Source organism: Bos mutus, chromosome 22 (assembly GCF_027580195.1).
Source record: "Bos mutus isolate GX-2022 chromosome 22, NWIPB_WYAK_1.1, whole genome shotgun sequence".
NCBI lineage: Eukaryota > Metazoa > Chordata > Mammalia > Artiodactyla > Bovidae > Bos > Bos mutus.
Window position 1 is genome coordinate 735,006 of NC_091638.1, and position 121,896 is coordinate 856,901.

Sequence of the window (121,896 nt, forward strand, 5' to 3'; positions counted from 1 at the left end):
TGATGCTTTCTAAGGCCCACTTGACTCTGCATTCCAGGATGTCTGGCTCTAGGTCAGTGATCACACCATCGTGATGATCTTGGTCATGAAGATCATTGCACAATTCTTCTGTGTATTCTTGCCACGTCTTCTTAATATCTTCTGCTTCTGTTAAGTCCATACCATTTCTGTCCTTTATCGAGCCCATCTTTGCATGAAATGTTCCCTTGGTATCTCTAATTTTCTTGAAGAGATCTCTAGTCTTTCCCAATGTGTTGTTTTCCTCTATTTCTTTGCATTGATCGCTGAGGAAGGCTTTCTTATCTCTCCTTGCTATTCTTTGGAACTCTGCATTCAGATGCTTATATCTTTCCTTTTCTCCTTTGCTTTTCACTTCTCTTCTTTTCACAGCTATTTGCAATGCCTCCCCAGACAGCCATTTTGCTTTTTTGCATTACTTTGCCATGGGGCTGGTCTTGATCCCTGTTTCCTGTACAATGTCATGAACCTCAGTTCATAGTTCATCGGGCACTCTATCAGATCTAGTCCCTTAAATCTATTTCTCACTTCCACTGTATAATCATAAGGGATTTGATTTAGGTCAGACCAGAATAGTTTAGTGGTTTTCCCTACTTTCTTCAATTTAAGTCTGAATTTGGCAATAAGGAGTTCATGATCTGAGCCACAGTCAGCTCCTGGTCTTGTTTTTGCTGCCTGATAGAGTTTCTTCATCTTTGGCTGCAAAGAATATAATCAGTCTGATTTTGGTGTTGACCATCTGGTGATGTCCATGTGTAGAGACTTCTCTTGTGTTGTTGGAAGAGGGTGTTTGCTATGACCAGTGCATTCTCTTGGCAAAACTCTATTAGCCTTTGCCCTGCTTCATTCAGTATTCCAAGGACAAATTTGCCTGTTACCCCAGGTGTTTCTTGACTTCCTACTTTTGCATTCCAGTCCCCTATAATGAAAAGGACATCTTTTGGGGATGTTAGTTCTAAAAGGTCTTGTAGGTCTTCATAGAACCGTTCAACTTAAGCTTCTTCAGCGTTACTGGTTGGGGCATAGACTTGGATTACTGTGATATTGAATGGTTTGCCTTAGAAATGAACAGAGATCATTCTGTTGTTTTTGAGATTGCATCCAAGTACTGCATTTCAGACTCTTGTTGACCATGATGGCTACTCCATTTCTTCTGAGGGATTCCTGCCCACAGTAGTAGATATAATGGTCATCTGAGTTAAATTCACCCATTCCAGTCCACTTTAGTTTGCTGATTCCTAGAATGTCGACGTTCACTCTTGCCATCTCCTGTTTGACCACTTCCAATTTGCCCTGATTCATGGACATAACATTCCAGGTTCCTATGCAATATCACTCTTTACAGCATTGGACCTTGCTTCTATCACCAGTCACATCCACAGCTGGGTATTGTTTTTGCTTTGGCTCCATCCCTTCATTCTTTCTGGAGTTATTTCTCCACTGATCTCCAGTAGCATATTGGGCACCTATTCACCTGGGGAGTTCCTCTTTCAGTATCCTATCATTTTGCCCTTTCATAGTGTTCATGGGGTTCTCAAGGCAAGCATACTGAAGTGGTTTGCCATTCCCTTCTCCAGTGGACCACATTCTGTCAGACTTCTCCACCATGCCCGCCCATCTTGGGTGGCCCCATGGGCATGGCTTAGTTTCACTGACTTAGACAAGGCTGTGGTCCATGTGATCAGATTGACTAGTTTTCTGTGATTATGGTTTCAGTATGTCTGCCTTCTGATGCCCTCTCACAACTACTAAGAATGCTTAAAAATACAAATGTCTAATAAAATTGTGTGTAAATGGTCTGGGAAAATGAAGTGTGGATAATTATTCCTTATGAGACAGGGAGGTTTTAAATTTACTTTCTGAAGTCAGAGCCCTAAAGGGTCACCATTGCCATTTAGTGAGTAAGCAGTTTTAGCACTTTCATTTGTCCACCAGTTCATTCCATGTTCACCATTTCATTTCACCAGTTCAGTTCAGTTCAGTCACTCAGTAGTGTCCAACTCTTTGTGACCCCATGGACTGCAGCACACCATGCCTCCCTGTCCATCACCAACTCCCAGAGTTTACTCAAACTCATGTCCATTGAGTCAGTGATTCCATCCAACCATCTCATCCTCTGTTGTCCCCTTCTCCTCCTGCCTTCAATCTTTCCCAGCCTCAGGGTCTTTTTAAATGAGTCAGCTCTTCGCATCAGGTGGTCAAAGTATTGGAGTTTCAGTTTCAACATCAGTGTTTCCAAAGAACACTCAGGACTGATCTCCTTTAGGATGGACTTGTTGGATCTCCTTGCAGTCCAAGGTACTCTCAAGAATCTTTTCCAACACTACAGTCAAAAGCATCAATTCTTCTGTGATCAGCTTTCTTTATAGTCCAACTCTCACATCCATAATGACTAGTGGAAAAACCATAGCTTTGACTAGATGGACCTTTGCTGGCCAAGTAACATCTCTGCTTTTTAATATGCTGTCTAGGTTGGTCATAACTTTTCTCCCAAGGAGCAAGTGTCTTTTAATTTCATGGCAGCAGTCACCATCTGCAGTGATTTTGGAGCCCCAAAATATAAAGTCAGCCACTGTTTCCAATGTTTCTCCATCTATTTGTTATGAAGTGATGGGGCCGTATGCTATGATCTTAGTTTTCTCAATGTTGAGCTTTAAGCCAACTTTTTCACTCTCCACTTTCACTTTCATCAAGAGACTCATTAGTTCCTCTTCACTTTCTGCCATCAGGGTGGTGTCGTCTGCATATCTGAGGTTATTGATATTTCTCCCAGCAATCTTGATTCCAGCTTATGCTTCACCCAGTGCAGCATTTCTCATGATGCTTATAAGTTAAATAAGCACGGTGACAATATACAGCCTTGACATACTCCTTTTCCTGTTTGGAACCAGTCTGTTGTTCCATGTTCAGTTGTAACTGTTGTTTCCTGACCTGCAATACAGATTTCTCAAGAGGCAGATCAGGCAGTCTGGTATTCCCATCTCTTTCAGAATTTTTCATAGTTTATTTTGATCACAGAATCAAAGGCTTTGGCATGGTCAATAAAGCAGAAATAGATGTTTTTCTGGAACTCCTTTGCTTTTTCTATGATCCAACAGATGTTGGCAATTTGATCTCTTATTTATCTGCTTTTTCTAAATCCAGCTTGAACATCTGGAAGTTCACAGTTCATGTATTGTTGAAGCCTGGCTTGGAGAATTTTGAACATTACTTTACTAGCGTGTGAGATGAGTGCAATTGTGCAGTAGTTTGAGCATTCTTTGGCATTGCCTTTCTTTGGGATCAGAAAGACCCTGATGCAGGGAAAGATTGAAGGTAAAAGGAAAAGATGGCAGAGAATGAGGTGGTTAGATAACATAATCAACTCAATGGACATGAACTTGAGCAAACTCTTGGGGATAGTGGAGGAGAGGGAAGCCAGGTGTGCTGCAGTCCATGGGGTTGCAAAGAGATGGACATGACTTAGCACTGGACAACAACACCCAAGGCTAGCTAATGTTTCAATGTGATCCCTATCAAAATATCAATGGCAGTTTTCATAAAACTAGAATAAATCATTCTAAAAAATTGTCTGGAACCACAAAAGACCCTGAATAACCAAAACAACCCTGAGAAAAAGAAGAGAGCTGAAGGAATCACACTCCCTGGTTTTGATTATACTATTAATACAAACTAATCAAAACAGTATGGTACTGGCATAAAAACAGAGACATGAATCCATGAAACAGAACAGGGAGCCCAGAAATAAGCTCACACACGTCTAGTCAGTTAATCCATGACAGAGGAAACAAGAACATACAAGGGGCAAAGGGCACTCTCTTCAAGTAAGAGTGCTGGCAAAACTGAACAGCTACAATTAAAAAAATGAAATTAGAACCTTCTCTCACACCATAAACAAAAATAATCTCAAAATGGATTAAAGACCTACATGTAAGATCTGAAACCATAAAACACCTAGAAGAGAACAGATGTGGAATACTCTTTGAAACAAATCATAGTAATATTTTTCACATTCCTATCCTAAAGTAAAAGAAATAAAAGCAAAAATAAATAAATGGGATCTGCTGCTGCTGCTGCTAAGTTGCTTCAGTCATGTCTGACTCTGTGTGACCCCATAGACGGCAGCCCACCAGGGTCCCCCATCCCTGGGATTCTCCAGGCAAGAACACTGGAGTGGGTTGCCATTTCCTTTTCCAATGCATGAAAGTGAAAAGTGAAAGTGAAATCGCTCAGTTGTGTCTGACTCTCAGCGACCCGATGGTCGCTGTTTCCAGTTTTTTTTTTTTTTTCACCATCAATATATTTATTAAAACCAAAGCAGAGGGAACAGAGCTATTAGGAAGGCAAATCAAAGTGCAGATTGGAGGGTGGGGCAGAGCAAGAAGTGGGGTGGAGGGGGCACTTCAAATGCCACAACAACATCCTACCAGGCTCCTCCATCCATGAGAGTTTCCAGGCAAGAGTACTGGAGTGGGTTCCCATGGCCTTCTCCAGAATGGGATCTAATTAAACATTAAAGCTCTTACAGAGCAAAGGAAACTATAACAAATAAAAAGCAACCTACAGAATGAGAGAAAATGTTTGCAAATGATATGACCAACAAGGAGTTAATATCCAACATTTAAACAGCTCATACAACTCAGTATCAATTAAAAAAAAAATTAAAAGATGAGCAGAAGACCTAAACAGAAATTTTTCCAAAGAAGGTATACAGATGGCTAACAGGCACATGAAAATTGCACAACACCCTAATTATTAAAGAAATGCAAATCAAAATCGCTATGATATATCACCTCACCCATGTCAAGTGTGGCCATCATCAAAAGGAACACAACTAGCAAATATTGCCAAGGATGTGGAGAAAATGGATCTGGTAAACTCAGCTGCGGCTACAGGACTGGAAAAGGTCAGTTTTCAATCCAATCCCAAAGAAGCGAAATCCCAAAGAATGTTCAAACTACCACACAATTCCACTCATCTCACACACTAGCAAAGTAATGCTCAAAATTCTCCAAGCCAGGCTTCAACAGCACATGAACTGTGAACTTCCAGATGTTCAAGCTGGACTTAGAAAAGGCAGAAGAACCAGAGATCAAATTGCCAACATCTGCTGGATCATGGAAAAAGCAGGAGTTCCAAAAAAACAAAAAAAAATCTACTTCTGTTTTATTGACTATGCCAAAGCCTTTGACTGTGTGAATCACAACAAACTGTGGAAAATTTTTCAAGAGATGGGAATACCAGACCAGACCAGCTTACCTGCCTCCTGAGATATCTGTATGCAGATCAAGGAGCAACAGCTAGAACTGGACATGGAACAACAGACTGGTTCTAAATAGGAAAAGGAGTAGTCAAGGCTGTATATTGTCACCCTGCTGTTTTAACTTATATGTGTATATGCGCGACTTAGTTTCTCTGCTGTGCTCCTGAAACTATCACATTGTTAATCAGCTGTATGGGCTCCCCAGGTGGCTCAATTGTAAAGAATCCTCCTGCCAACGTGGGAGAGTACGGTTTGATCCCTAGGTCATGGAGATTGCCTGGAACAGGAAAGAGCAACCCACTCCAGTATTCTTGCCTGGGAAATCCCATGGACAGAAGAGTCTGGAGGACTACAGTGCATGGGGTCACAAAAGAGTCAGATATGTCTTGCGACTAAAACAACAGCAACATCATTCCAAAGTAAAATAAAAAGTTAAAAAATATCATCTACAACAGAAATCATTTTTAGATTTCTCAGTTGTCTCCAAAATATCATTTAAAGTCCCCCACAGCTCCACCACAGTCCCTGTTCCAATTAGCTTCACACACTGAGTGTTAAATGTTCATTTCTTTTAGTCTAAAACCTACCCCTTGCCTTTTCTTCCTTTTCAGGATGATTGTTTTTTAAGAATGTGGGCCAGATGCCTAATAAATTAATAAATTCTGCATTTGTCTGATGATTTCTTTGTGATAAGATTCAAGACAAATACTTTTGGTAAGAGTACTAAATAGAAGACATTGAATATTCCAATATTTTGAATATTTCATATTGTATCACATCAGGAATTCTGAAATGCCAATTTTTTCCACTGTTGGTGCTATTAAATTAGATCACTTGGATAAGGAAATCACATCTTCCCTGATCTAATTAGTAGGGAACCTATGTAATTTGTTAGTAATCTGTGGGATGAGGGTTTTTGTGTATAACATCCTGTTCCTACAATATCTTATCTCATGGTTTTATCATCTAATGATCATTGATCAATCAACATCAGTGATCACTTAGGGTGCTCTTTAAAATGCTACCATTCTTTCTAAATTTACTTGCCGATATTTGTAAATAAGAGTTTGCTTTCTTCTCCCTTTTCTTTCTTTCTGCTTTTGAATTTTATACAGACTTGTGCAGTTTTATACAGTTATGATTTATTATGGTCATTATTCTTTTTGACAAATAGATCTATTTTGAGGCAATGGGAATCTCTTCCAGATGGAGTGTTGTTATTTGTGTGTGTGTGTGTGCTTGAGGTACACAGTAAAGAGATAAAAGCAAATCCTGTATCCTTTGACCCAATTTAGCCATCTTTGAATACTTCCTTGATTTCTGGTAAAACAAGATGATATCCCAGGTTCCCTTCAGACTCCCCAAGTCTGAGGCCTGTCTTCAGACATATGTTCAAGGCGTGCTGAGGACAGATGAAAAAACAATGCAGACTCAGTATTTATGTCTCCTTTTTAGCACACCAAGAAGAGCAATGAGCAGCAGCAGGGGCAGGGAGGCTCTTGGGTTACAGAATCATGGCCGTTTTTTAAATCACTTAATTTTTTAATGGGATATCATTGGTTTACAATGTTGTGTTAGTTTCTGCTGTACAGCAAAGTGAGTCAATTATACATTTATCCACTCTCTTTTAATTCTGTTTCCTTGTAATCCATTACAGAGTATAGCAGAGTTCCCTGTGCTATGCACTAGGCTCTTATTAGCTGTCTATTTTATATTTAGTAGTGTGTATGTGTCAGTTTCAATCTCCCAGTTTATCCCTCCCCCATTACCTCCTGGAAGCTGAAAATTGGTTTTATACATCTGTAACACTATTCCTGATTTGTAGATAAGTTCATTTGTCCCCTTTTTTATATTCCACATATAAATGATATCACATGATCGTTGTCTTTCTCTGTCGGATTTACTTCATTTAGTAGGATGATGATCTCTTAGTCAATCCATGTTGCTTCAAATGACACCATTCCATTCTCTTTTATGACTGAGTAATATTCTGTTATATCTATGTACCTCATCTTCTTTATCCATTTCTCCAACAGACATTGGGTTTTCTTCCATGTCCTGGCTGTTGCAAATAGTGCTGCAGTGAACACTGGGGTGCATGTATACTTTCAAATTTTGGTTTTCTCTGGATGTATACCTTAGGAGTGGGATTACTGGATCATGTGTTAGCTATATCATTAGTTTTTTCAGGAACCTCTGTACTGTTCTCCATAGTGACCGTACAAATTTACATTCCCACTGATGGTATAGAAGGGGTCCCTTTTCTCCACATCCTCTCCAGCATTTACTATTTGTAGATTTTTTTAATTGTGGCCATTCTAACCAATGTGAGGTGATGCTTCATTGAAGTTTTGATTTGCATTTCCCTAATAATTAGTGATGTTGATCATCTTTTCATATTTCTCTTGGTCATCTATATGTTTTTTTGGAGAAATATCTGTTTAGGTCTTCCCCTCATTTTTTGACTGGATTTTTTTTATATTGAGCTGTATAAGCTGTTTGTATATTTTGGAGATTAATTCCTTTTCATTTTCATCTTTTTAAAATTCATTTTAATTGAAGGATAATTGCTTTACAATGTTGTGTTGGTTTCTGCCATACATCAACATGAATCAGTTGATGTTTGGCAGAAACCAACACAATATTGTAAAGCAATTACCCTTCAATTAAACTGAATTGGTATACATATACCATACACATATTCATAGGTATACATATGTTCCCTCCCTCTTGAAACTCCCTCCCACCTCTCAGCCCATCCCACCCCTCCAGATTGTCACAGAGCATTGGTTTGAGCACCCTGAGTCATACAGCAAATTTCCACTGGCTATCTATTTTACATATGGTAATATAAATGTTTCCATGCTACTCTTTTCATTCGTCCCACCCTTTCCTTCCCACTCTGTGTCCACAAGTCTGTTCTCTATGACTACATCTCCACTGCTGCCATGCAAATAATCAGTACCATCTTTCTAGATTCCATATATATGCATTAATATATGATATTTGCTCTTCTCTTTCTGACTTCACTTGTATAATAGGCTCTAGGTTTGTCCATCTCATTAGAATGGCCTCAAATGCATTCCTTTTTATAGCTGAGTGATACTCCATTGTGTAAATGTACCACAACTTCTTTATCCATTTATCTGTTGATGGACATCTACATTTCATCCATGTCCTAGCTATTTTAAAAAGTGCTGCAATGAATATTGGGGTACCTGTGTCTTTTTCAGTTCTGATTTCTTCATGGTATATGCCTAACAGTGGGATTGCTGGGTCATATGGTAGTTTTATTTCTAGTTTATTAAAGAATCTCCATACTGTTCTCCATTATGGCTGTATCAATTTATATTACCACCAACAGTGCAAGAGGGTTTCCTTTTCTCCACACCCTCTCCAGCATTCATTGTTTATAGACTTTTTGATGATGGCCATTCTGATTGGTGTGAGATGATACTGCATTGTATTTTTGATTTTCATTTCTCTAATAATGCATCTTTGAGCATCTTTTCATGTATTTGTTACCTATCTATGGGCTTCCCAGGTGGTACTAGCGGTACAGAACCCATGAGCCAATGCAGGAGACATAAGAGACACAGGTTCAGCCCCTGGGTCGGGAAGATTCCCTGGAGGATGGCGTGGCAATCCAGTCCAGTATTCTTGCCTGGAGAATTCTATGAACAGTGGAGCCTGGTGGGCTACAGTTCATAGGATTGTAAATAGCTGGACACAACTGAAGTGACTTAGCACGCATGCATACCATCTATGTCTTCTATGTCAGTTCACTTTGTGGTCACTTTACACTGAATGGAAATTAGAAGTTCAGCTTTGTAGGAAAGAACTTGACACCTGGTCAGGCCCTGGGCTCCTCTTTCTCTGTCTTTGCCACCACATGACTGTGGTTGTTTGGTGTGTGGCTCTGCCCATGTCCCTTTCACAGTGATGGCAGAGGCCCTCGCCTGTAGACTGCATGCAGTGCTGCTTGCTCTTCAGCTCTGTCTGCATACAAAACTGGCCTGAGAACACCTAACTGTCCTGTAATCTCAAAGAAGCTTCTAAGGCCTGTAGACACAAGTTTATACAGGAGTTTTAGTTGCTTTCAAGCAAATGAGTAAGTGTGGGCATCAAGTTTGTTTTTATTGAAGGTACACATGCTAGAGGCTGTGTTTTGCATGGTGGCCTTAGAACTTCTCAGTTACAGGTAAGTTAACAAAAAAGTCACGACCTGCTGGAGACTTCACCTGGAGACAGGGAAGAACAGAGCTTAGAAAAGGGTTTAAAGGAGAAGAGGGACTCGAAACTAAAAAGCCATTTAATGAGAATTATGCTGTTGGATGTAATGTTTGCACTGACTTTTATTTTTATCATTAAGTGAGCATTTTCTTATATCAACTTTAAACATTTTCCAGGGTAAAAATAACATAATAATGATACCAACCAGGATTCTTGGCCTTCTCCAATCAGTAAAAATTGACTAGAGGTCAGACAAAAGAAATTCAGGTGAGGCTTTACTGGGGTTCCTGTGCTGGCTGTGGTTCCCTTGCTCACTGACTGAGGAAGAGGATGGGGAGTGAGGGGGTTGGGGGGACGGTAGAGACCTTTCTCCTTATATGGGGTGAGGGTAGGGCTGTGTCCAGGGATCGGGCTGGAGGGGTGGCTTCGGTGGTTTGTCCACCTCTTTGTGCTGTCCCGTGCAGGGGGCCATGTGCAATACCTTGCCTTTGCTCCCTACTCCAGTTTTTTTGCTCCTGACTCTTCAGAAATAGCAGTTGGGTGCATTTTGTCTTTATATCTTTTGGTTCAGAATTTGTCCCAACTGCACATGCACATAGCTATTATTCAGTTCAGTTCAGTTCAGGCACTCAGTCGTGTCCAACTCTTTGCGACCCCATGAATTGCAGCACGCCAGGCCTCCCTGTCCATTACCAACTCCCGGAGTTCACTCAGACTCATGTCCCGTACAATTTCTTTGTATTTTGTTGTTTAAGGAGAGGTGTTCCCACGTGCAAGCTTTGCACCAGGGCAACAAAGGATCGCAGGTCCCAGCCCGGCCTGTCTCAATACACTCTATGATGCAGAACACTGCATGTTTTTCTCCCCTTTTCACTGTGTTTGAGCAGAACCAAAATCATTTCTCAAAAGAAAATATTTTAGAAAAATGATTCAAGATGTCTTTAAAATTTTGTATCATTTGATTATACTTCTAGGAACAGTTATAGTGTAATAATTAGATGTACAGGGTTACAAATAAGATTTTCCAAGAGTTATTAATAGCATAGAGAAATTATATACAACTCAGAGTCCAAACATAGGGGACTCCTAAGAAGTTAGGCTGTTTCCATTAAGTGGGATATTACACAGCCACTAAGATCACACTTTGGCAGACTATAGCATAGCCTGAAGAAATGCTCATGATAAAATGTTTATTGATAAAAGTCAGGGCCTCTATCTACCTACTTACACATAAATGGATAATTAGATCATTGCCAGAAAAGGGAATATGAGAATAGGCAGAAACTGAGCTTCCCTGGTGGTCCAGTGCTTAGGAATACTCCTGCCAATGCAGGGGATACAGGTTCAATCCCTCTCAAGGAAATCCCACATGCCCCAAGACAACTAAGTCTGTGCACGACAGCTACCTAAGCCCTCACACTAAGAGCCCACGTTCTGCAACAAGAGAAGTCACCACAATGAGAAAGAAGCCTGCACACAGCGATGAAGACTAGCCCCTGCTCACCGTGACTAAGAAAGCTGGCCCGCAGCAACGAATATCCAACGCAGCCAAAAATAAACAAACAATCTTCTAAAGAAAAGAATAAGCAGAAACTGAATTAGTAAAATGTTAGACAAATAATCAGGAAAAGTGTAGCCCTGAAATTCCTGGACAAAACTGTACATACGTCCTCAGAGTTTATTAACAAAATAAATGCAAAGTATCACTCTTTCATCCAAATCATAATATCAGCAGCAGAAACAACCAGCACAGTTCTTGAGACACTAACCTGCTGTGTTTTCCCATCAGTAAGGACTTGGCAAACTTTCCTAAGAGCTGTTCTCGCCACAGGTTCCTGTCTTCAATGGAGAAAAACACTTACACTGTTTTTCAAGATGTGGGTCTCCTTTCTTCACTTCCTGTCTCCAAGAGGCGTCTTAATGTAGGAGGTATGAGAATTTGTTCTGACCTTTCAAACCTCAGGACCACCCTCATTTGCTGGACACTCTTTAGTAGTACAAAGACATGGCCACTGCTTTGAAATTACAATGTTTAATTATTTTCAGTTCAGTTCAGTTCAGTGGCTCAGTCATGTCCAGCTCTTTGTGACCCCATGGACTGCAGCACTCCAGGCCTCTCTGTCCATCACCAACTCCCAGAGATTGCTCAAACTCATATCCATTGAGTCAGTGATGCCATCCAACCATCTCATCTTCTGCTGTCCCCTTCTCCTCCCCCTTCAATTTTTCCCAGCATCAGGGTCTTTTCAAATGAGTCAGCTCTTCGCATCAGGTGGCCAAAGTATTAGAGTTTCAGCTTCGGCATCAATCCTTCCAATGAATATTCGGGACTGATTTCCTTTAGGATGGACTGATTGGATCTCCTTGCAGTCCAAGGGACTCTCAAGAGTCTTCTCCAACACCACAGTTCAAAAGCATCAATTCTTTGGCACTCAGCTTTCTCTAGAGTCCAACTCTCACATCCATACATGACTACTGGAAAAACTGCGACTTTGACTAGATGAACTTTGTAGGCAAAATAATGTCTCTGCTCTTTAATGTGCTGTCTAGGTTGGTCATAACTTTTCTTCCAAAGAGCAAGAGTCTTTTATTCATGGCAGCAGTCACCATCTGCTGTGATTTTGGAGCTCAAGAAAATAAAGCTTTTCATTGTTTCCACTGTTTCCCCAGCTATTTGCCACGAAGTGAGGGGACCAGATGCCATGATCTTCGTTGTTTGAATGTTGAGTTTTAAGCCAGTTTTTCATTTTCCCCTTTCACCTTCATCAGGAGACTCTTTTGTTCCTCTTTGCTTTCTGCCATAAGGGTGGTGTCATCTGCGTATCTGAGGTTATTGATATTTCTCCCGGCAATTCTGATTCCAACTTGTGCTTCTTCCATCCTGCATTTCTCATGATTGTACTCTGCATATAAGTTAAATAAGCACGGTGACAATATACAGCCTTGACCTACTCTGCGGGGAGCCGGTGAGGCATTCCACTCGTGACAAAGGTCATGAGGAAGGAGGCTCGGCATACGCAAAGGCGGGATCAAGTCTCAGGAGTCCCCCCGGATATTCTCGAGCATTTTCCCCCCCAAAAAAACCAGAGTCTGCCTACTTTATTGCTTTGTGCTCTCACCTCTGACTTTACTGGGGGCTGTCCCCTACCACCATCTCTCTCTCTCTCTGTCAAAGAGTTAACTTACAGCTCCAATTAATAAAGTTCCTGGGCAATTAGGAGTGTTTAAATCCAAACCCCTCAGATGGCTCTCTAACTCGCCTGACAAGTTTACCCGGACTCCTGCAGCTATGCATACGATTGTTTACAGTCTCCCAGCCTCGAGAGGCATGGGAAGCTTAAGATATTCAAATAGCTTAGAGCCTCTCAGAGAGTTAAAAACTGTCAGAATAAACTAGTAAAGGATTTCATTGATGAGTCAATGCTTGTTGCCAAGTTTTCACATCCCTGAATTGTATCCTTGAATATGTATCAATTAATAGTGGGTATGTAGAAAAAATAAGTAGTGGCCTTGGTGTTAGTAACTTTAGACCCTTAAGGTAATAAATTCTTTCTTTGTTGTAAACCCATTACACATCCGCCCTATAGGAATGCAATTTTATCTTTGGAAGATGGTGCCAAACCTTGAAATAATTACTCTTAGAGAAAATAAGTCTTTGTTGATAAGTCCTTGTCAAGAGTCATAAAATGTTAGTAGGCCTTCTGGCCAGAAGATGATGTAAATCACCTAAACCATTTGTATACGATACATTTGCAGGAAAGAAACCTTGGTTTTTGATAAGAATCAAAGACTGCTGACTTTGCATCCCCTATTATCCTCTATGTGTAACTTAGGGTATAAAAGCCCCTGTTGAAAATAAAGCTATGGGCCTTGTTCACCAGCGCTTGGTCTCCCCATGTCATTCTTTCTTTAAACTTCCAGCTGAGTCTCCATCTGGAGCGCGGAACCCACCACGCTTACTAATCATGCCTGGGCTTCTAAGACCCACTCGAGAAGGAGTCTAGGGTGAGACACCTTCCGCTATTCGAGAGGCGCCTGCGCCTGCCCGTAAGTGGTGCAAACTTCTTGTCTTGAAGTTTTATTGGTCTCCCGCGTAAACCAAGCTACTCAGCTTCTTTTCTCCACTGAATTTTCCTACTGAGCTATCCTCATTCTATTGTTCTCTATATCTCTAATTAGCATATAAATAGTCGCCTAGGCCGTCTCTCCTTCGAATACCCTGGATCAGCTGGGGCTGGTCCCCAGCACTACTCCTTTCCCAATTTGGAACCAGTCTGTTTTTTCATGTCTGGTTCTGTCACTTCTTGATCTGCATACAGATTTCTCAGGAAGCAGGTCAGGTGGTCTGGTATTCCCGTCTCTTGAAGAATTTTCCACAGTTTGTTGTGATCCACACAGTCAAAGGCTTTGGCGTAGTCAATAAAGCAGAAGTAGATGTTTTTCTGAAACTGTCTTGTTTTTGTATGATCCAATGGATGTTGGCAATTTGATCTCTGGTTCCTCTGCCTTTTCTAAATCCAGCTTGAACATCTGGCAGTTCATAGTTCACATACTGTTGAAACCTGGCTTGGAGAATTTTGAGCATGACTTTGCTAGTGTGTCAGATGAGTGTGATTGTGTGGTAGTTCGAACATTCTTTGGTACTGCCTTTTTTTTGGTATTGGAATGAAAACTGACCTTTTCCAGTCCTGTGGTCACTGTGAGTTTTCCAAATTTGCTAGCATATTGAGTGCAGCATTTTAACTGCATCATCTTTTAGGATTTCAAATAGCTCAACTGGAATTCCATCACCTCTACTAGCTTTGTTCGTAGTGATGCTTCCTATGGCCAACCTGACTTAGGACTCCAGGATGTCTGGCTCTAGGTGAGTGATCACACCATCATGGCTATCTGGGTCATGGAGATCTTTTTATATAGTTCTTCTGTATATTCTTGCACCCTCTTCATAATATCTTCTGCTTCTGTTAGGTCCATACCGTTTCTGTCCTTTATTGTACCCATCTTTGCATGAAATGTTCCCTTGGTATCTCTAATTTTCTTGAAGAGATCTCTAGTCTTGCCCATTCTACTGTTTTCCTCTATTTCTTTGTACTGATCACTGAGGAAGGCTTTCTTATCTCTCCTTGCTATTCTTTGGAACTCTGCAGTCAGATGGGTATATCTTTTCTTTTCTCTTTTGCCTTCCACTTCTTTTCTCAGCTATTTGTAAGGCCTCCTCAGATAACCATTTTGCCTTTTTGCATTTCTTCTTCTTGAGTATGTTTTTGATCACTGCCTCCTGTAGGCTGTCACAAACCTCCATGCATAGTTCTTCAGGGTCTCTCTCTATCAGATCTAATCCCTTGAATCTATTTGTTATTTCCACTGTATAACCATAAGGGATTTGATTTAGGTCATATTGAGAGGGTAGCAGGCAGGAAGGCCAGGGGTCTCCAAATGGAGAAAATAGGCTGCAAGTGTCAGACTTTTTATCTCTCTCTTAAGCAGCAGGAGGAAACAAACTAGTGTTATTTTTTCCCCCTTTCTATACAAATATAAAAAGAGGTTTCTCTTAAAATTTTGTGTTGCCATAATTACACCTGGATCCACCTGATCTTAACTTTTCTCCTATCCACTCCTATCTCCTATCTCCTGGATCCACCTGTCCACTTAACCTTTCTCAAACCTTGAGCTAACCAATGTGTTTTTCTTATGGAAATGTTTGTATTAAGCTATGTTCATGAACTGTGTATTTACCATAAACTCTGTCTTCAAGTTGGTTCTGTCTTCAAGTTGGTTCTGCTCCGAACCACCTTGAGAAACCAGTATGTTATACTCATATGTTGTTCTCCTAATGTTAATGAAACTATATATTTGTATGGAAATCTGCCTTTCTTCAGGATTCATGCCACTTGTTTTATGGCTTGGAATGACTCACCTCGTGCCATTCTCTGAGTTTTGAGACATTTCCTTTCTTAAATTAGCAGACTGCTAGTAGCTATATAACATCTGGCTAAAGACTAGGAGGGGGCAGTCTTTCTGCTCCCCCTCTTCTGATGTCTATGTCAGAAGCTTTGTCTATCTCTTTTATACTTTAATAAAACTTTATTACAGAAAACTCTGAGCAATCAAGCCTCATCTCTGGCCCTGGATTGAATTATTCTCCAGAAGCCAAGAATCCCAGCACCTTTCATGGTTCTAAACAACCTTTCAATATCTAAGTGGTCTAGTGGTTTTCCCTACTTTCTTCAATTTAAGTCTGAATTTGGCAATAAGGAGTTCATTATCTGAGCCACAGTCAGCTCCTGGTTAATTATTTTAGGCCAAACTAAATTCTTAGGGAGGGCATCCTTCCCAACCCTTCTATGTAAGTGAGATCATCAGTACAAGGATTAACTAATGCCCATCCAAAAGAAATCCAAAGAGTGGTAAGGGCAAGTGATGTCTCCTTTCTTTCAAAGGAATCTAACTTGAAGAGGGGCAGCTCTGTTTTCACCTGACTGAATCCTAGGGCACTACTCAAGGTTGAAAAGGCTGTATTTTCCCTTTCAGATCTTGAGACAGTAGCCTGCTGTCTTTCTCCCTTTTCCAGGCAAAGAGTAAACCATTTTTCTCATTCCTCCAAAACTCTGTCTCTGTATTTCTTTTTTTTTTAAAAATATAAATCTATTTATTTTAATTGGAGGTTAATTACTTTACAATATTGTATTGGTTTTGCTATATATCAACATGAATCCGCCACAGGTATACACGTGTTCCCCATCCCGAACCCCCTTCCTCCTCCCTCCCTGTACCATCCCTCTGGGTCGTCCCAGTGCACCAGCCACAAGCAACCAGTATTTCTTTTCAACGTTTTTCAAAGTATTTCTTTTAAGACTTTTTGATATCAACATGTACTCTTAAAAATGGTTGAAGTAGTAAATTTTGTTACATATACTTCACAGTCATAAAGAAAATTGGTGGGGGGGGTAGAAAAAGGAAATAGATAACTGCCAATTCACTTACTGCCTTTTGTCTTCTTGAAAGCTGGGGGAAGGACACAGGGATGAGGTGGCCCAAAAGCCTGACATTTCCAATCTTGCTTGATAGCAGCAATGGCCAAGACCTGAAGAAATGGTGGCCTCCACCTAAATTCTCTCTATCCAGACCTCATGCTGCTGTATCACAGTGTCAGAACCCAGTACTTACCCAGCAAGAGTCTGAAAAAATGTAATTTTAGCTTTCCAACTATTTCCTACACATGGAGAATGCAACAGAAGTTGAGAGAATTAATCCAAGTATCTTCTGCAATGGTTTTCTGTATTTTAGTCCAAATCGTTATAAACAGTGTGTTGAGCCAAGTGATTCCTTCTAGTAAACCATGGAACTGGTGGATGTGATAGGGCTTCACCCGCTTGATTTGAGAAAGAGAGTAGTCTTGGCATGAAAGAAGAACTGCGCGTGACAAAAAAACCAAGTTTTACCTGCCTAGCGTAACAACATGGAGGAAGACTGGTAGAATGAGTGTTTATTATTCTCAGTTATAAATAAACTTCCACGGATCAAGGAATATGAAGATAATTTGTTCCTCCAGTTACAATTATAGTTCGGGTCCAACCAGACAAAAATATACAAGCTTACGAAAATACAGAAGTTACCAAGGATTGGACCCCATCTTTTTGATATCCTTAGATGTTCCAGGGGAAGAAATATTGTGTGCATACTTTACCTGGACCCATTTTTTATATCTGCACATGTTGGAACAGTGGTCCTTAAGGTAAGAAATTAAGTGGGATTTTTCCAGTTGTCCCAGAATTAGTGACTAAAGTCCAACGCCACACAGAAAGATGCTAAATACACCCACTACAGTTAGGGTCAGACATAGTCTCCCACCCCCAGAACTAAAAAGGAGACTGGCTCTAAACTGTAGCTTCCATCTGCCTCACCAGAGGAGGGGTGGAAGTGGACAGGTCCCTGAGTTCTCTTGTCATCTTGCCCATCATTCAGAGTGAGAGGCTTCTCTCTTCTCCTTCTACACAGAAGAGGGAAGTGTTTCTCCCCTACCTGTCCCCATTCAGAGCCTAGAGAGGAAGGAGGTGCTAGAAGAATCATTTATGGGAATTAGAAGTGCCTGAAAAAAGACTAGCCTCTCCCTTCCCCCACTGATGTCCCTCATGCCAGCAAGATGAGAGGGATCCACTGGGTGTGCCAGAGAACCAAGAGGAATTACTCCCCCATCCAGTCCAGACATCTGAAGCTCTCGGGGACATGAAGGGAGATAAGGCATTCCAGTATGGAGCATAGAGGCTGCAGGAGGCAGGAGCCCTTGGGTCTAGTACAGGAACAGAGCGGGCAAGCCCCACCCTGAACAGATACTGTAGACTGGACTGTTGGTATGACTAACGGGACACACAGAGACCCCCGCCTTGAGGGAGTACTCTGTGGCAAAGGGTAGGTCAGGGTGAAGCTCAACTCTGCCCCCTCCCAAATCAAACACACATACCATCTACATAGAGAACAGCATAGCAGAGAAGCCACCAGCATCAGACTGTAACCATTTAAACCACGGTGGGTCCAAAAAGGGCAGGTGATTAAAGAGCAGGCCCAGCCCTTGAGCCATTGTCTCTGTAGAGATGATGATAGGGAAGACTCCCATCAGATGCAGCTAGACCAGATTTCATTTAGTTTTTTTTTTTCTAAATAAAACTTTAAGTAAAACACACACACACACATATATAATGCGTAAATTATCAGATTACAGCTCAATGAACAAAGTTGAACACAACCCTAAATGTAAAGACTTGAACATCACCAAAGCCACAGTCACCCCTCTTGACCCTCTGTCACTATTCACGCCACAAAGTAACCACTGTCCTGACTTCTAATAATAGGGATGAGTTCTGACTATTTTTAAACTTTACATAAAGCTCAACATTCAGAAAACTAAGATCATGGTATGCGGTCCCATCACTTCATGGCAAATAGATGGGGAAACAGCGGAAACAGTGGCTGACTTTATTTTTGGGGCTCCAAAATCACTGCAGATGGTGACTGCAGCCATGAAATTAAAAGATGCTTACTCCTTGGAAGGAAAGTTATGACCAACCTAGACAGCATATTAAAAAGCAGAGATATTACTTTGTCAACAAAGATCTGTCTAGTCAAGACTATGGTTTTTCCAGTAGTCGTGTGTGGATGTGAGAGTTGGAGTATAAAGAAAGCTGAATGCCGAAAACTGATGCTTTTGAACTGTGGTGTTGGAAAAGACTCTTGAGAGTCTCTTGGACTGCAAGGAGATCCAACCAGTCCATCCTAAAGGAGATCAGTCCTGGGTGTTCTTTGGAAGGACTGATGTTGAAGCTGAGAATCCAATAGTTTGGCCACCTGATACGAAGAGTTGACTCGTTGGAAAGGACCCTGATGCTGGGAAAGATTGAGGGCAGGAGGAGAAGGGGACGACAGAAGATGAGATGGTTGGATAGCATCACCAACTCAATGGGCATGGGTTTGGGTGGACTCAGGGAGTTGGTGATGGACAGGGAGGCCTGGTGTGCTGCGGTTCATGGGGTTGCAAAGAGTCGGACACGACTGAGCAACTGAACTGAACTGAAATGAAATGAAACTACATAATGTATTGTCTTTTGACTCTGGCTCATTTTGTTCAGGGTTGTTTTTGAGATCCATCCAAGTTGCATGTGGAGCAGTTCATTTATTTTATTGCTATATAGCAGTCCATTATATGGTACATTCTTTCCTGTGCTGCAGTAACAAATTACCACAAACACTGCTGCTGCTGCTGCTAAGTTGCTTCAGTTGTGTCCAATTCTGTGCAACCCCATAGACAGCAGCCCACCAGGCTCTGCAGTCCCTGGGATTCTCCAGGCAAGAACACTGGAGTGGGTTGCCATTTCCTTCTCCATTGCATAAAAGTGAAAAGTGAAAGTGAAGTCGCTCAGTCACGACCGACTCTTAGTGACCCCATGGACTGTAGCCCACCAGGCTCCTCCATCCATGGGATTTTCTAGGCAAGGGCTTGCAATAACAGAAATGAATTCTCTCATGTTTCTGGAGCCAGAAGTCCAAAGATAGTATCTGAGCCTTAGCCAAAGGGTCAGCAGAGCTGTGCTTTTTCTGGAGGCTATAAGGCGATCCATCCTTTGCCCCTCCCAGCTTCTGGTGTCCACCAGCATTCCTGGACACATCACCCAATCTCTGCTTCCTGGATCACACTACCTTTTCTTTGTGTGTGAAATCTCCTTCTGTTTCCCTCTTATAAGGATACATCTGATTGTGTTGGTGGTGGTATCAATAAACTTTACATTATAAGATTCATGATTACAAAACCAAACTGTAGCTTTTCTTTCGCAGCTTACCTTTTTAACCTGAGTGGGTTCTATTGGGCTTTCTCACTATTTTTGCTAACCTGATGCTAGGAGGAAGGGGAATGTCATTATTCAATAGGCCCAAGTCCAGATGGAATGAATCTTAGTTAAGCTTCAGTTCTTTTTAAGAACAGAAGCCCCCACTAGTGATATGAATTCTGGGTAATATAATTTACTAAAAATAATAATCAAAGAACATAGAGAGGCTTTCTGCCCAAGCAGATAGAATCCCATGATATTCATATTGCCAGGGAAATAACACAGGACTAGAAATTACCAGGATGAGTCACCCCTACCCTTGCCAGTTCTTTCCCTGACAGATGGAGAGGAAACAAAATCTAAAACTGTGTGTATAATAAGGATTAACAGACTGAAAAGAGTTAAAAAGACAACAGTGTGTATGTTCTAGAGCACGACGGAAAGCAGGCAGAAATGGGAGTGAAGTCAGGCCTTGAAAGTCAAGGAGCCTACTGCGTGAAATTTGTTATTTTGCAGCTTTTGGCCTGAAGCAACCTGGAGAACTCCCCAGGCCACAGACTGCTCAGGGCAGCTTGAAGCGTCAGATGACAACATGTGGGGCTGGCAGAGCAGGTGGAAAGTTAGGGGTGAAATTCTGGAAAGGAGGGAGATTTAGAGTGGATAAACCCCAAAATCTGACTGTAAACTTGGCCCAGGTTCTTGACTGATCCCTTAAACTACACACGCATGGAGATGTTACTGAACCAAACACGTGTCTGTTCACCCTTGCAGTGAAGCCAGTCTACCGACACTGGATTCGGTGAAGAAAAGTGCAGCCTTTACTGTAAGGTGCCATACACGTGATAGTCCAGGACAACTAGTGTTCAAAACCCCCAAGCTCCCCAGTGGGTTTCAGCAAAGCATTTTTTTAAATTTTATTTTATTATTTAACTTTACAATATTGTATTGGTTTTGCCATATATCAACATGAATCCGCCACAGGTATACACGTGTTTCCCATCCTGAACCCTCCTCCCTCCTACCTCCCCGTACCGTCCCTCTAGGTCGTCCCAGTGCACCAGCCCCAAGCATCCAGTATCGTGCATCGAACCTGGACTGGCGACTCGTTTCATAAAGCATTTTTAAAGGCTAGGTGAGGGAGTGGGTGGTGGGGTGCATGATAGCTGTGCACAATTCTCTGATTGGTTGTTGGTGTGGTAACAGGGCAGTGTCACAGGGTGTCACATTATCAGTCCTCAGACTTCAGGAGACCTGGGGTTGTGTGCTCCTGGTCATGTAGTAGTTAACCTCTTCTATTTAGTGGGGGGTTTTCACATCTGTAAAACAATTCAGGAATATGCATCAGATGTTATCAAGGTACTTCAGGGCCTCCTGGGTGGTGCTACTCATAAAGAAAACTCCTGCCAATGCAGGAGACAAGATACACGGGTTTCATCCCTGGGTCGGGAAGATCCCCTGGAAGAGGGCATGGCAACCCATCCTGGTATGCTTGCCTGGAGAATCCCATGGAAAGATGAGCCTCGTGGGCTACAGTCTGTGGGGTCGCCAAGAGTCAGACATGACTGAAGTGCCTTAGCACACACACATGCAAATACTTCAGAGAGCAGCTAAAGCAGAGGATATGAGGAAGGGGTCTGTCTCAGGAAGCCTCCATAGGATCCTGTCTCTTGACAAGGAGACTTTAATGGGCCCAAAGTAACAGCTGAAAACTAAAGGAACAGATAGATAATTCACTGCTGTCCACCGTGAGGGAGGAAAAGTTTGAAGTTCCTTTTTTGTTCTATTAATTTCTTTAAAAGAAAGATTAACACTGTGTTTGGATGTTTATGATATATGTAGATGATACAGATTTACAATAACACAAATCAAAGGACATGTAACTAAACTATCTTTTGTTTGTTTGCTGTTGTTTTTATTTTAGTGTGAAAAAACACTTAACTTGACATCTACCTTCTTAACAAATTTTAAAGTGCACAGTGTATTACTGTTTAGTATCCTATATGTGGCACAGCAGACCTTGAGAGCTTATTCCTCTTCGGTCACTAACACTATATGCCTATTTCCCTCCACCCTCCTCCCCCTCTTCTGCCCTGCCACAGCCCCATCTCTGTCAGCCACTATTCCATTTTTCAGTTCTATGTATTTGGCCTTTTTTATTCAAGTCATTAACCCATTTTTAAATTGGTTTTTGATTGTTTGCTTGTTTATTTTACCATTGTGCTGTAGTCGTTCCCTGTACATTTTTCAAATTAACTCCTTATCAGAAATATGGCATATTGAGTGCAGCACTTTAAATGCATCAACTTTTAGGATTTCAAATAGCTCAACTGGAATTCCATCACCTCTACTAGCTTTGTTCGTAGTGATGCTTACTAAGGCCCCCTTGACTTTGAATTCCAGGATGTTTGGCTCTAGGTGAGTGATCACACCATCATGGTTATCTGGGTCATGGAGATCTTTTTTCTATAGTTCTTCTGTGTATTCTTGCACCCTCTTCCTAATATCTTCTTCTTCTGTTAGGTCCATACCATTTCTCTCCTTTATTGTGCCCATCTTTGCATGAAATATTCCCTTGGTATCTCTAATTTTCTTGAAGAGATCTCTAGTCTTTCCCATTCTACTGTTTTCCTCTATTTCTTTGCACTGATCACTGAGGAAGGCTTTCTTATCTCACCTTGCTATTCTTTGGAACTCTGCATTCAGATGGGTATAACTTTCCTTTTCTCCTTTGCCTTCCACTTCTTTTCTCAGCTATTTGTAAGGCCTCTTCAGACAACCATTTTTGCCTTTTTACATTTCTTTTTCTTAGGGATAGTCTTGATCACTGCCCCTGTAGGCTGTCATGAACCTCCATCCATAGTTCTTCAGGCTCTCTCTCTATCAGATCTAATCCCTTGAATAGATTTGTCACTTCCACTGTATAATCGTAAGGGATTTGATTTAGCTCATACCTGAATGGTCTAGTGGTTTTCCCTACTTTCTTCAATTTAAGCCTGAATTTGGCAATAAGGTGTTCATGATCTTAGCCACAGTCAGCTCCTGGTCTTGTTTTTGCTGACTATATAGAGCTTCTCCATCTTTCACTGCAAAGAATATAATCAATCTGATTTCGGTATTGACCATCTGCTGATGTCCATGTATAGAGTCTTCTCTTGTATTGTTGGAAGAGGGTGTTTGCTATGACCAGTGCGGTCTCTTGGCAAAACTCTGTTAGCCTTTGGCTGCTTCATTTAGTACTCCAAGGCCAAATGTGCCTGTTACTCCAGATATCTCTTGACTTTCTATTTTGGCATTCCAGTCCCCTATAATGGAAAGGACATCTTTTTGGGGTGTTAGTTCTAGAAGGTCTTGTAGGTCTTCATAGAACTGTTCAACTTTGGCTTCTTCAGTGTTACTGGTTAAAGCATAGACTTGCATTACTGTGATATTGAATGGTTTGCCTTGGAAACAGAGATCATTCTGTTGTTTTTGAGATTGCATCCAAGTACTGCATTTCAGACTCTCTTGTTGACTATGATGGCTACTCCATTTCTTCTAAGGAATTCTGGCCCACAGTAGTAGTTAGAATGATCCTCTAATTTAAATGGTCCTCTGAGCAAATTTGGAAAACTCAGCAGTGGTCACAGGACTGGAAAAGGTCTGTTTTTGTTTCAACCCCAAAGAAAGGCAATGCCAAAGAATGTCACACTCATCTCACACACTAGTAAAGTAATGTTCAAAATTCTCCAAGCCAGGCTTCAACAATACATGAACTGTGAACTTCCAGATGTTCAAGCTGGATTTAGAAAAGGCAGAGGAACCAGAGATCAAATTGCCAACATCCATTGGGTCATCAAAAAAGCAAAAGAGTTCAAGAAAAAACATCTACTTCTGCTTTATTGACTATGCTAGAGCCTTTGACTGTGTGGATCTCAACAAACTGTGGAAAATTCTTAAACAAATAGGAATACCAGACCACCTTACCTGTCTCCTGAGAAATCTGTATGCAGTTAGAACCAGACATGGAACAATAGACAGAACCAGACATGGAACAATAGACTAGTTCCAAATTGGGAAAGGAGTAGGTCAAGGCTGCATATTGTCACCCTGCTTATTTAACTTATATGCAGAGTACATCATGCGAAATGCCATGCTGGATGTTCCTTCTTCTCTACTAACATTATTTCTGAAGTTTGGGAACATGATGAAATAAAATTTACATTTTAAAGTTAGACAAAATTTAAACATAAGATTCTGTTTGGGCCTCCTTTCTACTCTAGCCCACCAAGTTCCTCTGTCCATGGGCATTCTCCAGGCAAGAATATTGGACTGGGTTGCCATGCCCACCTCCAGGGGATGTTCCCAACCCAGAGACTGAACCCAGGTCTCTGGCATTGCAGTCAGATTCTTTACTGTCTGAGCCACCAGGAAAGCCCATACATTAAGCAGGCCTCCTCAAAGGTGGGAGCACCTGCTTGACTATACAGATGAACCTTCCTTTCTTCTGACGCCAGCAATGGAACGTCTGAAAAGGTTAGTACTCTTTCCAGGTCTGTAGGGTGGTCATGGTGACTTGCTGTTTATTTTGAACATGATTACCTGGCAAGAATACACAGAAGAACTGTACAAAAAAGATCTTCACAACCCAGTTAATCACAATGGTGTGATCACTCACCTAGAGCCAGACATCCTGGAATGTGAAGTCAAGTGAGCATTAGGAAGCATCACTACAAACAAAGCTACTTGAGGTGATGGAATTCCAGTTGAGCTATTTCAAATCCTAAAAGATGATGCTGTGAAAGTGCTGCACTCAATATGCCAGAAAATTAGGAAAATTCAGCAGTGGCCACAGGACTGGAAAAGCTCAGTTTTCATTCCAATCCCAAAGAAAAGCAATGCCAAAGAATGCTCAAACTACCACACAATTGCACTCATCTCACACGCTACTAAAGTGATGCTTAAAATTCTCCAAGCCAGGCTTCCGCAATACATGAACTGTGAACTTCCAGATGTTCAAGCTGGTTTTAGAAAAGGCAGAGGAACCAGAGATCAATTTGCCAACATCCACTGGATCATCGAAAAAGCAAGAGAGTTCCAGAAAAACATTTATTTCTGCTTTATTGACTATGTCAAAGCCTTTGACTGTGTGGATCACAGTAAACTGTGGAAAATTCTTAAAGAGATGGGGATACCAGACCACGTGACCTGCCTCTTGAAAAACCTGTATGTAGGTCAGGAAGCAACAGTTAGAACTGGACATGGAACAACAAACTGGTTCCAAATAGGAAAAGGAGTACATCAAGGCTGTATACTGTCACCCTGCTTATTTAACTTATATGCAGAGTACATCATGAGAAACGCTGGACTGGAAGAAACACAAGCTAGAATCAAGATTGCCGGGAGAAATATCAATAGCCTCAGATATGCAGATGACACCACTCTTATGACAGAAAGTGAAGAGGAACTAAAAAGCCTCTTGATGAAAGAGGAGAGTGAAAAAGTTGGCTTAAAACTCAACATTCAGAAAACTAAGATCATGGCATCTGGTCCCATCACTTCATGGCAAATAGATGGGGAAACAGTGAGAGACTTTATTTTTCTGGGCTCCAAAATCACTGCAGATGGTGATTGCAGGCATGATATTAAAAGACGCTTACTCCTTGGAAGGAAAGTTATGACCAACCTAGACAGCATAAAAGAGCAGAGACATTACTTTGTCTACAAAGGTCCATCTAGTCAAGGCTATGGTTTTTCCAGTAGTCATGTATGGATGTGAGAGTTGGGCTATAAAGAAAGCTGAGCGCTGAAGTTCTGATGCTTTTAAACTGTGGTGTTTGAGAAGACTGTTGAGAGTCCCTTGGACTGCAAGGAGATCCAACCAGTCCATCCTGGGTGTTCATTGGAAGGTCTGATGTTGAAGCTGAAACTCCACTACTTTGGCCACCTGATGCAAAGTGCTGACTCATTTGAAAAGACCCTGATGCTGGGAAGGCAAGAGGAGAAGTGGATGACAGAGGATGAGACGGTTAGATGGCATCACCGACTCAATGGACATGAGTTTGGGTGGGCTCCAGGAGTTGGTGTTGGACAGGGAGGCCTGGCGTGCTGCAGCTCATGGGTCGCAGAGTCAGGCACGACTGAGCAACTGAACTGAACTGAACTGAACCTGGACTGTGTATCTCTGGTGAACTTTATGTAAAATATCAGTCTGTCATTTTTATGTATGACTCTTTGTCTTGAAAGTGTATTTGACTGTGTCTTTCACTTCTAACAGGTGGAACAGTTTTCAGAGGTTTCTGAGAATCTGCTTCCCAGGTTATAGTCCTCAATTTCAAAATTCTCAATTTTTCCTTCTTAGCTTGATTGTTAATTGAATTTTCATCAACAGATACATACAATAGAGTATATAAGGCCCAAGGCAAATAATGTTTTGCAGGGCTATTATTTACATGAACTGTTTGAATCAGCCCCATACTAAGACCTAATCATTCTCCAGACCACTCTTCTAGAGCCTAGGTCCAGCCAGGTGAACTTAGGGAATCTCCAGAGGCACAAGTCCCAGGGCTCCTGGGGCAACTGGTTTGTACCCTGCAGGGTGCTTTGAAGGAAAGAAATGGAACAGAACCTCATGTGTCCTGCCAGGACCTGGAGCATGCCACCCAGAAGGCACAGCCAGTCTTCTAGAATCCTAGGCATAGGAGAGGAACTTGGAAAATCCCAAGGAATGTATTATGGGTGTATTATGCCATCTCTGTCTTCTTTTCCTTTATCCTCTTTCATCCTTTGGTCACTGGACTAAATCTCACAGGGATCATAACAGAACACATTTGACTGATGCCATGTAATGTCACCCTCAAAGCCTTTTTTGCCAACAGTCAGTAATAAATCTGTCCCAGCATACAGCCCAGCAGTCTTGAGTTTTTCCACCTCACATAGAGCAGGTTAGCATAACCCTGTCACCCACCTGTGTTGTTGGAGAGCTGGATCATGGCACTTTGTTGCCTAGGTATTGGCTATCAGTTTCTCAACTGTTTTTTTTTTTAATGTAACAGCTTTATTGATATATATTCATACAGCATACAATTCACTCATTTAAAGTGTATACTTCAATAGTTTTTGCTCAATTGTGTCTGACTCTTTGAGATCCTATGGACTCCAGCCTGCCAGGCTCCTTTGTCCATAAAATTCTCCAGGCAAGAATACTGGAGTGAGTTGCCATTTCCTTCTCCAGGGGATCTTCCTGACCCAGGGATTGAACCTAGGTCTCCTGCATTGCAGGCAGATTCTTTACTGTCTGAGCCACCAGGGAAGCCCTTAGTATATCACAGAGTTGTGCAATTATTATCACAATCAACTTAGAACATTTTCATCACCAAAATAAACTCTGTGTCAGATGTAAAGAACAGACTTTTGGACTCTGTGGGAGAAGGCGAGGGTGGGATGATTTGAGAGAATAGCAATGAAACATGTATATTACCATATGTGAAATAGATCGCCAGTCCAGGTTCGATGCATGAGGCAGGGTGCTCAGGGCTGGTGCACTGGGATGACCCTGAGGGATGGGATGGGGAGGGAAGTGGGAGGGGGTTCAGGATAGGGGAAAACATGTACACCCATGGCTGAGTCATGTTAGTGTATGGGAAAAACCACTACAATATTGTAAAGTAATTAGCCTCCAATTCAAATAAATAAATAAATAAATAAATAAATAAACAACTCTGTGTCTCCTAATCATCACTTCCTAATCCCTCTCCCCTTAGACCTCTCCGCTGTTCTGTTTTCTGTTTTTATAGATTAGCCTGTTCTGGACAGTTTATATAGTGCAGGGTGCCATGCCACCTCTGCCACCCTCACAGGCTGTGCCCAGTCTGCAGGAAGGAGCGGGCAATGCACGGTTACCCATGAAGCCCCGTCTTTCTTCACCATGATGACATTCTCTTTCCTGAGGACCCATCTGAGTTGAGCTGGGGACGAGCCCCTGCCCCCATTGCTCTCAGAATTCCCCCACATTACATTGTTCTCAGAATCCTACCACATCTGCAAGTGAGGCTTTGTTCCTGGGCCCAGTGGTTGCATGTGGCCCTCAGAGAGTAAAGGAAGACACACTCCTTGCAAGTAGACTACACTGGGGCTGCCTTCATGTCCCCAGACCTCAGAGATAGCTGAACCCCACAGGGATCTCCTGTCTGAGTTAAACTTTCTCATATTTTGGAGCTCTCCAGATGAGCTAGTGCTGAGAGTCTGCTGCCACTTCATCGATGTCTCCTGCTCTTTCTTAGCTTTCCCTGTGATCTAACCAACTGCTGGGTTCATCTTTGCCTTCTTATCTATCTGTTAGTCTAGAACAACCTAAATCATCCCATTGATTTCTGCCGAGATCTAGAAATAAACTTAGATATTTTGGATACTCATGATAGATTTTGATCCAATGTAGAAAGAGAGTTATGAAACTGCCCATTTTGACTCAAAGACTTTCAGGGATCACCATGCTCTCACCTGGTGACAGCCACTGAAGGGTCCCTTTAGGACTCCTATGAGAGTGGTGGTCCTGTCCTCAGCACTCAGAGACTCTGTCATAGAGGACTGCTGCTGAGAGCTGCCACAGGGACAGGAGCCCCCCAGTCCACCACCACTTATTTCTGCAAAGAACCCAAAACCCAAATCTAAATTGTTTCTGGTTTTTACAACTATCACGTAAACATTAACATTCAGCTTAAATTTTAAAATTTGGCACAAGCTTTAAATCTACTGATTCATCTATGATCACACACACACAATTTGGGTCAGGATCTCCTAACTCTCCTTTTTCATATTTGAATTGACACCTAGCCTTTCTTTGATCATCATTTTCCAATTATAAATTGAATTCCAGAAAGCAAGAAATTATACAAATAACATCAAAATACACTAGGAAAAAAAAAAAAGACTATGGGTAAAGAATCTGCCTGCAATGCGGGAGACCTGGGTTTGACTCTTGGGTTGGGAAGATTCTCCTGGAGAAGGGAAAGAAAGGCTACCCCCACCAGTATTCTGGCCTGGAGAATTCCATGGACTATTCAGTTCCTGCAACTTTGACCTTCACTTTCACAGGAAATAGCAAACACCAGCAGTGACAGTCGGAGAAGGCAACGGCACCCGACTCTAGTACTCTTGCCTGGAAAATCCCATGGACGGAGGAGCCTGGTGGGCTGCAGCCCATGGGGTCGCTAAGAGTCGGGCACGACTGAGCAACTTTACTTTCACTTCTCACTTTCATGCATTGGAGAAGGAAATGGCAACCCACTCCAGTGTTCTTGCCTAGAGAATCCCACGGATGGGGGAGCCTGGTAGGCGGCCGTCTATGGGTCGCACAGAGTCCGACACGACTGAAGTGACTTAGCAGCAGCAGCAGCAGCAGCGAGGGTGGAGTTCTTTGCGGTGCTCATATACACATTGTGTCTCTTTGAGTGCTCTAAGTCCCTGAAGCCTAGGCTTGTAGCAACAGGTTGCTGAAGGCAACAGTTTTCCAATGTTAGGTCTCAGAATTCCTTTACACCCTTAATTTGTCAATTTGTCAATTATAATTAACAATTTGTTATCAGTTCAGTTCTGTCGCTCAGTCTTGTCCGACTCTTTGCGACCCCATGAACCACAGCATGCCAGGCCCCCCTGTCCATCACCAGTTCCTGGAGTTCACCCAAACCATGTCCATTGTGTTGGCGATGCCATCCAACCATCTCATCCTCTGTCGTCCCCTTCTCCTCCTGCCCTCAATCTTTCCCAGCATCAGGGTCTTTTCAAATGAGTCAGCTCTTCGCATCAGGTAGCCAAAGTATTGGAGTTTCAGCTTCAAAATCAGTCCTACCAATGAACACCCAGGACTGATCTTTAGGATGGACTTGCAGTCCAAGGGACTCTCAAGAGTCTTCTCCAACACCACAGTTCAAAAGCATCAATTCTTCGGTCCTCAACTTTCTTTATAGTCCAACTCTCACATATTATGTTAATGTATTTATCAACATATTAACATAAATTATATGCTAAACTTTAACATAAACAACATATTTTTATGAAAGATAACTATTTTCAAAACCAAAATAATATGCATGAGAAAAGGGGTATTGTTTAATTTTTTTGCAAATCTGTATACCTGACTGCTTCTCTATTTAACCTGCTGTGACATTGTATATAATGTTGCTTCCGTACAGTACCAAAGAGAGAGAGCAGTGTGCGGATACTTCTCTCACACCTGTCTCCAATGGTCTGCACAGGCTCACTAGTGCTCAGTGTCCTGTGCATATGTACGCAGAATATGACTACCAGAACACCCATTACCACTGCTGCTGGGACAGCTGCAATTGGTTATCTAGCTTACAAAAGATTTTGTGTTAAAGATCATTGCAGCATATCTACGGAAACCTTTCATAACCAGAAAAACAACTCCAGTGTGTACTGCCGTTGATGGAGGTCCAAAAAGTTTACATTATGTAATGGATTTCACACAAAACACAACAAAAATGAGGCAGGCTGGGACCTGGGACCTTTTGCTACAGGGCCTGCACCTGGACACTCCTCTCCTCCAGCAATGGAATACAAAGCAACTACAAGGGACTAAAACGAATTATGTGCATGTGCAGTTTGGGCAAATTATGGACAAAAGATACAAAAAGACCAAAAAATCCAACTGCCTCTTCTGAAGAGTCTAGAGCAAAAACAGTATATTGTGCGTGGCCCCTGTATACAATGTCACCAGAGGAGTGGACAAAACACCTAAGCCCTCCCTCTAGCCCAACCCCTGACACATCCCTACTCTCACCCCATATTAAGGAACCAACTCACTCCCACCCCCTCAGCAAGCAAGCAAGGGAACCTGTTACTTATTCTCATTCCCTTTTCCCAGCAGCAGGGGCCCCACACTCACCTGAATTTCTTGACTGGCCTCTGGTCAATTTCTATTGATCTGGGAAGGCCAAGAACCCTGGTCTGTATCAAAAAAACTAGAAACAATGTGAAATCTCTGATCACTAAAAAATAAGATATCTAAATGGACAATTTTGATGCTGCAAATCCATTTGTCATGATGTTACTTAACTGTTTAATTAGAATGACTACCCCTTCTGTCTAACGCACTTCCCTGGGTTTTAGACGTGCAAAACTGCATAGCAACGTCATTTACCTTACTTGTTGAACCATCTTGGTGAACATTCTTTCAAATTAAAAAAAAAAGGAAAACAGAGAAACCCACCTCATGGCCTGTGGGTTATTCTGGTCTTGGAAGGATTTCTTTCTTTACAGTTAAAACAATGACATTAAGATATGAAAGTGAAAGTGTCAGTAGCTCAGTCATGTCCCACTCTTTGCGACCCCATGGACTGTAGCCTATCAGGCTCTAGTTTACATTAAAGTTAATATATTGAATTATCCTTAAAATTAAAAAAAACAAAAGCTAGTTTTGGCCTCACACCCCCCCTAACGGGTCTGTTCACACTATGAGAACTGCTGGCTTAAGGAATCAAATTTGTCTTAAATCAGGGTTGTATAGCATACATAGGGCTTGTGTATGGCTTGCAGCTGCAAGGAACCATCTCATGTATCAAAAGAGACAGGAGGTAAAGCAAACCCCTTCCCTATACCCTTGAGCAAGCTTCTTTCTTCCCCCAGCTAACAACTTGGGACAGGATGGATGGACAAAGCGTAAGGAAACCTCAGAGGAGATTGCAGTGTAAGACAAAGGGCGTTCGCTGGTCTGCCTTGTGGGACTTCCTCTTGTACCACCTAAAGGAAAGGCCTTTTAATGGAAGCCTGGGCAGCTCTGGCAAGCATAAATGGGACCAGAGGACTCACCGGTGGCTGGGGAAGGTGTGCAAGCCCTGTCAGATGACAAACATGTGAATAATAAATATAACAAAAAGAGAAATAATAAATCAAAAGCAAAGCCCAGGCCTTCACGTGTCCTCAACAGATGTTCTTTCACCTGACCACTGCCAACATGCATGCCATCTGGAGGTTTCTCAGCCATGCATCCCTACTCACCCCTTCAGGAAAACCTGATCCTACAGGAGGAAGTCTCACTCCCTGGACCCTTTCAGGGTTTCCAACCTTAAGTGGTACCCTAGTTTTCAGTCAGGTGAACACAGAGATGCCCCTCTCCCAGTTAGATTCCTTTGAAAGAAAGGAAACATCACTTGCCAACTGCCCTTACCACTCCTGGGATTTGTTTTCGATGGGTATTTAGTTAATCCTTGTACTGAGCATCTCAATTACATAGAAGGGTTGGGAAGGATGCCCTCCCTAAGAATTTGGTTTGGCCTAAAATAATTAAAACGTCTGTAATTTCCAGGCACTGGCCAAGTCCTTGTACTACTAAAGAGTGTCCAGCAGAGGAGGGTGGTCCTGAGGTTTGAAAGGTCAGAACAGATCCCCATGTCTCCTGCATTAAGAAGCCTCTTGAAGACGGGAGGTGAACAAAGGAGACTGTCATTTCTTGAAAAACAGTGTAAATGAAATCTCCACTGAAGACAGGAACCTGCAGGTCGGACAGCGTTTAGGAAAATTTGCCAAGCCCTTACATTAGGTTTAGAGTTTTGGTCTTCAAAAATATTGGTTGTCTTTAGGACAAGTTTGTGTACCTGCCAGTAGTTATCCACGGTTATCACCAAGATTTCAAGGAGAAGGAGAAAAGCTATATTTACCTCACACCAGGTTGTGAACAAAATGTCGCCTTGCCATTGCAGCAAACAAGGGATCATCCACTGTGGTCGCCCCCAGTGGTGCACCCTGAGGGGATTCATGATGAAGGAAAAAACGGTATTGAAACCCCAGATAGGTAAGATGCAGATCAGAGAAATAATGTCAATGAGCCTGGACTCTTGCATCTTAGAAGGGCACTGCTGCTGCTGCTGCGTCGCCTCAGTCATGTCCGACTCTGTGCGACCCCATAGACGGCAGCCCAACAGGCTCCCCCGTTCCTGGGATTCTCCAGGCAAGAACACTGGAGTGGGCTGCACTAAAATCATTAATTTGTGAAGTCAGGAGTTTTTGTGTGTGTGTGATTAGCAGTAACTTCTTGATATTCAACTACCGGTTTTTTTTTTTTTTTTTTTTCCAGCAAACTCCTATGTATCCTGGCTCCTCCTTTTCCTCTTTGGAACAGTTCCTCAGAACTATCTGAGAGGCTGCCATCACAGGCTATAGTCCTCAGTATGACCATGGAATAAAATGTAATTCTCAACCCTTAGACTGTGCACTGTTTTTTTTTCAGTCAACAAGGGGTAGAGACAGGTCAAAGGTCACTAGGCCAAACACACCAAAGCCAGCAGTCTATGTTTCTGCTGCACATACCTATGGTGTCAGGGTCTAAATAACTCAGGCTTTGGGAAACATCTGCTGTGGGTTATTTTGCCTAGTAAGGAAATGGCAACCCACTCCAGTATTCTTGCCTGGAGAATCCCATGGACAGAGGAGCTTGGTGGGCTACAGTCCACAGGGTCACAAAGAGTCCGACATAACTGAGTGACTTCACTTTCTTTCACTTTCAACATTCTATTGTTGGAGAAGGCAATGGCACCCCACTCCAGTACTCTTGCCTGGAAAATCCCGTGCACAGAGGAGCCCATGGGACTGGGCTGCAGTCCATGGGGTCGCTAAGAGTCAGACATGACTGAACGACTTCACTTTCACTTTTCACTTTCATGCATTGGAGAAGGAAATGGCAACCCACTCCAGTGTTCTTGCCTGGAGAATCCCAGGGATGGGGGAGCCTGGTGGGCTGCCGTCTATGGGGTCGCACAGAGTTGGACACGACTGAAGCGACTTAGCAGCAGCAGCAGCAGCAAAGTCCATGAAGTGGGAGAGGGATGGCTCCTAAGACAGATGAGTCTCAGCAGTTAGGGGACTGAATTTCCTATATGGTAAAGGTAACATGAGTTTAAGCAAGCTCTGGGAGATGGTAAAGGACAGGGAAGCCTGGCGTGCTGCAGTCCACAGGGTCTCAACAGTCAAACACGGCTGAGTGACTGAACAACAAAAAGGTATCACAATTCAGGAGTGGTTAGAAAATGTCCTCATTGAGGGTGAGAGAAAGATGGACACTGGGATAAAGAAATGAAGCAGGAAAGTGGAGTGGCCCTTCAAGGCATCCCGTTATATCAGTTCTGTTTCCTTGAACACTAAGGATATATGTTTATGCTGAGTAACACCTTTACAGTGATTTTCTCCTACACTGGAGTTTTCCATGGTCATCCTACAGATAGAGGCTATTTAACATGTTAATTGTAGTATAGTTCAGAGGAGACACCTGGACAGGCAGGAGTGGGAAGCCAGGCTACAGAGGCAGAATAGAGCCTTTATTGTGGTAGATATTGCTTTCCTCTATCATGTCATTTTTGATGTATTAATGTATACCTTTTTTAGTTCCAGAAGAGTATTCATATTATGCTAAACTACGCTTACTTTTCTAACTTGGAATCTTCAGGGCAGAAACTATCTTTGTCATCACCTAGTACCATTTGGCATTCAATCATGTTTAAATGGAAACAAAAATTAAAAAACGTAATAATGGAAAAATATATTTTGGCAAAACGAATACAATTATGTAAAGTTTAAAAATAAAATAAAATTTAAAAAAAAAAAAAATAAAAAAACTCAATGCACGATACTGGATGCTTGGGGCTAGTGCACTGGGACGACCCAGAGGGATGGTATGGGGAGGGAGGAGGAGGAGGGTTCAGGATGGGGAGCACATGTATACCTGTGATGGATTCATTTTGATATTTGGCAAAACTAATATAATTATGTAAAGTTTAAAAACAAAATAAAATTTAAAAAAAAAAAAAAAAAAAAAAAACTCTGATTCTTGCAAAGTAAAAAAAAAAAAAAAAAAAAATATATTTCCCTTGAGGAGAAATCATGTCATCTATAACATCTATTTAGCTTCAAATAATTAAAGAAACAAGAAGAAGAAAAAAAGAGAACCAGTAAAGACTGTTAACTATGTTGTGATCATACAACCGCAGATTTACTTGCTCGTGTCCTTTATAACATACGTTATGTTCCTGGGCAATTTAACTATTACTGAAGGAACTTTGGGGTCAATGAAATATTTAGATGATTAAGTATGCTTTCACATTACCTGCTGTTACCTAAGATACTCGTTTATTCAAAACAAAGGGGCTAACCTAAAAGAAGGAAAAAAAAAAAAAAAAAAAGGCGTTGGCTCCTCCTCCAGACCCCCCCCAACGGCGGGATGACAGGGAGGGACCGCGCCCTCCCCGGAGACGCTGTCCTCGCGGCGCCGCCGGCCGGCTGGAGCCTCCTCCTCGGAGGGGACCCCGTGCCGCGGAGCCTTGGTGACTGCAAGGCGCCGCAGCCTTCCCGGGGGCCCATCCCCAGACAGGTCGGGGCGGGACCGGGCGCCAGCCACAGCCACGTGTACGCGCGACGCGGCGCATCCGCCGCTTTCCTAGGGATTACCGCCGCCCGCCGTGGCCGGGCCGAGCGCCTCTGAGGAGGCTTGTCCCAGCTCGCTCGCCGTACCGCGCGGCCCCGCGGAGGGCAGGGCGCGCGGCCGACATGGGCGAGACCATGTCCCGGAGGCTCAAGTTGCAGCTGGGCGGGGACGCAGATATGGAAGATCGGGCGTTCCCCAACCCTTTCCCGGACTACGAGGCCGCCGCCGAAAGGCAGGCCGAAGAACCGCCATGTTCTCGCACGCCCCTCTCCCCCGAGGAGCTCGGCCTCCCTTTCCACAGCGACGGGAAGGTAAGTCGGCGATAGGCTGCTAAACCCGGGAAACACCAGGCCCGGAGGGGAAGGGCAGGGGCGCCAGCGATGGTAGAGTCCAACTGCCGCCCCCTCGTTGGGCCGACGTCACCCGCCGGCGCCGGGCGGACGTCACGCTCCCGCGTCGCCTGGGTCACGGCCTGACCCGGGGGACGCCGAGGGTGTGAGAGGCTTGGCCTAAGAGGGCTGGGCAGGGGGCCGCGCTGCGGTCCTGCCTGGGCGGCATAGCCCTGCCTGGGCGGCGTGGCCCTGGAAGGCTGTGAACCTCTGTGCTATTAATCTCTTTCCTCGTGGTCGGCGCCTCCTGGCTCCTCCTGCCAGTCCGCTAAAAAAATAGTCACAACCTAAAAGGAGTGTTTTATTTGATGGGAATGTTTAGGACTTCAAGCCAGGGAGACAGCGTGTCATGTAGCCCTGAGAAACTGCCGGAGAAGGCCGGAGAGGAGTTAGGATATATTTAAGTTTGTAACAAGGCCCCAGGCAGTTTGCACATCAAAGTTTATTGTTAATTAAAGAAAATAAATAATCTCAAGTTAAGGAATTTACTGTGAATGGGAAGATGCAGGAGTGTGGGGTTTTTGAAGTCATTCCTGTCCTGTGCATCTCAGCTATCTGAGGCCAACATCCTGGTTTTTTTGATGTCTCACATGCCTCCGAGCCCCTCAGCACTGAGGCTGAGGGTCGGTGAGTGGTGGCATCTGCTGAATTGCAGGCACTGTTTTCTGTTTTGGGAGCCCTCATTCACATTTGGAAGCCCCAAAACGCTGATGGCTGGACTTGCGTGTTTACTGTTGTGGGAGGAAATGTTTCACAGTCCCTCTCCACGGTTGGAAATTCAGCCATATGTGAGAGACTTTTCATGAGTTTTTTTTTTTTTGTCCCGCCACTCTGGAAGGATGTCTGAGATCAGACGAAAGTTCTTGTTGATATGTCGCTCCAGGTGTTAACTTCTGGATTAGGCCCGTTGATAGATAATAGAAGATTCACTGGATCCTCTACCTTTTAACCTGTTAGGATTCGGGAGATGTTTCCCCTGTTGCATCTTCCCATACCTAGAATACACTGTTATTGAAGGCAATCAGATCTCTATTTTTTTGATCAGTTGCTTTAAGTCACTGTTAGATTTGTTGGAGGCCTGGCTACACGTCTAAGAGAGGGCAATCTTATAAAATAGACATAAGCAATTTGGCTAGTACCCTTGACACAGTCAGTGTAGCAGAGGGACAAAAGCATAAACAATTTAGAAACAACAAATTAAAACAGTTATTAGTTTAATGAGTTGTAATCCAGTTGCAATAACCATTAAAGTCCATAGAAGATCCAGCTGGAGAAGCCAGATCTTGGCAGGATCAGGCAGAGAGAAAAAGATAAATGTTTTATCTTTTTTACAAAGGCATACTTTATCAACCTGTTGTAGGACACAGCATAAGAGAAAAAGAACTACTGGAAAACAGATTCAAGTTAGTATGTTTTCTAAAGTCAAAGATGTAAATCATAATTCATTAGTTCATTTAGTTTCATGTAGTTGATTCCTATTGATCTGCATGAAGTAATCAGGTTTTCCATTAGTTTGTAATTTGTTACCCAGTTTAGTGGCAGATGGTGACTGCAGCCATGAAATTAAAAGATGCTTACTCCTTGGAATAAAAGTTATGACCAACCTAGATAGCATATTCAAAAGCAGAGACGTTACTTTGCCAACAAAGGTCCATCAAGGCTACGGTTTTTCCAGCGGTCATGTACGGATGTGAGAGTTGGACTGTGAAGAAAGCTGAGCGCCCAAGAATTGATGCTTTTGAACTGTGGTGTTGGAGAAGACTCTTGAGAGTCCCTTGGACTGCAAGGAGATCCAACCAGTCCATCCTAAAGGAGATCAGTCCTGGGTGTTCGTTGGAAGGACTGATGCTGAAGCTGAAACTCCAGTACTTCGGCCACTCATGCGAAGAGTTGACTCATTGGAAAAGACCCTGATGCTGGGAGGGATTTGGGGCAGGAGGAGAAGGGGATGACAGAGGATGAGATGGCTGGATGGCATCACCGACTCGATGGACATGAGTTTGAGTAGACTCCGGGAGTTGGTGATGAACAGCGAGGCCTGGTGTGCTGCAGTCCATGGGGTCACAAAGAGTTGGACACTACTGAGTGACTGAACTGAACTGAACTTAGTGGTATTAAGGCTATCAGAAACACATTTGTTAATTTGTTTCAAAGTTCTTTTTATGAGTTTTCTTGAAAATCTTCATTTTGTAAAATCAGTATAAAATTATGATAGTCTCTGAAGGACAAAACTTAAAATAGCATAGTTAAAGATTTGAGTACAGTGTAATTAGGAAATTTGGATATTTTAGTATAACAACTAGAATTATGACTGGTAGCATTATATCAGGACATATCAGATGTTAAGGATTTCATATAAATTTTAGAATATCTGTATTAATGATATTTATCCATACATTATAACCTAAAGTTCACCTTCAGTCATTTGACAATGCTTTTGAATTAACAATGCCAAATAAACTTAATTTAACATTTGTCTCTGAGATGTTTTGGAGGTGTTTCTTCAAAGCATCTATCTCTGAGTCAGCTGGAAGCTAAAACAGCTTAGTTAGATTTTGATATTTGGAAATTTTGTTAGAAATATCAAAAATGTTTTAAAACATAGTATCATAGGTCACTGAAAGAATACTTATTCAACCAAAGTCATAAAACAATTAAAGGAAAACAAAGAGATCACTTAAGGTTGCAGATCACACAATTTATTATTAAAAAGTAGCACTTCTCCCAGAAATCAAATTCCACTCCTGTACTAGCTTACTTAACAAAATCCATTTAGTCAACTTTAATCTAAATTTAGATAATCTTGAATATGGATAAAACTTTGTCTGTTTTCTTTACAAAATCTCTCAGCACTTTCTGTATTCAGCCTGTCTTCTCATTTTCCATCCAAATAAAATCAACTGGCTCATACTTTGTTTTTCCTCATTAAAATGTAATTTCATTTTTCATATCTTTCTGAAAACATACATTCCATTTCTTACTGTATACTGAAAGTTACTGTATCATTTCTCATAGCTTTTTAATTCCATGTTTAAATTAGGATCCTCAACTCTTAAAACCTTAATTTTAGTAAAGCTAAGAAGTAAGCAGTTATGAACTGTCTTACATTGGCATTCTGTAGATTGGTGTATAAACACCAGTGATAGTTTCTAAAAACATTTGTTTTCTTATAGAGAACATCTCAGGTGATACCAAACATTTTCATTAATATTCCCGAATACTTTGTTTTTCTACTTAGTAATTGATGTCTTAGTATCTTTTAGCTATTTAATAAATTTTCATCACATCAGTTAGCATAACTCCAGAATTTTTAAGTTATCAAATATCTGGAAAGATCATTTTAAGTAGTCACTTCTAAAAGATAAGAGTTTTAACTCTAAAGCTCTTATTTACATTCACTTTTAAGTTTCATTATATCAAGTTATTTTCTTGCAAGAGATCTAGTAAGGTCTTATTTATTAAACCTAGGTAAAATAATCTTAACAGCATGTCTTATTTTAGTTAGATTAACAAACTTAAACCTTAATATCAGGCATCAATTTAATATTGACTATTTCTCAGTTCATGTGAACCTGAAAGTCATCATGGCCAGTTTCTTTAAAAGTAAGAGCTTTTTATGAAGATTAAATAGAGCTCTTTTTAAATCAAATTCTAATAATACTTTTTTAGAAGTGGAGATATTTCATATGTATAATGTGGACACAGATATAAACAGGCAAACTCGAGATCTTGTTGCAGGAATGCTGCTCCAAAGTGGGCTCTTGTCTAACACTCGAAAATACCTGAGGAGACACATTTGCTGACAAAGCAAGAGATTTACTGGGAAGGGGCACCTGGGCGGAGAGCAGTAGGGTAGGGGGAACCCAGGAGAACTGCTCTGCCACTCGGCTTGGAAGTCTCTGGTTTTATGTTGATGGGATTAGTTTCCAGGTTGCTCAGCCAAGATGGATGCCAGAGAGGAGGATTCTAGGAGGTCGTCTGACACGTGGTGTCTCTTTTTGACCTTTCCCAGACTCTTTGGGTTGGTGGTGGCTTATTAGTTCCATGTTCCTTACCAGGACCTCGTGTCTAAAACAACTCATGCAAATGGTTACTAGGGTGCCTGGCCAGGGTGGGCGGTTTCATTCAGTGTGCTTCCCCTAACAGTCTCAGGGCTTCATTTAAAAGCTTAACTAAGAATCAGGTATTACCATATAAAGTTACTAGTTTACAAACAGTTGGAATACATTAAAGTTGCTTGCTGAGTTAATTAAGGCTTACTATCTGTAAGTTTTGGCTGAGGAAACAATCCAGCAGTTTGGATTTAAAACTGCCACATTTTTTCCCTTGGTTTCAGATCTTGCCAGTGGCCTGAGCTAATTCAGGTCTTTATGGCCTACATTTACATTTCTGTTTTTTCAGACATTTGTGAAACAAAAACAGTTGCTTAGTTTCCCAACTTTAGAATTTAATTTATTATGCTTTCAAAGGTTTGTATAAGGCATTTAGCAAAGACCTTTCTGAGTTTATAAATTAAACAAAAATAAAACCACTATATTTATTTTCATTAGCCCTTGCACGTTAGTCCCCAGTTTTACTAATTTTGTATGGCTCAGATAACTGTTGCAGGGAGGAAGCCAATTCTGACTCCATGTTGGAACTGTTCCTTTGAATTGGTTTTCATTGCTTTAATCATACTTAATAGCTTGCCTCAGAGGACATTCCCCCTCTGCTTGACTATAAACTAAATGCTTTTGTTCAGCTCATAGAGAAATAATCCATCCCTGCCTGCCTCAGTTCAGTTCAGTCGCTCTATCGTGTCCAACTCTTTGTGACCCCGTGAATCGCAGCATGCCAGGCCTCCCTGTCCATCATGAACTCCCGGAGTTCACTCAGACTCATGTCCATCGAGTCAGTGATGCCATCCAGCCATCTCATCCTCTGTCGTCCTCTTCTCCTCCTGCCCCAATCCCTCCCAGCATCAGAGTCTTTTCCAATGAGTTAACTCTTCGCATGAGGTGGCCAAAGTACTGGAGTTTCAGCTTCAGCATCATTCCCTCCAAAGAAATCCCAGGGCTGATCTCCTTCAGAATGGACTGGTTGGATCTCCTTGCAGTCCAAGGGACTCTCAAGAGTCTTCTCCAACAACACAGTTCAAAAGCATCAATTCTTCAGCGCTCAGCTTTCTTCACAGTCCAACTCTCACATCCATACATGACCACAGGAAAAACCGTAGCCTTGACTAGACGGACCTTTGTTGGCAAAGTCATGTCTCTGCTTTTGAATATGCTTTACTTCATGGCAAATAGAGGGGAAAAAGTGGAAGCAGTACAGATTTTATTTTCTTGGGCTCCAAAGTCACTGCAGATGGTGACTGCAGGCATAAAATTAAAAGGTGCTTGCTCCTTGGAAGAAAAGCTATGACAAACCTAGACGGCATATTAAAAAGCAGAGATATCAATTTGCTGACAAAGGTCTGTATAGTCAAAGCTATGGTTTTTCCATCATGTATGGATGTGAGAGTTGGACCATAAAGAAGGCTGAGTGCAGAAGGACTGATAGTTTCAAACTGTGGTCCTGGAGAAGACTTTTGAGAGTCCCTTGGACTGCAAGGAGATTAAACCAGTCAATCCTAAAGGAAATCAACCCTGAATGTTCATTGGAAGGACTGATGCTGAAGCTGAAGCTCCAGTACTTTGGCCACATGATACAAAGAACTGACTCCTCAGAAAAGACCCTGATGCTGGGAAAGATTGAAGGCAGAAGAGAAGGAGATGGTCAGATAGCATCATCAACTCAGTGGACATGAATGTGAGCAAACTCTGGGAGATAGTGAAGGACAGTGGAGCCCGATGTGCTTTATGTAGTCCACGGGGCTGCAAAGAGTCGGACATGACTTAGTGACTGAACAACAGTGATAAATTTTTTTTTCTGCAATCAGCATCATTTCTATTTAAGATAATCGTAGTAAGGCTAATTTGTTCGCAAAATAAGTCATCTCATTAAACTTGGTCTGTCTTAGTGAGAGGACCTCCTGGGGGTTGTCAAGGATCTCCTTCTGACAGTGGAACTGTTAAAAGATAAACTGAGGCATATTGCAAATGCTGAGAGTTAAGGGAGCACAAATTGATTTGGATCAGGAAACGCCAAAGTGAAAGTGGTTAGGAGCACTTTTCTGACAGGAGCCAGGGGAACAGTGTGGGATTAGGGGCACTGACCCTATGAACAGTTGAATGTCCCCGTAACTTAATTCCAAATAGGTGGTTCCTCTGTATCGAAATTCTTCCCTATCAATGGTTCCTTATCTGTGGCTTTAGCCAACCAGCAATTGTGTGGTACTGTAGTATTTACTGTTGAAAAAATGTGCAGGTGGACCTGAGCAGTTCAAACCTGTCTAGTTTAAGGGTCAACTGTATAGAAAAGTGTGGAAGCAAAGCAAGGACCTTCTTGATTGGCTGTGACTTAAAGCCTAGTTGTCTGTCTGTGGTTGGTTGTCCTTGGTGTTTGGATTTCATAACCTTGAGGCACCTACAGGCTTAGGTTTTGGTTTGCTGAATTAAATTGCTACGGCTTCAGAGCTGCCTCAGTCTAATGAATCTGAAAATAAATGGCCTTTGCCAGGCTGAGGGAGTACTGAGTGAAGGGAGAGGGGAATAAAATCTAACTGCTGAGGAGGGAGCGTGAGTAACGCTGTGTGGTAACCAGGATTCAAAGGCAGACTGGAGCCCATTCTGAAGGACTTGATGGGTCCTAAGGATTTTAAAAGTTTTAAAATACAGAAATGAAGATTAAGAGAATTTTTACTTGTCTTCTATAACTTGGCATTATCTTGAACTGTTGGAAATGCTTCATTTTTTACTTCTTCACTTAATTTTCTATATTTTTGTTTAAAAGTGCTCTTTTCATTTCAGAATTTGTTCAGTGTCACAATATATCACGGAAACCTAAGAAAATAGCAGTTTTCAGTTGCCCAGAAATTATAATTATTTTTTCTTCATTCAAATAAGCTAATATGGGCGTTTCTCTTCAGAGTGAGATTTTTGGACCCAAAACATCAGCCTTTCCTCCAGCCAGTTTTCAGTTTGTGATGTGGAAAGATAATGACATACAAGTAGAATTGAAAGATTATTTAGAGGGGACTAGAAGATACTGCAAATCAACATTTCCCATCAGTTGGGAACAACATGTGAAGTAAGAGCACTTGACATAAGAACTTGAATTGACCTAGGTTTGACTCCTACATTTCTGCCACTTATTAGCGATGCTGCGTGCTGTGTGCTGAGTCTCTTCAGTTGTGTCCGACTCTTTGCAAACCTATGAACTGTAGCCCCACCAGGCTCTTCTGTCCATGGGATTCTCCAGGCAAGAATACTGCAGTGGGTAGCCTTTTCCTTCTCCAGGGGATCTACCTGACTCAGGGATCGAACTGCCTCTCTTATGTCTCCTGCATAGGCAGGTGGGTTCTTTACCACAGGGCCACCTGGGAAGCCTGTTACTAGCGTAGACCTTGAACAAGTAATTTGGGCAATGATAGTACATTCCTCATAGGTTATGACTATTTAATTAGTTAATGCATGTAAACACTTAGAATGATGCCCATTAATATAGGATAATAGGATAATATAGGATAATGTCATCAGCTTGTAGTAAAAGGTTAAGTTGAAAAGGTAATTGAAGTTCTTAGTATAATATTGTGATAATATATTATATTGGTTGAAAGTTTATGTAATAGTTGTGATATAACCTGTTCCTCTTTAGCTTAGAGTTAATACCTTTAGAGCACTCAAAAGTGGTACTTGATATTGATACAATTATTTACAGTACCTTGTTACACGTAGTTACTAATATTAATACATAGGTAAGTAGTTCGAGTTCAGTTAACAATAGATACTACCATTATTATATATCCTGTTTTTCGTTACTGTAGCATAAAATGTGATAATGAAAAATTTCTTAAAAGTTTATCTTTACTGGAATAAAAAAAATACTGCATATCCTTTACTTTTTCCTTCTTAGACAAATGCTTACTCTTTTGCATTTTTCTTCTGAGGAAGATACAGCCAAACATGCAGTATTCATATAGGTGTGTTCTCAGATTGTCAACAGTTCTCAGATTTTCAAATTCTATAACATACTTTCCTCACATCATCTCCACAATGGGGATACTAACACCCCTGCGCATGGTGGTGAAGGTGAAAAAGGATTACCAGATGTTGAAAAGTCAGCTAAACTCTGTCCACAGTTCTGTCAACTCATGCTGTTTTTATTCGGGCCACAGAAAAATCGAAGATTGTTGTGTATCATTAAATGGATCTTCAGATTTGTATGTTTGAGCTCGAGCCCTCAATGGGAGGCTTAATGGACTAAGTCAGTTCAGTTCAGTTCAGTTGCACAGTCGTGTCTGACTCTTTGCGACCCCATGAATCGCAGCAGACCAGGCCTCCCTGTCCATCACCAGCTCCCGGAGTTCACTCAGACTCACATCCATTGAGTCAGTGATGCCATCCAGCCATCTCATCCTCTGTCGTCCTCTTCTCCTCCTGCCCCCAATCCCTCCCAGCATCAGAGTCTTTTCCAATGAGTCAACTCTTCACATGAGGTGGCCAAAGTACTGGAGTTTCAGCTTCAGCATCATTCCCTCCAAAGAAATCCCAGGGCTGATCTCCTTCAGAATGGACTGGTTGGATCTCCTTGCAGTCCAAGGGACTCTCAAGAGTCTTCTCCAACACCACAGTTCAAAAGCATCAATTCTTCGGCGCTCAGCCTTCTTCACAGTCCAACTCTCACATCCATACATGACCACAGGAAAAACCATAGCCTTGACTAGACGAACCTTTGTTGGCAAAGTCATGTCTCTGCTTTTGAATATGCTATCTAGGTTGGTCATAACTTTTCTTCCAAGGACTAAGTGTCTTTTAATTTCATGGCTGCAGTCACCATCTGCAGTGATTTTGGAGCCCCAAAAATAAAGTTTGACACTGTTTCCACTGTTTCCCCATCTATTTCCCATGAAGTGATGGGACTGGATGCCCTGATCTTCGTTTTCTGAATGTTGAGCTTTAAGCCAACTTTTTCACTCTCCACTTTCACTTTCATCAAGAGGCTTGAACTCCTTATTACCAAATTCAGACTTAAATTGAAGAAAGTAGGGAAAAGCACTAGACCATTCAGGTATGACCTAAATCAAATCCCTTATGATTATACAGTGGACGTGAGAAATAGACTTAAGGGCCTAGATCTGATAGATAGAGTGCCTGATGAACTATGGAATGAGGTTCGTGACATTGTACAGGAGACAGGGATCAAGACCATCCCCATGGAAAAGAAATGCAAAAACGCAAAATGGCTGTCTGGGGAGGCCTTACAAATAGCTGTGAAAAGAAGAGAAGCAAAAAGCAAAGGAGAAAAGGAAAGATACAAGCATCTGAATGAGAGTTCCAAAGAACAGCACGGAGAGATAAAAAAGCCTTCCTCAGCAATCAATGCAAAGAAATAGAGGAAAACAACAGAATGGAAAAGACTAGAGATCTCTTCAAGAAAATTAGAGATACCAAGGGAACATATCATGCGAAGATGGACTCGATAAAGGACAGAAATGGTATGGACCTAACAGAAGCAGAATATATTAAGGAGACGTGGCAGGAATACACAGAAGAACTGTACAAAAAAGATCTTCATGACCCAGATAATCACGATGGTGTGATCACTGACCTAGATTCAGACATCTTGGAATGTTTGGGCCTTAGGAAGTATCACTACGAACAAAGCTAGTGGAGGTGATGGAATTCCACTTGAGCTATTTCAAATCCTGAAAGATGATGCTGTGAAAGTGCTGCACTCAATATGCCACCAAATTTGGAAAACTCAGCAGTGGCCACAGGTCAATTTTCATTCCAATCCCAAAGAAAGGCAATGCCAAAGAATGCTCAAACTACCATACAGTTGCACTCCTCTCACATGCTAGTAAAGTAATGCTTAAAATTCTCCAAGCCAGGCTCCAGCAATATGTGAACCGTGAACTTCCTGATGTTCAAGCTGGTTTTAGAAAAGGCAGAGGAGCCAGAGATCAAATTGCCAACATCTGCTGGATCATCAAAAAAGCAAGAGAGCTCTAGAAAAACATCTATTTCTGCTTTATTGACTATGCCAAAGCCCTTGACTGTGTGGATCACAATAAACTGTGGAAAATTCTGAAAGAGATGGGAATACCAGACCACGTGACCTGCCTCTTGAGAAATCTGTATGCAGGTCAGGAAGCAACAGTTAGAACTGGACATGGAACAACAGACTGGTTCCAAATAGGAAAAGGAGTATGTCAAGGCTGTATATTATCACCCTGCTTATTTAACTTATATGCAGAGTACATCATGAGAAACGCTGGACTGGAAGAAACACAAGCTGGAATCAAGATTGCCGGGAGAAATATCAATAACCGCAGATATAATGGACTAAACAGAATGTTTAATCCGTGGTTAGGGAGGGCTTAACCATGCATTTTCATTTCTCTTCCCCACTTGACTTTACTCTCAGATAGGAATTTTTTCTTATCTGTGCTTGAATTATGGTTATTATAAAAAAAATGATATTGAACCTAATACATAATAGATACTCAGTGAATATTCTTCAATAGAATGAGGAATAAATGTACTGAAATAAAAAACTTTTATTGTTTATTAGAATTATTTTATATATTATTTAATAGTATCATTTTACTTTTAAAGTTTCTTGTGTATTAAGAATATTATTTGAGTCATGATTTAGGTCCTCTCAACAATCCTCTAAGATAATAAAAGACTGTAATATACTTTATCCGTGTCCCAGGTGAGGCCTATACTCTGTAAGACCACCTTTGGAGTCTGCTAGGGCCAGAGTAGATCTTGAGCAAATTTTGCTGGATTAGATTTGAATACAACAAACTGAGTTTTCCAAAAATAAATATAATTTGACCCCAAAGTCCCACTGTGTTAGTTATAATTATATATGCTTTGAGCCCTTATAATCAGTTTATTAATATACATCACTAAGCAGTTGACCTTGGTTCTTCATTGCAATTATAAACATTTTCGTGGATAAGACATATATCCCCTAGAGAAGTGGTCCCCAACCTTTTTGGTGCTAGGGACCAGTTTCATGAAAGACATGTTTTCAATGGACCAAGACGATGGAGGGTATAGTTTGGAGGATGAATCAAGTGCATTATATTTATTATGCACTTTATTTCTATTTTTATTGCATCAGCTCTACCTCAGGTTATCAGGCATTAAATCCCAGAGGTTGGGAACCCTTGCCCTAGAAAGTATATACACAGAAGATTATCAAGTTAATTTTTATGACACAAAACAAATACATCCCCTTTTCTCCTTTAGTAATTCACTTTGAGGTAATGATTGGGGTCCTTTTGATATTCATTTTTGTTTGAAAATAGAATGTTAGAAAACAAGCGCACCTACTTCGTATGTGTGAGCTGTCACAGAGCATCTTCCCCTGGGAGATCTGAGATTACGAAATGCACTTTCCTCCACCTGTGCACTGAAGGAAGAAGGTTTATTAAAACCTTTCCTATCAAAGAATTGCTTGCTGATGTCTATGTATTTGCATATATATTCTTATACCTGTGGGCTTCTCTGGTGGCTCAGACAGTAAAGAATCCTCCTGCAGTGCAGGAGACCTGGTTCGATCCCTGGGTTGGGAAGATCCCTTGGAGGAGGGCATGGCAACCCACTCCAATATTCCAATATTCTTGCCTGGAGAATCCCCATGGACAGAGGAGCCTGATGGGCTGCAGTCAATGGGGTTGTGAGGAGTTAGACATGACTGAGCGACTAAGCAAAGCCTAAGTAAGTAAGTAAGTGAAGTCGCTCAGTCGTGTCCACTCTTTGCCACCCCATGGACTATAATAGCCTACCAGGCTCCTCTGTCCATGGTATTTTCCAGGCAATAGTACTGGAGTGGATTGCCATTTCCTTCTCCAGAGGATCTTCCCGACCCAGGGATTGAACCCGGGTCTCCCGTATTGTAGACAGATGCTTTACCGTCTGAGCCACCAGGGAAGTCCTTAAGCAAAGCCTAGCACGGCATATATGCACTTGTATTTACTGGTATCTGTACATTTGCCCATATATTGATGCGTATAATGTCTGTATATCAAATAAACAAAATGTCAATTAAAAAGCCAATTTTATTGTCTTTAAAAATGCAGGCGACTCATTGTTAGCTTTAGTTTCTCTGTGCATAACATGGGGATAATAATGTTGTTACAAAGCTGTCAGGATAGAATTAGATAAGTGTCACAAGTGCCTACATATATGAGGAATGTAAGAAAGTATTTTATTCATAAGCTTTCCTGGTGCATTATTCAAACTCAGAGGTTTTGTTCACAAATACCTGTTGAAAACATTACGTTTTGCTTTAGGAGTTATTTATATGTGCATATTAAACACCTATTTTAAGACTTTCAACTCTTATTCTCATTTTTTTTTAAGATTTCTGTATTTTTACATTTTACAATATTTTATATTGTATTTCCTCAAAGAACTTTTATAAAAAATACAGAAAATATAATTATTTTAGAAATAACCAATGTAGTTTTGCTTTATAACATTCTGGGGTATCACTGTTTGGGAAAATTGCCTAGTGTGGGGGACAAGAATATTTTCTTGCTAATTGCTGTGTTCAGTTCAGTTCCGTTCAGTCACTCAGTCCTGTCTGACTCTTTGCGACCCCATGAACCACAGCATGCCAGGCCTCCCTGTCCATCAACAACTCCCGGAGTCCACCTAAACCCATGTCCATCGAGTCGGTGATGCCATCCAACCATCTCATCCTCTGTCATCCCCTTCTCCTCCTGCCCTCAATCTTTCTCAGCATCAGGGTCTTTTCAAATAAGTCAGCTCTTTGCATCAGGTGGCCAAAGTATTGGAGTTTCAGCTTCAACATCAGTCCTACCAATGAACACCCAGGACTGATCTCCTTCTGGATGGACTGGTTGGATCTCCTTGCAGTCCAAGAGACTCTCAAGAGTCTTCTCCAGCACCACAGTTCAAAAGCATCAATTCTTCAGTGCTCAGCTTTCTTTATAGTCCAACTCTCACATCCATACATAACTACTGGAAAAACCATAGCCTTGACTAGACAGACCTTTGTTGACAAAGTAATGTCTCTGCTTTTCAATATGCTGTCTAGGTTGGTCATAACGTTCCTTCCAAGGAGTAAAGAAAGAAAGTGAAGTCGCTCAGTCATGTCCGACTCTTTGCGACCCCATGAACTGTAGCCCACCAGGCTCCTCCATCCATGGAATTTTCTAGGCAAGAGTACTGGAGTGGGTTGCCATTTCCTTCTCCAAGGAGTAAGCGTCTTTTAATTTCATGGCTGCAATCACCATCTGCAGTGATTTTGGAGCCCCCCAAAATAAAGCCAGCCACTGTTTCCACTGTTTCCCATCTATTTGCCATGAAGTACTGGGAGTTGATGCCATGGTCTTAGTTTTCTGAATGTTGAACTTTAAGCCAACTTTTTCACTCTCCTCTTTCACTTTCATCAAGAGGATTTTTAGTTCCTCTTCACTTTCTGCCATAAGGATGGTGTCATCCGCATATCTGAGGTTATTGATATTTCTCCCAGCAATCTTGATTCCAGCTGTGCTTCCTCCAGCCCAGTGTTTCTCATGATGTACTCTGCATATAAGTTAAATAAGCAGGATGATAATATACAGCCTTGACATACTCCTTTTCCTATTTGGAACCAGTCTGTTGTTCTATGTCCAGTTCTAACTGTTGCTTCCTGACTTGCATACAGGTTTCTCAAGAGGCAGGTCAGATGGTCTGGTATTCCCATCTCTTTCAGAATTTTCCACAGTTTATTGTGACCCACACAGTCAAAGGCTTTGGCATAGTCAACAAAGCAGAAATAGATATTTTTCTGCAGCTCTCTTGCTTTTTTTATGATCCAGTGGATGTTGGCAATTTGATCTTTGGTTCCTCTGCCTTTTCTAAAACCAGCTTGAACATCTGGAAATTCACGGTTCACGTATTGCTGGAGCCTGGCTTGGAGAATTTTGAGCATTACTTTACTAGCGTGTGAGATGAGTGCAATTGTGTGGTAGTTTGAGCATTCTTTGGCATTGCCTTTCTTTGGGATTGGAATGAAAACTGACCTTTTCCAGTCCTGTGGCCACTGCTGAGTTTTCCAAATTTGCTGGCATATTGAGTGCAGCACTTTTACAGCATCATCTTTCAGGATTTGAAATAGCTCAAGTGGGATTCCATCACCTCCACTAGCTTTGTTCATAGTGATGCTTCCTGAGGCCCACTGGACTTCACATTCCAGGATGTTTAGCTCTAGGTGAGTGATCACACCATTGTGATTATCTGGGTCGTGAATTGCAGTGTAGTTAGTAAAAATCAACCTCCCGAATTCTTTAGCTTCTCAAGCTGTTTCTGTGCTTTGTGGTGGATATGTATCATATTCATATGGTGTGATTGAGTGAAAACTGGAAACCTTTTGCAAATCTAAAGATAAATTGTACATGGAAAATCAAGCAAAGATTTTCATAGTAAGGGCTCAGCATGGGGATCCCAGGAAATTTGGGATTAGATAGTCTAGTTAAGCTCCAGGAGTTAGGTCTCTTGCTGACATGTGACCTAGGGCTAGCCTCAGATTTCTCACCTAGAAAGCGGAGAATCATTCAGTGATGTGAAAGATTAATTCAAATGTCATGTAGAGTGCTGAGTGCCAGGCATATGGTAAATGCTCACTAATTATTAAATAAATTCTTTTTATAGTAATACCATTATTAAATGATATGAGCCAATTAAAATTCCTCCAAGTAAAGTTATAGCATAACAGATTTTCTTCTTTGTTCCTGAGGCTTTGGTTCCAATGTAACTTAGAAATCTCTTTTATGACAAAATTAAAAAATTAGGAACTAGACAAGACACCTTAAAACAAAGGCAGAGAAATTATTTTTACAATAAAATTTTGACAAGTATTAAGAGGAATTAGAGTGAATAATCATAAGCCTTAGAACTATACTCTAGTATCATTTATAAGGAATAAAGCATTTGCTTTGGAATCAAGTTATCATGACAGAGCTAAAACTATACACAAATATCTTAGGCCTACATTCAGCTACAATGAACAGAAGACTTAACTTGGAAGTATTTTAATCAGATTATTTTTCCTGTATAACAGGAAGTCTAGAAGTAGGCAACTGATGGTGTTGATTCATTTCAACAAGATATCAGATACTTCTACTGCTGCTGCTAAGTCGCTTCAGTCGTGTCCAACTCTGTGCGACCCCACAGACGGCAGCCCACGAGGCTCCCCCGTCCCTGGGATTCTCCAGGCAGGAACACTGGAGTGAGTTGCCATTTCCTTCTCCAATGCATGAAAGTGAAAAGTGGAAGTGAAGTCGCTCAGTCGTGTCTGACTCTTAGCGACCCCATGGACTGCAGCCTACCAGGCTCCTCCGTCCCTGGGATTTTCCAGGCAAGAGTACTGGAGTGGGGTGCCATTGCCTTCTTCAAGATATCAGATAGGATTTCTGCAATTACGTTGGTCTTTCTTTCATATTTTTTGTGTTGTAGTATAAGATGGCTGTAGTCCTGGATTTCTTGTCTAATGTTACAACTGGACAAAGGGAGAAAAAAGAAGGGAATACCAGCTCTGTGTTTCTGTTTTATCAAGAAGTGTGAGAACCTTCCAAGAGGCCCTAGAAGATGTGCACTTGCCTTTCACTGGTTGAAACTGTGTCCTGTGGCTGCCGTTGGTCATAAGCAGTCTGGGACAGCAAGTAGCTCTTCTGGGCTTAGATGTGTTGCTGCTGTGAATAGAATCAGGATTCTGATGATAAGGAAGAAGGTGTGGGAAATAAACGTGGGCTGGATACTACCTTATGGGTTCTGCCGTATCAGGTTATGAAGATATAAAACTCTAGGTTTTTTTTTTCTTCTTATGACTTATTTTGCATTTCTTTGACTAATGGTAGAAACCCAAGGTTTAAGTGGTTTAAAAGGTTTAAATACAGGAGGCTTAAGGGACTAACTTGGAGTCAAAAAGTTACTAAGCAGTTGGATGGAGAATCAGACAACTATTCCTCTTTAACACACAACAACAATACCTGTTAATTCTTCTGATCCATGGAATCAGGGTATCTTTCCATTTGTTAATGTCTTCAATTTCTTTCATCAGAAGCTTTCAGTTCCAACATACACCTCTTTTACCTCCTTGATAATAAAATGTATTCCTAAGTATTTTCTTGTTTTTGATGCTATTGTGATGAAATTGTTTGCTTTATTTCTTTTTTGAGAAGTTTTTTGTTAGTGTTCCCTGGTGGCTCAGTGAAAGAATCCTCCTGCCTTCGCAGGAGAGGCGGGTTCAATCACTGGTGCAGGAAGATGCCCTGGAGAAGGAAATGGCAACCCACTCCAGTATTCTTGCCAAGAGAACCCTATGGAGAGAGGAGCCTGACAGGCTACAGTCCATGGGGTCAGAAAGAGTACAAAATGACTTAGGGACTGAACAGCAGCAATAGAAACACAACTGATATCCATCTGTTAATTTTATATCATGCAACTTTACTGGTTTGTTGTTTATATCAGTTTTTTGGTTGAGTCGTTAGGGTTTTCTCTCGTAGTTTTTGTTCATTCACTAAGTCGTGTCCAACTGTTTTGACCCCATGGACTGCAGAGCACATCAGGCTTCCCCATCCTTCACTGTCTCTGAGTTTACTCAAACTCTTGTTCATTGAGTCAGTGATGCCATCCAACCATCTCATCCTCTCCTGCCCTCAATCTTTCCCCACATCAGGGTCTTTCCCAAAGAGTAGGCTCTTCACATCAGGTGGCCAAAGTAGTGGAACTTCAGCTTCAGTGTTGTCCTTCCGGTGAACAATCAGGGTTGATTTCCTTTAGGATGGACTGGTTTGATCTCCTTGCAGTCCAAGAGACTCTCAAGCATCTTCTCCAGCACCACAGTTTAAAAGCATCAATTCTTAGGCACTCAGCTTTCTTTATGATAGAACTCTCACATCCATTCATGACTCTTGGAAAAACCACAGCTTTGACTATGTGGACCTTTGTTGGCAAAGTGGTGTCTCTGCTATTTAACATGCTGTCTATGTCATAGCTTTCTTTTTATGGAGCAGTTGTCCTTTAATTTCATGACTGCAGTCACCATCCGTAGTGATTTTGGGGCCCAAGAAAATAAAATCTGTCCACTTTCCTCCCGTCTATTTGACATGAAGTGTTGGGACCAGATGCCATAAGTTTAGTTTTTTGAATGTTGAGTTTCAAGCCAGATTTTTCATTCTCCTCTTTCACCCTCATCAAGAGGCTCTTTAGTTCCTTTTCACTTTCTGCTGTTAAAGTGGTACCATCTGCATATCTGAAGTTGTTGATTGATCCTTTTAGTGTATTTTTGAATTCAGTTTGCTAACATCTTGTTGAGAATTTTTGCATCCATATTCATCAGAGATATTAGTTATGACTAGTGTCCTTATCTGGCTTAGGAATCAGAGTAATGCTGGTCTTGCATTTGTAAGTTTTCCTTCCTCTTCAGTTTTTGGGAAAAGTTTAGAAAAGATTGGTGTTAATTATCCTTTAAATGTTTTGTACAATTCACCAGTGAAACCATCATGTTTCTGGGATTCTGTTTCTGGGGAGGTTTTAAATTACTGATTTCAATCTCCAAATCCATTGTTGGTCTACTCATATTTTCTCTTTATTCCTGATTTGGCTTTGGTTAGTTGTATGTTTTTAGGAATTCATCCATTTTCTAGGTTATCCATTTTGTTGGCATATAATTGTTCATAGTAGTCTCTTGTGATACTTGGTAGAGTCGACCCTTGAACAACATGGGGGTTAATCTGCATATAATTTATATAGTCAGCCTTTCATGTTCTTGATTCCTTCACACCCCTGAATTCAACCAACCATGGCCTCTGTAGCGCTGTAGTATTTACTACTGAAAAGTTTCTGCATATAAGTGGACCCATGCATTTCAGAGCCATGCTTTCCAAGAGTCAACTGTGTTTCTGTGGTGTCACTTGTAATATATCTTTTCATTTCTGTTTTTATTTATTGTCTTCTTTTTTCTTAATTTAGCTAAAGGTTTATCAATTAAATTATTTTTAATCAACTCTTAGTTTTGTTAATCTTTTCTGTTATTTCTCTAGTTTCTATCTCATGTATTTCTGCTGTGATCTTTGTTATTTCCTATCTTCTATTAATTTTGAGTTGTTTATTCTTTTTCTAATTCCCTCCCTGGTGGCTTGGATGGTAAAAAATCTGCCCGCAATGTGGGAGACCAGGGTTCAATTCCTGGGTTGGGAAGATCCATTGGAGAAGGAAGTGGTAACCCACTGCAGTATTCTTGCCTGGAGATTTCATGGACAGAGAAGCCTGGCGGGCTGCAGTCCATGGGATCGCAAAGAGTTGAACAAGGCTGAGCGACTAACACTTTCACTTTGAGGTGTAAAGCTGGGTTATTTATTTATTTAAGATTTTCCTTTTTCCTTCCTATAGGTATCTATCATTATAAACTTCTCTCTTAGAACTGCTTTTGCAGCATCCTGTAGTTTTGGTAATGTGTTTCAGTTGTCATTTGTTTCAAGGTATTGTTTGATTTCCCTTTTGATTTCTTTGACATTGGTCATCTGGGAGTATATTCTTTAAATTCCTCATATATGTGGATTTCCACTTCCCCCTTGTTGTTGATTTCCATTTTTATGCCAGTGTCAGAAAAGTTGGAGGAGGAATTGGCAACCCACTCCAGGGTTCTTGTCTGGAAAAATCTATAAGCAGAGGAGCCTAGTAGGCTCCTTGGGGTCCATGGGGTCACAAAGGGTCAGACACAACTGCACAGCTGAACACAAGCACAGTAGTTACATAGTATGGTTGCACTCTTCTAAATATAGTAAGACCTATTTTGTGGCCAGTCATTTGATCTACCACTAAGAATATTCTGTGTGTACTTGAGAAGAATGTGTATTCTGTTGTCAGATTGAATCTCTTATATGTGTCTGTTGGGTTCATTTGGTCTCATGTATGATTCAAGTCCAGTGTTCTTTTGGTTTTTTGACTGCATGACCTATCCCTACTGACAGTGTGGTGTTGTAGTTACCTATTACTGTTGTATTATTGTCGGTTTCACCTTTTAGCTTTGTTAGTATTTGCTTAATATATTTAGTTGCTCTGGTGTTGAGTGCATTTGTATTACTATTGCTAATTGGTAATGTCTTCTTCAAGAATTGACCCCTTCATAGAAGGACCATTGTCTCAGGTGACTGTTTTTTACTTAAGATCATTTGTCTGGTATAAATACAGCTACCTCTGCTCTCTTCTGGTTTCCACTTGTGGAATGTCTTTTTCCATCCTTTCACTTTGAGCCTGTGTGTTCTTAAAGCCAGAGTGAGTCTTTTGTAGGCAGCATATAGTTGGATCTTGGTTTTTTACATTCATCTAGCCATTCTTTGCCTTTTGATTAGAAGTTTAATCTACTTATATTTAGAGTGATTATGGATATGTCAGAGCTTACTGCGCTTCCTCAATGGATCAGCAGAGAAGAATTCACCTGTAATGCAGGGGACCTGGGTGTGATGCCTGGAAAGATCCCCTGGAGGAGGAAATAGCAACCCACTCCCATATTCTTGGCTGAAAAATTCCATGGACAGAGGAGCCTGAAGTCTAAAGAGTCACAAAGAGTCAGACATGACTGAATGACTGAGTACAAATACAAGAGCTTCCTAGTGCCATCTTTTTAATTGTGTTTTGGCTATTTTGTAGTTTTCTTGTTCCTTTTTTATTCTTGCTGGGTTCCTTTGTGAAATGGTGGTTTCCCACTGTTGTATGCTTCTCATTCTCCATCTTTGTGTTTTGGGAATCTAGTCAAATTCTTTGTTTTGTGGTTATCGTGAGATACATAAAACATCTTATACCTAGTCATATTTTACTCTGATAATGGCTTAACTTCAGTTCAGTTCAGTTCAGTTGCTTAGTCGTGTCCGACTCTTTGCGACCCCGTGAATTGCAGCACGCCAGGCCTCCCTGTCCATCACCATCTCCCAGAGTTCACCCAAACTCATGTCCATCAAGTCGGTGATGCCATCCAGCCATCTCATCTTCTGTCGTCCTCTTCTCCTCCTGCCCCCAATCCCTCCCAGCATCAGAGTCTTTTCCAATGAGTCAACTCTTCGCATGAGGTGGCCAAAGTACTGGAGTTTCAGCTTTAGCATCATTCCTTCCAAAGAACACCCAGGGCTGATCTCCTTCAGAATGGACTGGTTGGATCTCCTTGCAGTCCAAGGGACTCTCAAGAGTCTTCTCCAACACCACAGTTCAAAAGCATCAATTCTTCGTCACTCAGCCTTCTTCACAGTCCAACGCTCACATCCATACATGACCACTGGAAAAACCATAGCCTTGACTAGACAGACCTTTGTTGGCAAAGTAATGTCTCTGCTTTTGAATATGCTATCTAGGTTGGTCATAACTTTTCTTCCAAGGACTAAGTGTCTTTTAATTTCATGGCTGCAGTCACCATCTGCAGTGATTTTGGAGCCCCAAAAAATAAAGTCTGACACTGTTTCCACTGTTTCCCCATCTATTTCCCATGAAGTGATGGGACCAGGTGCCATGATCTTCGTTTTCTGAATGTTGAGCTTTTAGCCAACTTTTTCACTCTCCTCTTTCATTTTCATCAAGAGCCTTTTTAGTTCCTCTTCACTTTCTGCCGTAAGGGTGTTGTCATCTGCATTTCTGAGGCTATTGATAATTCTCCCAGCAATCTCGATTCCAGCTTGTGCTTCTTCCAGCCCAGCGTTTCTCATGATGTACTCTGCATATAAGTTACATAAGCAGGGTGACAATATACAGCCTTGACATACTCCTTTTCTTATTTGGAACCAGTCTGTTGTTCCATGTCCAGTTCTAATTGTTGCTTACTGACCTGCATATAGGTTTCGCAAGAGGCAGGTCGGGTGGTCTGGTATTCCCATCTCTTGAATCACATACAAAACCTTTCCACTTTTACTCTTCCTCCTTTTATGTTTTTTTAAATGTCATAATTTGCCTTCTTATGTTGTGGACTTATTAGCAAATTATAGTAACTTTATTTACTTTTGATACTCTTGTTCTAATCTTTAAAGTAGCATTGTGTTAACATCATATTACAGGGTTCTGAGTTTGCCCATATATTTATCTGTGTATTTTTTCTTTCATGTTACTGATTAGCCTCCTTTCATTTCAGCTTGAAGAACTTCTTTCAGCATTTCTTGTTAGATAGGTCTAGTGATGATGAATCGCCTCATCTTTTGTCTGGAAATGTCTTTATATCCCTGAAGGATAATTCTGCCACGTGGAGTATTTTTTTTTTTTTAATTTAAAAATTTTTTAAAGTTTTGACCATGCCAAGCAGCATGCAGAATTTTAATTACCCAACCCAGGATTAGACCCGTTCTCCCAGCAGTGGAAGCACAGGCGGAACTGCTGGGCCATCAGGAAAGCTCCCAGGTGGATTATTTTTGATTGTTTTTTTCTCTCATTACTTTGAATATATCATCCCACTGTCTCCTGGCCTGTAAGAGTTCTTCTGAGAAATTCACTGATGTCCCATTGGAGGTTCCTTTGTAGGTTACAGTCTTCTTTCTTTCTTGCTGTCTTTAGGTTTCTCTTTTTTGTGTTTGATTTTTTATACTTTCTGTTTTTTAAATAAAATGTCTTGGAGAAGGACATTTTGGGTTGACTTAATGGGACAATCTGTTTGTTAGCTTCATGAACTTGATGTCCAGATCTCTTTCCAGATTTGGAAAGTTCTCAGGCATTATTTCTTTAAATAAGTTTTCTGCCCCTGTTTTCCCTCATTTTTCCTTCTGGAACTCTAATGAATTGGATATTGGGTTTTTGAGGATGTCTTCATAGATTATTCAGACTTCCTTCACTTTTTAATTCTTTTTTCTCTTTAGGCTGAGTTCTTTCAAAGTTCCTATCTTTTTTTTTTTTTTTAAAGAATTTAAAAAATATTCATCTATTTATCTGGCTGTGTCAGGTCTTTGTTGCAGCATGCAGGGTCTTCATTGAGTCCTGTGGGACCTTTTGTTGTGGCACACAGACCCTCTAGTTGTGGTCTGCAGGCTCTGGAGCACAGGGGCTCAGTAGTTAGTGGCGTGAGGGGTTAGCTACTCCGTGGCATATGGGATCTTAGTTCTCTGAGCAGGGTCGAGCCCATGTCCCTTGCATTGCAAGGCAGATTCTTAACCATTGGATCACCAGGAAGTCCCCCTAGCTGTTTTACTGCTTCTGTTTTCTATGTGGTCTACCTGCTTTTGATGCTCTCTATTTCATTTTTCATTTCATTTGTTCAGGTCTTAAACTCTAGAATTTTTTTTTCAGTGATTTTTATTTCTTAGTTAAATTTCTCATTTTCATCACATCATGTTTTTTTTTTTTTTTAATTTCTTTGAATTTTCTTTCTGTGTTTTCTTATAGCTGAGTTTCCTTAGAACAGCTATTTTGAATTCTTTATTGTATAAATAGTAGATTTTCTTGTCTTTAGATTTGTTTACTGGAAGATTATTGTGATCTTTTGGTGATATCATGTCTCCTTGATTTTTCGTGTTTCCTCATAGAGTCCAAAATGCATCAGCAGAAACTACATTCCTTTAATGGCCTCTGGGAATCTTACATGCTACTCTGTGACTTGCTCCCTCTCCCCAGGCATGGACTTCCTTTGGGATACTCTGGATGCATTATGAGAAATGAGAGAATTAAGTCTCTTCAGCAGAGTCCTGCACAGACTTAGATACCAAACGAGTGTGGCTGACCCTTTAGAAACTGGACTCAGTGGCTCTCCCTTTCCCCTGTGAGAGAAATCATGGGCTGTCTATTTAGCCACATGCTGTATCTGTACATTATGTGATACAGGCAGGGACAAGCTGTTCCTCTTATCCACTCCAGCTCATCCAAACTTTTTTTTTTCTTTGTCCTCAAAAGGAATGCTGATACTTCTCCTCTGGAAATACGGATTTCCACAAAGGCTGTCTCATCTGAAGGTGACTGCTGAGTCATTGTTCTGCCTGTACTCCCAGACTATAGCTCAGGGGCTGGACCTGGCTCAGTCTCCTGTAGGTTTCGCCGCTGGTACTGAAGTCTGTCTGCTTATTACCTAGTGCCCTAGCGGGCCAGGTTCGCTGTAAGTCCCTTGGAGTAGGGCGCTGGGCCCCACTGCTCACACGGAAGTCCTTCCACTTGTGGGTAGATCCCTAGTTTTTGTTCTTTAGTTTTTTAATATTTATACTTATTATAAGTTTTTCCTGAAAGTACACAAGAGGTTATATTATTTATGAGAAAGAAAGTAACTAGTGAGTGGTTCCCTGAATCTCACATCTGAGTCATCAAAACCCAGGTCAAAGATTCGTAGACAAAGTCTGTATTATAGGCAAAGAATGAAGAAAAATTAAGTTTTCTGTGCTTTTTATAAAAGGGAAGAAGACAACTGTCTCTCCTTCCTTTTCTGAGAGAGTTTTGTTGGAAATATCAAAATCGTCATTGTTGTTATTCAGTCACTCAGTCGTGTCCAGCTCTTTGCAGTCCCATGATGTACTGGAGCATGCTAGACTTCCCTGTCCTTCACTTTCTCCTGGAGTTTGCTCTAACTCATGTACATTGAGTCAGTGATGCCATCTAACCATCTCATCCTCTGTTGCCCCTTTTTCCTCCTGCCTTCAGTCTTTCCCAGCATCAGTGTCTTTTCCAAGGAGTTCGCTCTTTGAAGCAGGTAACCAAAGTATTGGGGCTTCAGCTTCAGCATCAGTCCTTCCAATGAATGTTCAGGGTTGATTTCCTTTAGGATTGACTGGTTTGATCTCCTCACTGTCCAAGGGACTCTCAAGAGTCTTCTCTTCAGCACCACAGTTCTAAGACTTCTCTTTGGAGCTCACCCTTTTTTACTGTTCAGCTCTCACATCCATACATGACTACTGGAAGGCTACCATAGCTTTGACTATATGGACCTTTGTCACAAAGTGAAATCTTTGGACTGTAAATAAATCTCTCTGTGATAAGACCAGGCTCCTTTGTCTTCAGTTCTATGACTGGGAAGTGTCTTCCTGCTCCAGACTCTCATACCCTTTGAAATGTACACACATCCCTCCAGGTTTAAGTAAATCTCTCTGGGGCTTTCACAGTTGTAACGTAATTCTAAGGTTGCTTTTAGTCCAGAATCCCAAATTTCAGTAAAATTTGGCCTGAAAGCACTAACTGTCCAGTAACATGAAAGTAACTTCCCTGTAGCCTCACAGAGGGATGTTTCTTGATGATAAAGCCTGTCAAGAAGACATAATACCCCTAATTTGTCTGTGTCAAATAATAGAACTGTAAGTACACTGCTGCTGCTGCTGCTGCTAAGTCGCTTCAGTCGTGTCCAACTCTGTGCAACCCCATAGACAGCAGCCCACTAGGCTCCTCTGTCCCTGAGATTCTCCAGGCGAGAACACTGGAGTGGGTTGCCATTTCCTTCTCCAATGCATGAAAATGAAAAGTGAAAGTGAAGTCACTCAGTTGTGCCCGACTCTTAGCGACCCCATGGACTGGAGCCTACCAGGCTCCTCTGTCCATGGGATTTTCCAGGCAAGAGTACTGGAGTGGGGTGCCATTGCCTTCTCCCGTAAGTACACTAAAGGGCGGCAGAAAGAGAATTACTATTACACCTCAGCGATTGATGTAGTGACTAGAGTTTTTAAAAATCATCAAAGGCAGAAAAATCTGGACAACACTGTAAACTACATGTTTAAGAATATTGATGGGGGATTTCCCTGGTGATCCATTGATTAAGAACCTGCTTGCTAGTGCAGAGGACAAGGGTTCCATCTCTGGTCAGGGAAGATCCCACATGTTGTGGGGCAGGTAATCCTCGTGCCACAACTACCGGGCCCTAGAGCCCATTCTGAGGAGCCTGTGCACAGCGACCAGAGAGTAGCTTCTGCTCGCCACAACCAGAGAAAGCCTGTGCACAGTGACAAAGACCCAGTAAAATAAATAAATAAACAAATAAATAAATAAATAAATAAAATTTTTTAAGAATTACTGATAAATTTCCTTTGAGAAAGATCCTTTGAGAAAGATCACCAGCACTCAGTAAGAATATCTGCTTCCTTAGCGCCTAGCAGCCTTGGAACTTTATATTTTATTATTTGTTAATCTGATAGTATTTGTATTTATTTTCAATTCATTAATTGCTAAGTGATTGAAAATGTTTGCATATGCTTGCAATTTGATTTTTTCTTTTTGTAAGGTATGTTGATACTTTTATGTGTATTTCCATATTGTTACATAGCCTACTTTTATTTATAATATTTTATACTGTACATATTCCTCCCTTGTCATTGACTTTTAAGCCATTTTATGTTCTTTAACTTAAATTAAAATGTTTGTGTAGTCAGATCCATCTCTATACTCTTTTTTTGTTTTGTTTTTTTCTTTGATTTCTGCAGGTTATTTTTTGTAATCCTACTTGTTACTTAGAATCCATATAGGGCACGCTCTCGTTTTAAAACTTAACCTCATAAAAACAAGATAGACTTGCTCCAACCAATGAATCATTGAAATGGGCCAGGTATTATAATTTCTGTTTGTTTTTACAACTTAGACTGTTAGACTGAAGTGAAGTGAAAGTTGCTCAGTCATGTCCAACTCTTTGCAACCCCATGGACTAAATAGTCCATGGAATTCTCCAGGCCAGAATACTGGGGTGGGTACCTTTTCCCTTCTCCAGGGAATTTTCCCAACCACTGCAACATTATCCTGCTGCTGCTGCTCCTAAGTTGCTTCAGTCGTGTCCGACTCTGTGCGACCCCAGAGACGGCAGCCCACCAGGCTCCCCCATCCCTGGGATTCTCCAGGCAAGAACACTGGAGTGGGTTGCTATTTCCTTCTCCAATGTGTGAAAGTGAAAAGTGAAAATGAAGTCGTTCAGTCATGTCCGACCCTCATCGACCCCATGGACTGCAGGCTTTCAGGCTCCTCTGTCCGTGGGATTTTCCAGGCAAGAGTACAGGAGTGGGGTGCCATTGCCTCCTCTGAACATTATCGTAGTCTTCTGTAATTTAATATTATGTCTTCTTTTGGTTGTCAGATTATTAATAACTTCACAAGACGGATCCAGACCAAAATTAAAGATCTTCTACAGCAAATGGAAGAAGGGCTGAAGACAGCTGATCCACATGATTGCTCTGCTTATACAGGTTGGACAGGTAAGTCTATGGGATATAAGCAATTGATACATTTTATTTTTGGATTATGATGTGTAAGACTTGGATCTGAATTATTTTTCTTTTAAAATGATATGTTTTATACTTTATAAAAAGAAGTTTTGAACTATCTTCATTGATGAAATGCTTTGTAATTTTTTTTTAATTTATTAAAAAAAAAAATCTAGCATAACAGGCTCTAGATTCATCCACCTCACTGGAACTGACACAAATTCATTCTTATTTATGACTGAATTATATTCTATTGTATGTATGTACTGTATCTTCTTTATCCATTCTTCTGTTAATGAACATCTAAGTTGGTTCCTTGTCCAAGCTGTTGTAAATAGTACTGCTGTGAACATGGGTACGTGTGTCTTTTTGAATTACGGTTTTCTTAAATATATGCCAGTGGTGGTGTTTCTGGTTCATATGGTAGATTTTTTCCTAGTTTATTAAGGAATCTCTGTTCTCCATAGTAACTGTATCAGTTTACATTCCCACCAACAGTGCAAGAGGGCTCCCTTCTCTCCACATCCTCTCCAGCATTTATTGTTTCTGCAGTCTTGGATGTTGGCCGTTCTGACTGGTATGAGGTGATGCCTCATTGTAGTTTTGATTTGCATTTCTCCAATGATTAGCATGTGTTTATTGGCCATCTGGATGTCTTCTTTGGAGAAATGTCTGTTTAGGCCTTCTGCCCAATTTTTGATGGGGCTTTGTTTTTCTGATATTGAACTATGTGAACTGCTTATATATTTTGGAGATTAGTCTTTTGTCAGTTATTTCATTTGCAGTTATTTTCTCCCATTCTCAGGATTGTCTTTTAATCTTCTTTATTGTTTCCTTTGCTGTGCAGAAAGCTTGTAAATTTAATGATGGGTTTTTTTGTGGGTTTTTTTTTTTTTAATTTCCATTACATTGATCTCATCAAAAAGTGTATTGCCTATGTTTTCCTCTAAGAGTTTTATAGTTTCTGGCCTTACTATTTAAGTTTTTAATCCATTTTGAGTTTATTTTTGTGTGTGATGTTAGGAGGTGTTCTAGTTTCATTCTTTTGCATGTAGCTGTCCAGTTTTCCCAGCACTGTTTATTTAAGAGACTTTCTTTTCTCTAGTGTATGTTCTTGCCTCTGTCATCACAGACAAGGTGCCCATAGGTGCATGGGTTTATCTCTGGGGTCTCTGTCCTGCTCCATTGGTCTATATTTCTATTTTGGTGCAAGTACCACACTGTCTTGATGACTATAGCTTTGCAGTAAAGCCCACAGTAAGGAAAGTTAATTCCTCCACCTCCATTCTTTCTCAAGATTGCTTTGGCTATTGGGAGTCTTTTATTACCAATAGCTCTGAAAAGAAGAGAAGCAAAAAGCAAAGGAGAAAAGGAAGGATATTCCCATCTGAAAGCAGAGTTCCAAAGAATAGCATGGAGAGGTAAAAAAGCCTTCCTCAGCGATCAGTGCAAGAAATAGAGGAAAACAACAGAATGGGAAAGACTAGAGATCTCTTCAAGAAAACTAGAGATACCAAGGGAACATTTCATGCAAAGATGGGCTCAATAAAGGACAGAAATGGTATGGACCTAACAGAAGGAGAAGATATTAAGAAGAGGTGGCAAGAATACACAGAAGAACTGTACAAAAAAGATCTTCATGACCTAGATAATCACGATGGTGTGATCACTCAGCTAGAGCCAGACATCCTAAAATGTGAAGTCAAGTGGGCCTTATGAAGCATCACTGCGAACAAAGCTAGTGGAGGTGATGGAATTCCAGTTGAGCTCTTTCAAATCCTGAAAGATGATGCTGTGAAAGTGCTGCACTCAATATGCCAGCAAATTTGGAAAACTCAGCAGTGGCCACAGGACTGGAAAAGGTCAGTTTTCATTCCAATCCCAAAGAAAGGCAATGCCAAAGAATACTCAAACTACCGCACAATTGCAGTCCTCTCACATGCTAGTCGGAGAAGGCCCTGGCGACCCACTCCAGTACTCTTGCCTGGAAAATCCTATGGGCAGAGGAGCCTGGTGAGCTGCAGTCCATGGGGTTGCTAAGAGTCGGGCATGACTGAGCGACTTCACTTTCACTTTTCACTTTCATGCATTGGAGAAGGAAATGGCAACCCACTCCAGTGTTCTTGCCTGGAGAATCCCAGGGGCGGGAGCCTCGTGGGCTGCCGTCTATGGGGTCGCACAGAGTCGGACACGACTGAAGTGACTTAGCAGCAGCAGCACATGCTAGTAAAGTAATGCTCAAAATTCTCCAAGCCAGGCTTCAGCAATACATGAACTGTGAACTTCCAGATGTTCAAGCAGGTTTTAGAAAAGGCAGAGGAACCAGAGATCAAATTGCCAGCATCCAATGGATCATCGAAAAAGCAAGAGAGTTTCAGAAAAACATCTATTTCTGCTTTATTGACTATGCCAAAGCCTTTGACTATGTGGATTACAATAAACTGTGGAAAATTCTTAAAGAGATGGGAATACCAGATCATCTCACCTGTCTCTTGAGAAACCTATATGCAGGTCAGGAAGCAACAGTTAGAACTGGACATGGAACAACAGACTGCTTCCAAATAGGAAAAGGAGTACATCAAAGCTGTATATTGTCACCCTGCTTATTTAACTAATATGCAGAATACATCATGAGAAATGAGCTGGAAGAAGCACAAGCTGGAATCAAGATTGCTGGGAGAAATATCAGTAGCCTCAGATATGTAGACAACACCACCCTTATGGCAGAAAGTGAAGAGGAACTAAAAAGCCTCTTGAAGAAAGTGAAGGAGGAGAGTGAAAAAGTTGACTTAAAACTCAACATTCAGAAAACTAAGATCATGGCTTCTGGTCCCATCACTTCATGGAAATAGATAGGGAAACAGTGGAAACAGTGTCAGACTTTATTTTTCTGGGCTCCAAAATCACTGCAGATGATGATTGCAGCCATGAAATTAAAAGACGCTTACTCCTTGGAAGGAAAGTTATGACCAACCTGGATAGCATATTCAAAAGCAGAGACATTACTTTGCCAACGAAGGTCTGTCTAGTCAAGGCTATGGTTTTTCTAGTGGTCATGTATGGATGTGAGAGTTGGGCTGTGAAGAAAGCTGAGTGCAGAGTAATTGATGCTTTTCAACTGTGGTATTGGAGAAGACTCTTGAGAGCCCCTTGGACTGCAAGAAGATCCAATCAGTCCATCCTAAAGGAGATCAGTCCTGGGTGTTCATTGGAAGGACTGATGTTGAAGCTGAAACTGCAATACTTTGGCCACCTCATGCGAAGAGTTGACTCATTGGAAAAGACCCTAATGCTGGGAAGGATTGAGGACAGGAGGAGAAGGGGATGACAGAGGATCAGATGGTTGGATGGCATCACTGACTCGATGGACATGGGTTTGGGTAAACTCTGGGAGTTGGTGGTAGACAGGGAGGCCTGGTGTGCTGCAGTTCATGGGGTTGCAAAGAGTCGGACATGACTGAGCGACTGAACTGAACTGAATTGTATCTCCATACAAATTGTGAAATTTTCTGTTCTAGTTCCGTGAAAATACCATTGATATTTTGATAGGGATTGCAATGGATCTGTAAATTGCTCTGCATAGTATTGTCATTTTCACAGTATTAATTCTCCAATCCAAGAACTTGGTATATCTCTGCATCTGTTTGTGTCATCTTTGATTTCTTTCATCAGCTTCTTACAATTTTTTACATACAGGTCTTTTGTCTCTTTAAGTAGGTTTATTCCTAGGTATTTTATTCTTTTTGTTCAATGGTGAATGGGATTGTTTCCCTAATTTCTCTTTCTGGTTTTTCATTGGTAGTGTATAGAAATGCAAGGGATATCAGTGTATTAATTTTGTGTCTTGTGACTTTAGTATGTTCATTGATTAGCTCTAGTAATTTTCTTGTGACATCTTTACGGTTTTCTATGTAAAGAATCATGTCATCTGCAAACAATGAGACTTCTCCTATGTCTTTTTCAGTCTGGATTCCTTTTATTTGTTTTTTTCCTCTGATTGCTACGGCTAAGACGTCTAAAACTTTCAGTTTTTCACCATTAAGAATAATGTTTGCTGTAGGTTTGTCATATATGGACTTTATTATTTTGAGGTATGTTCCATCTATGCCTATTTTCTGGAGAGTATTTTTTTTTTTTTTATAAATGGGTGTTGAATTTTGTTGAAAGCTTGCTGTGAATCTGTTGAGATGATCATGCAGTTTTTTTTCCCTAACAATATGTTAATAGGGTATATCACATTGATTGATTTGTGATACTGAAGAATCTTTGCCTCCCTGGAATAAACGCCCCTTGATCATGATATATGAACCTTTTAATGTGTTGTTGGATTCTGTTTTCTAGAATTTTGCTGAGGATTTGTACATCTAATTTGTCCATGATATTGGCCTTTAATTTTCTTTTCTTGTGGCAGCTTTGTCTGGTTTTGGTATGAGGTTGATGGTGGCCTTGTAGAACGAGTTCTAGAAGAGTTTGAGCAAGATAAGTGTTAGCTCTTCTCTGAATTTTTGGTAGAATTCACCTGTGAAGCCATCTGGCCATGAGCTTTTGTTTGTTGGAAGATTTTTGGTTACAGTTTCAATTTCTATGTCTGTAGTTGGTCTGTTCGTATTTTCTGTTTCTTCTGTTTCAGTCTTGGAAGGTTATACTTTTCTAAGAATATGTCCATATCTTCCTGGTTGTTTATTTTATTACCATTATATTTGCTCGTAGTAATCTCCATGATTAATTTCTGCACTGCCTGTTGTAACTTCTCCTTTTTCATTTCTAATTCTGTTGATTTGAGTCTTCTCCTTTTTCTTAATGAGTTTGGCTAATGGTTTGTCCATTTTTTTATCATTTAAGGAACCAGCTTTTAGTTTTCTTGCTCGTTGTTTTTGTCACCTTCATTTCTTTTTCATTTATTTCTGGTCCGATCTTCATGATTTCTTTCCTTCTACTAACTTTGGGGGGTTTTTTTGTTCTTTTTCTAGTTGCTTTAGGTGTAGGGTTAAGTAGTTTATTTGAATTTTCTCTTGTTTCTTGAGATAGGATTGTATTGCTATAAACTTCCCTCTTAGCACAGCTTTTACTGCCTCCCATAGGTTTTGAGTTGTCACGTTTTCATTGTCATTTGCTTCTAAGTATTTTTTGATCTTCTCTTTGGATTTCTTCAGTGACCTCTTCATTACTCAGAAGCATTTTGTTTAGCCTACATTTGTTTGTGATTTTTATAGTTTTTTTCCCACTTTGTAGTTCACATCTAATTTTATACCATTGTGGTCAAAAAGATCTTGAGATGATTTCAGTTTTTAAAATTTACCAAAGCTTGATTTGTGACTCAAGATGTGATCTATCCTGGAGAATGTTCAGGAAAAAAGTGAGAAAAAAGTGAAATCTACTGTTTTTCGATGAAGTGCCCTGTGGATATCAATTAGGTCCAGCTAGTCCAATATATCATTTAAAGCTCGTGTTTCCTTATTAAGTTTCTATCTAGATGGTCTGTCCATTGGTGTGAGTGGTTAAAGCCTCCCACTATTACTGAGTTACTGTCAATTTCCCCTTTGATAGTTAGCTTTTGCCTATGTATTGCAGTGCTTCAATGTTGGGTGGATATATATTTATAATTGTTATATCTTGTTCTTGGATTGTACCTTTGATCATGATGTGGTGTCCTTCCTTGTTTCTTGTAATGGTGTGTGTTTTAAAGCCCATTTTATCTGATATGAATGTTGTTATTCCCACTTTCTTTTGTTTTCAATTTGCATGGAATATCTTTTTCCAGCCCCTCACTTTCAGTCTGTATGTGTCTCTAGGTCTGAGGTTATTCTCTTGTGAACAGCATATATAAGGGTCTTGTTTTTGTGTCCATTCAGCTAATCTGTGTGTTTTGTTTGAAGCATTTAATCCATTTACATTTATGGTAATTATTGATATATATGATCCTATTACCGTTTACTTTTTTCTTTTGGGTTTGTTTCTGTAGGGCTTTTCTTTCTCTTGTGCTTCCTATCTAGAGAAGTTCTCTTACCATTTGTTAAAGCTGGTTTGGTGGTACTGAATTCTCTTCACTTTTGCTTCTGTAAAGCTTTTGATATCTCCTTTGGATCTGATGAGAATCTTGCTGGATAGAGTAATGTTGGTTGTAGGTTTTTTCCCCTTTCATCACTTTTAAGTATATCCTGCTACTCCCTCTAACTTGTAGAGTTTCTGTTGAAAGATCAGCTGTTAGCCTTACAGGGATCCCCTTGTATGTTATTTATTGCTTTTTCCTTGCTGCTTTTAATATTTTTTCATTGTGTTTAATTTTCATTAGTTTGACTAATATGTGTCCTGGTGTGTTTCTCCTTGGGTTTATCCTTTATGAGATTCCCTGGTCTCCCTGGACTTGGGTAGCTATTTGCTTTCCCATGTTGGGAAGTTTTTGACTATAATATTCTGAAATATTTTCTCATACCCTTTCTTTTTCTCTTCTTCTTCTGGGATGCCTATAATTTGAATATTGGTGCACTAAATATTGTCCCAGAGTTCTCTGGAGTGTTGCTATTTCTTTAATTTTTTTCCTTTGTCCTATTCTGCTTCAGTTATTTCCACCATGCTATATTCAAGCTCACTTATCTGTTCTTCTGCCTCAGTTATTCTGCTGTTGGTTCCCTCCAGAGTATTTTGAATCTCAGTTATTGTGTTGTTCAGCTGTTGGCTTTCTATTCTTTATTTCTTCTAGGTCGTTGGTAAACATTTTTCATACATTCTAGATCTGTGTTCCATTCTGTTTATCTGTGCATCCATTTTGTTACCAAGGTTTTGGATATCTTTACTGTCATTGCACTGAATTCTTTTTCAGGAAGACTACCTATTTTTCATTTGTTTGGTCTTGTGGGTTTTTACCATTTTCCTTTATCTGCTTCATGTTTCTCTTTCTTTTCATTTTGTTTAATTTATTGCTTTTGAGGTCGCCTTTTTGTAGGCTTGAAGGTAGTAGTTCCTCTCATTTGTCAGGGTTCCCCCATGGCTGGGGTTGGACCAGTGACTTGTGAAGTTTCCTAGTGTTGGGGACCTGTGCCCGTGTTCTTGTTGTTGGTGGAACTGTGTTTTGTCTCCCTGAAGGGTAGTGCCATATCCAGTAGTGTGTTTTGGGGTTTCTCTGGGCTTGTTATGGCTTTAGGCAGCCTGTCTGATCATGGGCAAGTGTGTGTTCCTATTTTGCTGAAGGTTTTGCTTGAGGTGTCTGGTATTGAAGATTGCTTGCTTTTGGGTAAGGCTTGGTCTTAGTGTTGAGAGACCTTTGGAAGAGCTCTTGCTGACTAATGTTCCATGGTTGGAAGGTCTCTTGGTCCTGAGTCCTGAACTCGGGTCTCCCATCTCAGGGGTTAAGGCCCAACCCCTTAATGCAGCTCCAAAATGTCACAGGCCACACAGCACAGAACACAAAACCCCAAGACTAATGGTTAAACCACAGCCAAGAACACCCAAAGAAACTCACACACTTAGATTGAGAACAGAGCAAGAAAAAAGAAATGAAAAGAAAAAGAGAAAAACAGGAGTCGAAAATGAAGAAAGTAATCAAGTCATTAAACAAATCCAAGTGTGAAAATCAGTGCTAAAAACTAGACTAGCACAGTGGGGAAGGAAATGGCAACCCACTCCAGTATTCTTGTCTGGAGGATCCCAGTGACAGAGGAGCCTGGTGGGCTGCCGTCTATGGGGCTGTACAGGGTCAGACACGACTGAAGCGACTTAGCAGCAGCAGACTAGCACAAATACAAAGTAAAAAACATGGAAAAAATGTAATATAACTAGAGAGTACTGTAAAAACAGGAAAAAATAGAATGAATTCATTTAAAAATAAGATGTTTTAATGAATTCATTTAAAAATAAGATGTTTTAACAAAGGCAAAAGTAGTTCATAAAAAATAACAATTAAAGGTTTAATAAAGAAAGAACATCATTAGAACAATATGAAAAAGAAAAAATATATAGAGTGATAGCTGGAAGAATGTTGTACAAATTCCTTATTTTCCTCTTCACACAGTGTGCTGTAGTCCATCTACCTACTCAGAAAGTCTTCCAGCATTTCTGGAAAGGTCTTTGGACCTGTTGTGGGCAGTGTAATGTCAGCTCAGGCTCAGATTTTGCCTTACTCAGTAGTTGCTTTACTTGTTCCCAGAGTCCACAGTTGCCCCTAAAGTCCACAACTTTGGGCTGATTGTGGGGATTTAATCTGCTGCACCTGCAGCTGTAAGAGCTGTTTTCCCTTCTCTCTGTTGCTCACACGGCCCCTGGTTCTCTGCTCTGGTTTAGGCCCTGCCTCTGCTTGTAGGCCTCCCTCTCATGTCTGTTTTCCACCTAGACATGAGGGGACAAAAATAGCAGCTTATTAGGGCTCACTTGTTCAGTTGGACTGGGGACAGGGAGGGGTACAGCAGACACATTTGGGGTGTGTGGGGAGTGCCCACTGAGGCTGAGATCTGCAGGAAGTTACCACACTCTAAGGAAGGTCATGCACTTCCCCAGGGGAATTGGCCTCAGGTTGTGGGTCCCTAGGCAGAGCCCAGCTGCTCAGGCCTCCAGGAAGGTGTGGGCAGTGACCTGTGCCCACTCACAGGTTGGTGGCAGTTGGAACCCTGGGGTTAAGACCATAGTGGCCTCCTGGCCACCGCCTCTGGCCCCCACACTGGCCTGGCAGCAGTCTAGTATCCCATGTTTCCCCCTCTGGTATCACAAACTGCAGTTGTGTCTATTTCTGCATCTGGCTCTCCTGCCAGACTTTCTGTTTCTGGAGTCACTGACCGCTGCTGTCTCCTTTTCCCTCTGGCACTTGTGAAGATGGGGTCCTGCGTTCCATGAGCATGGGGAGTTAGAGCTTTCCTGCAGCAGTGATCTCTTGCCTCTCTGGCAGGCCCAGTCTTTTCCCTGAACTCCCTTAGCTGTATCATACTAACCTCCTCATCTTCATGGTAGTCAACCTCAGTCCTCTCCCTGGAGTCCGACCCCCAAAGCCTGAGCCTTGATACCCTCCACTCACTGTGGAGGCATTCAGGCCACTTCTCGACTGGGAAGGGCAGTTTGGCAAGATCTCTGTGGTGAATTATCTCGGTTTTGCCTTCTGAGCACCTGTTGCTGGATTCCCCTCTGAGAGTCCAAAGGTCCCCCTGACTCCTCCCATGAGGGGTTTCCGAGTGTGTGGGAACTTTTCCTCCTTCATGACTCCCTCCACAGGGTGCTGGTCCCCATCTCAAAATCCTTTGTCTCTTTTTTTATCTTTATCCTTTGCTGTATCTCATTCTTATCTTAACTCAAAGATAAGATTGACTTATCTTTTTGGAAGTCTGTCTTCTGCTAGTGTTCAGAAGTTGTTCTGTAGAAGTTGTTCCACATGCAGATGAATTTTTGATGAGTTTGTTGGGGGAAAGGTGATCCCCCATCTTACTTGTCTGCCATTTGAAGGTCTCCTGGACATTAATATTCTTAAACACTTGCCTACCTGTCCTGAGCCCCAACTGCTTCCATTCTGGGCCACATGTTCCTTCCAGGCCTGTAGTTTTATTTCTAAAGAAATTCTTTCTGCTTGAAGTTTAAATGTCATATGAAGTTAGTATGTCATTTTTGTAACATTGATTACCTGACCTAATATATGTCTGATTTTTTTAAATGTGTAATGAGAACAGACTTGCTCTAAGGTCTGTTTTTCTTTGTTTGCTTCTATGTCTTTGTTCTTTGCGACAAGCTAAATTTGTGTGACTTTTCTGGCCTTAATAGTTATCAATGATTTAACCTTCTGTTTGTACTCATTTAAATCATTTGTACACATAAAGATTTTGATTTTGATAATTATAATTAAGCAACCAGTAGTAACACTTCACATCAAAAATTTTAATTTCAAAATCAGTTTGCCGTAACTAATCTTTATATTCTTTTTATTATTTTACCATGGTGTCATACATTATAATAGCTATCTAGGGAATATAAAAGAAATGAGACAGACCTTGTTTTTGTTGTTGTTTAATTATTTATTTTAATTGGAGGCTAATTACAATATTGCAGTGGTTTTTGCCATACATTCACATGAATCAGCCATGGGTGTACATGTGTTCCCCATCCTGAACCCCTCTCCCACCTCCCTCCCCATCCCATCCCTCTGGGTCATCCCAGTGCACCGGCCCTGAGCACCCTGTCTCATACATCGAACCTGGACTGGCAATCTGTTTCACATATGATAGTATACATGTTTCAATGCTATTTTCTCAAATCATCCCACCCTTGGCTTTTCCCACAGAGTTCAAAAGTCTGTTCTTTACATCTGTGTCTGTTTTGCTGGACAGACCTTGTTTTGAGGGATTAGAAACACAGTATGATTATTGTTAATAGCAATTCACATGTAAATTTATAGTCTTTTCTTGCTAAATTTTTATAGTTTAATCAGTAAACAGTATGGACACAAGTGTAATGTTGGAGGTGCCAGGAACTGGTACTTGTTTTTCAAGTGACACCCAAATATGATGACCATGATCTCTTTATTTGTGTTTATATATGTACTCATTTATGCTATGCTTTATTTATTATTTGCCTATTGTGACTACAATATTACATAGTGACAATAGAATTGAATTTTTCAAACTTTTATACCCAGACATGGAGCTAGTTCTCTTACAGAGCCAAAGAAATTGATCCTAAATATAAAGTTAAATAATTTTGGCTAACTTGAAGTAAAATACAAAGAATACAGTTATTTTGAAAGGAAAAATCAGTTGTTAGTAGCACAGGCTTCCCCCATGAAGCTTTTACTTAAAGAATTTCTTCCGTTTTAACTCCATTATTGTTAGACCCCAAATTGGCTACGCATCAGAATTATCTGAAGAGCTTTATAATAAACAGAGACTCCATTCCAGGACAGTTGTATCAGGAATTCAGAGAGTATGATTCTAAGAATCATTGTTTTTTAAAAATCCCCAATTGTTGTCATTTTGGGGGATCACTGAGAGTTATCATGGAAGTATTTGGTTTGAATGATTTCAAATAATATTTAGGGCTTTGGGGTTCATGTAGCAGTATGGAATCCACTTAGACCCATACCTCCCTGTCTTGTCTCCTAAAACTGTACAATATAAGAAGAAGAATTGAACCATTCAAAATTTATCTCTTTAGCAAAATATGAGATAGAGAATATACACAAATAATACAGGGTTAAAAACAAATAGCATCCAGAATGACTATGGAAAGAGCCTTGGTAGAGCAGGGGAAGAAAGACAAAGGATCCAGGGGTGGCAAAATCTGTCCTATGACTCCCCACAAGTGATTATTCCCAGCAGGAGTGAGACAGACCCTGAGGGGAAGCTTAGAGGGCACATCTATGTGAAGAGTGGGCAGGTAATGCTGGACAAAGCAAAGAAAGGTATCTGGTTATATGGGGAACATAGGTTTTATAGACTTTCTAACAAAGCACTATTCTGAAAAAGAGGATTAACTTAGAAAGCAGAAGCCGCATTCCTGGTGACACTGCTAATGTGTAGGAAGGAGGGAAACATCAGTGGTAGGTGCCTTCTGAAACAAAAAAGATGAGAGTCAAAGGAAAGCTGGCCACCAAAAGTCATCATTTATTATGTAAACTGTTCCTCACCTAAAAAGAAGAAGATGCCTTTCAAATGAAAGCCACTCTCACCATCTTCCTCTTCTAGAGAATCTTCCTATTAATATTTGATCCAGAAAAATACACCTGTTTCAAATTTAAGAAAAAGATCAATTATTTACATGATATTAGAAAAAATAAAAAAGAAAATCAGAGTTTGTCAGCAGAAGAAAACATAGCAAGACATTTCTACTACAAGATGGAGAAAAAGTGCAGCACTTTTCAGCATTAATTTTGTAACTTAATTATGCAGTATATTCACAGTGCAGAAATAGTGGAACTCTGAGGAGAGATGGTAAGGCAGTAAGACGATGTAAAATGAGAATTGACAGAACTCAAAAAAGAAATTCAAGGAAACGACAAATTCATGTCAGAAACGAGGACCAAATTGCAAGGAGTTGAAGAAAGAAGTGAAAATATAGGAATACATAAAAGGAAAAATAAAACAAGAAAAAAATTAAACCTAAGGAAAACTTGCAGTTTCTGCCTGACATGTAAGGAGTTACTAATAAAAGTCACCACTTTGTGCTAAAAAGTTAAAAACTGAACAGACTGAAAAGTCAACAACTTTTCTATTTGTCGTGTAATCCCAGTTTTCTGGATCCATCAGAAAATTGGGGTTACATGACAAGTAGCTACACCTAAAATAGGAGCAATATTCAGGGAGATTCAGAAAATCACAATTTACTAGAGCAGAGACCTACAAAGGGAAATCACCACAGGAACCTAAACCGTAATTGCTTAATGCCTGAAACTCACTGTAGGCAAATATGGGAAAGAAAAAAACTCCAGGAGGGCCCAGTCATAGGGAGGCTTCCACACTTTTGTGACGTTAACTTCAGCAGTTATCCCAGGTCCTCACTGTGAATATTGGAAAAAATCCCTGCATGCTTCTCGTGGGGTTGAGGGGCAAAGGAACCATTTTAAAATATTTCAGAGCATTCTGTTCTTAACAAGGCCAGCCTTCAGGAGAAATTATTTTACCAGAGCCTAACCTACTGGATCAGAAGCTAAGCTACCTGGGGAAAGTGTAATAGCCGACTCCAGCTCCCTCTGGCATCCTGTTCAACCTAAGGGGAGAAAGACACTGAGGCGTACTAATGGAGTTCATGGTCCAGGGGCGCATGTTCACTGGAACACTGAGACCTGCTCACAGGACCATAGAATGCCTCCACTCCTGCACTCCTGACCACTCCATTACTGCAGGACTATTTGCTGCAGTTTCTTTTACCTAGTACCTTGTCTACCTTTCAACAGAAAAATTGCTAGACATACTGAAAGGCAAAAACAAGCCAGTTTGAGGTGACTAAACAAACGTCAGGACCAGAACGAGATATGGAAGGAATGTTGGAATTACTGGACCAGGAATTTTTAAATACTATGATGATATGCTAAGGATTTTAATGAAAGGTAGACAACTTGAACCCATGGATAATGTAAGCAGAGAGGTATAAATTCTAAGAATTGAACATAAATGCTAGAAATCAAATACACGGTAACAGATAAAGAATTCTCTACTAGACACAGCTAAGGAGAGAATCCTTAGCTTAAAGATACAGCAGAAGAAATTTACAAAACTGAAAAAAAAGAAAACAGAATATTCAAGAAATGGGAAACAACGACAAAAGGTTTAACATTTGTGAAATGGGAATACCAGAAAGAAAAGAAACAGAGAAAGGATCAGAAGCAATATTTGAAGCAATAATGACTAAGAATTTTTCCAAATTAATATGCACTAAACCACAGGTCTAGGAACAGGATAAATACCAAAAACAAAGAACAAAAACCTGCATCTAGGCATTTAATATCCAAACTTCACAAAACCAAAGGTAAAAAAATCTTGAAAGAGATACATGCATCCCAGTGTTCATCACAACGCTACTTATAATAGCCAGGACATAGAATCAACCTAAATGTCCACAACAGAGGGGTGGATAAAGAAAACTTGGGGCATATCTGGGCTTCCTTGGTAGCTCAGACAGTAAAAGAATCTGCCTGCAATGTGGGAGACCCAGGTTTGATCCCTGGGTCAGGAAAATCACCTGGAGAAGGGAATGACTACCCATTCCAGTATTCTTGCCTGGAGAATTCTATGGACAGAGGAGCCTGGAGGCAGTATACAATGTAATTTACTCAGAAAAAGAACGAAATAATGCCATTTGCAGCAACATACGGACCTAGAGATTGTCATACTGAGTGAAGTAAGTCAGACAGAAAAAGACAAATACTGTATATCTCTTATATGTGGAATCTTAGAAAAGGGTACAAGTGCACTTATTTACGAAATAGAAATAGAGTCACAGATGTAGAAAACAAACTTACTAGTGGGGAAAGCAGGGAGCAAAAGATAATTTGGGATTGACACATACACACTAGTATATGTAAAACAGATAACTAATAACAACCTCCTGTATAGCACAGGGCTTCCCTGCTGGCTCAGTGGTAAAGCATCCCTCTGCCAACGAAGGAGATGCGGGTTCAATCCCTGGGTCAGGAAGATCCCCTGAAAAAGAAAATGGCAATCCACTGCACCATTCTTGCCTGGGAAATCCCATGGACAGAGGAGCCTAGCAGGCCACAGTCCATGGGGTCACAAAGAGTTGGACACAACTGAGCAACTGAGCACACATATAGTACACACACACAAGTTGCTCAGTCGTGTCCGACTCTTTGCGACCCCATGGATTGTAGCCCATCAGGCTCCTCAGTCCATGGGATTTTCCAGGCATGAATGCTAGAGTGGGTTGCCGTTTTCTTCTCCAGGAAACCCTATTCAATACTCTCTAAAGACCTAAATGGGAAAAGAATTGAAAAATGACTGGATATATGCATTTGTATAACTGATTCACTTTGCTTTACACCTGAAACAAACACAATACTGTAAATCAACTATACTCCAATAATATATATTTTTTAAACTCTTGGAAGAACATGAAGGAAAAAACTGCCCTATTATAAAGAAGCAAGGATCAGAATTACACCAGACTTCTTTTTGGCAACAATGTAAGCAAGGTAAGAGTGGAGTGAAATATTTCAAGTGTTGAGAGTTAAAAAAAAAAAAATCCTAGAATTTTGTACCCTTTCAAATTATCCTTAAAAGTGAAGGAGGTGTAAAAACTTTCTCAAACAAAAATCAAGGAAATTTGTTGCCATTTGACTTGATTTTCAAGAAATGATAAACCAAGTCTTTGTGAGAAGGAAAATGGTATTAGTTAGCTACTTGTTGCTGTGCTTAGTCACTCAGATTTGTCTGACTCTTTGAGACCCTGTGGACTTCTTTGTCCATAGGGATTCTCCAGGCAAGAATACTGGAGTGGGTTGCCATGCCCTCCTTTGGGAGATCTTCCCAAGTCAGGGACCGAACCCAGGTCTCCCTCATTGGAGGCGGATTCTTTACCATCTGAGTCACCAGCAGTTACTAAAATAAGGAAGAGCTTTAGTGTATGAATAAGTGAAGGTGAAATAAAAATTTTTATTTTTCTTATTCTCAAATGATCTAGCAGATCAAATTATTAGATTGGTGCAAAAGTAATTGCAGTTGGAGCAAAAGTAATTGAGGTTCAAAAGTAATTGTGGTTGACTTTTGCATCAATGAACTGCAATTATTTTTGAACCAAGCACTTTTGAACCCTGCTTTTTTGCACCAACTGCAGTTACTTTTGCACCAACTTAATATATATTCAAATAACAGCAATGAATATATTTGTTACATAAGCATATATGTATGTTTATATATACGCACATATATATGTTTATATGCACATATATATATTTTATATATATATATGATTATATATATGTTGTTGTGTCCAGCTCTTTGTGACCCAGTGGACTGCAGCACGCCAGCCTCCTTTGTCCTCCACTATCTCCTGGAGTTTGCTCAGATTCATGTCCATTGAATCAGTGGTACTATCTAACCATCTCGTTCTCTGCTGCCCCCCCTCCTTTTGCCTTCAACCTTTCCCAGCATCAGTCATTTCCAATGAGTCATTTGTGTCAGGTGGCCAAAGTATTGGAGCTTCAGCATCAGTCCTTCCTATGAATATTGAGAATTGATTTGCTTTAGGATTGACAGGTTTGATTTCCTTGCAGTCCAGGGGACTCCCGTGAGTCTTCTCTAGCACCACAATTTGAAAGCATTGATTATTGATTCTTCAGTGCTCAACGTTCTTTATGGTCCAACTCTCATGTCTGTACATGACTGCTGGAAAAACCATAGCTTTAACTATACGGACCTTTGTCAGCAAAGTGATGCCTCTGCTTTTAATATGTTGCCTAGGTTTGTCATAGCTTGCCTTCAAAGGAGCAAGTACCTCCTGCAGTCACCGTTCACACTGGTGATTTTGGAGCCCAAGAAAATAAAATCTGTCACTGCTTTCACTTTCCCCCCTTCTGTTTGCCATGAAGTGTTGGGACCAGATGCCATGAGTTTAGTTTTTTTAATATTGAGTTCCAAGCCAGTGTTTTCACTCTCTCACCCTTATCAAGAAGCTCTTCAGTTCCTCTATACTTTATGCCATTGGAGTGGGGTCATCTGCACATCTGAGGTTGTTGATATTTCTCCCAGCAGTCTTGGTTCTAGCTTATGATTCTTCCAGTCTGGCATTTCACATGATGTACTCTGCATATAAGTTAAGTAAGCAAGGTGACAATGTACAGCCTTGTTGTCCTCCTTTCCCAATTTTGAACCAGTTTTCCATGTTCAGTTCTAACTGTTGCTTATTAATCTGCAAGAAGTGAGACAGGAGACAGGTAAGGAGGTCCCATCTCTAAGAATTTTCCAGTTTTTTGTGATCCATACAAAGTCTTTAGTTTAGTTAATGAAGCAGAAGTAGATGTTTTTCTGGAATTCCCTTGCTTTCTCCATGAGCCAGTGAATGCTGGCAATTTGCTCTGTGGTTCCTCTGCCTTTTCTAAACCCATCTTGAACATCTGGAAGTTCTCAATTCATGTATTTCTGAAGCCTAACTTTAAGAATTTTGAGCATGACCGTACTACCATGTATATGTTATGTATAAGTAAAATGAACAATAGTAAGATACAACAGAAAGAAAGATGAATTTAGGAACAATTTGTTATTATAAGATACTTGCTCTACCCAAGAAGTGTTATAGTGATATTTGAAAGTGGAGTGGAATTAAATTGAAAACAAAATAACATCGTAAAATACAGAGAAAGCATTTGGCAAAATCCAGTGCCTATTTGTGATTTAAACATCTCAGTGAACTAGGAATAGAGGGGAACATCCTCAACTTGGTTAAGAACATCACAAAAAAAACTATGTCATATTTAATGGTAAATATTTAAACTTACCTGCTAAGATCAGCAACATGGTAAAAATGTTGCTCACTACTGCTTTCCGCATCATACTTGAAGTTGTAGCTGATATAATAAGACAAAAAAAGGAAATAAAAGGTATGCAAATTTGGAAGGAAGAAATAAAACTGCCTTTGCAGATGTCATAGCCATTCTAAGTAGAAAATCAGAATCAACAACAAAAAAATTTTTGTAACTAATAAGCAATTAGAGAAAAGTTGTGGGATATGAAGTAAGTTTACAAATTGTTTTTTTATATACCAGCAATGAATACGTGAAATTTAAAGAACACAATACCGTTTACATTAGCATCCCCCCAAAATACTGAGGTACAAATCTATCAAAATATATACAAAAATCTGTGAGAGGTAAACTACAAAGCTCTTTATTAAAGATAGCAAAAGGAGAACTAAAGTGAGATATTTCATGTTCTTGGATAGGAAGACTCAATATTGTCAAGATGTCATTTCTTCCCAGTTTGATCTATAGATACAGTGCAGTCCCAATCAAAATTCCAACAAGTTATTTTGTGAATATCAACAAACTGATTCTAAAGTTTATATAGAGAGGAAAGAAACTCAGAATATTCCACTCAATATTGAAGGAAAAGAACAGATGGAGAACTAACACTATCTAACTTTAAGATTTATAAGACTATTAAGACTCATAAGCTGCAATAATCAACCAGTGTAGTCCTGGTGAAAGAACAGACGAGAGCCCAGACATACAGCCACAGAAATATAGTTAGCAATATTTAACACAGGATCAAAGGCAATGCAGTGTAGCAAAGATGGTCATTTCAACAAATGGTTCTAGAGCACCTGGGCATCCACATGCCACAGAATGAATCTAGATACTTTAAAAAGAATTAGCAAAAGAAAAAAATTAGCAAAATAGATTATGGACTTGAACATAAAATACAAGACTCCTCAAGATAACACAGAAGAAAACCTAGATGGCCTTTGGTGTGGAACTGACTTTTTACATACAACACTGAAGATGTGGTCTGTGAAAGAAACACAGCCAAAACCCTGGGAATATTGTAGGTTCAGTTCTAGACTACCACAGTAAAGCAAGTTTCACAATAAAATGAGTCATATAAATTTTTGGTTTCTCAGTGCATATAAAAGTTATGTTTAGTCTGTTAAGTTTGTAACAGTATCATGTCCAAAAAAAAACCCAGCAATGTACATACCTTAATTTTAAAATATTGGTAAAAAAAATGCTAACATAAGCATTCAGTGAGTCTTTATCCTTTTGTTGGTAGAGAGTTTGAAATATTGTGAGAATTGCCAAAATGTGATACTGGGAAACAACATGAGCAAATCCTATTGGGAAAATAACTCTAACAGACTTACTCAATTCAGAGTGCCACAAAGCTTTAATTTGAAAAAAGAGAGAGAGAGACAGTGAGAGAGATCCCTGTAAATGATAAGGCTTTTTAAAAAGCTACTGTGTGAAAAACAATGAGAAGATAAGCCACTGACCAGGAAAAAGTCCTATGGCTGATTCATGATGAGGTTTGACAGAAAACAACAAAATTCTGTAAAGCAATTATCCTTCAATTAAAAAAATTTTTTTTTAAATTGCAAAGGACATACCTGATTAAGGATTTTTACCAAGCATAAACAAAAAAAACTCTTAAAACCCAATAATAAGGAAATGAACAACCCTCTTATAGAATAGACAGAATGCATGAGCAGACACCTCACCCAAAAAGATACACAGATGGCAAGTAAACCATATGAAAACATATGAAAAGATGTTCAACATCTCATGTCATTGGGGAATTGCCAAATTTCAAAACACTGACAGTACCAAATGCTGGTGACAGTGTGGAACAACCAGAACTCTGATTTAATGCTAGTGGAGATGCAAAATAGTCAGCCATACTAGAAGATGGTTTGGCAATTTTTTACAAAGCTAAACATGGCTCTTACTATACGTTCCAGTAATTGTGCTCTTTATTACCCACCAAAAAGCTGCACATGAGTGTTTATAGCAAACCATATTCATAGTTGCCCCAAGTTTGAAGTAGCCAAGATGTCTTTCAGTGAGTAAGGCGATAACTAAATGGTGCATCTAAACGATGAAGTGCCATCAGCATTAAAAGGAGTGTGCCAGAAAGAGACATGGAAGAAACTTAAACTTTCTACTTTTTCTAGAAGACACTTTGAAAAGGCTACCTACTATATGATTTCAATTATATGGTATTCTGGAAAATATGTAACTATGAAGACAGTAGAAGTGGTTACTGGTTTCAATGCATTTAGAGGTGGAGCACAGGTGAACAGGCAGAGCACAGAGGATATTCAGGACAGGGAAACTGCTCTGGATCATCTACAGTGGTGGATACATTTTGTTATACACTTGTCCCAACCCATAGAATGTATAACACCAAGAGCGTATGGCAGTATAAACGGTGGGCTTTTGGTGAAAATGATGCATCGGTGTCAGTTCATCAGTTGTGGCACATGTACTATGTGGTGTGGGATGTCAGTAGTTGAGGAGGAGGTATGTGAGAGAAGTATCAACGGGGAGGAAATCACCTTGGTATTAAACCTCTAAGTGGCCACATTAAGAGGTTCACCAGCACCCTACAAGATTTTCAAGGATTTAAAAATGAAGATAAGATTTTAAATCCAGCTAGGTTACCACCCTCCAAACATATAAAGTATAACAAAAGATATAAGAAGAACCTAGAAAATATTTTTATTTAGAGCATTGCAGAGGACTCTGCTAGTGTAGTAGCTTACACGCAATGGCTCATGGGCCAAATCTGGGATACAGCCTTTTCACGGGCCTGTTACCAAGAAGGGCTTTTATTTACATTCCTAGAATTTTGAAATAAAAGAATACCCAACAGAGACTGAATGTGGTCCTCAAGGCCTAACCTAGAGTTTATTATCTAGGTTTTTATGGGAAAAAAAAAATTTGCTGACTCCTATATTAGAAGACTAGCTAAGATACGATTCAAGGAAACATGGACATAAGCATAGAGTAACATTGATTAGGAACAGAATTTTGCAGCTAGGAGAATAGGCATAGAAACATCAATAAAACTGGGAAAATTTAAAACAGGAAATTTTAGGAATAACATGACTACTTTTCAGTACATAAATTTATTTTACAATATAACTGAAATGGATAATTCTCTGAATACATAATCTACCAAACCTGACACTGGAAGAGATACAACATGTAAATAGATAAAATTCCAAATAAAAATTTGAGAATGTCATCAACTACCTGGCCAAAAACTTCACTGGGAAAGTTTGCCAAACTTTAGTTAAAGAACAGGAAATCCCAAGGAGAATGACATAAAAATGCTGTAACATGAGTTCTGTACTGTTTCCCTCTTCCACCCAAAGAATACTGATTTTGATAATTGCACACAAATGAGAGCACCTTTCTGGGACCCAAGAGTCCAATGGAGGAGTTACACGATATCATTGAAGCAAAGAAAAAGTATAGAACTGAGATTGGACACATTGAAAAGGGTAAGAGGAAAATTCCCACATCACCTGTCACCTCGTCCTCAACAGCTCAGTGCCAAGAGAGACACGCTTGGCCTGTGATTTCTCCTGCAGAGGAAAGTGAGAACATGTGAGTGAGTGCCCAGCTTCCGCAACTCTGTGTGAAGCTACTGAGGACACCCACTTCTTTCTCACCCCTTTCAGAATACAGAGGTGATCTGCATACCTGAAGGGCAAGGAGAGGCTGAGAGCACAGCAGCCAGGGCTCAGAATTCAACAGGGGCACAGTTCCACTAACCACTTTGCAGACTCCATCAGGAAGCCTGCGCGTGAGTCACTGGGGACACCCGCTGTGGATCCCCCAAATTGGCCCATAACCATAACCTTGGGCCTCCAACATGCTGCATTCCACACTCAAACACTGACCCACCTTATGTGTGCCCCTGAGGGCAGTGTGTGCAACCTTTGTGGACATTCAGCACGGGCAGAAAGCTGGCTCAACCCAGCAGGATTGGGAGAAAGCATACACACTTGAGGAGCCCTCAACTACCCTAGGAAAAGCAAACATGAGACTCAGCACTCAGCCGGACTTTATGGAATTAGGAGAGGCATACAGTCTTAAGAATTCTCCCCTAACAGGGAACAAAAAGTATGGAACAGGCATATCCATAGAGACGTTCTGAGAAAGCCTGAGAATCCCTCGTAAAGCTGACCGAAGGCATTTCATTTCTGAAGGCTGTCAATAAAGACTGAAGGAGGTGACTGCATCTTCAGATGCTGAGACAGCAACTCACGACTTCAAGAAATATGAAAGATCAAGTAAACATAATACCACTTATACTTCAGAATTTTATAATAAAATAACTGTCCAGTAACCACTCCTAAAGAAATGGAGATTTATGGTTTCTCTGATAAAGAATTCAAATTAGTGTTTTTGAAGAAGCTCATGAACTACAAGAAAACGGAGAAAGACATTTTAATGAAATCAGGGAAACAATACATATAACAATACAAAACAAAGCATAAACAACAGGAAAACAATACATCAGTTCAGTTCAGTTCAGTCGCTCAGTCGTGTCCGACTCTTTGTGACCCCATGAATCGCAGCACGCCAGGCCTCCCTGTCCAGCACCAACTCCTGGAGTTCACTCAGACTCACGTCCATCGAGTCAGTGATGCCATCCAGCCATCTCATCCTCTGTCGTCCCCTTCTGCTCCTGCCCCCAATCCCTCCCAGCATCAGAGTCTTTTCCAATGAGTCAACTCTTCGCATGAGGTGGCCAAAGTACTGGAGTTTCAGCTTTAGCATCATTCCTTCCAAAGAAATGCCAGGGCTGATCTCCTTCAGAATGGACTGGTTGGATCTCCTTGCAGTCCAAGGGACTCTGAAGAGTCTTCTCCAACACCACAGTTCAAAAGCATCAATTCTTCGGTGCTCAGCCTTCTTCACAGTCCAACTCTCACATCCATACATGACCACAGGAAAAACCATAGCCTTGACTAGACGGACCTTTGTTGGCAAAGTCATGTCTCTGCTTTTGAATATGCTGTCTAGGTTGGTCATACATAATAGAACCAAAAAGGAAGCCTAGAGCTGAAGAATACAAACAAAGGACATGACAACTGCAGCAGAAAGCAGCAGCAGTGGAATGAATCAACAAGAAATAAATAACCTATGAACTTTGAAGCAGGTCATTTGTAATTAACCAGTCAGAGGAGAAAAAACTAAAAAGAATGAATAAAAGTAAAGAAAGCCTACATGAATTAAGGGATGTCATCAAGAAAACAACTAATGTATTAGAGGAGTCACAGAAGGAAAAAGGGCGCAGGGGAAAGCAAAAGCTTATTTAAAGAAATAATTGCTGATAATTTTCAAAATCTGGGAAGAGAGATGGAAATTAAGAGTTCAAGATGTCTGTACTTTCCCAAAGAGATTCAAGTCAAAGAAGACTTTACTGAGACACATTATAATAAAACTGTCTAAAATGAAAGACAGAATTTCTGAAGCAGGAAACAAAAAACTACTTACATACAAGTTCAGTTCAGTCACTCAGTCGTGTCCGTCTCTTTGTGACCCCATGAACCGCAGCACGCCAGACCTCCCTGTCCATCACCAACTCCTGGAGTTCACTAAAACTTGTGTCCATTGAGTCGGTGATGCCATCCAACCATCTCATCCTCTCTTGTCCCCTTCTCCTCCTGCCCCCAATCTTTCCCAGCATCAGGGTCTTTTCCAGTGAGTCAGCTGTCCGCATCAGGTGGCCAAAGTATTGGAGTTTCAGCTTCACATCAGTCCCTCCATTGAACACCCAGGACTGATCTCCTTTAGGATGGACTGGTTGGATCTCCTTGCAGACCAAGGGACTCTCAAGAGTCTCCTCCAACACCACAGTTCAAAAGCATCAACTCTTCGGTGCTCAGCTTTCTTCACAGTCCAACTCTCACATCCATACATGACCACTGGAAAAATCATAGCCTTGACTAGATGGACCTTTGTTGGCAAAGTAATGTCTCTACTTTTTAATATGCTGTCTAGTTTGGTCATAACTTTCCTTCTAAGGAGTAAGTGTCTTAATTTCATGGCTGCAATCACCATCCACAGTGATTTTGGAGCCCCCAAAATAAAGTCAGCCACTGTTTCCACTGTTTCTCCATCTATTTGCCATGAAGTGATGGGACCAGATGTCATAATCTTAGTTTTCTGCATGTTGAGCTTTAAGCCAACTTTTCCACTGTCCTCTTCACTTTCATCAAGAGGCTTTTTAGTTCCTCTTCACTTTCTGCCATAAGGGTGGTGTCATCTGCATATCTGAGGTTATTGATATTTCTCCCAGCAATCTTGATTCCAGCTTGTGTTTCTTCCAGTCCAGTGTTTCTCATGATGTACTCTGCATAGAAGTTAAATACGCAGGGTGACAATATACAGCCTTGATGTACTCCTTTTCCTATTTGGAACCAGTCTGTTGTTCCATGTCCAGTTCTAACTGTTGTTTCCTGACCGGCATACAGGTGTCTCAAGAGGCAGGTCAGGTGGTCTGGTATTCCCATCTCTTTCAGAATTGTCCACAGTTTATTGTGATCCACACAGTCAAAGGCTTTGGCATAGTCAATAAAGCAGAAATAGATGTTTTTCTGGCACTCTCTTGCTTTTTCCATGATCCAGCGGATGTCGGCAATTTGATCTCTGGTTCCTCTGCCTTTTCTGAAACCAGCTTGAACATCTGAAAGTTCGCGGTTCACGTATTGCTGAAGCCTGGCTTGGAGAATTTTGAGCATTACTTTACTAGCATGTGAGATGAGTGCAATTGTGTGGTAGTTTGAGCATTCTTTGGCATTGCCCTTCTTTGGGATTGGAATGAAAACTGACCTTTTCCAGTCCTGTGGCCACTGCTGAGTTTTCCAAATTTGCTGGCATATTGAGTGCAGCACTTACACAGCATCATCTTTTAGGGTTTGAAGTAGCTCAAGTGGAATTCCATCACTTCACATTCCAGGATTCTGGCTCTAGGTGAGAGATCACACTGTCGTATTATCTGGGTCGTGAAAATCTTTTTTGTACAGGTCTGCTATATATTCTTGCCACCTCTTCTTAATATCTTCTGCTTCTGTTAGGTCCACACCATTTCTGTCCTTTATTGAGCCCATCTTTGCATGAAATGTTCCCTTGGTATAATTTTCTTGACAAGATCTCCAGTCTTTCCTATTCTGTTGTTTTCCTTTATTTCTTTGCAGTCATCACTGAGAAAGGCTTTCTTTCTCTCCTTGCTATTCTTTGGAACTCTGCATTCAGATGCTTATATCTTTCCTTTTCTCCTTTGCTTTTTGGTTCTCTTCTTTTTCAGCTATTTTAAGTCCTCTTCAGACAGCCATTTTGCTTTTTTGCATTTCTTTTTCTTGGGGATGATCTTAATCCCTGTCTCCTGCACAATGTCACGAACCTCCATCCATAGTTCATCAGGCACTCTATCTATCAAATCTAGTCCCTTAAATCTATTTCTCACTTCCAGTGTATAATCATAAGGGTTTTGATTTAGGTCATACCTGAATGGTCTAGTGGTTTTCCCTACTTTCTTCAATTTCAGTCTGAAGTTGGCAATAAGGAGTTCATGATCTGAGCCACAGTCAGCTCCCGGTCTTGTTTTTGCTGACTGTATAGAGCTTTTCTATCTTTGGCTGCAAAGAATATAATCAGTCTGATTTTGGTGTTGACCATCTGGTGATGTCCATGTGTAGAGTCTTCTCTTGTGTTGTTGGCAGAGGCTGTTTGCTATGTCAGTGTGTTCTCTTGGCAGAACTCTATTAGCCTTTTCCCTGCTTCATTCTGTATTCCAAGGCCAAATTTGTTTGTTACTCCAGATATCTCTTGACTCCCTACCTTTGCATTCCAGTCCCCTATAGTGAAAAGGACATCTTTTGTCAATTGTACCTCCATAAAACTGGAGGAAATGAACAATAAACAGTAAAAGAGTCAGTGTTTTTGTTTTTTAAAGAACAGGGAATCTCAGTGCTACTCTTACACTGTTTCAGAGAACAGGAAAATAAGGAATACTTTTCATTGTTTTATGAAGCAAGGTTAACACTAGTGCCGAACCTGATGTAAAGATTTACTAAAAAGAAAAAAAATAAACATAGCTCAATCTTACTTTTGATAGCTACAGTGTTAATTTGGCTTCTAAGAAAAGGTTTGTATGTTTTAGATTTTCATACTGAAGTATTCAGGGGAAGAATGTCATGATGACTTCTTTTTTTATACTTGGCCTGTCGTCATTTACTTTAAAATACTTAAGATTTGAATATATATAACCATAGATCTTTGGGTTCATAGGTTGGCCAGATCATCATCCTATTTTTAGGGGTTTCTGAGTCAGTAAGGAAGTACTGGTGAACCTTTTATAGTGATTATTATATTTGAAATTTGTTGGTATTGAACTTGTTTTCTATATATTTATAATTTCAGTTTTTGAATACAGAAAACACACACTCGAAATCATAATTGAATCATATGGAAGGATCTTTTTAGGGCTTATTAATGTGCTCCTTTTCTATCTGTTTGACACAATGACTTATAAAAACAATGGATAATGATAAAAGGACTTTTCAAAAAATATATGTGGGTGTTAAGAGTTAATCTCAAAGGGAAGTAGGATATCTTGAATAGCAAAATTAAAGAAGAGAGAAGCTACCTATTTTGAGACATTTAAAAGAAAAGTAAAAAATAAAAATAGGATATCAGATAAAGAACAGAATATTAGTGAACCTCAATTCAAACATTAATAGATTTATTTTTGGCCTTTTGACCAGCATATCAGTTTTTTAAAATACTTTTTCCTGAGTATATTTTATTAGGTATATGTTTATACAGATTGATATATTATTTAGCCATCACATTGACTTCCTGAGCCCAGGAATGCGTGCCGCCTTAGAAGCCATATAGTTCATCCTCCTTCGATTTTCAGAAAAAGACACCTCTCTGGTTCCCTTGAGTAACCAGATCTGTTCTTTAATCTAACACAGGAAAGTTGGGTAGGTGACAGCTATGTCTTGTGAATTCACTACCTTAAACTTCATCATGTGGCTCTTCCATAAATGATGAGCTGGATAACTGGTTGGTTGGTCGCTAAAGAAAATTGAAAAATTGTGAGAAATAGGTATTGGAAAGAAGAGGGTATAAAATTCAGAAAAGCAATCGTGTAATTTGGCATAAGATATAGGAGGAGGACATTATTATATGAGAATTAAGAAGAAGAGGACCCAAGTTCGCAAAGGAAAATAAGTACAACCTTGAGACAAATGAAAATTGAAGGGGAATGAATGGGAAGTCTTACATTTCCCCTTATCTAGGAGTTACTGAATCATTGTGTTAGAGCAATTGGCACCATTTAAACTTGTCTGAATTTATTTCTACCCTGGGTTTTTCCCCCCCTCATTTTTAAGAAACATATCATATGTGATTTTTTTAATGTTACCCCTTCAGAAGTGTAGACTTTGTGTAGGAGTTTCATGTAATTGTGAATTAATGTCCTGATGATAAAAAGGAAAGGCTATAATGCTTGTCTTTTTTTGTGGGGGTGGGGGACTATTCCAGGCATAGCCCTTTTGTACCTGCAGTTGTACCGGGTCACATGTGACCAGTCCTATTTGCTCCGATCCCTGGATTACGTAAAGAGAACACTTCGGAATCTGAATGGCCGAAGGGTCACTTTCCTCTGTGGAGATGCTGGGCCCCTGGCCGTTGGAGCTGTTGTTTATCATAAACTCAAAAGTGATTGTGAGTCCCAGGAATGCATCACAAAGTGAGTTTTTACTACTGGAAGTGCTTTCTCCAAATTCTCAGTATTGATGTTGAAAGAAACTCAAAAAATGAAAATGACTTTCTCTGTCTCTCTTTTTTTTTTTTTTTTTTTGCAATTTATCCAATGCAGTTTATTTACACTCTTTTTTTTTTTAATTTTATTTTTTAACTTTACAATATTGTATTGGTTTTGCCATATATCAACATGAATCCGCCACAGGTATACACATGTTCCCCATCCTGAACCCTCTTCCCTCCTCCCTCCCCATACCATCCCTCTGGGTCGTCCCAGCGCACCAGCCCCAAGCATCCAGTATCGCGCATTGAACCTGGACTGGCGACTCGTTTCATATATGATATTATACATGTTTCAGTGCCGTTCTCCCAAATCATCCCACCCTCTCCCTCTCCCACAGAGTCCTAAAGACTGTTCTATACATCAGTGTATCTTTTAATTCACCTGCTGTTGCAAATAGTTCTCTCCAAGTAGAAAAAAGTTTGAAAATTAATCTTGAGCCTGATTGGGCTCAATATTGGGATTGTTTGTTCCTTTTCTATCCAAGCATGTGTTTGTCTTAATTTGAGGGAAGAGAGTAATGTTTTTTTTAAAGTAATTTTTGGTTGCCTTCAGTGCATGAAAATTAGCTTATAAGACTTAGATTCACTATAATAACTGAGTTATTCTTTGGTTCAGTTGTTATGAAATACAGAGAATGTAAGTTTTTATTGCATGTATTGGTTTATATTCTCTTTTGAATCAGAGCTCACTGCCATGGTCTAGTGAAGTGTCTGGCATGTGCTGGTCAGTTAATGTTAGTTAACCATGGGGTGACTCAAGCTAATTCTCAACCATTGGCTACATTTTAGTAAGATTTTTATTAAAATTTCTAATCACTTTTAATTCTGGGTTTCAAAACTGAGTATCTTCTCTTATATGTATATATTCCTATAAAGTTTAGATATATTAGTAAATGTAGAACTTTTGAACAGCAAGATGTGTTATTATTAATTTTGATATCTGAGAGAGAAGCTTTTGTTTGGTTTTGTAGTGGAAGTTTTTGTTGTTTTCCGTCTTTTTTGATATTTTAAAAAATCACTTTTAAATGAAAAATAATAATGGATAATTCCTAAAGTTATAGGGTTACTTGCAGTTGCAGGAAGAAGTATTTTAGACATTCTCTGGGAAAACAGACTTTTTCTTGTTGGGTAGACTTTTGCAACTCCAGAGAACCATCGTCTGTCGAGATTCAGACCTTCCTGATGAGCTGCTTTATGGACGGGCAGGTTATCTGTACGCCTTACTCTACGTGAACACGGAGATAGGTCCAGGCGCTGTGTGTGAGTCAGCTATCAAAGAGGTACTGTGGGGCCGTGGGCTGGGGAGTCCTCTCCTTTCCATCAGGCAGCCTGTCTGCTAGCATAGAGCTATAGTAGTAGCTGGACTCTGCCTCTAGGTAAGAGTAATTTCCTAAGGCCTCTCATAAAATTAATAAATAGCTCTTTTATTTTTTCTTCTGGGGATTTTTTTTTTAATTTAAGTTTGTATTAATTCAGCTGTTTTTACTAGAACCAAACACTAGCTTAAAGAAGAGAGAATGTTTATTTCTCTTTCATGAGGTATCTGAACTGATAGGCAATCAAGGTGAATATGGCTAGGGACCAGCTTCTCTCTTGTTCTGCCTTATCCTTGGGCCATGCCCTTATCTGCACGGCACTGAGAGCCCCCAGCCCAGGGGGTGGTGAGGACGTGGAGGAACCAGAAGTTGCCCACCTCACCTGTGCGCACATCCTACTTCTAGAACTCTGTCAGATGACTGTGTCCCCCTGTCTGTATCTCTGAGGCGATATATCTCACTAAAATTTGGAGCCCTGTTACCAAAAGTATGAAGGGAGAGAGGATATGAGGAAACAGTTAAATACTACTTTGCCATTCTAAAATCCTGCAGCAAACTCGTTGCTGTAATCTTTCATAAATAAAGCCAGTTCCTCCAGCATTGGTGGGTGTACAGTTATCCCTTAGTACCTGCTGGGGATTGATTCCAGGACCCCCTCTGGATACCAAATGCCAGGATGCTGAAGTCTCTTAATAAAGTGATATAGTATTTGCATGTAAGCTATGCATATCCTCCTGTGTACTTTAAATCATCTCTAGATTATTTTTCATACCTAACACCGTATGGTATGTATGTATGTAAAATGCTGAGTAAACAGTTGTCTCCATGCCACCAATTCAAGTTTTGCTTCTTGGAACTTTCTGGAATATATTTTCCCCAATATTTTTTTCAGAGGTTGGTTGAATCCACAGGTGTGAAACCCACAGCAGATATGGAGGACCAACTGTACTTGCCTTTTGGGGGAAAATATTGAGTCTAAGTAGTCCAGGACAGTTTTTATAGGAAGTTTTTCTAGGTTCTAGTAAACTGTCCATACAAAGACCTTTTGATCTCTTGGTTCTGCTTCTTAGTATCTTTTTCTACTCTGAGATTGTCTTCTGATTTCTCCCTGACTGTATTTATTGATTAATAAAGATAATGGTGCTTCTCTTTTCAGATTAAGTAATCTATGTATTAAAGATTAAACATTTTCAGATTAAGTGATCTATATATATAAAGACATGCTGTTATTGTTAATTAAAGTAAAACAGATTAGATGTAAGTTTTCTAGACTTACCTGTATCATCATCTGTGTAGGTAGTCAATGCTATCATTGAATCGGGCAAAGCTTTGTCCAAGGAAGAGAAGAAGGTAGAGCGCTGTCCCCTGCTGTATCAGTGGCACAGGAAGCAGTATGTTGGAGCAGCCCATGGCATGGCCGGGATCTACTACATGTTAATGCAGGTGAGTGACAGTCTGTAATACCAGTGTAGTAACCACATTATAAAATACCAGATTGAATCGAGAATAGGAACTGAAATTTTACCACAAACCAAGCAGGCTGAAATGAAATAAGAATCATGGATCCTCAAGCAGGGACCTCCTGAGAGAGAGTACTTCTGTGTGCAGTTTTGTGCTGGATACGGTGTCTGTGGCCCACACTTTATTTCTGTCCATTTTTCCCTGCTCTTTTAATTGGGGAAAACCTTCAAGAAGCAGAAAAGGCTTCTAGAATGCAGACTAGGGCAGAAGCTTTTTCATATTCAAATAACCCCAACTTGGTATCAGTTGTGTTGAAAATTTTTAACTAGTTTATTATTGTGGTTATGATCTTGTCTCTGAATCACCCTTGTCTGCTGAATCACATACTGACACTTCCATCAGATAGTCAAAGACTTTGCACCAAATATTGCTTCAGCCTGCTTCCAGCCTTATGGCCTGCGAGCCCCTCGTCTGTGGGCAGACCTCAGCAACATCGAAGGTTCAGTTCTACACTGCTGCAGGAAAGCAAATGTCACAATGAAGGAAGTCATACATTTTTTGGCTTTCCAGTGCATGTAAAAGTTATGTTTACATTATAGTGTAGTCTATTTAAAATGTGCAATACTATTATTAGATCCTTAAAAAACATGTACATACCTGAATTTTAAAATACTTTATTGCTAAAAAATGCTAAACTATCATCTGAAACTTCAGTGAGTGGTAATCTTTTTGCAGTAGTTACATCACAGGTCACTGATCGTATATCACTATATCAAATGTAATAACAATGAAAAAGTTTGAAATATTGTGAGAATTAGCAAAATGTTTCACAGAGAAACAAAATGAGCAAATCCTGTTGGAAAAAGTGGTGCCAGTAGTCTTGTTTGATTCAGAGTTGCCATAACCTTCAGTTTTTTAAAAACACAAGTGCAGCACAATAAAACAAGGTCTGGCTGTACTTTTTTTTTTTTTTTTTCCAATTAAGCCTTTTTTTATTCTACCATACCCATAACAGAGTACTTTATTTACTTATTCAAAATTACAAAGCTAGTATGTCAAGGAACATGGATTAGAATTTAGATCTTTTTAATTAAAAGCCCGTATATTCCTTTTTAAAATTTTTACTTACAAATTCCTTTTTTATTTTTATCTTTTGCATCATGCTGGTACTCACTAAAGGAAAATAGAAAATTCCTATCTGCCCAGGACTAGAACTCCTTTCTCTGGTGATTAAGTATATTTGGTTATCATTGTAGAAAGTAAAACACCTATGTATTCCAATTTGTGAATTTTGTCTTAGTTCAGACATGTTCCCAAGCAGCCAGAATTCCATGTCTCATTTTAAAATGGCAATTTTGTTCTAGACAGTTGGTAGATTGTCTGTTTTTCTCTATTTTCTCAGAAAAACATTTATAACAGTGGCCTTTGAACCTTTTTTAAAAGTGGTAAAACCTTTAGGGGGAACATAATCATAAGAAAATCACCAATAATTTAGTTTTGGGTGTTTAATTTTGCTAGAGATGAGGGGGTTCCTTGAGAGAATCACAAATCATAAAATTTTCAACTCACCTACTTTTAAAGTGACAAACATAGAGACACTATTTTGTAAAGGATGCTATTTAGAAATCGATGTCAGCCTTCTCTTCCTGATCACTAAGCAGTGATGGGCCAGAGCTGGTCTCGTGAAGCTGGCCGTGCATGCCTCTCCCCAGTGGTGCCAGCCTGACCCTGCAGGGGCTCCCGTGTGGTTTCATTTGAAACCACAGAACAGCATACACAAAAACTTTCAAAATATCACTTGAACTGAACTCCACTTTTACAATGAAGAATAAAGAACAGTTCTTCTTGAAAATCATGTCAAAACGTCAAGGAAAGCCAGAAACTGACACCCAGCTTCTTTGATGAGACTTGGAGACTTCTGTAGCCCCACTAGACAAGTATGTAGACTGAGAATAGATGAAGGAACAAAGAAAGAATAGGCGACCGGAGAGGACAGGATGGTTGCACAAGCTGCCTGCGGAAGAGGATGCCAGCAAGAAGCAAGCCAGGAATTTAAGCCCCGCACTCAGGAATTTAAGGTGCTCTCAAATGCAGTGCCAGACATGTATGCAGGTGGAGAGTGAGTCTGGGCCACAGGAGGGCATCTTTGAAAATCTCTGTGGAGCCCACCTGGGCCTCTGCAGGGATCACCCTGCACAGCGAGGTGACTAGAGATAACAGGAAGTAGACTGAAAGAGTAAACCCAGTTCTTTTAACTCCAGAAAGCCAGGTATAGATGAGTCTGAAGTGAAGCACAGAACTGGAGGCGGGGCTTCATGACTGTTCCCACGGTCAGCAAGGAGACCTTGCTGTGGCCACAGCCAGCCTCTCCTCAGCACCTTCCCCCAGCCCAGCTGTCAGTGCCTCACCACCTCACATAGGGAATTGAAGTCTCTTGCAGAAACAGCTCAGATAAAAGATTTGCAGATATAGGTATATGAAAGTCCCCAGCTGTCTGTGATGGTTAAATTTATGTGTTAACCTGACTGGGCTGTGGTGCCCAGACATTTAGTCAGACATTATTTCCATGAGGGTGTATAGGTGATGTTTACATTTAAACAGGTTGACTTCTGGTAAAGAAGTCTGTTCTCTGCACTGTGGGTGGGCTTCATCCAGTCAGTTGAAGGCCTCCCCTGAGCAAGAGGGAATCCCCAGCAGACAGCCTTCAGCTTCATCTGCAGCCTCAGCAAGCATTGATGCAAAAGTCTGCCCAGGCCTTAAGTAACCAGAGAGGTAAATTAATTCTAGTTTTATATGTTCCTCAGTATTCTAGGTAATTGATGCTTAACTATATTAGCCACAATATAGGTTAAAAAAGAAAAAAACTTTTGGAAAAATTAATTAAATTTTTTATTTGTTTAAAAGCCAGCAGCAAAAGTGGACCAAGAAACCTTGACAGAAATGGTGAAACCTAGTATTGACTATATGCGCCACAAAAGATTCCGATCTGGGAATTACCCGTCGTCACTAAGCAATGAGACAGACCGCCTGGTGCACTGGTGCCACGGCGCCCCTGGTGTCATCCACGTGCTCATGCAGGCGCACAAGGTCAGTGCTCAGGCTGTGTCCTTAGCATCCAGTGTGCACACACACACTGCTCACCACCGAGTTTTCCGTTTGGTCTTGATAATCACATTTGCTTGCAAACTAAAAACCTTTTAGGGCTAATATTTCTACTAGTAAGCAGAAAATCTTATTTCACTGTTCATCACCACTATAGTTAGAGCTGTAAGTGTGTATGTGTGTCTTAACAGGGATTATATTTATGTGTAAAAGAAAACCTAGATGACAGAAGTATAAATAACCAGTAAGGTAGGAGGTAGCATTATAGCCACAGTGCTTTTTGTTTGACTTCACATCATTTCATCTCCTTCCTTGAATTAACCTTTGTTGCAGAATGATGATGATGATTTGGGGAATTTTAAATCTGAATTTAAAATATTATAAAATTATTTATGAAAGATGGACTTGGCGTTCAAATTTTCACACATACAGGGTATTATTGGAAATTCGGCAATGCCTTTACTGATGAACTGTAGTAGACTCTCAATCTGTCTGTGCAGAGTGTTAAGAATACTGTTATTTCTCTCCTGGACTTAAAATTACCATGTAAATTGAAATTATCATTTAAGATTGCTATTGAGATTTTTTCTTTTAATGCATCTTTGTAATGGTTGATGTTTGATTTTCCCTCCTGTAGATGCTACTGACATTTCACATAGGGCATATGCTTGTTGGTATGAACATGTATTATTTGAAATTATGTAGTATTTTAAATGGTCTTGGAAAAAATGTCAAGATCTTTAATACTATTTCTGTGATGTATTAGGTATTTTGTTAATTGAAAGTGATTTCCTAACAGTTACCTTTGTGGACATTTGTGGACCTCATGGGTGGAAGCTGTTTTGATGAATAGTTACAGTCAGTGAGTTTCTGTGGTAGCTTAGATGGTGAAGAATCTGCCTGCAGTGCAGGAGACCTGGTTTTGATTACTGGGTTGAGAAGATCCTCTGTAGAAAGGAGTGGCTACCCACTCCAGTATTCTTGCCTAAAGAATCTTATGGACAGAGGAGCCTAGTGGACTATAAGTCCATGGAGTTGCAAAGAGTCAGACATGACTGAGCAACTAACACTCACTTTTCTACCATCAGTTCTTTATGGTAAGTTATAGGTTATAGTAACAAGTCTTCCACCTTCTAACCACACATTCAGGTCTTAGGGCACTAGCAGTTTGTGTGGACTCAGCCACTAATAAACAAATACTAACATTGGTCAAATAAAGTTATATTTGAAAAAGTAAATATGTTTCCCAAGAAAACCATGTAAGTCACAGCAAAGTGATATCAAAGTTATCCTTTGATTCTGGGCTAAATATGTGAAAAAACCATACCCTTCCTTCCTGTACCCACAATCCTGCTCTGTAATTTCCACAATAGAACTGTTAGAAATGCATCTTGATGGTCAACTCTTGACCTTCACGTTTCATGAGAAAATGTTTTCATATAAATTATTCTCTAAAACTCATTTGTTAGTTGATTATTTCTAACATGGAATGTCTTTCTTCTAGGTGGTGTTTGTCAGAATCACCTGGAGAGATTATTTTCAAACTATACTTTCTTTCCTTCTTCCTCAAGATTCTGGTACCTTCCTGATATGAAGCATCGTATTGACATATTAATTTATCCCTTTGTCTTTCAGTTTTTTCTGGTTATTTTACTACTGTGAATAAGCTATAGTGAACATGTGTACAGGCCTTTTTGTAGACACATGTTTGCATTTCTTTGGGGGTGATAACTAGGAGTGGAATTGCTGGATCGGAAGGTGACTTGTTTAGTTTCTAAGACACTGCTAGGCCTCTTCTTAAAGGGATGTACCACTTTTACGTTCAGTCAGCAGTGTAAGAGAATTCCAGCTGCTGCACATCGCTGCCAACTCTTGGTGTTGGAAGTTATCTTCATTTCTGGTGGGTATTTCATTCTGGTCTTGATTTATGTTTTCCTGATGATTAATTAAATCGAGCAATTTTGCTTGTGCTTATGGGTTGTTCGTACAGTTGAACCTTTAGCAACACAGGTTTGAGCTTTGTGGGGCCACTTATATTTGAATCTTTTTCAATAAACACAGTACTGTGGTACAACACAGTCCACGATGGGTTGAATGAGGATACAGAATGGCATACAGGTAGGGCCCGCTGTAAAGTTACACAGGGATTTTCAACTAGGTGGGGGCTGGTACCCCAGCCCCCATATTGTTCAAGGGTTAACTGTATATTTTTGTTAAGTGTCTGTTCATATCTTTTTCCCACATTGTTTTATTTTTTTATCTTTTTATTATTAAGTTATAAAAATTCTTCCTATGTTCTAGTTATAAGCCCTTTTGCAGATATGTTTTAGAAATAATTTCTCTCAGTCTGTAGTCAGCCTAATTTAATATTCTGTATGGTATCTTTTAAAGAATCAAGTTTTAAATTCTGGTGAAGTCTACCGTATCAGTGTTTTGTTTTATTTTTTTTAATGGCAGTTACTTTCTGAATTTTGTCTAAGAAATTTTACTCATTCCCAGGTTATACAGACAGTATTCTCCTACATGCTTCATGGATTTAGATTTTATATTTAGAATTGTCTCAAATTAAGTTTTATATACTGTGTGAAGGACTGAGGCTCATTTTCTCACTGTAGGAATATTTGATTGTTCCCACATTGTTTGTTGCAAAGACTTATTTCCCCAATTGATTTGGAACCTATAGAGGCACTAATTCAAAGATCGATTACCCAGTAAGCATAGGTTTATATCTGAGCTTGCTATTCTGTTATTTTGGCCTCTTTATCTGTCATCGTAATACCATCTTGTTTGGGTTACTCTAGCTTTACGCTTTAAACTCAGGTAATTTAAGACTTCAGCTTTGTTTTTCTTTTGCAAAACTGTTTTAAATATCCTAGATCCTTTGCATTCCAGTATAAAATTTAGAAATCAGTTTGTCAACTTCTGCAAAAGAGGCCTATTGGGATTATGACTGAGATTGCAGTCAATTTATAGATTAGTTTTGGTGATTTGATATCAATATTGAGTGTTCCTATCCACAAATATGGTTTCCGCTGTTTTTATTTTCTTTCTATTAGGTCAGCAATGTTTTATAGTTTTTGATGTTTTTATATTTAAAGTGTATCACTTCATAGTTGGGCCTCGTCTAGCAATGCAGTTTTAACAATCTCAGCCTTTAATTTGGAAGTTTAGTTTAATAATATTTACATGGCTGGGATTTAGCTCTACCATTTTTCCTTATGGTTTCTATTGGCTACATATTGGGACTTTTTTTCCCCTACTTTTTTTTTTTTTCCTTCCCTTTTAGGGAAGTAGGAGAGATTAATTGGATTTTTTCAGGAATTCCATTTTAATGTCTCTGTTGACTCTTAAATTGTATCTGTTTGCACATTTTTTTCAGTTCAGTTCAGTCGCTCAGTCATGTCTGGCTCTTTGCAACTCATGGACTGCAGCACACCAGGCCTCCCTGTCCATCACCAACTCCCAAGTTTACTCAAACTCATGTTCATTGAGTCAGTGATACCATCCAACCGTCTCATCTTCTGTCGTCCCCTTCTCCTCCCTCTTCAGTCTTTCCCAGCATCAATCAATCAGGTCTTTTCAAATGAGCCAGTTCTTCTCATCACGTGGCCAAAGAATTGGAGTTTCAGCTTCAGCATCAGTCCTTCCAGTGAATATTCAGAACTGATTTCCTTTAGGATGTACTGGTTGGATCTCCTTGCAGTCCAAGGGACTCTCAAGAGTCTTCTCCAACACCACAGTTCAAAAGCATCAATTCTTTGGTGCTCAGCTTTCTTTATAGTCCAACTCTCACATCCATACATGACTACTGGAAAAACCATAGCCTTGACTAGACAGACCTTTGTTGGCAAAGTAATGTCTCTGCTTTTTAATATGCTGACTAGGTTGGTCATAACTTTCCTTCCAAGGAGTAAGCGTCTTTTAATTTCATGGTTGCAGTCAACATCTACAGTGATTTTGGAGCCCAAAAAATAAAATCTGTGACTGTTTCTTCATCTATTTGCCATGAAGAAGGGACCAGATGCCATGATCTTCGTTTTCTGAATGTTGAGCTTTAAGCCAACTTTTTCATTCTCCTCTTTACCTTTCATCAACAGGCTCTTCAGTTCTTCTTCACTTTCTGGCATAAGAGTGGTGTCATCTGCATATCTGAGGCTATTGATATTTCTCCCAGCAATCTTGATTCCAGCTTGTGCTTCATCCAGCCCAGTGTTTCTTATGATGTACTCTGCGTATAAGTTAAATAAGCAGGGTGACAATATACAGCCTTGACGTACTCCTTTTCCTATTTGGAACCAGTCTGTTGTTCCATGTCCAGTTCTAACTCTTGCTTCCTGACTTGCATACAGGTTTCTCAAGGGATAGGTCAGGTCATCTGGTATTCCCATCTCTTTCAGAATTTTCCACAGCTTGTGGTGATCCACACAGTCGAAGGCTTTCTCATAGTCAATGAAGCAGAAGTAGATGTTTTTCTGAAACTCTCTTGCTTTTTTGATTATCCAGCAGATGTTGGCAGTTTGATCTCTGTTCCTCTGCCTTTTCTAAAACCAGCTTGAACAACTGGAAGTTCATGGTTCATGAATTGCTGAAGCCTGGCTTGGAGAATTTTGAGCATTACTTTACTAGCGTGTGAGATGAGTGCAATTGTGTGGTAGTTTGAGCATTCTTTGGCATTGCCTTTCTTTGGGATTGAAATGAAAACTGACCTTTTCCAGTCCTATGGCCACTGCTGAGTTTTCCAAATTTGCTGGCATGTTGAGTGCAGCACTTTCACAACATCATCTTTTAGGATTTGAAATAGCTCATCTGGAATCCTGTCACCTCCACTAGCTTTGTTCGTAATGATGCTTCCTAAGGCCCACTTGACTTCACATTCCAGGATGTCTGGCTCTAGGTGAGTGATCACACCATCGTGATTATCTGGGTTGTGAAGCTCTTTTTTGTATAGTTCTTCTGTGTATTCTTGCCACCTCTTTGTAATATCTTCTGCTTTTGTTAGATCCATACTGTTTCTGTCCTTTATCGAGCCCATCTTTTCATGAAATATTCCCTGGTATCTCTAATTTTCTTTTTTTTTTTAAGATTCTACCTTTTATTTTTATTTTTTTATTTTTTAACTTTACAATATTGCATTGGTTTTGCCATATATCAACGTGAATCCGCCACAGGTATACATGTGTTCCCCATCCTGAACCCTCCTCCCTCCTCCCTCCCCGTACCATCCCTCCGGGTCGTCCCAGTGCACCAGCCCCAAGCATCCAGTATCATGCATCGAACCTGGACTGGCGACTCGTTTCATGTATGATATTATATATGTTTCAATGCCATTCTCCCAAATCATCCCACCCTCTCCCTCTCCCACAGAGTCCAAAAGACTGTTCTGTACATCAGTGTCTCTTTTGCTGTCTCGTATACAGGGTTATTGTTACCATCTTTCTAAATTCCATATATATGCATTAGTATACTGTATTGGTGTTTTTCTTTCTGGCTTACTTCACTCTGTATAATTTTCGCTGGTATTTCCCATTCTATTGTTTTCCTCTATTTCTTTGCACAGATCACTGAGGAAAGCTTTCTTATCTCTCCTTGTTATTCTTTGGAACTCTGCTTTCAAATGGGTGTATCTTTCCTTTTCTCCTTTGCTTTTTGCTTCTCTTCTTTTTACAGCTATTTCTAAGTCCTCCTCAGACAGCCTTTTTGCTTTTTTGCATTTCTTTTTCTTGGGGATGATCTTGATCCCTGTCTCCTGTACAATGTCATGAACCTCCATCCATAGTTCATCAGTCACTCCGTCTATCAGATCTAGTCCCTTAATTCAATTTCTTACTTCCACTGTGTATCGTTAGTGATTTGATTTAGGTCATACCTGAATGGTCTAGTGGTTTTCCCTCCTTTCTTCAATTTCAGTCTGAATTTGGCAATAAGGAATTCATGATCTGAGCCGGTCAGCTTCTGGTCTTATTTTTGCTGACTGTATAGAGCTCCTCCATTTTTGGCTGCAAAGAATATAATCAATCTGATTTGGTGTTGACCATCTAGTGATGTCCATGTGTAGATCTTCTCTTGTGTTGTTGGAAGAGGCTGTTTGCTATGACCAGTGTGTTCTCTTGGCAAAACTGTGTTAGCCTTTGCCCTGCTTCATTCTGTTCTCCAAGGCAAAATTTGCCTTTTACTCTAGGTGTTTCTTGACTTCCTACTTTTCCATTCCAGTCCCCTATAATGAAAAAGACATCTTTTTTGATGTTAGCTCTAGAAGGTCTTGTATGTCTTCATAGAACCATTCAACTTCAGCTTCTTCAGCATTACTGGTCAGGCCATAAACTTGGATTACCATGATATTGAATGGTTTGCCTTGGAAATGAACAGAGATCATTCTGTTGTTTTTGAGATTGCATCCAAGTACTGCATTTTGAACTCTTGTTGACTATGATGAAGAATCCCTTCTAAGGGATTCTTGCCCACAGTAGTAGATATAATGATCATCTGAGTTGAATTCACCCATTCCAGTCCATCTTAATTCATTGATTCCTAAAATGGCAATGTTCACACTCTTGCCATCTCCTGTTTGACCACTCCCAGTCTCCATTCTAAAGGAGATAAGCCCTGGGTGTTCTTTGGAAGGAATGAGGCTAAAGCTGAAACTCCAGTACTTTGGCCACCTCATGCGAAGAGTTGACTCATTGGAAAAGACTCTGATGCTGGGAGAGATTGGGGGCAGGAGGAAAAGGGGACAACAGAGGATGAGATGGCTGGATGGCATCACCAACTTGATGGACGTGAGTTTGAGTGAACTCCGGGAGATGATGATGGATGGGGAGGCCTGGCATGCTGTGATTCGTGGGGTCGCAAGGAGTTGGACACGACTGAGCGACTGAACTGAACTGAATTTGCCTTGATTCATGGACCTAACATTCCAGGTTCCTATGCAATATTACTCTACAGCATCGGACCTTGTTTCCATCATCAGTCACATTCACAACTGGGTGTTGTTTTTGCTTTGGCTCTGTTTCTTCATTCTTTCTGGAGTTATTTCTCCACTGATCTCCAGTAGCATATTGGGCACCTACTGACCTGGGGAGTTCATCTTTCAGTGTACTATCTTTTGGCCTTTTCATACTGTTTGTGGGGTTCTCAAGGCAAGAATACTGAAGTGGTTTGCCATTCCCTTCTCCAGTGAACCACATTTTGTCAGAACTCTCCACCATGACCTGTCTGTCTTGGGTGACCCTACACAGCATGGTAATAGTTTCATTGAGTTAGACAAGGCTGTGGTCCATGTGATTAGATTGGTTGGTTTTCTGTGATTGTGGTTTTCAGTCTGTCTGCCATCTGATGGAGAAGGATAAGAGGCTTACGGAAGGTTCCTGATGGGAGAGACTGACTGAGGGGGAAACTGGGTCTTATTCTGAGTAGTGGGGCCATTCTCAGTAAATCTTTAATCCAGTTTTTCATTGATGGCTGGAGCTGTGTTCCCTCCCTGCTATTTATCTAGGGCCAAACTATGGTGGAATGACTTCTGTGGTGTAGGAGATGTAGGAGACCCAGGTTTAATCCCTGGGTCGGGAAGATCTCCTGGAGAAGGAAATGGCAACCCACTCTAGTATTCTTGCCTGGAAAATCCCATGGACGGAGGAGCCTGGTAGGCTACAGTCCATGGCGTCGCAAAGAGTCGGACATGACTGAGAGACTTCACTTTCAAACTATGGTGGAGGTAATGAAGGTAATGGTGACCTCCTTCAAAAGATCCTATGCATGTACTGCTACACTCAGTGCTCCCAACCCTGCAGCAGGCCAGCACCAACCCACGCCTCCACTGGAAATTCCTGGATACTCACAGGCAAGTCTGGGTCAGTCTCTTATGGGGTCACTGCTCCTTTCTCCTGGGTCCTGGTGCACAAAGTTCTGTTTGTGCCCTCCAAGAGTCTATTTTCCAGTTCTGTGTAAGTTCTGGCAGCTCTGTGGTGGGGTTAATGGCGACCTCCTCCAAGAGGGCTTAGCCATACCCAGGTCTACTGCACCTGAGCCCCTGTCCCTGTGACAGTCCACCACTGACTTGTACCTCCACAGGACAGGCTCAAACACTGTTCTGTCTCAGTCTCTGTGGGGCCCCTGGGTCCTGGTGCACACAAGGTTTGTTTGAGCCCTCTGAGCGTCTCTGGCGGGAACGGGGTTTGATTCTAAGTGTGAATTCGCCTCTCCTACCACCTTGCTGGTGCTTCTCCTTTGCCCATGGACGTAGGGTATCTCCTCACAGCTGCTCCAGTGCCTACCATCCTACTGGGGTTTCTCTGACCCCAAACGTGGGATATCTCCTCTCGGCCGGTCCAGCCAAGCGCAGCCGCTGCTCCTGATCTTGGACATGGGGTATCTCCTCACGGCCACTGGTCCTAACCTTGGACGTGGGGTATCTCCTCACGGCCACTGGTCCTGACCTTGGACGTGGGGTATCTCCTCACGGCTGGTCCAGCAAAGCGCAGCCGCTGCTCCTGACCTTGGACGTGGGGTAGCACTTCTTGGCCACTCGCCACTCATTTTTTAGTGGTTGCTAAATATACGTCTTTAATATTTCAATATAGAAATTGCAATGTACATCCTTAACTTTTCACAGTCTCCTTAGAATTAACATTGTACATTTCACATAAAAAAGAAGAAAGAAGTAAGGGCCAAGTTCTCTTGACTGCAGTTCTGTATATCTTTATTACATCTGTCAGATGTATAAATCAACAAATGTTAAACTAACATTCAGGAAATAAGAAAGTATAGCGACCCTTAAAATGGCCATGGGTGATCTATGCTGCTCATCGCCATAAAATATATCATCTTCAGGGGGTGGTCTGAGAAGACCCTGGCAAAAGCTCATGTCTACTGTTTCTGAAGTTCATGTGATTGTCCAAAAATCTGCAGGTGCAGTAATGACTTCTACTTTCTATTTTCTGCTTCTGAATCACATTGAATGCCTCCCATTCTGAGTCTAAATCAGAATCCTGCTGATGAGGGATGCTGGGAAATGTAGTTCTCAGAAAAAAAAAAAAACAGTGATATAATTTAGTTTTATAATTTTTGCTTTTTAAGTAATATTTTAAAGAAATTAAGACAAAGAAGATGGTCTTTCATATTTATTTGTGTATTTGCTCTTTAGAGTGCTCTTCATTCCTTCTTGAAGATCCAGATCTTTCCTTCAAGCTGAAGAGCTTCCTTTAGCATTTCTTATAGTCAGTTTGGTAACAACACATTGATTATCAGTTGTTACTTATCATTTGTCTTTATTTCACCTTCATTTTTTTTTTAATGGAAAATAAAGGACAGTATATTTTAGTTGTAGCGTATACTTTTGGATCCCAACATGTTGCTAAATGTCTCGTACCTCAGGCCCTGCCTCAGGTACTTAGCACCATACAGGCACCAGGTTGTTCTGCCTGGAACCACACACTTGAATGCACCAGCTGGAACTCCTTTGATCTGGCTTTGGCTTATTCAGCAGATTACTTAGGAGAGGGTGGTCCATTGTCAAAGAGGTGATTCGTGCAAGGAATGCATGTCTGGCAAACAGCCTTCAGTTTGTTGATTGTTGTGGTATTTATGGTAACAGAGATTTTGTATCTTTTTCCTGATTTAAGGAAATTTCTTGCAGTTCTCTGTAATGATGATGACATCCAAATGAACCAATAAAATTGACATCCAAATGAACCAATAAAATTTAACAGTAGAATTCCTACTGTTTCATATTCCTGTGGCACTAGTGTGTGGGTATTTTGTACCAAAGTGCTTTATAGATTTCAAGGTGAGCTTGACATTTTGGGAGTACTGGTTCATCTACGTTACATACCAGGGACCTTTTCCTAATGTAGGTGAATATTTTGGTTATTTTCTGGTTGTTCCAACAATGGTAATTTTCATGGGCAAAATCTGAAGCCATCGCTCTGGGTGGTGCTTCAGTCTTCCTTCTGCATCTTGTCGTGATTTGGGAGGAATGCTCTCCTTATCATGAACATTTAAATCAATTCTGCGGACATTTCTTTATTATTCCAAAAACTTCAGAGAACAGGGATTTTGTAATAACTGATCCAGAAATTTCCTACCACTTTAAGAATGCCTAACAATAAGACTCAGTGGTAAAGAATCTGTCTGCAAATTCAGGAGATGTGGGTTCTATCCCTGGGTCAGGAAGATCCCTGGAGGAGGAAATAGCAACCCACTCCAGTATTCTTGCCTGAAGAATCCCATGGACAGAGGAACCTAGTGGGCTACTGTCCATGGGGTTGCAAAGAGTCAGACATGAATTAACAACTGAGCATGCACAACAATAAGCAAAAGCAGTGATGGAGATGAATACTGCTCTATACTTAGGAAAACTCAATTCTTCCACCCCATCAAATTGGCTGCTAAGTGGAAGATGTTAAAAAAAAAAAAGAAAAAAACTGAAGTTGCTTTTGTTGTTGTTGTTATGGGATTCCATCTCTCCAAGACTTACAAGGAGAATGCCTCTTAGGAATTATTTTTTAAATTAACTAGTGAAATACTGTAAGTTAATAAAGTAAGTATTATTTCTGGAAGAGGTCTTAGTAAAGGAATCACCTGAAACTTCACTTCTGCTTGTGAGAATTAAAAAAAAAAACTTAAGTAGTTTTATTAACTTTGTGTCGTGTGTTTCTTGGCAAGTCGAAACCCTGTCACCAATCCAGCTTCACTGAATATGAGCTCATATTTTTTCCTTTTCTCGTATTTTCCTTAAAGGCTTTAATTTTAATAGTTGAAACAATTTTGAAGAAGATAAAGGAAATATATGATAAAAAGATGAAAGCTTTAAGAAGAAAGGGAAAAAGCCTTCATTTCCTTGGAGCGGATATTGTTATTCAGTGTTTATGAGGGAATGATAAACACTTGCATTCATCTCACACGCTAGTAAAGTAATGCTCAAAATTCTCCAAGCCAGGCTTCAGCAATATGTGAACCGTGAACTTCCTGATGTTCAAGCTGGTTTTAGAAAAGGCAGAGGAACCAGAGATCAAACTGCCAACATCCACTGGATCATGGAAAAAGCAAGAGAGTTCCAGAAAAGCATCTATTTCTGCTTTATTGACTATGCCAAAGCCTTTGACTGTGTGGATCACAATAAACTGTGGACAATTCTGAAAGAGATGGGAATACCAGACCACCTGACCTGCCTCTTGAGAAATTTGTATGCAAGTCAGGAAGCAACAGTTAGAACTGGACATGGAACAACAGACTGGTTCCAAATAGGAAAAGGAGTACGTCAAGGCTGTATATTGTCACCCTGTTTATTTAACTTATATGCCGAGTGCATCATGAGAAATACTGGACTGGAAGAAACACAAGCTGGAATCAAGATTGCTGGGAGAAATATCAATAGCCTCAGATATGCAGATGACACCACCCTTATGGCAGAAAGTGAAGAGGATCTAAAAAGCCTCTTGATGAAAGTGAAAGTAAAGAGTGAAAAAGTTGGCTTAAAGCTCATCATTCAGAAAACAAAGATCATGGCATCCGGTCCCATCACTTCGTGGGAAATAGATGGGGAAACAGTGTCAGACTTTATTTTTCTGGGCTGCAAAATCACTACAGATGGTGACTGCAGCCATGAAATTAAAAGACTCTTACTCCTTGGAAGGAAAGTTATGACCAACCTAGATAGCATATTCAAAAGCAGAGACATTACTTTGCCAACAAAGTTTCGTCTAGTGAAGGCTGTGGTTTTTCCTGTGGTCATGTATGGATGTGAGAGTTAGACTGTGAAGAAGGCTGAGCACTGAAGAATTGATGCTTTTGAACTGTGGTGTTGGAGGAGACTCTTGACAGTCCCTTGGACTGCAAGCAGATCCAACCAGTCCATTCTAAAGGAGATCAGCCCTGGGATTTCTTTGGAAGGAATGATGCTAAAGCTGAAACTCCAGTACTTTGGCCACCTCATGTGAAGAGTTGACTCATTGGAAGTCTGTGATGCTGGGAGGGATTGGGGGCAAAAGGAGAAGGGGACGACAGAGGATGCGATGGCTGGGTGGCATCACTGACTCGATGGACATGAGTCTGGGTGAACTCCGGGAGTTGGTGATGGACAGGGAGGCCTGGTGTGCTGTGATTCATGGGATCGCAAAGAATAGGACATGACTGAGCGACTGATCTGATCTGATCTGATGGCAATAAGACATAATGATTTGCACCCCACAAGCTGTTCCCTATAGTCATGTATTAAACCATAAAAGAAAAAAGTCAACCCATTTTCCCTTGGAAAAGGGAGTAATATCAGAATGTTATAGCTCAATGGAAAAGTTCACAAGATTAAAAAACTCTGAAATTTATTTCATACCTTGAAGTCCACAGCAGGGTTCTACAGAGGAGAGAGAGGAGCAAGGACTCAGTGACCAGGTCTGAGGGAGGGAGAGAGTATGTTCCAGCCCAGTGGCTCCAAAGAGTTAGAGTCACTCTTCAGAGGATTAGACATGAAAGAGTGTGATCTCAGTGGGCTCTGGAACCACTGGCACCTTCTGTTCACTCTCTCTTTTTTTTTTTTAATTGGAGTATAGTTGAATAGCATGAAAAGGCAAAAAGATATGACACTGAAAGATGATCCTCCTAGGTCAGTAGGTGTCCAGTATACTACAGGGCAAGAGCAGAGAAATAGCTCCACAAAGATTGAAGAGGGTGAGCCAAAGCAGAAATGACACCTGGTTGTGGATGTGTCTGGTGGTGAAAGTAAAGTAAGATGTGTAAGCAACAATATTGCATAGGAACCTGGAATGTTAGGTCGTGAATCAAGATAAGTTGGATGTGGTCAAACCAGAGATGGCAAGAGTGAACTTGACATTTTAGGAATCAGTGAACTAAAATGGACGGGAGTGACCAAATTTGATTCAAATGACCGTTGTATCTACTACTGTGGGTGAGAATCCCTTAGAAGAAATGGAGTAGCCATCATATTCAACAGAAGATGCAGTCCTTGGGTGTAATCTCAAAAACAACAGAATGAACTCGGTTCATTTCCAAGGCAAACCATTCAACATCACAGTAATCCAAGTCTGTGCCCCAACCACTAATGCTGAAGAAGCTGAACTTGGAATGATTCTCTGAAGACCTACAAGGCCTTCTAGAACTAACACCAAAAAAAAAAAAAAGATGTCCTTTTCATCATAGGGGACTGGAATGCAAAAGTTGGAAGTCAAAAGATAGCCTGGAGTAACAGGCAGATGTGGCCTTGGAGTATAAAATGAAGCAAGGCAAAAGCTCACAGTTATGCCAAGAGAACACACTGGTCATAGCAAACTCGCTCTTCCAACAATACAAGAGATGACTTTACATGTGGACATCATCAGTACTAAAATCAGATTGATTATATTCTTTGCACCCAAAGATGGAGAAGCTCTACACAGTCTGCAAAAACAAGACCTGGAGCTAACTATGCATCAGACCATCTGCTCCTTATTGCAAAATACAAGAAAGTATGGGAAACCATGAGGCCATTCAGGTATGACCTAAATCAAATCCCTTATGAGTGTGCAGTGTAGGTGATGAATAGATTCAAGGGATTAGTTCTGGTAGACAGAATGCCTGAAGAACTATGGATGGAGGTTCATAGTGTTGTACAGGAGGTAGTGACCAAAACTATCCCCAAGAAAAGAAATATAACAGCAAGACAAAGTGGTTGTATGAGGAGGCCTTGCAAATAGCTGAGAAAAGAAGAAAAGCAAAAGGCAAAGGAGAAAGGAAAAGATACACCCAACTGAATGCAGAGTTCTAAAGAATAGCAAGGAGAGATAAGAAAGCCTTCCTGAGTGATCATTGCAATGAAATAGAGGAAAACAATAGAATGGGAAAGACTAGAGATCTCTTCAAGAAATCAGAGATTCCAAGGGAACATTTCATGCAAAGGTGGGCACAATAAAGGAATAAAGAAACAATAAGGACCTAACAGAAGCAGAAGAGATTAAGAAGAGGTGGCAAGAATATGCAGAAGAACTACACAAAAAAGATCTTAATGATGCAGATAACCATGATCCTGTGATCACTCACCTATAGCCAGACATCCTGGAGTGCGAAGGCAAGTGGGTCTTAGGAGCATTACTTCGAACAAAGCTGGTGGAGGTGATGGAATTCCACCTGAGCTATTTCAGATCCTAAAATATGATGCTGTGAAAGTACTGCACTCAATATGCCAGCAAATTTGGAAAACTCAGCAGTGGCCACAGGACTAGAAAAGGTCAGTTTTTATTCCAATCCCAATGAAAGGCAAGGCCAAAGAATGTTAAAATTACTGTACAGTTGCACTCATTTCATATGCTATAAGGTAATCCTCAAACTCTTCCAAGCTAGGCTTCAGGAGTACATGAATTGAGAACTTTTAAGATGTACAAGCTGAACTTAGAAAAGGCAGAGGAACCAGAACTAATTGCCAACATCTGCTGGATCATAGAAAAAGCAAGGATATTCCAAAAAAGATCTGCTTTGTTGACTACGCTAAAGCCTTTGACCGTGTGGATCACAACAAACTGTGGACAATTCTTTCTTTCTTTTTTACTTTATTGTATTGGTTTTGCCATACATCAACATGCATCCGCCACAGGTGTACACGTGTTCCCCATCCTGAACCCCCCCTCCCACCTCCTTCCCCATACCATCCCTCTGTATCATCCCAGTGCACCAGCCCCAAGCTTCCTGTGTCCTGCATCGAACCTGGACTGGCTATTCGTTTCTTATATAATATTATACATGTTTTAATGCCATTCTCCCAAATCATCCCCCACCTTCCTCTCCCACAGAATCCAAAAGACTGTTCTATACATCTGTGTCTCTTTTGCTATCTCACATACAGGGTTGTCATTACCATCTTTCTAAATTCCATATATATGCATTAGTATAGAGATGGGAATACCAGACTACCTTATCTGCCTCCTGGGAAACCTGTATGCAGGTAAAGAAGCAACAATTATAACCGAACATGGAACAACAGACTGGTTCCAAATTGGGAAAGGAGTACATCAAGGCTCCTTTGTCACCCTGCTTATGTAATTTATATGTAGAGTACGTCATGTGTAATGCCAGGCTGGATGAAGCTCAGGCTGGAATCAAGATTGCCGGGAGAAATATCAATAAACTCAGATATGCAGATGATACCATTATAATGGCAGAAAGTGAAGAGGAACTAAAGAACTTCTTGATGAAAGTGAAAGAGGAGAGTGAAAAAGCTGTCTTAAAACTCAGCATTCAAAAAAAAAAAAAAAACAACCAAGATCATGGCATCCGGTCTCATCACTTCTTGGCAAATAAATGGGGAAACAATGGAAATAATGACAGACTTTATTTTCTTGGGCTCCAGAATCACTGCAGTGACTGCAGCCATGCAAGACACTTGCTCCATGGAAGAAAAGCTATGACAAACCTACACAACATATTTAAAAGCAGAAACATCACTTTATTGACAAATTGAGTGAGTGAGTGAGTAAAGTCACTCAGTCGTGTCCTCTTTGTGACCCCATGGACTGTAGGAGCCTACCATGCTCCTCTGTCCATGGGATTTTCCAGGCAAGAGTACTGGAGTAGGTTACCATTTCCTTCTCCAGAAGATCTTCCCAACCCAGGGATTGAACCCAGGTCTCCCACATTGTAGGCAGATGCTTTACTGTTTGAGCCACCTTACTGACATATGTGTAGTCAAAAGCTATGTTTTTTCCAGTAGTCATGTGTGGATATGAGAGTTGGACCATAAAGCAGGCTGAGTGCTGAACAGTTCATGATTTTGAACTGTGGTGTTGGAGAAGACTCTTGGGAGACTCCCTTAGACTTCAGAGATCCAACCAGTCAATCCTAAAGGAAATCAACTCGGAATATTCATTGGAAGGACTGATGCTGAAGCTGAAGCTCCAGTACTTTGGCCACCTGATGTGAAGAGCCAGTTCTGCTGGAAAAGTCCCTGATGCTGGGAAAGAATGAGGGCAAGCAGAGAAGGGGGCGACAGAGTATAAGATGGTTGGATGGCATCACTGACTTAATGGATGTGAGTTTGAGCAAACTCTGGGAGATAGCAAAGGACAGGAAAGCCTGGCATGCTGCAGTTCATGGGGTTGCAGAGAGTCAGACATGACTTGGCTACTGAACATCAACATAGTTGATTTACAGTGTCACTGTTAGCTTCACAAAGCAACAGTATATAGCAATATATAGCAACAGTATATGGCAATAGTTATAGCAAAGCAATATTTTATATATATACAAAATATCTATATATTACATATATAGATATATATCTATATATAAATACAGGAACCAGAGATCAAATTGCCAACATCCTCTGGATCATCGAAAAAGCAAGAGAATTCCAGAAAAACTTCTATTTCTGCGTTATTGACTATGCCAAAGCCTTTGACTGTTGGATCACAATAAACTGTGGAAAATTCTGAAAGAGATAGAAATACCACATGACCTGACGTGCCTCTTTAGAAACGCGTATGCAGGTCAGGAAGCAACAGTTAGAACTGGACATGGAACAACAGACTAGTTACAAATAGGAAAAGGAGTACGTCAAGGCTGTATATTGTCACCCTGCTTATTTAACTTATATGCAGAGTACATCATGAGAAACGCTGGGCTGGAAGAAGCACAAGCTGGAATCAAGATTGCCAGGAGAAATATCAATAACTGCAGATATGCAGATGACACCACCTTATGGCAGAAACTAAAAAGCCTCTTGATGAAAGGTAAAGAGGAGAGTGAAAAAGTTGGCTTAAACATTCTAAGATCATGGCATCTGGTCCCATCACTTCATGGGAAATAGATGGTGAAACAGTGTCAGACTTTATTTTTTGGGGCTCCAAAATCACTGCAGATGATGATTGCAGACATGAAATTAAAAGACGCTTACTCCTTGGAAGGAAAGCTATGACCAACCTAGATAGCATATTCAAAAGCAGAGACATTACTTTGCCAACAAAGGTCTATCTAGTCAAGGCTATGGTTTTTCCTGTGGTCATGTATGGATGTGAGAGTTGGACTGTGAAGAAGGCTGAGCGCCGAAGAATTGATGCTTTTGAACTGTGGTGTTGGAGAAGACTTTTGAGAGTCCCTTGGACTGCAAGGAGGTCCAACCAGTCCATCCTAAAGGAGATCATCCTGGGTGTTCATTGGAAGGACTGATGCTAAAGCTGAAACTGCAATACTTTGGCCACCTCATGCGAAGAGTTGACTCATTGGAAAAGACCCTGATGCTAGGAGGGATTGGGGGCAGGAGGAGAGGGGGACGACAGAAGATGAGATTGCTGGATGGCATCACCGACTCGATGGACCTGAATTTGAGTGAACTCCGGGAGTTGGTGATGGACAGGGAGGCCTGGCGTGCTGTGATTCATGGGGTTGCAAAGAGTTGGACATGACTGAACGACTGAACTGAACTGAACTGAACTCTGTATTGACAACAGTATATCCTGCTTGGGGACAGTTTCTCCTTCCTGAAAACCTTTTGGCTAATCCTTTTATCTTAAAAGTGTAAATTATGGGAGTGGGTCTAGTAAGATCTTTACAATCTCCAGATATTCTTGATTCATTGTAATAACTAATTAAAAAGTATATTACTCCCTTGCTAACACTAGTGAGGGGGCACTCTTTCTGCCCCCTTCTGATGTCTGTCAGAAGCTTTCTCTACCTTTTTTATACTTCAATAAAACTTTATTACACCAGTTCTTCCCTGGTGGCTCAGGTGGTAAAGCAGGAGACCCAGGTTCTATCCCTGGGTTGGGAAGATCTCCTGGAGAAGGAAATGGCAACCCACTCCAGTATTCTTGCCTGGAAAATCCCATGGACGGAGGAGCCTGGTAGGCTACAGTCCTTGGGGTCACAAAGAGTCAGACCCGACTGACCGACTTCACTTTCACTTTATTACACAAAAGCTCTGAGCAATCAGACCTCATTTCTGCCCTGGATCGAATTCTTCTCCTCCGGAGGCCAAGAATCCCTGCGTCTTTCATGGTTTAGCAACCTTTCAGAAGTTAACTACATGATGACCAGACTGTATCCAGGACTTGAGCTGCCACAATTCTGAGAATTGACTTCAAAGAAATGGGAACAAGTGTACCGCAGGACTGAAGATTAACTGTACCTGTAACAAACAAGATGATGCCGGTCAGACCACTGATGACCAGTGAAGATGACTGTTAGAGATGACTGTGCTGTTTCTGCATGTAACCTCCCCCCACCCCACTCTGTAAAAGCTGTCACCTCCTGCTTGGTGGTGGTGTTGGGGGGGGAGTCAGTCTTTGGAAATATGTCCGCCACCTCCCCCCACCCCCGTTGCCAGCATCTGAAATAAAGCAAATTTTCTTCCCACCAACCTGGCCTGCTTATTGGCTTTTGAATGGCGAGCAGCCAGACCCCCAGATGCTGATCCCCTTTCAGGCACTGTTTCTCCTGCTCCTCAGAGCCTCCTCAGTTGGATACCCAAGAGGTCACAGGGAGGATCCTTTTGGCCGCCCAAGGAAACTCTTCTCCAGTGACCTTTTGCCTCAAACCCATGGTCTAAAACTTGTTTACACTAGAATGGAATGAGCGCAGCAGCAGAGATTGCTATTAATAAAATAACAGATTCTGAGGAGAGGACTGGGAAGGAAAACAAATGCAGTGTGAGGAGAAAGAGCAGAGTGAAGGGGAGTCGGAGTGGTGAAAGCCTCCTCCTGCCCTGCCGGGGTCATCTCTCCCGAGTGTGTTTGTCTCTGTCACTGGAAACCACCACGTGGAGATGGTGCTTCCTCCGCTGAGGGGCTGAAGATGCTCTGTGCAGGTTTCTTTGTGACAATTTATATGACAGCTTGTCGGGTGCATTGGGTATATGGCTGACCTAAGGTATGGAATGTTCTTGATGTGGATGGCAGGGCCGTGTGGAATCTTCCACTGCCTTCTACACGAGTAGGAGTTTCAGAGCTGCAGCCTGTAAGTCCCAGGAAGTGCAAAACAGTTTGTGTATGCCAGACCATCGTACCAAGAGATCTTGTCAGTTTCCTCATAATTTTTTAACCTTTGAACTGCTTTTGAAACACTGCGCACTGGAAGGAGGGCGGGGGAGAGGAGTGTCTTGGGACTTTCCTAAGCCACTTGGGGCAGGGGGAGACGGGGGGAACTACAGGCTGCCTGGTACGATGCTGCTGCTACTGGGCTCAGTTCACCTCGGGTCACTTCAGGTTTCCTAAGGGCAAGACGTTTTCTCAGCAGAAAGGGGAGATGTGCTGTTTGTTACTTAAGACACTAGTTTAGCACTGCTTTGTTTTCCATCTCTCAGGTTTTTAAGGAGGAGAAGTACCTGAAGGATGCAGTGGAGTGCAGCGACGTGATTTGGCAGCGAGGTCTGCTGCGGAAGGGCTATGGGATCTGCCACGGGACTGCTGGGAATGGCTACTCCTTCCTTTCCCTTTACCACATCACACAGGATAAAAAGTACCTCTACCGAGCTTGCAAGGTAAGAGCATGTCTATCCAGACAGCTTTTGAGCCCTCCAGAGCACACAAAGCCCAAAACAGCTCTCTGGTTTCAGACATGCTTCGCCCAGCTTTGCAGTTTCTTCTACACAGCCGTGTCCCTGCTGGCCCTCTGCCTCAGGGGTCCTCTCTGTGCAGTGGGACTGGGGAGTGGAAATGCCCTCCTCAGTCCCACAACCTGTTAAGTGTGCCTTCCTGTGCATTTATTAGCCTCGTGACTTTAGGACGTCCCTTCTTTAAGCCTCAACTGGAAAAATACTATCCGCCTCCTAAATTTGTTCCAAGAAAAATCAATTGTGATAATGGGCAGATCATCAGTCAGTGCCCCTGCTTAAAGTCCTCCAGTGGTTCACACTGCTCCATGCACAGAACCCACGCCCCACGCTGGAGGGCCCGTGTGCCTCAGCCCTCGCATGCTTCCTCAAGCCTTGCCGTGTGCTCCACACTGCTGCTTCCCCCCCCCCCCCGTCCCGTGCTCTCGTGGGGCACAGCAGGCCTGGGGCTCCCCTGAAATCCTCCTGGTGGAGGGGACCTCTGAGGTCTCGACCCTGGTGATGGAGCTGCTGCTCACTGCGGGGTGCTCCGCTTGCTCTTCCTGTGCCATTCCCTCAACCATGAGCCGGGACAGTGCCTGGCCCCAAGTGGAGACTAACAAAGACGCTTTCAGGTGTTTGAAAATGAATGCACAAAGCAAGACTCAGTAAACGTTTGCTATACACACTTCACAAAATAGTTACGAAGACACTGGAAAAAAGATTGGAGGAAAATACATCAAAATGTACAAGACCATGGGTGGATGGGGGCATTCAGAGTGGCTTATTTTTTATATTTATTACTATTCTGAAGGCTTTTCTTAAACCAGGTGAAATAGAGCCGTGGTGCCCACACTCACAAAGGCCGTGCACACAGGGTCTTGTGGGGGCACCGAGGGCAGGTGCTGGCCCAGGAGTGTCATGTAAACTGAGACCCAGAGGAGAGCTGGAGGCTTTGCAGGGCTGGGGGATGGGAGCAGAGCTACCCGCAGAGGGAGCTGGAGGGGTGAGCACCCTGGGGCCATGACGTTCCATTGGCCGGAGCAGAGACATGAGGGGCAGCTTCGGGTGACAGCAGTCAGTGGCAGATGAGCAAGAAGTTGTGGGGATTGGGGAAGACTTCACAAGGAGGGAGGCACGGCTAGTTTTCTAAAGATGTAGAGCTTTTCAGGTGGGCCAGGAAAGCATGGCGTGGAGAGGGGGTGTCTCTCCCTTAGGAGAAGAGCTCCTGCAGAACCATGGAGGCAGGTGCAGCACAGGGGAGCCCGACACCCCAAGTGCCCAGTGTTAGGGGGTGCAGGGTGAGGGATGAAGTCAGAAGGGCAGAGGCCAAAGAAAGCTAGTCCTTCCCCTAGTCAGTAGATCTCAACCTTGGTTACACTGTAGACTCACTGGGAGCTTGTGAGTGCTTAAAAGCTCTCACACTTAAGAGGGCCTGGACCCCAGCCTAGATCCAGTGGTGCAGGAGCCCAAGCCCTGTGGTCCCAGCAGCTCTGGGTCTCCCCACCAGCCACGTGAGTCCTCATCTGTCAGGAGGGGCTTCATGAGGGTTTGTGATTCACGTTCAGTCTTCTCTCTCAGAAGGATCACCATGGTTTCTCCAAATTGTTGTTTAATAATTAATGCAGGAAATGTTGGGGCTTCCCTGGTGGTCCAGTGGCTAAGAATCTGCCTTCCAATTCAGAGGATGTGGGTTTGATCCCTGGTCAGGAAACTAAGATCCCATATCCCACATTCAGAGCAACTAAGCTGGCGTGCTGCAGCTACTGAGCCAGTGTGCTCTGGAGCCTGAGCACCTCAGCTGTAGAGTTTGTGTACCTCAGGGCTGTAGCTAAGACCCAATGCAGCCAAACAACTCACTCACTCAATATTTTTTAAAAAGCGGAAATGTAGAGTTACAAACCAAGGATACTGGCTATGATACTAAAGAGAGATTTAGAAACACTTAGGATGTTGAGCCCACAGAATTTGGTGGATTTTTTTTAATGTGGAGAAGACAGAAATGTATGAATATCTTCCTGATGTCTGACTAAGAAAACCAGATAGATAGTGCATCAAAAGAGCTAGAAGTGTGTGAGGGCCTGGAGGGTAGAAAGCAGCATGGGTTTTATTATAATGTCACAAAAATCCGTTGAAGAAGTTTCAGAAGGAAGCGTCAGAGAGCTCAGAAGTGTTGCTGAGAAAGCTAAGGGATGCGTTTTCGAGAGGAATAGGGTGGGCAGTGGGAAGCCCAGGGGCTCAGTGAGGAAAGGAGGGGAGAGGGGGGCACGCTGCATATTCAGCAACAGTGCTCAGCATGCAGGGGTTTTTGTCTGCACAGAGTGCCTGCCAGGGCGGAAGGCAATGCCTGGAAGAGATAGAAGGTTGTGAATTGTGTGCTTTTTACTTCAGTCTTCCCAACAACCTTCCTGGGTAAATCCTCCCTGACGGATGAGAAACAGGCCTAGACAGGTGACAGGACTTGCCAGGTCTCACCTCCTTAGAAGAGGTGGCGCTAAGTCCCTCCAGGCCCACACTGCTGGCCGCTCTGTTGCCTGGGCATCTGGGCCTTTGATTCTTTGTGAATTCACTACAGTGTCTTATTAGTTCCATTTCCACCAAGTGAAACCCCACCCTTAAAAATAAATGTCTTTCTTCCTAGTTTGCAGAGTGGTGTCTAGAATATGGAGCACATGGCTGCCGAATTCCTGACAGACCCTATTCTCTCTTTGAAGGTAAGAGTGATGGAAACTCCAGGTTTAAGTCTCTGGGTGTGTGTGTTTGGTCCTCCTGGCTCTGTGCACCATCACAGTTGATCTTACTTAGTGATCGGTGCAGAGCTGGCAAATACCAGGAGCAAAGTTATTCCTTGCTGAAAACTATACTGAGTCTCTTTACCTTGCCTATTTGTGCTCCTGTGAACTTTTGCCATGTATTTTTAGATCTTTTGTGAAGTATATATGCATAGACTATATGCTGCTTAGTGATGGAAGAAATAATAAGTTTTTCCTCTGCATTTTACCTGTAATACTATGCATATAGTATTAATCTATTCACAGCAAACTTGGTTAGTTATTTAGATACATTTAATTATTTAAGTCATATAAAGAAGCAGGATGGGGAACACATGTATACCTGTGGCGGATTCATTTTGATATTTGGCAAAACTAATACAATTTGTAAAGTTTAAAAATAAAATAAAATTTAAAAAAATAAAATAAAAAATAAACTAAAAAAATAATACTAGTAATTTAAAAGTATTAGTAATAAAACTATTAGTACTTGGAAAAATAATAAGAAAATTCTGAAAAACAAGAGCAGTGAAAGAAACCAGCAAACACATTGAGGGTCTGCTGCAGGCAGAATGCATAGAATATAATTCAGGAAAACCAAACAGAAGACCTGCAGAGACTGAGATATTCTAACATAAGTTGCAGAAACTAAGGGCAAAGGTTAAATGGGGTTGGGATAAATTGACAGCAACTTTTTAATTACTTTAGGGCTACATTTTATAGTAATTCCAAAGTAAATTCCAGAAGGAATAAATGAATACTTATAAAAAAATCAAATAATAGATGGGTGTTAAGTTTCGTCAAGTACAAAGCTGATAAGGTCATGTGATTTTTCTCTTCAGCCTCCTAGCACTGTGAATCACATTGGTTCACTTTCAAATATTAGGCCAATCTTGCATCTCTGGAATAAACCTTACTTGGCCATGGTGTACAGTGCTTTTTATGTATTGCAGAATTGTATTTGCTAATATTTTGTTGATGGTTTTTGCATTTATAGTCATAAGGAATATTTGCCTGTAGCTGTCCATTTTTATACTGTCACTGTCTGGTTTTGCTATCTGGGCCATACTGGCCTACTAATTGATATTTTCTCTGTTTTCTGTAATAGATTGTATACTAATTGGTAGAAGAATTCTGGTTTAAATGTTTGGTAACATTCTTCCACAAAACCTTCCTAGCCTAAAGATTTCTTTTTCAAGAGTCTTAAATTTATGAACTCAATTTAATAGTTTACCAGGCTGTAAGTTATCTATTTCATATTCAGTGAGTTTTATTAGTTTGCATTTTTAAGATATTGCTCCATTTCACCTGTGGGGTCAAATTTATGTGTATAAAATTTTGGTAGTGTCCCTTCATTATCTTTTTGATGTTTTGAATTGTCCGTAGTGATATGCCGTGTTTTCTGCTATTGATAATATTTTAATCATATAATAGACAAGTGAACAAAAATTAGAGCATTTGTCATTATCTTTTGCAAAAAAAGATCTTTTTTAGTATTCACAGATTTTATAATGAAAAAATGTTTCTCAGGATAAAAATTTTCATCATGTCATAAAAAATGAGTTGTATCAGATATAACAGAATAACCTGTGTGTGTGTGTGTATAGAAATAACAGAATAATAGATATAACCTTAACTATAAATGAAGTTCATTCAGGTTCATAAATTCAAGTTTATAAATGGCAAATTCAAAGCCCCAGTGGGTGAAAATCTTTGCATGTTCCCTGCCTAGAGGCTGGGAAGCTCTCAGATTCTTTTGGATCCTGTGCCTGACAAATGCCTGGCAAGAGACACCAATAACTTGGTTCTAGTCAGATGGTGAGTGGCTGTGTGGAGGCCACGAGGCTGGCAGGGCCCCTCGCTCTTGGAACCCTTTGTGCAGGAGTTCCCTCCAACCAAGGGATCCTTTGGGTAGGCTGCTGAGTTACTGCAGTGATTGGTGGTGGGGATTTTAACCAAGCAAGTTTGTTCTAAGTAGTATTTTTAAAACCTAAGGAAAATATAAAATGCAGCTTTACATTTGAAATAAAAACATAACGACTCTGATAGGAAGTTTACATGTTGGAATATCACAATAGCAATGCCGTTAACTTTTTTGTTAGCAGTTCTATGAAATCACCATAAAGTGTCAAGATGCAAGATTTAAAAATAAGATAGTGAAGAAAACCTGCTGTGTGCTAATATAAGGATTTTCCATTTGTGTGTGTGAAGTTATTTTTAAAGTCCTCACTACCTTTCCCCACATCCTTACAGCCCCAGTAAAGGCAGTGATTAAAAGTCAGTTGGCTTGGGACCCCACCACACACCGTTTTTTTCACGATGGATGACATTTTTCGTTGCAGGCATGGCTGGCACTATTCACTTCCTCTCTGACATCCTGGCCCCAGAGGCATCACGGTTTCCAGCATTTGAACTCAGCTCTTCACAGAGGGATACAAAGGTTCAAAAAGACTACTAAGAGATTTGACTGGACCAGAAGCCACCAGGTTGCTGAGTGCCTGACACAGAACCAACTGGGAATTCTGAAGGCGGGAGAAGGAGAAGCAGACGTCTTCCTAGACCCCCTGTGTCAGAGTGTGGTGACAGACCGTCCCATCAGCATTCTGTAACAGTGCCCCCTCGCTGGTGTAAAATATGAATTGTTCGTGTCCAGTCCTCTGTCGTGTGTGCATGTCTCTTGGTGTTTGCTGTCTGTAGGTGTAGGTTGTTCTAAACAGAAGCCCTTCTCTGTCCATGAGCCCGAGCTGGCTGTGCATGAGGGCACACGGCAGCCACTTCTCTGTATATACTATTAAGTGAGGTGTTTTCTGTATTGACAAACAAGGAAATAGGCAGGTGGTGTCTCTTATGTAACAGAATTCTCCACAGTGATGTCCCAGTGGTAAAACTTTCCAGCATTTTCTGCGTGTGCCTTTCAGATGAGCATGAGAGAAAGACCACTCCAAAAATGAAAAAAATAAAACAGGATTGCTGAAGTAGGGGGTGGAGAGCCTTTCCACTAGATAGTCAAACGTGCACTCTCTGTGTGTTGTGCTCTTAGTGTTTATAAGAAGCCAAAGGGGGCACATTCCAGCATTGTCCCCTGTTGGGACTCCCATTCTTAGGCTTGTTGTGTGAAGTTCTAGACTCTCCTCAATCCAAGGCAGCCTGTGCCCTGAGGAGTGGACCCGTGATACCGGGGCATTCGGGGGAGCTTTTCCATGGCCACACGAAATCAAGTAGCAGCGGCTGAGGGCTGGCACGCCTCGGTTCAGTGTATGTCACTAAAACAGACTGAGCCTCAGTTCTCTCAGCATTATAACTTAGTGCTGTAAGTTCAGTGGCTACAATCCCCATGTCCCTCCACTTAAACCTTTTTCAAAATTTAGTAAGTTATCAAAGTACAAATTTGGGATGAATTTAGTCCTTATTTTTGTCTATTATTCAGGTGATAGAAATCTCACATTTGATGAAATGTATTAAGCATAAAGTACTAGTCTGTGTCTATGCATATGGGAAACAGTTCTAACCAGGAAAATTACACTGTCTGTCTGACGTTTTTTGTTTTAAAACTGGGCATTGACTTGGATTAGCATACCCTCATGGTATTTTTACCATGTAGATCTGTCTTTAGAAGGATTTTGTTGTCGTGGTATGAATGGTCTGAGACTTTCTACAGACTTCTCACTTATGGGTCAAGGCCTGATCAAAACAAGGTAGATCTCTGATGATCTGCTCCTTGTCTACAAGGGGTTGTCAAGTGTTTGTCAGCCCTGGTTTCCACTCCTTTCATAAAGGAGGAAGAAGAATGCTCACACAGAACAGAGATTCCTTTGCACGTGCGCAGTTCTTGGGATGCCAAGCCTTGTTTGTGGGGCTAACACCCTAACATGTGCCCTTTGGTTTCTAAATGATGCCTCATGCGTCTCTTCATTTTCTGACACTCATTTCTGTGTCATGACTGTTTTTTTAAGTTAATTTGATGACTTCCATAGGTATAAATCCTCATGATTGTATATTCTAACCAGCTCCATGGGTCTCCTCATGTGCTTCTCAGGCAGCCCAGTTTCCCAGGACCCACAGGTAGGACTGGAGTGGGTTGGGCTGTTGTAAGAAAAGCTCACTTGACCTCAGCCCACACGCACCATTCCCATCTCAGCCAGACCTCAGTGGCAGCCCGCCAGGCCTGGGCACGGAGTTACATCCAGGCTGGCTCATTTCCCAGGGGAGGCCAGAGCAGCAGCACGGGAATCACCCCACTCAGCAAGAGGGAGCCGCTCATGGAAACCCGGGTTCTGGCCACTTCTCCTGACCAGAAGCAGTGAGGGTGACCCTTATTACCTGGGCATCTTGCCTGTGTGTTCAACTTGCTTCTGCCTAACATACTGAGGGAAGATAGAGCATTTGTGAGGTGAATGGAGGATATGTTATTTACAGGGCTTGTTTGGAAGCCTGCTTACCTGCTACATGTGTTAACACAGCACAGGCTGTGACTCCTGGTGGTGACACAGGCTCCAGTTCCCAGTTCCCCGAAGAAAGAGAACACCCACAACTGATGTAGTGGTTCTGATAGTGTGTGAATTTGGTTTTCAGAGCATTTCAGTGATTTCTTAGATTTGTTCGTTTTCTCCAAAATGCGTCTAAGCTTTTAAAATAATGTGTGTGCGCAATTCCATTTTAAAATTTGAAAGAGAAAAAGTTGATGTCCACAAAAAGTGTGTGGGGTACTCTAGTTCCGTACTAAGTAAAAACGGTTTTGTTGTGACACTTGTGGAGTCTTCCTCTGTTCTCACCTCTCTCTACCTTCAAGAGCGATGGTTGGGAGCCTTGGTCACCATTGTGAAGGTTGCCTTCCTCATAAAACATGTGGCAACTGCTTGTGTTGTGATGTCCTAGATAGCTCACTAGAATAATAGCTCTCTTTTTTGACTCCGAGGCCCTCCAGAACCTGGGTAATACTAAGAGAAGCCTGTCTTGAGCTTGCATGTGTAACAGTCCTTTTCATCCACAGTTGCCCCGAACAGTCAACAGTGTGTCGGCATCACGGCATGGCTGGTTGGGGGGAGTGGGTTATGGCATGGCTGGGGGGGTCACTGCATGCCTGCGGGTGGGCACTGTACTCATTACTATTTTCCAGTGAGGAA

The 121,896-nt window shown here is 41.0% G+C and overlaps 1 protein-coding gene across 3 annotated transcripts; it reads left to right on the plus strand.

Annotated features, from left to right (window-relative positions):
- The first annotated feature begins 35,081 nt into the window (after positions 1–35,081).
- LANCL2 (LanC like glutathione S-transferase 2) lies at positions 35,082–121,519 on the plus strand. 3 transcript variants are annotated; one of them, XM_070358967.1, is made up of 10 exons: positions 35,087–35,550; positions 58,593–58,651; positions 61,732–61,849; positions 88,338–88,545; positions 89,755–89,902; positions 91,235–91,381; positions 94,304–94,486; positions 113,775–113,951; positions 116,644–116,716; positions 119,116–121,519. In XM_070358967.1, the coding sequence occupies exons 1-10, from the start codon at positions 35,490–35,492 to the stop codon at positions 119,229–119,231; spliced, it is 1,290 nt and encodes a 429-aa protein (XP_070215068.1). In that variant the 5' UTR covers positions 35,087–35,489; the 3' UTR covers positions 119,232–121,519. The 3 variants fall into 3 exon arrangements, with proteins under 3 accessions (XP_070215069.1, XP_070215068.1, XP_005904454.1); XM_005904392.3 differs by lacking the exon at positions 58,593–58,651 and having other exon boundaries at positions 35,088–35,550; XM_070358968.1 differs by lacking the exons at positions 58,593–58,651; positions 94,304–94,486 and having other exon boundaries at positions 35,082–35,550.
- Positions 121,520–121,896: the final 377 nt, after the last annotated feature.

Excerpts from the sequence above, each read along its gene's own strand:
- LANCL2 (XM_005904392.3), top strand. The coding sequence starts at position 35,362 with ATGGGCGAGACCATGTCCCGGAGGCTCAAGTTGCAGCTGGGCGGGGAC. Across the intron at positions 35,551-61,731 it reads CTTTCCACAGCGACGGGAAG|ATTATTAATAACTTCACAAG; the intron begins GTAAGTCGGCGA and ends TTTGGTTGTCAG. Across the intron at positions 113,952-116,643 it reads ACCTCTACCGAGCTTGCAAG|TTTGCAGAGTGGTGTCTAGA; the intron begins GTAAGAGCATGT and ends CTTTCTTCCTAG.